At 49.4% G+C, this 121,896-nt stretch overlaps 1 protein-coding gene across 1 annotated transcript; it reads left to right on the top strand.

The window, feature by feature from the left end:
* The first annotated feature begins 12,536 nt into the window (after window positions 1–12,536).
* Gfod1 (Gfo/Idh/MocA-like oxidoreductase domain containing 1) lies at window positions 12,537–112,498 on the top strand. Its single transcript, XM_026384568.2, has 2 exons — window positions 12,537–13,590; window positions 105,989–112,498. The coding sequence occupies exons 1-2, from the start codon at window positions 13,338–13,340 to the stop codon at window positions 106,906–106,908; spliced, it is 1,173 nt and encodes a 390-aa protein (XP_026240353.2). The 5' UTR covers window positions 12,537–13,337; the 3' UTR covers window positions 106,909–112,498.
* The last annotated feature ends 9,398 nt before the right edge of the window (window positions 112,499–121,896 follow it).

Below are 121,896 nucleotides of genomic sequence, written 5' to 3'. Positions count from 1 at the left end.
TACAGCGTTGTTATAGGTTACAGCGTTGTTATAGGTTACTGTGAAATACTGTTGTCAAGTTACAGCTTCTGTCTATTCAAAGTTTATTGAGCGTATTTGTTTTTAAACAAATTAGTTAAATTTTATTCCCTACCTTTTTTCCTTATTTGTTGAGGTGATCACATTGTTCTCTCTTCAACATCTCCATATTTGGAAGTAACTTGATTCCTTTCTAAAGTTGAACCAAACACATTTTGACTGGATAAAGCGTAATGAGTTATGTCCAGTTTAATATATTGTTAATTCAGAATTGCTAGTTTCAAATTCAGAATTCTTGGATTTATTCTCATAAGTGACACTGGCCTATTGTTTTCTTTTGTTGCTTTAAGAAAATGCCGTATTTTTCTACTTAGATTGCTTTCCCCTTTTTTCCTACTACCTGGAACCATTTGGCTAAGGTGACAGTTACTATTCCTTGATGCTTTGGTTCAATTTGTGTGTAAAGTTGTCTGACCCTGTTCTCTTTTTGAAGAGAGCTATTTGACTAGTCACTCAATTATTTTACTGATTATTGCCATATCAGATTTTCAATTTCTTCTTGGATCACTTTTATAATGTCTGTATTTCTATATCGTTCATTTTATGAGATTTTCAAAATTATAGGAAAGAATTATAGTTCTTTTGATCCTTGATATTTTTTCTTTTATTTTTAACCAGTCTTCCCAGAGATTCTACTATTTTATTAGTCTTCTAATTAACAACACTTTGATTTTATTGATAATTTTTTGGTTTTCAAATCTAATATTTTTGCTTTTATGTTTGTTTCTCTTTTTTTCTAGATTTTCTTCTTTTCTAAATCCTTTACCATTTTCTCTATCTAGATTAAGTTGAATGCTTAGTTCATTAAGTTTCAAATCTCTTTTGTTATCTAAAGAGCATATTTAAGTTCTAAATTTCCCGTGTGCAATTTTAGCTGTACCTCACACATTTTTCTACGCATGATTTCATTGTGTTTCATTTCTAAATACTTTTCATTTTCGTCACAGTTTCTTTTTAAATCCAGAGATGGCTTGGGATGGTATTTTGAATTGTCGGATTCGAGAGGTGGGAGAGAATATGTTTCTACTCTTGGTTTCTATTTTCAGTGACTCGGGGTGGAAGAGCATGAGCTGGTGACATCATTCCTTTGGAATTTCTTGTGGTTTCCCTGGGGCCTGTTAAATGGTCCAGTGTGTGTGAGTTTCTGGAGAAACTGACGTGTTGTTAGGGGCTGGGGCTGTGGGTCAATGGTGGAGCACGTGCTTAGCATGAGCCAGGCCCTGGGTTCAGACCCCAGAACCACACACACACACACCAAGGAGGTATGTTTGTTTATTTGGTGAAGACTCTCTCTAAATAATCATTCATTCAATAATAAACAAATCCTTTTATTGTTTGGAAAAGAGTGAAACTTTTAGGAAACTAGCTACATCAGAAAGGGAGATGGGTTTGGAAGAAGAACTTGGGAAACTGGGGGAATTTGTGGTCTGTGATTCTTGGGGAGTGGAGGAGAACATGAGAAAGATGGCGGAAGGGAGGCAGAGAAGGAAAGAGGCTCCCACGGGTTGGTAGCTCACCTTTGATGGTGCTTCCCACACACCACTGTTAAACAAAATTGATAGGAGGCCGCTGGTTTGGACCGAGCTCTTGCACCAGCCCAACAGAGCAAACTAAGTTGTCATCTGACCTTCCAAGAAATGAACAGGGAGGAGCCAAGTCCCCAAATAGGCCCCGTGTCGGCCAGCATGAGGAGGAGGTCCCCTCCGCGTTAACCTTCCCAAGGAAGATGGCTGAAACATGGATCCACTTGTCATTGTCCATGCTGCCGTCCTCCACCCCGTCTGTCTGTGGAGCCAGGCTCCTCTGCTGAGCTTCCTGGAGCTCAGTGCCTGTTCTAGAATGAGAGTTGTTGGATTCTAGAATCGCAGAGAAAAGCCACCTGAGATCTTGAGGCTGGATGTTGTCTTTGATGCCGCCTCGTTCAGATCTGTTTGGGTGTCGCATGCCCAAGGCCATGAGCGGCTCAAGGGACGTGATGGAGGCTCTTGGCTCTGGATCTCTGTGAGCAGTTCAGGGACCTGGACAGAGCAGGTGACAAATGAGCAGAAATTGATCACGGCGCGGCTGGTCAACTGGCCGCTCAGGCCCCGTGAGACTGTGCTGTTTGTGGACAGTTCCTGCTGTTCATCTGAGCTTGGAGGGCCACTTTGTCACCTCACTGCCCCGCCCACTCCCCAGGCCTGCCAGACCCAACCAAGACCCAGCAGCACAAGTGCTGATGCCCGAGGGAGCAGAGGACCTCCAAGGATAGCTCTGCTCCAGGGAAACGGACATTTGTTCTGTTCGGTTGGTGCCCGTGCAAAATACGATATTAAGCTGGGCCAGAACCACACACACACACACACACACAACAGCAGCTCAGGAGGCTGAGGCAGGAGGATCGCCAGCCTCAGCAACTTAGCAAGGTCCTAAGCAACTTAGGGAGACCCTGTCTTAAGATAAAAAGGGCTGGGGATGTGGCTGTGGGTTCAATCCCTGGTACCAAAACCAAAACCCAAACCAAACCAGGATGGTAAGTGTTTTCTCTATCACCCCTGGTTGAAGGAGTGAATGAAGGGTCCCCCATTGTGCTGAGTCCCACGACAGGTTCTTGCTGCCATTATTCTCCTGGGCCACACTTTGGCCCATTCACCTCTAGCTTAGAGCAGCCCCTGAGTCTCGCAGCCCCCCGAGCAGCCTCCTTGGGCTGTATGATTGCAGCCTATGGACAGCCTTATCGCTCAGAAATGCACAGGGCAAGTGACTGGTCATGGATTCCGTGTGTTGCTTCAACGAATAAACAGGTCGGACCTGTTTAAAATGAAACATGTATTGTTTTATATGACTCAGCTTTCAACCAGAAACCAAGGGACTGGAATAGGGCTCTTAATCTATTTTTCGATATTTTATTAATTTTTTTTATTTTTAATTGCCACATAATAATCGTACATATTTATGGGGTACAGTGTAATAAAGTGCTCTTCATTTGAATTGCAAAGGCCATGTCACCCTTTCTCAGTGGCAAATTGAAATTTTAAATAGTACTTGCTTTCTGCCAGACTCTGACAAAGGTTTTTTTTTTTTTTTTTTTTTCCTTCTGCTGGGCTAAATCTGTGTGTACAGGCAGCCCACATGTTAACGATTTGGGATACTCGTTTTCCTAGGTACTTATTGATCTGCCCAGAAAGAGGACTGTACTCCCTTCCTGTTTATTTACAGAGCAGTTATATCATCTGCCTCCACACCCCTTATCAGTCTTGTCACGCTGACCAGCATTTGTGCAGAGACATTGTGGACAGGAAGTGGCCAAGCTCCCCGAGGACTCTCACGTATCCAAGAGAGAAGCTCTGGTTTGCCTACAAGCTTCTGGGGTGCTCAGGCCTCTGTGCTTTCACCAGGACCCCCTCCCTCCGCCCACAGGTTCACTTTTTGTGGTACCACACACCCATGTTCAATCCTAGTCTGAAAGTGGGAGATAAAAATTCTAGAAATAAACAATTTAGCTGGGCACAGTAGCGTGACTCTGGAGGCTGAAGCAGGAGGATTGCAAGTTTGAGGCCAGCAACTTAGTGAGACTCTGTCTCAAAGTAAAATCTAGAAAGGACTGGGGAGGCAGCTCAGTGGTAAAGTGCCCCTGGGTTCAATCCCCCAGTACCATAAAACAAAACAATTCACAATTTTTAAATAACTTTCATCATAGCATATTGTTATAATTATTAGCTATTATTGTTATTTTCTTACTGTGTTTAATTTTTACATTAATCTTTATCGTAAGTCTATATGTTCATGGGGACTGGGGATATAGCTCAGTGGTAGATGCTTGCTTGGCCCTGAACTTCATCCTTAGCACACACACACACACACACACACACACACACACACACACAGGATAGACAGTGTAGAAATAATATAGTACAGATGGGATTCAGTACAGTCCGAGGCTTGAGGCCTCCGCTAATGTCTTGGGAAGTGGCCCCAAGGATCAGGGGAGCTACTGCGGTTTAATCCCATCCCACCCTCCAGGACCCCTGACCTGGGAAGGGGCTTCAGGGGCGTGTTCTTCTTGGCCCAGGGGGGGCAAAGGCCAGCACCCCGCGACAGAGACCCTGGAGTCCACGGGGTATTTCAGAGCCGCGTGGCCGCGTGGACCTTTAGGCTCTTTCCTTTGATGAGTTTGCATTCAGAACCCAGATGAGGGGTTGCAGGTGAAAGGTGTTCCAGCCCCGGGACCAGAACAGTCAGTCCACTCAGGACTTTAAATGTGTTTTTCTTCATTATGAATGTAAAAAAAAAAAGGGACAGGAATATTAACAGAGGTGCGTCACTCTGCATTTTTAGGCTATTGCTTCTTAAAAATATACGTAGATAGTTATACGCACAACTCGGATGTACTTAATGACGTTGGAATGTTCGGCTAAAATGGTAACTTTGCTGTGTGTGTGTGTGTGTGTGAGAGTGTGTGTGTGATTTTTTTTTTTGACACCAGGGATTGAACCCAGGGGCACTTAACTACTGAGCCACATCCCCAGCCCTTTTAAAAATACTTTATTCAGACACAGGGTCTCACTGAGTTGCTTAGGGCCTCGCTAAATCACTGAGGCTGGCTTTGAACTCTCAATCCTCCTGCCTCAGCCTCCCAAGCCACTGGGATGACAGGCGTGCACCAGGGGCCAGGTGTCCTATGTATTTTACTATGATAATAAGGCAAAGAATAAGGGCGATGGTCCCCAACTGACAGCGGGGTCACATCCTGACACACCTGTTGTGAGTGGAGAATGCTGTGAAGTCCCCCCCACCACCCACCAGCACATGGTTGACCTTCACCGGGCTCAGGACCCCACATCAGCCTGCAGTTGGGGAGAACCACCCAACACAAGCCTGTTCCCCTGTCACTGATTGAATACGTGTATCCAAAACGCTGGAGCGCAGCGCCCTGTAGAGGGGGCTGCTCCTCGTGATCATGGCCGCTGCCATCTGTCATCGCTGCCCCCGCCCAGCGTCTCCAGAGAGGATCAGAAGCAGTAGATCTCGGGCCTAGAAAAAGGTCCGGATTCCACACTCCAAGTGTGGGTTCTACTGAGCACACGTTGCTTTTGTACATTGTAATGTCAAAAAGTCATCGAGCCGGACCCTCCTAAGTTGACGACTGTGCAGCTGTAGTGACATCCTGCCTACGGTACGGTTCTGGTCTTTTAAACCCCACACGATGCGTTTCCCCATGTTGTTGCACACGGTGGCAAATGTTTCAATGCCTGTGTGTTGTCAACCGACAAGTGCTATTTTAGGATCTGGGCTAAAGCCCTAAATGAACTAAGAAGACCCCTGGCCCCAGACTGCTTATATTTCACCATCGGAGAGCAACGACCACGGAAGCAGAGTCAGAGATCATGGTAAGTGCTGAGTGGAATTAAACAGGGTGTCGCTGGAGAGCACCCGTGGGGATGAGGGGAGGATGGCCACCTTCTACAGGGCAGGAAGGATGCAGCATCTGAGTGGAGCCCAAATGGCCACAAGTGAGCCAGCCTGGAGGTCAAAGGACATTCCCAGAGGAGGAAACTGGAGGTGCAAATGTCCTGAGGCAGAGAAGAACCAGGCTAGTCCCGGGAATCTGAAGAAAGCAAGTGTGACTGTAGCCAAAGCGACTTCAGGTCAAGGGTGAGTGGAGTCAGACCAAAGCCAGAGCATGGGGCAGAGCTCCTGGGGAGCTTTAAGGGTTTCTGCTGGAATGGCAGCTGCCACCAGGAAAGCCCTGGGGGCTTTAGGCAAGGCGGAGACAAAACCCGCTTTTAGAAGCTCCTGAGAACTTACAGATTGGAGGAGGCACAGGCTGAGGAGCCCGGGGCAAGGATGACGGTGGCCACTACTGTCCCATGCTCTGTCCCCAAGGGGCAGCAGCACAAGCCCAGCACTGCTTTTCTTGCCCTGGGTGACAGTTCTGGTGGCCCTGTCCTCAGGGGAAATAAGTGCTTCCCTTCCCTAGGGGACAGGAGCCTGTGTGTGTGCGCGAGGGGTGGGTGGCGGGCAGATGAGGAGCAGGACTTCACTGGCCCAGGAAGTTCCCGGGCAGCTTGCGCACTGACCTGGGTCCGCTGGTCTTTAAACATTCCTAATGGGCTGGTTGTCCCTCCCCGAGAGAGGGAGGAGGGGTCGGGACACAGAGGCTGGCTCAGCCTCCCCAGGCAGCTCCTACCCAAGCCCAGGAGTTGGAAGAGGAAGGAGACTGTCCTCATAGCTCTACTAACGCAAACCAGTTCAGGACGTCGCCTCAGGGCTGGGCCTGGGACTGTGTGCAGGGGCTGCTCTGGGACCTTTGGCCGCCCAACTCTTGTCCACCTTCCAACCTGGCAAAGACATGGTTTGCAAATGGCAAAAGCGTATCCTTCTGCAGATGCTCAGGTTTCTAAGGAATATTGGGTATTTATGGAAACTAGGCTAAAAATAACCAACGGCCATTTCTACTTTGTGTCAAAAGGAACAAAAAACAAATGTCGAGTCAAACTTTTTCTTTTATATTTTATTAAAATATCAACATATTCCCTGAAACTGTGGAAGCAAACCAGATTATTTACGGTAGCTGTCGGCATGGAGAGATCAAGGCTGATTTCATCTGAAACGTCAGTAATACACACAAATGACTTACACAGTGAAAACATTTTCATTTATCGCTAAACTACATTAATAGAAATTCCATTCTAGCATCAGCCTAGATACAGAAATTAAAAAAAAAAAAAACCACCTAATCCTATTTTTATTTCTGAAAGGCTTAGAAGGTCATAAACATTGGAACCACATGGTAATTATTTATTTATTTTGGTGGATACCCAGGGATTGCACTCAGGGGCACTTGGCCACTGAGCCCCATCCCCAGCCCTAGTTTGAATTTTATTTAGAGACAGGGTCTTACTGAGTTGCTTAGCACCTCGCTTTTGCTGAGGCTGGCTTTGAACTTGCGATCCTCCTGCCTCAGCCTCCTGAGCTGCTGGGATGACAGGCCTGCACCACTGCACCTGGCCAATTATTTTAAATGACATTCAAATGTGCCTAAAATCTTCACCCCAATGAAAACAGAGGTCGGCGGCTGAATCATGAAGTGAGGGGTGTGATCTTTTCCCATCACCATAATGAAATACCTAAGGCAGTTAACTTATAAAGACAAAAGGTTTATTATGGCTGACAGTTTGGGAGCTTCCAGTCCAAGATGGGGCAGAACCATTGCTTTGGGCCTCTGGTGGAGCAGCTGCCTGGTAATGGCAGGGCATAGCCCGTGACCAGGAAGCAAAAAGAGAGAGGGTGGGGTCCCACAGTCCTCTCCAAGCACCTGCCTCCAATGACCCCCTGAAGTTTCCACCACCTCCCAGTAACGTCACCCTGGGGACCAAGCCTTTGGCACATGGACCTTGGGGGGCCATTCCACCTTCAAACTCAAGCAGGGGAAGAAAATCTCAGGCTCACTTTTGGAACTGTTTTAAGATGTCGACTGTCAGTTCACATGGGGTGGGGTACAGGAGCCAGGGGTCCCAGGGCTGCACACGGATGCCCCCGGGTATCTGAGGTCCCACCTGGCCCGAGCACCTCACCTCAAAGCTCTGCTCCACCCAGGCTCCAGGCAGACGCCTGCTCCGAGGTACCCGGCAGGAGGAAGCCAGCCCTGCAGGACACAGACACCCCTGGCTTGTCCACTGCCCCCCAGAGAAGCCCCCGGCTCCTGGGCCCTGTCCTCCCGTGGCCTGGGAGAGTCCCCTGCCGCTCTCTCCTGAGCACCCTGCGGTCCCCTCAGCGGCCACCTCTGTGCAGCCCCCTTCCTTCTCTGGGGTGACTGGCTGCTGTCTCCCCAGGGCTGCGTCGGGAGCCCTCCTGAGCCCCTCCCTCCTGGAGGTCCCAGCGCCCATCTGGGATGGTCCTGGCTGCGCTCCCACCCGGCTTATCCTGTCTAGAACGTTCTCGGGTCTCTACACCAGCGAAGCTTTTGAACCCGTCACCTCCCCGCACACCCTCACAGGCCTCCGTGCCCAGTCCAAAGGCCGCCTCTGCTCCGGAATCTGCTGTGTGGCCCCGTCCCTTGGGGGCATCCTGTCCCCACCAAGGGGCATCCAGGCACATGCGACCCGAGACCCTTCCCTTTCCAGTGCCAAAATCGTTCCCGTGGCACTTGGCACGTTGTGAAGACTTTAAATAGTCACAGTATGACTCCGCTTTTGTTGCTCATCGCACGATACCACAGAGGGGGGAAATGGAAAGAAAGAGGCTCATTTGGGCTCCCAGCTCCTTCAAGGTGGCGGAGGGTGCACATCTGGGAGGCCATCTTGCTAGCAGAGTCCCAGGGCCATGCAGGGCATCACGTGGTGACATTTGTGTGCCTCTAAATGGTCTCTCTTCTTTTAATAAAGCCGCCAGGATTCAATCATGGGGCCACCTTATCCCACCCTAATCACCTCCTGAAGACCCGCCTCTCATCATCAGAGAGTCCATGTCCACTTTTTTATTTTTTATTTTTTTTGGACCCGGGATTGAACAGAGGGGTCTTTACCACCCAGTCACATCCCCAGAACTTTTCATTTGATTTATTTTTAAAAAATTTGAGACAGAGTCTTGCTAAGTTGCGCAGGGCCTCGCTACATTGCTGAGGCTAGCCTCAAATAGCGACCCTCCTGCCTCAGCCTCCCACGTGGCCGGGATTCCAGGCACGCACCACCGTACCTGGCAAATTTCCACGCTGGGGGCTGCGAGGCAAGCCCTCTGCCAACTGAGCTGTGTCCCCAGCCCTGGGGGCCGAATTTTAACACGTGAAACTCCGGGGGACACACTCAGACCGTCAGCTCTTCCCATCCCCATGACGACACAGACTGGTGGAAGAATGTGCAGACGTTCATTCCGCAGAGACAGAGCGAGTGTCTAGCAGGTGCCACATACAGCGTCAGGTGCCGGGCATTCAGAAGTGCTTCTGATGGCAGTGAGTTTATGACCCATGGGATCAAACAGATGATAAACAAAGTCTATAATATAATATGGAGCCGTGCTCGGAGCTCTAATGAAAAACAGGGCTGGGGCTGGAGCTCAGTGTGGCGCACTCACCTAGCACGTGTGAGACCCTGGGTTTGACCCCCAGCTCTGGAAAAATAAAGTACTGGATAAAGGGACAAAATGACAGGCAACCTGAGGAGGGGTATCTGAGCAGAGGCCTGAGTACAGTAAGCAGGGAGGCCTGTGGATGGGTGTGTGGAGCCGGAGGTGTCAGGAGAGGGCACAAAGGCTGTGCAAAGGCCCTGGGGCCACACCATGCACAGGGTAGAGGCCAGCATGCTGGAATGCAGGGCCTGTGGCACTAAGTGGTACTGACCTATGCAGACCAGGGGTTAGATCAGGTGGGGCGTCAGGTATCCTGAGGACTATGAGCTTAAGTGTGATGGGCATTCACTGGTAGGTCGGCCTGGATCCTGCTGGGTCTGCTTTTATCTTTCAAAGCTTCGCCCTGGCTGCTGAGCAGAGGGTAGGGACTGTGAGGAGCAATATCGGAAGGAGGTAGACCAGACAGCTCAGTGGTTCCCTCATGAAAGATGGTGGCTTGGATGTCTACCTCCCAGGGCAGGGAGAAGTGGTCAGGCCCTGCATGTGCTTCGCAAGCAGAGCAGGCAGGATCCGCTGCTGGTTGGCCGCAGAATGCATGAGAAACACGGGGGACCCAGACGGTCGAGGCTTTGGGCCAACTGGTGAGCTGGCGATGCCATTGTTGATAAGGGAGGATGGGTTGGGGGTAGGGCTGGGAGTGAAGCATTCTATTTTAGATCTGTCAGTTTGAGTTGCTGCCAGGATTTAGTTTTGTTTTCTATGAAATAGGGACAGTATTTATTTAATAAGAAACAAACGGGATCATTTTGTGTAGATGTGAACGTGCGCACACGTATGTGTGTGTGTGTGTGTGTGTGTGTGTTACTAGGGTTTGAACCTAGGGGAACTTTATCACTGAGCTACCTCTGCAGCCTTCTTTTTTTTTTATATTTTATTTTTTTAGTTGTGGTTGGACACAATACCTTTTATTTTTTTATTTTTATGTGGTGCTGAGAATTGAACCCAGGGCCCTGCACGTGCTAGGCAAGCGCTCTACCAATGAGCCACAACCCCAGCCCTCTGCAGCCTTCTTGATTTTAAAATTTTGAGACAGGGTCTCGCTAAGTTGCTGAGGCTGGTTTAAAACTTGCCATCCTCCTGCCTCAGCCTCCCCAGTCTCTGGGATTACAAGTGCGTGCCACCGACCAGGTGGGGTCATTTTGTTTTGATGCTATAAAGACAGAAGGTGGATTTTTCTGTCACGCTGAAGCTAGGATAGAGTTCCCCTAGGATAGAGTTCCCTTTAAGAGAACAGGAGAAAAACCCCCTCTCATTAGCGAGATGCTGCTGCTGCAGTGAAGAATGATGTTGGGCTGGGTGCGGTGGTGCACGCCTGTAATCCCAGTCACGCAGGAGGCTGAGCCAGGAGGATCGATCGCAAGTTCAAGACCAGCCTGAGCAATTTAGTGAGGTCTTTAGTAACTTAGTGAGTTCCTTTTAAAAATAAAATAAAATAATAATAAAAAAAAGGTTTGGGGATGTCCTCAGTGGTAAGGTTCAACCCCTAGGACAACAACAACAAAAAAGGATGATGTTGTTAATAGGCTCACTCTCCATATTTATTTTACATTTATAACAGAGCTTTTCTGTACGTTAGGTTTTATATACAGGATAACATTCATATATGGGGCATTTAAATAGGTCATGTGTAATAAATAATTAAAATACAGGTCACAGGCATTCATGTGGAGCATGTGCGCAGGTGCTGTCCTCAGGACTCCACGATGACCCACAGCGGCCTCTGTGGTAGGTACCGTCCCCCCATTTGCAGATGAAACCGTGGCCTGGAGAAGTGAAGTGGTTCCAGGTGTCACTGCTCATCAAGGGCCGAGCTGAGAGTCAACCCCTGCCACTCTGGCTCTGCTCATGCCCTCTGTGCCAAGCAGCACACACAACCCAGGCTCTGAGCAAGAGGCACAGGGGACAGGACCACGCAAGCCCGGCTCCCAGGGCCCCAGCAGCCCTGCCCCATGCACCGTCCTGTCTTGGTTTTACCAAACCTCTGCTTAAGAGCAGCCAGCCGATGGCAGCCCCTGCCCCCAGCCGTCCTCAGGCCACTGCCAGTCACCCAAAGCACTCCGTGTCCTTTCTTCTAATGTCCCGAGGTCAGACTCCTCCCAGCATTGCCACATACAAGCTTTTTTTTGGTGTCCTCCTTTCTCCCCGTGCCCTGCCTCGCTGCCAGTTGTTACAATTGCTTTAAATTCTTGCAAATGTCACCCTTTCACTCCTGTGTTGAAGCAGGGGTGCCACACGGAGCTGAATGCTGAAGGCAAGAGATAAATATGACATGACCCCTGACCTTTCCAGAGACATTGAGTCCGAGGGCAGGTCCCTGTGCCTTTCAGCCTTAGGCCCCGCTCCCAGCACCAAGGGGCGCAAAGCTAGCATCCAGCCTTTTATTGAGCGCCTACTACCTACCAGGCAAGCAGTGTGACTGCTGAAGATATGGTAGGAAATCAAAGGCGCAGGGGCCTATGGCTCCAGGGGCTGGGGCAGTCTCCACCTGCCCTCAGCATCCTCCTTGTCCCTGGTAGGTGGGGAACAAAGTGGGCACATAAAGGCCTCAAGAGGCAGAGGAGATAGGAGCTGAAGCAGATGTGGAGAGGCCGGCGTGGCATCTGGCCCGGGCTACGTATCAGTTTGGCAAATCAGACGTTAGACGGCTTTGGAGACCCGGCCCAGCTGTGGCTCTCCTCGCCACAGGGTCTAAGTGGGCCCCTGGCCTGGGATGCCGGGAAAAGCTGAGCTACTCAGGCCACACTGCTAGGAAAGCGGCTGGACCGCGTGTCGCGACGCGGGTGGGCGGTGGGTGTTTTGACTCGCGCGTGAAGTGGGATCCTTTAAAAGGAGACAGAATTCAGGGCGCAGCGCCTGGACTTGGAGTCTGGGTTCCAGTGCCAGGCCTGTTGCTTACTTGTGTCATCTCGATCAAAACCCTTAGCTTCCCTGGGGCTCATTTTCATCATCGGTAAAATGGGTTTCCAAAACCTTAGGGTTAGTGCGAGGATTAAAAGGGCGAATGCTGGGAAGCTCTCCTAGCGTGGTGCCCGGCACGTAGGAAACACTCCCGGGGCAGAGGTTGTAATCACCCGCTGCTCACACCTCGCCGGATCCCGGCCTTCCCGGCCCGGGCGCCCGCCGCTCTCCTCCAAGGCTATTAGGGCGCGCCCTGCTTTGAAGGATTTATTTGCTTGCTTGGGGCGGGGCTTGGAGCGCAGCTACCCCGAGAAAGAGGAGGTGAGGGCGAAGAAAGCGAGAAGCGGAGGGGCTGGAGGCGAGCGAGGCGGGGCCGGGGCGGAGCCAGGCTGCGCTCCCAGGCCCGGCGCAGTGCGCACCCTGAGCCGGGCGGGGGCGGGAGCGGGCGCCGCGGCCAATGGCGCGCGGCGCTGCGGCGAGGGCGGTGCAGGAACCCCGGCCGCTGACAGCCAAACTCGCCAACTCCGCCTTCGGCCCCGCGGGATCCCGGAGCCCGAGCCCGCCTGGGGCCGAGGCCGCCCGAGCCGCGCTTCCAGCGAACATGGCAGCAGAATGAGAAGGCTGGCGCCGGTGGGTGGCCGCCGTGGCCGCGCTGCAGCTCGAGATCCGTGTCCGGCGAGCTCCGGATCGCATCCGTAGGCGGCCTCCGGGTGGCCGCTGGATTGTTTCATTGGGAACCCGGGCGGGGGAGAAAGAAGCCCCCGCCGCCGAGCGAGTCCGTGCTTTGGGTGTCGAATCGTGTGTGCGACCCGCCGGCTGCTGAAGCGACGCTGGAGAGAACCGGCCCGGGCTGCGGCGGTGCGCACGCGGGGATGAGCCGGCCATGGAACGGCCTCGGCGGGGCGCACGGAGCCGGCCGGCGCCACAGCGGGAGCGCTCCCTGAGCCCGGGCTCCGCGGGGCTTCGGGGCCTCGGGCGCACTGGGGGAGTCCCAGACGCGGCCTCCGGGAAGGACGGGAGCCCTGCGTGGGGGACACTGCAGCAGTCGCCGTGCTGAGGAGCCCAGAGCCTGCTCTGCCCGCAGCTCGGCGCGCTGTCGGCACCCGGGCGCCTGGCCGGGTGCTGGGAGCCTGGCGCACCGCGGCGTGGTCGGTCTGCTGCAGGAGCCCGGTGCACAATTGGCTAAAGAGGTGTGTGTGCGCGAGTGTGGGCCTGGCGATCGCAGCAGAAACAGAACCGGGCGAACCTGAGCAGCCATGCTTCCCGGGGTGGGCGTGTTCGGCACCAGCCTCACGGCCCGTGTCATCATCCCGCTGCTCAAAGACGAGGGCTTCGCGGTGAAGGCGCTGTGGGGCCGCACGCAAGAAGAAGCGGAGGAGCTGGCCAAGGAGATGAGCGTCCCCTTCTACACCAGCCGCATCGACGAGGTGCTGCTGCATCAGGACGTGGACTTAGTGTGCATCAATCTGCCGCCGCCACTCACGAGGCAGATCGCTGTCAAAACCCTGGGTGAGCGCCCCCCCCCCCCCCCCGCGCCTTCTCGGTTCCATTCCGGATGCCTTTTTCTCTCTTCTTGCCCTTTCCACATCCCAGAGGCTTACCCAGCATCTGAACCGCCCCAGGGATCCGGGATCCCGGGTCCCACTCGGATCTCCCCCTCCCTACTGCCTGCTCTTCTCCACCTGCGCGCTTCTCCCCTTTCTCCCGGCATCACCTGAACGCGCTTCCCCAGGTGCGTGGCGTGGAGAATGGAGGTGCGTGGGTGCGGGGGATGCAAATCAGGTGGATGGCGAGAACAGGAGCTCGGTTGCTACTCCCGGAGAGGAAACTTTGCCCTCAGCTGTGTGTGTAGTGCCGAGTGTGTGTGTGTAGTGCCGAGTACGCACCTGGGAGAGGGGAGCGCGCAGCCCGCAATAAAAGGGCCTGAATAAAGGGCCGCACACGTGTCTGGGTTTTCGTGGGGGCGATAGAGTACCTGCTTTTCAGCAGCTGTGCAGCCCTATTAGGGCGATTTGTTTCTTTCCACTGTGAGTGAGTTTACTGTGAGATTAGAGATGTGAAAATCGGCTGGACTGATTTCCCTCCAGGCAGGAGGAAGGAGGGCCCGAGGTGGGGTGTGTGTGTGTATGGGGCTGACTATTAGAATATTTTAAGAGATGTCATAGGTTACTAAAGATAGGTAAAAACCAGAGTAATTTAACCTTTGAGTGCGGCCTCCTGGGAGTTGACTTCTGCACGGATTTGGAATAATCTTTTATTTTTAGGGGATGCGCACTCTCGTTTCAGCAGCTTGGATACTTTGTATTGGAAAAGGGCCCAAAGCTGCCAGTTTGTTTTGAAAGCCTGTGATGGTATCTCCCTCATTTCCTTCAGGAACAGTTCAGAGGTTTGGTGTTGACAAGCAGACTGTCACCCTCCCTCTTCATCTGGTCCCCCTCCAACTCCCTCCAGGGGGCTGAACAGCCTCCGAACTGCATTGTCAACCTCCCTGTTGTGCTGAGGACAGAAAAGTGCAAGTGTTTTGCCCCCCCCAGCAGCTCCATGCACCCCTCAAACAACCCCAGGGCCATGGCTCACTCTTTCCTACCCTAAACCATTTAAGAGCCCATCCTGGGGAGCTGGAGTTTTTATCAGTGAGGAAAGAAGCAAAGCTTCTAACAGGAGGAGATGGGATATCTGATGAGTTAGAGCCTGAGCATCTGCTCAAGGTTGGCAATTTTAACAAGCCTCTGGCCTTTGTGGCCTTGTCCCTTTGGGCTTGAATTGAATTCCACTGGGTTCTGGCCAGTATGTCTTTTCTCTTTGATGGGACATTTATGTCGGGTGGGAAAGTCCCTTATTTACATTGGATCCGTGCATAGCAGATAGGTTACCACCAAGCGATAGATGCATCTGTAGGGCAATTTGTAGAAAACTGGTCCCTGTTAAGCTGCATCTACTAGAAAGGCCCTGTTGGAACATTGCCCCCCACCACCACCATGCAGGGCAGACCCACAGAGCAGCCCCAGAGCAGGGGAGTGCCAATTTGGGGAACAAGGATGTTCTTGTGTTCTGACCATCTCCGGCACTGGGACTGTGAAAAGTACTTGGGGGAGTTGGCCCAGAGGAGTCATTTCTGGATACTTCTGTGCAAAATCCCCAGGAGGACTGGAGATAGAGCTCAGTGGTAGTGAGTAGCATGCATAAGGCCCTGAATTTCATCCCCAGAACCAGGAAAAAAGAACATCCCCATGACTTTTTCATTGATAAGACTCATGTGAGTTATCTCCTCAGAACCAAATAGAGAAGGCATAATTGACTTCGTTTAATAAGTTTAACTAAGGAATATGATTTGTTCATGTTTTTGAGGTAGACTGGGGGCTCTCTTTTTTAAGCCCTCCTTTCGTAGGCAATCCAAGGTAGTCCTTGCATATGGAAAACATGGAGAGGCCGGGTTTAGATGTGGCTGGACTTTTGTGCTAAGCCTCATCTTTCCTGGAAAATCCCCCGGCGGGGCTCCCTTTGGTTGTGCCTGCGAGTACATACGGGGTGGTCGTCTTGGTCGGCTTCACAGTCATGGTTAGAAGTTCAACCCAGTGCAGGAAGTGAAAAACCCCAAACAGTTATCAGGCTGGCTTGGCTGTTGGGGGTTTACAGGTGCTGGTGTTTGCTTGGAATTGAAACCAGCCAACCTTTCACCAGTCCTGGTGAATTCTTTTAGCAAAAGCCTGGGCGTTGAGTTGCTTGTGCAGGCATGGTGATAGACCTGTGGCCTTCTGTTATGGAGATGTTTCTACCACATAGAATCTCTGCACTGCCCAAGGATGCTTCTAAGTACCTGCTGTGTGCCAGGTAGTGTGGAAGGTGCTGGGCAGAGTGTCTTATTTTGTGATTAATGTAATCCTCCAAGATAGATACTAACCAGCCCCAACGAGACAACTGAGGTTCAGAGACGTGGGATGAGCTGCCCAAGGACACACAGCTAGAGACTTGAACCCGTGGTCATTTCTTCCTTTATTACCACCTCTACCTTGTTCACGGCTGTTCCAGATAATGGTTGGCGATGTCCTGGGTTCCCTTTGACCCCACCCATGGAATCAGTTCCCACACCGTCTCCTGAATCTCTCTGTATCTTCCCCCTCTGTGTCATTGCTTCCTCAGAGAATCCAGGGCCTCACCTAGTTTTGAATTAGGTTCCAGCTCGCCCCTGCCTGCCGCTGGCCCTGTTTCCCCTTTCTAACGCTCCCTGTCACGTCCTAGGAAGTAACTCGTCCTGCAGCCTGATGGGAGTCCCACGATTTCAGCAGAGACACACTGCTGTTGTCTCCTCGGAGGGACCCAGTTGGCTGTCATGTCCGTGCCTCTGTCAGGAAGACCCTTGTCCCCTGGGGTCATGATCTTGGTCCTTCAAGACTCAGTATGTCAGCGCTTGGTGGATCCTACCCCCGTGGACCCTTCTGAGTTCTCAGCACTCTGTGCCCCCCCGCGCCCCCCCCATTTTAGCACCTCTTTGCACACATTTGTTAAAAATCTAAATTTTGTTTAGTTATTTTGAATAGGCTATATGTTCACATGATGCAACATTCAAATGCTGTGAATGTACACAGTGAAGAGTAAATGTCCCCCAGTGCCTGTCTCCATCAGAGCCAATCCATGTTGTTTTACACACACACACACACACACACACACACACACGCACGCACGCACACACACACACACGTCTTCAAGACTTTTCTAGGGATATACTGAAAATACATGTGGGAGAATTTTTAAACCCTTTTTTACACAATGGGTAACATCCAGTTCACACGGTTATATATTTTGATATCGTTATGCGGTGTTATTGTGGAAATTTGTATATATTAAAAATATCATATCTTAACCAGCTGTGGTGGCTCATGCCTATAATCCCAGTAGCATGAGAGGCTGAGGCAGGAGGATTGCAAGTTCAAAGCCAGCCTTAAGCAACTTAGCAAGAGCTTGTCTCTACATAAAAATGTAAGAAGGGTTGGGGATGTGGCCTCGCGGTTTAGCACCCCTGGGTTCAATCCTTGGTATGAGAAAAAAAAAAGGTAATATCTTAATTTAATATTATGTAAAATTTAGATACATTATATGTTTTATAAATATATGTAAAGTACATAAGTATATGAGCACACACTTATATACATATAAATATTATATATAAATACATATTAATGTATTCATAAAATATACAAATATTTACACATATAATTGGTCCTTTATCTCCTTGGGTTCCACATGTGTGAATTAGGTACTAGGGAATGAGACTGATCAAATTATTTTATGTGCCTGTAAAATATGAAACAATACAGCATGACAACTACGTACATAGCACTATACTATATTAGGTATTCTAAATAATTTGGAGGTGATTTAAAGTATATGGAAGGACATGCCATTTTCTATGAAGGACTTGAGCATCCATGGATTTTGGTATCTGAGGGCGTCCTGGAACCAACTACCCAGAGATTCTGCAGAACAACTGTGTACACATGTATATATTTATATCATACACACATATAAAATGCAGAATGTGAACGTATCCTTGTTCCTGTTTTTAGCTGTATGTATTTCATTGTATGGAAAAATCAAAATTTATTTAACCTGTTCCCCATGACTCAACATTCAGGTTGTTTCCAATCTTTTGCTTATGCAAACATGACATAAGTAATCCTGAGCATGAGACTGATCTAATTATTGAGCTTGTGTTGTTTTGCACACATCGGTTTCTTTGTAGGATACCTGTGGGGACTGAGAGCTGGTCATTTAGCCACAGTGTTGCCAGATTAACTGGCGCCCGAAATGGCCCTGCACTTTCTCAATTTCCCGGGCACCTCTAGGGACAAGGCTCTTGACTACCAGGTCCCTAAGGCAGCAAGGATGCTTTCACTCACCTTTGTGACCAGAGCAAAGGGGCTCAGGGCCAGCACCAGGCCCCAGCCAGCCTGTGGAGTCAGCCTAGCCTGGCAATATTTTGCCCACTGCCAGTCTCCCTGGAGTAACACAGTAAGCTGTCCAACCTCCTTGGGGCCCAGCCTGTCTCCTATCCAGTCTGATTGCTAGACAGTGGAAAAAGTGGGTGTGTGTGGACGCACAGATCATGCATGTGCACGCACACCTACGATCGGACTTGCTCTTTGTTTTTTAAGGTTCCCTCGGCACCTGGAATAACACCAAGTGCCTCACGGTGATCTACCTGGCCGGAAATGGCCCTGCCTCGCCCAGCTCCCCTCTGGGACTCTCTGCCCTCTAGCCCCCTCCTCTGTTCCCCCAGGGCCACATCCCCTTCCGTGACTCCAGGCCCCCACCCGCCCGGCCTCTGTCCTTTGCCTAGAAGGCTGGTTCCTCCCTGCTTCCAAAGATGAGCTCGACGTCACTTCAGTTCCAGCTGAACTGTCCTTTAGGAGCCAGGCCTTTCCAGACTCTCACCTCCTGGTCATGCCTCTGTCATCCTCTGTCTCTTCTTGGTGACACTGTCAGTTTGTGATCATCCCTTTCGCTTGCAAGATTGTCTTCTTAGGGCTCTGTGTCTCTCCAGCTAGAAGGTGAGATCTTGGAGGGCGGGGCCTTTGTCCTGCTCTCCAGACAGTGCCAGGTGCCTTGTCACCTGGTGGACAGGCTGTAAGTGTTTGTTGAAGGATGCACCAAGGCACAACCGGTTTCCATTGCGTGGATGTCTCCCTGGGGGAAGGTGAGGGGTTGCAAACACCTGGCGCCCTCCAACACGCAGAATTTTGGTCCTGCCCGCCGTAGCTTCTGCCTTCCCAACTTTCACACACAGTCACCTTATCTGGGGATCTCTTCAAGGTGCAGATACCTGGATGGGTCACAGTTTCTGTCCAGGTCTCTGTTGATGCAGACACTGGAATAGCCAGGCACTGGAGATGAGCCGGCCCTCTGCCTTTGGGAAACCAGGATGTCTCCTGCCATCATTTCTCTGCCTTGCATGGAATGCGGTGACATCTGTTTTGTTGATCCCTATCCTGTCTTTTGGAGATGGCCGTGCAGATTCTCCCCGGGAAGCCTCTCTTGGGGCCGTGAGGAAGGCTAGAGGTTTTCACTGAGCTCGCTCCTGCCGCACATTGATCTTGCCCCAACTTGCTTGGCATCATTAGCCGAGGACCTGTGCGTCCTGCCTCTCCCTGCCCCACTTCACGCAGCAGCAGTTGCTTAATGCTAAGGAGGGCAGCCGGGATAGAGGTGACACAGGAGGAAACAGGGCTGAGGCTTGCAGGCCACTGTTGCCACGCCAGCCGAGACGTGGCTGCAGAGGATGACGAGGGTGGACTTGGACCTGCTGGTGACCATGCTGAAATCCTAGCCAAAGCTGCGTTTCCAGTTCATCCTCGAGGTTTCTTTTGGGTCTGCTCCTATCTTAACACTCTGGAAGAGGGTGACTCTAGTTTTTCTTGCTGCAGGAAATGATTTCAGTCAATCAATTTGGTGAAGAGTTGAGGGAGCCCTGGGGCATTATGGAAATGAAAGAAATTACCCGGCTCACTGTCAGGAAAAGTCAAGCCTCACCAGTCTCATTTCATCTCACCGAAATTAGGTGCAGCTGAACGACCCTTCCGTGGGCGATATCTGACTTTGAAAACAGATAATTCTGCAGAAGTTTAAATTGGAGTAAGAAGCTAAATGAAGACATTGAACGTTCTGGTACCTGAAACTGAGGGAGAATGACCACAACAAAAAAAGTAGAAGTAAATAGCATGTTTTGAGGGTTTCACCAAGAACAAAATACAGAAGGCAATTCATTATGGATTTCAATCCAGGGCAATCATGGCCCAGCAAAGAGCATCCTAATATTATTGGATGTGTGTTTTAGAAGGTAACCAATGATAGGAAAGACTTCCAGTTACTACCATGTGACTGTGGGAGAGGTACCTGTCCTTCCTAAGTCTCATTTTTCTTAATAAAATAGAGGAAATGATAATATCATATGGTGTGGTGGTTAAAATGAGGGGTATGTAAATACTTAGGTTTTTTTTTTTTTTTTTTTTTTTTTTTGTCCTCCGTCAGTTATCTGCATCAGCTCAAGTAAAATGTCTCCTGAGTATGATCAGTTCTGTAGCCTGACCCAAATGGTGCTTTGACAGATGTTCCTTTTTTTTTGGTACTGGGGATTGAACCCAGGGCACTTAAACCACTGAGCCACATTCCTAGCCATTTAAAAAAAAATTAATTTTGAGACAGGGCCTTGCTAAGTTACTGAGGCTGGCTTTGAACTTGCAATCCCACCTCAGCCTCCTGAGATGCTGGGATTACAGGCATTTGCTGCAAATCTAGTACAGCTGGCCATCTGTGTCTGAGAGTTTTACAAGCTTGAACCAATTACCAGTTGAAAATATTTAAAAAGAGAAATTGCATCTGTGTTGAACATGTACAGACCTTTTTTTTTCTTGTCATCATTCCCTAAACAATACAGTAGAACAACTGTTTATATTGTCTGAGGTATTATAAGTCATCTGGAGATGATTGAAAGTATACGAGAGGATGTGTGTAGATCGTATGCAAATACTGTGCTGTTTTACACAAGGGATTTGAGTATCTGTGGAGTTTGGTATCCTTGGGAGTCCTAAAACCAGCCCCTGGCAGATACCAAGGGACAGCAGCCCTCGATTCACAGATATGTGGTCAGCAGAGGTGCTGATGCTACTGTCAGGTCCTCACTATGCTCCTAGGAAGATTTGTGGTCACTTGTGTTGAGGATGCTGGCCATCTTGGTGTCGGGCACCTAGCCAAGACTCCCAGGGTCATTCGGTTCCCCTCTGACAGCTTCGTCACCCACCCCTTTTCACACCAGCCTCCTTTGCTTCGCGGGCCCACGTGGTGGACAAAATAATTGTCCACACGCTGCAGCTCCCAGATCTACAGATCACAGGCGTGGCACCTGGAAAGTACAGCCCCGTCTTCCTGGTCATCTTGGCTTGTGTCCACTGCACTCCTGGCTCCGTGTTGTCTGGGGTCACTCACAAACTAGGGACCCATCAAAAATGTTGCTGGACCCACTCAGCTGGATGGCAGTGGAGGAGGGGCCGAGCGGACACTTTTACAAACGTAGACGATTCTTAAGTCCTGACTGAATGAAGTGCACACCTGGTATCTCCTTGCCTTTTTAAGGACCGCAGTGAAGCAGTGGAAGGAAAGTGGGGGGTGAGGGTACCGAGGACCAAACCCAGCAAGTGGTTCTGAGCACATCCCCAGCCTTTTTTATTTTTTAATTTTGAGACAGGGTTTCGCTAAGTTGCTGAGGCTGGACTTGAACTTGCCATCCTCCTGCCTCTACAGTGTACCATGTTGTTAAGCTGTGAAGATTGGGACATCGGTGTAGTCCATGAATTTTGTTTTATTTTACTTTTTCTTTTTGCAACAGGGAATCGAACCCAGGGACACTTTACCACTGAGCTACGTCTCCAACTCTTTGTATTTTTAAATTTTTTGTGGGGTGGGGTACCAGGGATTAAATTCAGGAGTACTTGATCACGGAGTCACATCCCCAGCCCTATTTTGTATTTTATTTAGAGACAGGGTCCCACTGAGTTGCTTACTGCCTCACTTTTGCTGAGGCTGGTTTTGAACTCACGATCCTCCTGCCTCCACCTCCCGAGCCACTGGCATTACAGGTGTGCACCACCACACCTGGTTCCATTTTATTTTTAATTTAGAGACAGGGTCTCACTAAGTTGCTTAGGGCCTTACTAAGTTACTGAGGCTGGCCTTGAACTTTTAATCCTGCCTCAGCCTCCCGAACTGCTGGGATTATAGGTGTGCATCACTGTGCCTGGCCAATTTCCACTTCTTAATATCTCACAAAGGGGACTGAATTTCAACACATGAAGCTTTGGGGGACACACTCAAACCATGTGTATGTCACAGCCAGAGATGTGTTGGTCCATTTTCCATTGCTACAATGAAATGCCTGAGGCTGGGAAATTTGTAAAGAACAGAGGTTTACTTAGCTCAGGGTTTTGGAGGTCCAGGAGCAGGCCACTGGTTTCTGCTCAGCTCTGATGAGGCCCTTCTGGCTGCATCACAGCGTGGCAGATGGCATTATAGGCTTGCACCACCATGCGGGGCAGTCAGTGCATTTTCCACTGATGAGGTCTTCAACTCACGATTGGTCTATGGGGACAATACCCTTTGTGTATTTGCACACACATCCCATGGGGTTCTGTTTCTCAGGAGGACCCTGACTGACAGAGATTTTGCCACCTGGCCAGGTAAGCTGGTCATGGGGCACCTGAAAGTCAGGTCCCACAAGTCTGGGTCTAGAAAGACATGCTGGAGCAACTGCCCCGTCCAGTTCAGCCGTGAGCCTCTGAGCACTTTCCCTCCAGACAGGAGGCCCTGGAGGTGAAGTTCCTGTGAGTTCACACTCAGGCTTTGGAGCCTTGGGGGAAGCCCTGTCACTCACCTGGTCGCTTCACCCTGTCAGATTCTATACTGTCTGCAGGGCCTCTGGGGTCTGCTCAAGTCTGAGATGCTTTGGGGTTTAGACTTTTCTTGACAATTGTTGATGTCCTACTTTGTAGTTTTTAAAATCCCAGAGAAATTACTTCATATTGAAAAATAATACAATTTTCCAAAATTCCAGTTTCTAATTGTGACAGCCCTTGGAACATTCAGCCACTCTTCTGGTTAGCATAATAGCCATCAGCGAAAACCAGAAGATTCCGAAGCCCCCAATCAAGTCGGTTTGTGGCTTTCGCATTTTTTTTTTCCCCAGGAAAGCTTTAACTGGCTAGCTTTATACTATAGAATTCACCTAGGCACTTCAAAGATTTTTAGTAAACGTATGTAGTTATGCAACCCATCACTACACAAAAGAACATTTAGAGCATTTCCAACCCCCGGGTTCCTCCTGCCTGTTTGCAGAGGATCCTGTTCCCACCATGAGCCTCAGGCAGCCACTGATCTGCTTTCCGTCTCTACAGTTTGCTTTTCTCATAATGTGTAGTCTTATGCAGCCTCATCATGTGTAGTCTTTTGTATCTGGGTCCTTTCACGGGGCATCGTGATTTCCATGTTCATCTATGTTGTTGCGTGTGTCAGAGTATGTTTCTTGTTACTGCCATGGAATAATCCATGGTATGAATATAACCCATGTCCTGTCTCCATCCATCATCTAATGGGTCTTATTATTTCTGGGCTTGGTTATTAAGAATAACGTTGCAGTGAACATTTGCATACAAGTCTTTTGCAGATCCTCATGTTCATTTCTCTTGATCAGACACCTGGCACTAGAATTGTTGAGATAATAGGGAGTGTATATATTTGACTTTTGGAGAAGCTGCCAAACTGTTTTTCTAAAGCCACTGCACGCTTTTCCTTTGCCACCGGTGATGTGGGAGCGTTCTGATTTCTCCAAGTCATCCCCAGCACTTGCTATTGTCAGTCTTTCTGATAAGAGCCATTAGAGGTGGTGTGTGGCCGTATCTCATGAATTTGATTTGCATATTCCTAATGACTAATGATGTCGGTATTTTTTCTTGCCTCATCTCTGGTGAAATGTCTATTCAAATCTCTTGTCCATTTTTAAATAGGCTTTTGTCATCCTGTTATTGAGTGGTAAGTGCTGGTTTTGTGATTTTTCTTAGTTTGTTGTAGTAGCAGGCTTCATTTGGGAAAAGGGTTAGAGTCCCCCCCCTCATCCCCTGTCCTTTGTTTTTGATTTCTGGAACTAGTACAGTGGGACTATTTCTCCAATCCAAGTAAAGTGAGCTTTGCAAATATTTACTAAAATGGCTCATTATGTCGAAGGCGGAGAAGGCTCAGGAGGGGCTGATCCTGGGGCTGCAGCCTTGCACAGAGCCCTGATAAATGCACTCTGCTGGGCATGTTTGCAATTTTCAGATTATCTCCAGTGCCCACGTGGGGTCTCCTAATCCCCTAATTTTCTCAGCGCCTGGAGACTATTTCTCTTTTTTCCATTTATTTTTATTCAGTTAGTGCCTTTTGGATGCCTGCAGCTCTCGCTCTTGGCTGTGGTGAGAAACAGCCCAGAGAGTAAGACGCGGGTTTGTCCTTGGACATGAGGCAGCGGGGTGTGTGGTGCGGAGCAGGGTGAAGGGTCACAGTGTGGTGCCCGGAGGGAGGGGTTCACCTAAGGCAAGAGAACGGTCCCCCTCCCAGGTCAGCCCTGATGAAGAGTCGGCCATGGGGGGGTGCGGCTTCCCAGGGCAGTGTGCTGAGGGCGCTGGAACAAAGGAAGGTGACGGAACAGACGTTGTGACAGAAGCCTCCATAAAAGTGTGTGTGTATGTATGTGTGTGTGTGTGAGAATATGGGAGATCCTCAGCGGGCTGGGATCTGGAAGGGGTGCCTGCTGATTGCTGGTGAATGATTACTTCCTCTTCCCTGCCAAGCACCAGGGGGGAACTTGAGTTTGGGGTTAGAGATAAGATGTCCAGGACCTGTGGGGAAGGGCCCCACTGCCCTTCCTCTGGGGCAGCTGTGTGGTCCCTGAACTGCTGCAGGCTGGGGAGGAGCTGAGAGCTCGAAAGTCCTGGGAGATCTTTATGAGGAGCTGGGGCTTCCCCTGGAGCAAGAAGAGGGGCCAGGTTTAAAGAATTTTAAGGGAAGGCGTAGAATGTTCTGGAGTCCTCCACGGCTGCCCTGGGAGCTACCTGGTGTTGCGCACCGTTGGCCACCCAGGACGATGTTAGAGTGGTCTGAGGATGTCCAAGGTTCTCAGCAGTCCACTCTACATTTCAAAAGAGCCGAAGGAAGAGAGTCTGAAGGCCGCCAACACACGGGATGGAGAGTCTTTGAGGCAATGCTCATTACCCTGCTCTGATCATTGCACATCAGAGATGAGTATGGAGTTATCCATCCGTTCAGCATCGATAAGTACAGATATCATGTATCGATTTCAAAATTAGGAAAAAGAATGTCTGATATCCTAAAACTATTCTTCTTCAGCAGCGGCCAGTGCCCCTTGCGTGGTCCTCTCCCCTAGGATCCCACACAGTGACAGTCACAGATGACAGCGCTCTTGGGTGGGCAAGGGAGACAGCCTGCAGGGCGCTGGAGAGGACCTGGTGGAGAGGAGCCAGATGGTGGACCCTAGAGGGGGCGGAAAGAGCAGCTGGAGACGCTGTGAAGATAAAAGTCCTGTGCGTCATGGAGTCGGGCAGCTGGGGACAGGAGGGTGGGAAGGGTCCCGCCCCTGGTCTGTGCTGCTGATGGGTGGTGCTGGTGACACGTGACGTGGGGATGTGCCGGTCTGCGTTCCTCGAGAGCTCTTGGAGATAGTGACTGCTGGGCCATCTCGGAGTGGCTGCCGTTGTGGGAGGTGGCTTCGGGAGGAGGCCACAGAGGTAGAATGAGTAGTGAATTCTTGACTCGGGATCTGCCATTCAGTCCCCAGCACCCTGTGAGGCTACTGCTGCAGCTAGATTTTTAGAAGATCCCCGGATGAGACACGTCAGGTATCTTTGTTGCTGTATTTCAAAAGGAAAATTTCCCTGTGAAATTTGATCTCACTCTGTTGAAAGTGGTGCACCCCCATATTTTCCATCAGAGGAAAACTCAGCCAGTTTTAGCAGAGCCGGTTGGTTCCATCAGATCCCAGAACGCCTGGGGGACTGTGGCAAAGAGGGTGTGGGAGACCTGGGTTGGATCCTGGCCTTGCCATGAGCTACGCGGCTCATTGACCCTTCACTTAACCAGTCTCTGTTTCTTCATCTGTAAACAGAGATAATAAGAGTAACTAGATCTGAAGTTGTTGACCTAAACAGGGCTTTGTTCGACATGAATGCTCAATAAACATGAAGATCCTGCTTAATCAGGACACGTTGGGGTGACCTGGGGTCCATTCATTCTTTCCTTTCCTGGGAGCTGTCAGGATCCATGCTGAGCAATGGAATAGCTGTTAGCCTCGTGTGGTTCTTTAAATTGACATAAGCTAAAACTAAGAGGGGGAAAATTCAGTTCTTCGATGCCCTAGTCACATTTCAAGTGCTGGAAGGCCACTGTGGCTGCCATATTGGATGGCGTGACATGGAGCATTTCCATCCCTGAAGAAAATTCTGTTGGACGGCACTAATCCTGAAACTGGGGGTATAGCTATGAGCAGAGCAGTTGCTTGTGTTTAATCTAAACATGGATTTTTTTGAGAAATCCAAAGTTTTGGATGTGTTTCATTTTTCTCCAAGGAATGGGATAATAGGGCGTCGGCTCTTGGGATGTTTGTGTCTCAGAACTAATTAGTAGGTGTTTCTCGAGGTCCAGGCACATTCTTCTGGATTTATTAGGAAGGACTCTTATTAATAAGAAGGGCGTCAGGTGTGGAAAGTTTCCTAAATTTCCCATGAGAAGTTGGGAATGATCCATCAAGTAAATGACACGGCCCCCACCTTTCCTGCGTTTCACCCCAGGACTCCAGGTAGCAGATGGCACAGACCAGGGAGGAGTGGTGCCAGGGCAGGAATTCTGTCAGTGTAGAGACGGAAGCAGAGAGAAGCCAAGGGACTTACTAGACGATGTAGGGAAGTTTCTAGATGCCAGGATTCTTGATCTTACAAGAACCTGTGAGAACACTGAGCAGCTAGTTGCTGAGGACTTGGGCTGAGGGGAAGAAGAATTTTGATTTCCCAGTAAGATGGTTCTCTACTTCTGCGTGACAGTGGGGGACGCAGGGACCCTGACTTATTCCTCCTCTCTTCACTTACCCCTGTCCTTCCCATCATCTAGGGGGAGAGGCTAAATAAATACTTAGAGCATGAAGCCTCTACTAATAGGTCATTGCCATTTTGCTAATTATTATTGACACTGAGAAAGCCATATCCGTTTGTGCACACGCTCCTTGGGGAACTGGGAGTGTGAACTCGGGCTTGCTGGAGCTCTGTGCTGGAGGCGGGGATGGGTGTGTATTTGTGAAGATGTGAACACACACACACACACACACACACACGCACACTCACGCAGGAGCACGCTTCTGCCAGAATGACTCGACTGGAGTCAAGGGCAAAGCAATGATTTGAGACGACTTGATATTTAAATGTGTCCCTGGAAGCCCTGCTCATCTCCTACGGGAACATAAATAATCAAAAGTGGGTGGTGAAAGCGAGATTAGTTCCCCTGCTCCGTCTCCTTTCCCTTTCCAAAGGATCTGGGGCGTTGGAGGAGAGGAAGGCAGCAGGCAGGCAGACCTAGGTGGGAATGCACATGGCTGTCTGTGTGAGCTCCGTTCCCTGCAGCGCCACCCACGTGGGACATTTGTTTACACCTCACGCTGCTGCTCCCAGAGAGTCCTGGGGGACAGGTTCACAGCCCCAGGGGATGTAGCTGCCTGACTTAATATGCACAGCCGTTCACATGGGTGCAGAAGGCAGTCTGGCTCTCTCCGGGAGGCCTCTGGGTACCACAGTGCCACGTTTGTCTGCAGAAGTACGATTTAGCCAGTCATTCTTGCCTGAATGCAGCTGCCTCCATCTGCAGGCTGTGGGAGGGAGGCGGAAGGGGGGAGATTCTCGGTGCCTCCAGAGCTGACATTGGCTCTTCCCGCCCCCAGACCCAGGCAGGATTACACTGAAGATGTGCTGTCACATTCAGGCCCTGGGGAGCCAGTGGGACTCCCATGCTCTATCCTCGGACAGGAGTCCCCGGCTTACATACCTAGCAGTTTTCAAACTGGTCCGACATTTGTCTTCCCACCGGTTAATTGAGTACCTACACGGCGCAAGGAGACATCTTGGTCATAGAAGGGAACAGGTCAAAGCCAAGAAGATATGACATCTTCTCTGAAGGAGCTTGTGGTCTGTCCGGAACCTACCCATTACATTTGAAATGAGAAGAGAAATTAGTATTTTTTAAAATTAGTTCACTATGGAGACATACAATATGGGGGTTCATTTTGGAATATAATTGGCTCCAGTTCAGTCCCTATCTGTCCCCTTCCCTTTCCTCTACTCCATTTATACATAGGTGTTTATTTTTTTAAGATCAGTGCCTTATGGATATACATAAAGGTGAAATTCACTGGGGTATATTCATACACGTACCTGGGAAAGTTAGGCCAGATTCATTCTACCCTTCCTCCCTTTTCTCATCCCTCCTGCGTCCCCCTCGATACCCTTCCTCTGTTCCCCTGATCTCTCTTCTTTAGGGAAATTAACATTGTGAAGGGTACTTCTGAGGAGCAGGCCTGGAGTCGGGTGTGATGCAAGTGTAACCTCATACAGCTGACTCCCAGGTGGACATTCACACCCCTCTCCCTCTTGCTAGTAAGGAATTTAACTACGGGAAGTTAAATATTACATCGTGGAATCTAAGTCGTGGATTCTTTTCACATTCTAACATCTGAAATGTGGGTGCGTCTTTTTTTTTGTTTTGTTTTTACTTTGATACAGGGTCTTGCGGAGTGGCTGAGGCTGACTTTGAACTTGCGATCCTCCTGCCTCAGCCTCCCGCATTGCTGGGATACCGGCCTGTGCCACTGCTCCCAGCTGAATGATTGTGATTCATTTTTTAAAAAATTGAAGTGAAGCTAAATGGCCCACTAGTGGATGGCTAAGGTGGACCTGAGGAGTAGGCTGTGTCCCTGCATCGGTGTAGCCGTGTTCTGGGGCAAGGGCGAGATGTGACCAGTGGCTGCTTTTCTGTCCTCGGCGAGGGCCATCCTAGGAGGTACAGGTGACCACTGCCCATGCCTGACTGAGTCCTGAGAAGTCCCCACGTGCAGGCCTGTGTGTTTATTATTATCACAGTGCCCCGTGGCCAACACCGTGGACGAGAAGCAAGGTCTGTGAATGCCATGGCTGACCTGGATTCAGAGGGCCGTGGCAAGGGCTCTGGGAGGAGTGACCAGTGGTGGCCAGGTATACTCCATAGACTTGGTGGGCACGGCCCCCCAGTGCTTAAACCAACACTGTCCCTCTGTGGGTTCCAACCGAGTCATTTTTCTGAGCAGCTAACAAGAAAAACAAAAAGGGAGACCGGCTGGGGAACTTGGCACCTTGGCTGGGAGGCCACAGAGAGCAGTGGACACCTGTCAGCTTAGGAGGACCGTCTCCTGGTGCCCAGAGAAATCGAGTTGCGGAGGAGGGGAGTGGCTTGCCAGAGTTCCTACCCCGGTCGCTGACAGCCTCCTTGGGACCAAACCCAGGTCTCTGGAGAGCGTGTTCCTTCCCCTCTAGAATCATTGACTCCCTCGGGGCATTGCTTTCCCAACAATGAAGAGGATGACTTCTAGGAAGGTCCCCTAAGGAACTGGCATCAAATAGTGATGACGGAAACACCCACCGACTCAGTACTGTTCACCGATGCCTTATTTTTAATCAGTGAAATACTAGAAACAATAAATATTACTCCATATCAGAGCAGCTAGGTGCGTCCTACCGTCCTAGTACACACTCACCCTTGCCCAGAAAATTCAAGTCTGGTAGGTAAGAGGACCAAATCCTAATGGTGGTTATTTCCAAATTGTGGAATTATGGATTTTTTTTTCCTCTCGTCTATATTTTCAATCTTTTAAAAACATGGTCATAGTGGGCCCGGTGTGGTGATGCACGCCTATGATCCCAGTGATTCAGGAGGCTGAGGCAGGAGGATCGAAAGTTCAAGGTCAGCCTGAGCAACTTAGAGAGAGACTCTGTCTCCAAGTAAAAATGACTGAGGATGCGTTTGATTCCCAGTAACACACACACATACCCACAAGTCATGGTCAGAGTGGGGAAAAAAAGTTTATGTTTTCAAAAGAAAGAGAAAGGGCTGGGCCTGTAGCTCAGTGTTGAGCACGTGTGAGGCCCTGGGTGCGATCCCCAGCCCCACCAAACAGAGAGACAGTAGCATGGTCTGATTGGGCGACTCTCCAGTTCTTCCATCCCGTGATCCTTTGGGCCTGGGCGCTGTCCCCAGGTGTCTACACATGTGTTTGGTGGAAGAAAAAGGAGTCCCACATTGTCCCAAGGGAGAAGCCACCTCTTTTGGGAAGCGGAAGGGGGTGATTGTAGTCCAGGGGCGTTGCTGATGCTCGGGGAATCCGTGGGCATGTCTCTGGGTCTGGATGTGCCACAGGTGCCTGGCTGCAGGGTGGTTTGTTTATATCCCACCGTGTGTGGCCAAAGCCGAGCTGTGTTGGGCACACCCCAGGGGTTCCCTCTGCCTCCAGAGCTTGCCCCTGGTGGGAAGAGGCCTGCCCTGTTCCAGGTTCTATTCCCCCCTTTCTATGCAGGAAGCTGCTGCTCAGCAAACCCACGTTGGAGTGGAGTCTATGGTTTGCAGCTTCAGAACCCTGACCCGGAGAAAACCCATCACCTCCTGCGTGGGGTGCTGCGCAGCCAAAAGGGTGTTGGCCTGGGAACCTGGACGGGTGCTTCTTGTCCCAACACCACGGCCAATTGGCCGTGGGACCTTGGGCGAGTGACCTCCCCGGCCTAGGCTTTCTCTTCCTGTAAAATGCAGACGCTAGAGTCGGTTTTTAAGAGCTCCTTCTGGTCCCCACCCTGTGTGTCTAATAGCTCACTTTAAGAGCTTGGCACCGACAGGCCAAATTGGTGGTTGGTAAATATTTTAAGGTGGTGTTCTATTGCCATCGCTGTCACGGTTGATCAGCTTGGCATTCACTTTTCCTGATCAGTTGCACAAACCTACACGGATTCTGCTGCACACCAGGAGGCCATGTTCCCTTTATCTCCAGGGGAGGAGAAGACGCATTCCAGGGGCAAAGGGGCGTGGCTGGTGAGGCTCCCGGGGATGGCAGAGAGCGCGAGCTTACAGGCGCACATGCCCTTCTGTGTGTGGACATGTGAGTGTGTGGCGTGTGCACCTGCCCACGTGTGTTGTGCCCTCGATGGTGGGTTTCTTTTCCCCCTTAAGTTTTCCTTGATGACTGCGCCAGGAACACGTCTGTATGGGTAGGTGTTTTCACCAGCTGTCAGCTAGCAGTTCAGTGGGGCGCCTCTTAATCGCTGGGCACAAATTTACCAGCATGGTGGGCGTTTGTGGGAGCTGCTTCTGCAGGTGTTTCGTGAAACCACTTGTTCTCCACCCTGACGTGGTTGTGTGGCCCTGAGCAGATCCAGGAATATTCACGCCAACCGACTCCAGGTCAGAAATCGTGTCATGGACAGTTTATGGGAGGCCACAGGCAGGGAGGTGACGGAGAATGTCACCCTGTTGTGTTTGAGTCATCTGCAGGTGCAGGGCTGCTTATGTGGGTGCTGGTGGCAGATGGGCTCCCTTGGTGGGGAGTCACCCTTCCTAAAAGGGAGAGGAGGACGTGACGTTGATGATCTCTGTGGGTGGAGAGCCTGTTGTTACTGATCATGACCCGGGCAGAGGAATTAGTCAACCTCACCAAACCAGTAGAAAGATAAAAGCCAGGGAGCGAGCGCCTTGTAAGGAAGAGAAACCCGGTTCCCTCTCCTCTCTCCTTCCTGCTCCTCAGATTAAAAACCCACACCAGATGGCCACCAGAAGAAGGCACAGTCTCGTCTTCCTGTACCTTCCAGAGAAGTTACATAACCAGAGCGTCTCGGGATCAGCAGAGAACGAGGGAGCCAGTGAGCCTTCCCTGAATCCCCGGGGGACATTTTTGGGTCGTCCAGCCTGGGGGTGACACACATCTTTCCCAGCCCTAATTTGGCGCTTAGTTTCAGCGTTGGACGGTCATAAATAAATGAGAAGGTTTCCTAAGATTCAGCCTCAATGAGGAGGTCTGCCTTGAGAGAGTTCGGTGGGTTCTGGTTTGCGGAGATGACTTGGGGTGCTGACAGCGACCCCCTCGGCGGGGTGTCAGATGACCCGGGTTTCATTTTAAATTTGCTGACGGGGCATGCGCATCTGTTTGCTCTTTCCTGTAAACGTTTTTCAGGGAGATGTGAAATCTTGGTAGGAAGGTTCTTATTCCTTGCATGGACTCACCTGTGGTCCCCTACAAACCCTCAGCCTTGCCGTCCTCAACTCCTCTTAGAAAACCAGAGCTTCCTTCCCAGCAGCTTGGGAGGCTGAGGCAGGAGGATCGGGAATTCAAAGCTAGCCTTAGCAAAAGCGAGGCGCTGAGAAACTCAGTGAGACCCTGTCTCTAAATAAAATTCAAAATAGGGCTGGGGATGGGGCTCAGTGGCTGAGTGCCCTGAGTTCACTCCCTGGCCCCCCAACCCACCCCACAAAATGAGAGCTTCCTTACAATGGTCTATTGGGATCCCGAGGAGGTGCCTAAGGTCGGGGTGTGTAGGCTGTACCCCAGGCCAGTTACATCAGAGTCTCTGGGAGTAGAAAAGAACATGGGCATTTAAAACAAAAATAAATTTTAAAAAAGCTGCTCAGAGTTGAAAACCTCTTGCTCCAGCCGTGCTTCTCAGTCTTTAACATGCAGACCATCCCCTGGGCCTCTGGCTTAAACGTCGGTCCTGGTTCTGTGGGGCCTGGGATTTTGTGTTTCTAACAAGCTTCCAGGGCTGCTGCGGCTGCTGGACCCAGCTTTAAAGAATAAGGTTTGGAGTCAAAGCTGCGGCTGGCCAACAAGCGGCCGTCCGGGCCCAGTCATTATGTTTACCAAAAACGTGGCACAATCGGCATCCTACAGGGGTGAGCAACCAAATCAGGGTGGCTGCACGTGGGAGACGGTGTTCCAGGATGAGGAGGGTGGTTAGTCAAGGGTTATTAACCTCGTGTTTCTCCTGGGAAACAGAAGTCTCCTTGACTCATAGACACACCCGCATACATGGACCAAGTGTGTGCACCAGGTAGCAAGAGAGGATGCATGCACACAAGTGAGTGGTACACCAGCACAGAGGGCTAGAGACCAGGGCAGGATTGATAATGTAGTTCAAATGCATGGCAGGCGTGCTGGTACGGTGTCTCTTCTTTAAGGGAGATCAGTCTTTAAAAAAATAATAATAAAATAAGGTCTTCCACTGATTGGTTGAGGCCCACCCATGTGAAACAGGGTCATCTGCCTTACCCCGCCTACCAAATAATGCTAATCTCATCTAAAAATGCTTTCAGCAGAACATTTATTTTCACCTAGACATTTAGAAAAACATGTTGGCCTCACCCCTGGCTACCTGGCCTAGCCATGTTGACAAGCGGAATTCACCACCGTACTCAGGGCAAGGTGCTCCAGCCTCTCCTGGGCTCTGTAACCACCGAACAGTGGTTAAGAGGCAAGACTTGAGTTCCCAGGAAGCAAGGATGACTTATAGCCACTTCTCGGTTTCTGCTGTTGGGGCTCTGGCAAGCCTTTGCTCTGCTAAATACAGAAGAGTTGGACTTCGAAGACCCCAGAGCGGGTGTAGGCCCGGCTGTGGGTGGGTCTGTCCACCTCCCGTCTGTCCTTGTGGACACTGGGAGCCCAGCTGGGCATCTGGAGCTGTCCGTCTAGCTCCCTGGCTGTGTGCCCAGAGGAAATGGATTCACAAGGAAAAGCACGTGGAAAGTCACCTCTGGAGGGAACCCGTGTGTGGGCCCATGAATCAGAGCTGGGCCTCATTCTCCCGGGAACTGAGTCATCCGGAAAAGGGGAAAATGAGCGGGGAAGGGTCACCCAGCTGTCTCTGTGCCAATGTGAGAACCTCGCTTTTCCTGACCTTGATGCCCCGGAAGATACACATTTTACATTGTGACCCAGTCACTATGGAACTGCACAACTGTAAGAACAGACAACCGTGGGTACCCGGGTAAACGCACAGAGGCACATAAATAAAACTGAATATGGCTTTTAGGACACGACATTGACCCTTGTTTCTTTGGCACGTGATGCCCTGTGGTATTTTCTATTTTCTCCATTTCATTAAAAAAAAAGGGCGGGGGGAAGCTGGCCGTGACCTGTTGAACCAACTTCGTGATGCTTAGTGGATCCCCACCTTGGGCACCTAAGAGCCCCAAGTCTTGGTGGATGGAGTGAAAATATCTTGCAGGGTCTTGGGATCTGGGACAACACCACCCCACTTCTGGACATTTCTGTGACCATGGAAATGTTCTGATCTGCCCAGTTTGACCCGAAAGACTGAGTCCGCGTGGCCACTGAGCATGGGAATGCGGCTGGTGTGAATGAGGGCTGGGCTTTCAATTTTATTTCGCTTTAGTTAACTTGTGGCTCCTGGGTTGCGTGGCACAGATGCCCTCCCTCTGCCCCTGACCGGCTCACTGCAGTGAACTCTGGCCGGTCAGCAGGGGTCTCTGCAGAGGCTACCGGCTCCCCCTGCCTGCATTCTGAGGGTCAGGAAAGCCAGGCTGCATGCTTCTGTAGGGACACCCTGGATTAAGTGCCGGGGCGGGCGGTGTTACAGATAACACGCTTTGCATTTTTAAATGCTCCTTGAGAAACCTTTTCCTTCTTTCCTTTCAGTTGCTTAATTGCTCGCCTGTGTGACTTGAGTTTGAAAAGATAGCTGCTCTCTGCCTGATGAGATCTTAGCAGCTCATCTTCCCTGGCCACTGAGCTCAGGGTGGCGTGTGCAACCCGAATATGAGAGGCTTTGTTTTCATCAGTTGCTTTCGCCTCAAGGAGAGGAAACTGCTGGCCAGATGGGTAGAATGGCCCAAATGGCAATGACAGTGGGCATTTGGGGACATGGGTTAAATCATCAGGATGCCTTTTTTTAGGGGGGGGTACTGGGGTTTGATCCCAGGGGTGCTTAACCACTGAGCCATATCCCAGCCCTTTTACTTATTTATTTATTTATTTATTTATTTATTTATTTTTTTTTTTGAGACAGGGTCTTGCTAAGTTGCTTAGGACCTTGCTAAGTTACTGAGGCTGGCCTCCAACTTGCAACCCTCCTGCCTCAGCCTCCCGAGTTGATGGGGTTATAGGCGTGTGCCACTGCACCCGGCTCAGGCTGCCTTTGGTTCATGTGTTTTACATGTTGTTCATCATGCTTGCAACTCTGTTTGGGGTATGGTGGACATTATTTGTTTAGATTCCATCAGTTGGAGCCAGAAAAGACTCCTCCTTTCACTGACTTTCACTGGGAAGGTCAAGGGGCCCAGGGAAGGACAAGAAGGGCCATTTCTTCCTAACTTTCAACCATGTGGTAGGAACGACCGTCGGCCTTGGCGGAGGGCTGGGTCAGGCAGAGCGCTGAACTGAGTGTCCTAGAGGAGCTGAAGGTGGATGTGAAGCTCGCGGCCTGCTGACTTGCGCCAGGCCCAGAAGTGCCTGAGACGGCTGAGGGGTCCTCTTGGCTGACGGGAAACAAAAAGAGAGGGACAGAAATCCTAGGAAGAATCTTGATGCATTGATGTTGAGGTTGGGAGCTAAAGTAGCCTGCCCCCCAGCGGGATTAAGTGGCCCGGGGCTGCAGGAGCATCTCCCTGGTGGACGCCCTGTTTTCTCTGCACGTGGATCATAAGAAGAGTGTTTACAAAAACAGAGCAATTGTGGCATTAAAGAAGAGCCAGGTCAGACCCACCCCCCCAGGAATGCAAGTCGTTTTGTTAAAGGTGGAGTGTTTGCCGAGTGCCAGGCATCTCGCTGAGTTCTCCCTAGGACAGTCTGAGCAAGTGACAGTCTTCATTCACAGCTGGGGAAGCCGAGAGGTGAGTATTGCTCAGGGCTCAGAAAGCGACCCTCCGAAGCACGTTGCATTGACACACCTCGCTGGAGGAGAGCCTCCGAACTGCGTCTCCAGTCTTCCCTTCTCCTGCAGAATGGGAGGGGACTCTTCTAAAATAAATGCAATCAACCGAACCACCTCGCCGACGGGCATCGGTCTGGAAATACATTAAACCGACTGCGACCTTCAGAGGGGGAGGGGAATTTCCTTGCTCCTACAGTGGCTTGTCCAGTGTCACCCAGGGACTGGTGGAGTCTGGGCCCAGATCTACCTCTGGAGTCTTTACAGGGCTGAGCTGCCTCTCCACTGGAGGCTTGGCCCGCTGGGGGACTCACGGCTGACAGCAGACAGCTGCTGAAGGAGCCAGGCGGGACAGAGGGTCCCGCCCTGCTCCTGGGGTGGGAGGCGCCAACTGACAGTGGCTGTGAAAACCAGGGGCAGAACTGCAGCCTGCGTCAGGCTGCACGAGGAGCCCCAGGACAGCTCGCTCGGGTGGCATGCTAGCAAGGTGCCCATTCCCTGCGCCCTGGGAACCCTCCTGTCTCCCCAGCTGCTCCTCAGTGATGTGAAACAGAGGGAGCCGCCCTTGATCCTCACGATAGCGACACTTTTACTGAGGGCCCACCATGCCCAGGGCACCCTGCCGGGGCTGGGAGAGCAGCTCAGCGGTAGAGAGCTTGCCTGGCCTGCGCGCGAGGCCCTGTTCCATCCCAGCGCCAAGAATCAACACAACAAAAATGAGTCCCAAACCTCGCCCCTGTTAAGAAGGCTTGGAAACATGGCAAGATGGACTTCCTGCTTCCAAGGAGTCCAGATGGGAGATGAAGATGGACCTGACACACAACTCCAGGCCATGCCAGTGACTGTCTGCTCTGTGCTGCTATGACAGAACACTACAGACCGGGTAATTTATAAAGCACAGAAGTTCATTTCCCACGGCCCTGGAGACTGGAAGACTCCAGTCGAGGCACCGGTGTCTGGTGTGTGACGGGCCTTCTTGCTGCGTCCCCACATGATGGAAGGTGTCCTTGGGTGGCAGGACAGAGCCATTCCAGCCCTCCTGTGGTGGTAGCAGTCCACTTGTGAGGTAGAGGCTCCGTGACCCAAATGCCTCCCTGATGATCCCGCGTCCCAGGACTGCGGAGCTGGGGATTAGGTTTCCAACCCATGCATTTTAGGGCAACAAGGATGTTCAGACTGTAGCAAGACAGGACAAAGTTTCTGGGTCCTTCTGCTTGCCCCGTTCTCCCGTCCACTCTGCCTTTGAGAAGCAGAGCACTGGTCTCACCTGGTGACCAGCGTAGCAGTCCTGGGTATTTTTTTTCCCACCATTCCATCGTCACTTCTTAAAAAATTTGTGCAAAAAACGCTTCCATTTCCCTCTCACTTCTTTGCCTGAGGGGAAGTGGGGTCTTTTTCTGGCTGCCTGAACCACGATGATTACCAGAGCCTCACAAAGCACTTCTATGTCATCTCCTGTTTTATCCTGGCAACAATCCCATATAGGCAGGTGTTAATACCGTTCTGCAGCAGAAGAAATGGAGCTCAGAAAGGGCAGTGTGGAAGGTCACTGTGGAAGGTCACACAGCTAAGGAAGGCAGGCCCTGGACTGAAGTCAAGTTCAGCTGGACGCCTTCACCACAACTGGCAAACTCAGTGAACTGTTATTGATGGTGTCCTTATTTCAAAGGACTTCAGAGATGGTTTGTCAGCCCATGTATAAATAAGACAGAGGGTTGAAAAAGTATGGGTGACGAAATAGGGCCCAAGGGCTGGAGCCCAGTAAATGACATTTGGGTTTTAATTGTCCTGAGTTTAAATATCCTTTTGGATGGGCTGAAACCTCTAGGTTAGGGGATGGAGAGGCTGATGGGAAGGAATGACGTCATTCTTTGGAGCCAGTGACTCCAGGTGGAGCCCCCAGAATCCTATTAGAAAGCTCTTCTATGCTGGGCAGGATGGTGCACCCAGCAGCTCAGGAGGCTGAGGCTGGAGGATGGTGAGTTCAAAGTCAGCCTTAGCAACTTAGCAAGGCCCTAAGCAACGTAGTGAGACCCTGTCTCTAAATAAAAAATAAAAAGGAGCTAGGGTTGTTGCTCAGTGGTGAAGCACCACTGTGTTCAGTCCTTGGTACCAAAACAAAACAAAACAAAGCAAAACCAAAAAACAACAAAAAATGAAAACCAAGAGAGCTCTGCTCTGGCTGGATAGAAAATACTTCATTTCAACTGGCGGCTGGTGCTGGAGCAGCCCGAGCCCATGATTCGAAGCTCTGAGCACCCAGCCAGGGAAAGCCCTGGTGTTCATTTGTCTTGTGAGAACAGGTCCTCAGCTACTTCCAAAGAAGAGGAGTCGTGGAGTCCAGCTTAAAGCTACCCTGAGGATCGCCTGCTGCTCTGAATCCCATCCATCTACAGGGATTTGTTACTGATGATCACAGTGCCGAGAGGGAAATACCTGGCCTCCATCAATAATCGATTAGGTTTACGGCACAGGAGAGGAGGCGCCCGGTGGCATCACCCAGGCCTGGCTCCGGCCCAGCCCCTTCATTCCCCAGGTGTGCGACTCTTTCTCTGGATCAGTGCTTTCCAAAGTGTAGCTGAGGACCACTTCATGAGGACCCTGGAGGGATGCCCCAGCATATCAGGTGCCACCAGGGGTTGGGGACAAGTTCCTTGGTTGGCTCTTTGCTCGTAGTGGGCTGGTTTGTCCACATCACCCAACGTTGGCCGAACACCTGATGTCTGTAGGGCACAGTTTTGGCTGTGACAGAAATTTCCAAACACTTTTCTCCATTTTAGACTCTGGAAAATTCCAGAAAGTCCAGGTCACAGTTCACATCCCTGGCAGGTGCCCATTTGCTCCTGGCGAAGCCTGACTCAGGATCCGCAGCAGGGAGTGTGTCTGGGAGGTGACCTTCCCTTCGTAGTCTTTTCTGCTGTTCGTGCCAGGAGCAGGTGGCTTTGCTCTGCACAGCTGTGGGCCGGAGGCAGCTCCGTCCGTTCACTCCTTGGTTATGAGTGAAAGGCTCCATGATTCTCCCACGCAGGCCTCTAACAGGACCTGCTAATTATGGGAACAGGGAGAGCGGGCAGGTGTCTCCAGAAGGGGTGTTCCGGACAGTGCTCCCCAATTTCCATGCTCAGGTACCCCAAGTCAGGGCACAGATCACAGCTTCTTACAGGGACAGCAAAGTCTCCTTGAGGCCTCTCATTCTTTTTTGGGGGTGGGTGGGTACAGAAGGTTGAGCCCAGGGATGCTTTAGCACTGAGCCATATCCCCAGCCCTTTTTATTTTTTGAGACAGGGTCTCACTGAGTTGCTTAGGGTCTTGCTATCTTGCTGAGGCTGCCCTTGAACCTGCCATCCTCCTGCCTCAGCCTCCAGAGTTGCAGGGATGACAGGCAGGCACCACGGTGCCCGGCTCTCATCTTGGAAAATTCACGTGAACTTTTCTGCTCAGTAATGTCCCTGGGATTGTCTGAATTTGAGAAGCTTTTATTTCCAGGGGGTTACCGTACGTTGTGGGTCCCTAAGACACATCTGTGGAGTGTGGTGAGGGTGTCCTGGGTGGGAAGCCCAGCTCTGGCAGGCTTTGCGTCCGAACTGAACATCTGCTCAGCATTCATCTCCTGGAACAAAAGAGCAGTTGAGATCAGCAGATATATTTATTTCGATTCTTGCTTTAAACTAGAAATGATTGGAGGCAGCTGCCACGGACCTATATTTAAATAGATGAAAGAAAGTGGGATCAGCTGCACCTGTATTCATGACAGTATTAATGGGAAAAATTGGGGGGAGGGGCGGTTCCAGGGATTGAACTCAGGGACATGCAACCCCTGAGCCACCTTTCCAGCCCAATTTTTTTGTATTTTATTAGAGACAGAGTCTCATTGAGTTTCTTAGCACCCTGCCATTGCTGAGGCTGAACTTTGAACTTGCAATCCTCCTGCCTCCGCCTCCCGAGCCCCTGGGATTACAGGCGTGTGCCACCGTGCCCGGCTAATGGAAATTGTTTAGAAATCCAGGGCAATCTTAGGCTGACATGTGGGTGCATGCCTATAGTCCCGGTGACTCAGGAGGCTGAGGCAGGACAATGGCAAATTTGAGGGCATCCTCAGCAACTCAGTGAAGCGCTAAGCAACTAGCTAGATCCTGTCTCAAAATAAAAAAGGGCTGGGAACATAGCTCAGTGGTAAAGCCCCCCTGGGTTCAATCCCCAGTCCCGGGGGTGGGGGTGGGGGAGAGGAGGCACACTCTAAGAAACTTCACTTCCTTCTTTCAGCCTTTGGGATCTTGCGGTGAGCTGATCAGCACCGTGAGACCCTGGGAGGTAGCAGCCTTCCTGGCCGGAGCTGGCTGAGTGAGCAGAGCCCCAGCCTCAGGCCTGCTGTGTCAAAATCACGCTGACGATATGTTCAGAATAAGCAGAGCAGCTGGGCCACACGGAGGGATCCACTAAGCTCCCTTTCTATTTGAAATCGCTGTCCAAGCAGGGCTGTGGTGCTGTGAAGCCTGCATTTGATCTTCCTCTCCATTTCCTGGGGCGTGACTCCTAAAATCCTTGGAATTTCCGAAGTGATAAATATTTTTTCGTCAACTAGTGAGTTGGCTGAAGCCTGGATAAGGACAGTGGCAGGAAAGACGGAGACAGGACGGGGGGGTTGGGACTTTCAGCCCAGCCCCCAGACTCCAGGGAGGGAAATTTGGGGGTTCAGTAGATCACCGATGGCTGATGGTTGTATCATCATGTCTTTGTAACGAAAACCCCAAAGAGAACCAAGATGGAAGAGTGTTTGGATGGCTGAACCCATGGAGCTGGGGGAACACCATGCCCACTCCCCACGCCTCGCCCTCTGCACCTGGTATTGGGGCTCCTCTGCAGCACCCGTTAGAGTAAGCCAGTAAGTGAAAGTGACCCCGAGGTCTGGGAGGTACACAAGCTAATTGAACCAGAGGAAGAGGCTGCTGGAACCCTGGTTCATAGTAGGTCTCTGGAAGAACCAGTAGAACAACTTGGGGCTGTGGTTGGCATCTACGTGTGGGGGTGCCAGTCTTGGGGACTGAGTGCTAACCCTGGGGCTGACACCAACTCCACAATCCTCATGTCAAAATGAAATGAAGGCAGAGGGTGCAGCTGGCATTGGTGGCTGCTGTTGTGGCTCGGGTGGGGGAGTCACAGGAACCTGGGGCGGGAAGTTGTTGGGGGGCGCAGAGGAGAAACTGAGTCTGTTGGCTCTTTCTCTGGGTCCTTGGAAGGGATGACCAGGCGGCTGCTGAATCACCACCTGGGGCTTCAGGAGAGGTCGCTTTGGGCCACTGAACGGGCTTTCCTCCTCTCAGCTGGGTTCCCGTAGGAGGCACCCCACACCTACACGAGGCGGGTCGTGGCAATTTGACCTTTGGTGCCTTTCGCCATTGAATGTGGCTCTTTGTGTGGGTGTCTGTGCTCTGTTTGGCTGAGACGTTCGTTTCCGTCTGAGTTGGCTTCCCAGGTCCACAGGAGGTCGGGTGGCCCGTGCCGGGTGCTGCTGGTGGGCAGCAGCAGGACCTCAGGTTGCTGGGGTTCTGGCTTCAGGCCCCCCTTTGCCCTGCAAGCGGTCACCCTGGGGTGAGCCAGCCTAGGGTTTTCTCCCCGACACCTGTTCCTGTCCCCGGTGTCCTGAAGCCAGTGAGAGGTGGCCTTTCCACCCCAGGGGCCTCCCGGCCGGCGACCATTCTGTTGGTGTCTGTGAGCCGGGGTTGGCTTTCCTTTCAAGAAACCAAACCCAGGCCGGGCGGGCGTCTGGAATTACCACGGTGACGTCGTGATGGAGACTTGGGAAACGGCGAGCCCCGGGTGTAAAACTCGACTCGGAGCGGGTGAGAAACTCGACCCACCCACACCTCCAGGGGTACCTCTGCCCGCTGCCAAGCTTCCAGAGTGTTCCAGGAGGTGTGTGCTTCTGGCTAGACACCTGCCAGGACGGCATGGGAGCTGTGCCTGCGCGTGTGCACAGAGCCCCCGTGTGACAGCCTCACGGGCAGAGGGATTTAGATCAGAGGCTGCAGATGACGGAACCCTAGGTCCCAGTGAAAGCCACAGCATCAGAGGGCAGCAAGTCCCACCTAAATGCGTTTAGTATCTATTCGAGGATCTCATCCCAGGGAAACCAGGGCTTTGTGGTGATAGCCAGAGGGTGAAGCCAAGGTCCTGGGGTCTAAAGAGCACCCCCTGCCCCAGCTCCTGCTCTGGTATCCTCTGTGAGGCCATCCCTCTCTCCTTCCTGCAGCTGGGAAGCTTTGACCTTGTCCCTTGCTGCCAGTTCTCCTCTCTGCGTCCCAGGCAGTACGTGGGAGGGTGGAGAACACCATCGGTGGATTTGTACAGAGGAGAGTGGGAAGCGTCCCTTCTGTGGGTGACGCGAGTGTGGCCACGTGTGTGCTTGCCGGTGGCAGGGTGGCATCGCTCACTCTGAAGAGCCGATGGGTGGCCTGGAAAGGCATCTTCTCTTTGGTTTCTTTGAAAAAGAGTCGTCACGGAGAGGCCAGGAGGTAGGACTTGGGGGTTGCCAATGAGTATAAAGGCCCCTCAATACTCGGTGTCTTTTCAGTCCAACGAGGGCATGATTACTGCCTTCTGCACGTGCCTCCGTGCCGTGATTTATTGGTGGTGTTCACCCAGCCATTTGACGGGGGCGTCTCTGCTTCCAGGAGCTGATGTAACCAGCCGTAAGCTGAGCGGCTTCAACAACGGAAATGTGTTCTCTTGGTTTGGGAGGCCAGGAGCCCGACACAGCAAGGCGTTCCCAGGGCTGCCAGGGAGTCTGCTCAGGCCTCCCTGTAGATTCGGGGGTTTGCCGGGCGACTCCTGATGCTCCTTGGCTTGCAGATATACCACCTGGTCTCTGCTTTCAGATTTCATAATGATCTCACTGTGTGCACGTCCGTCTGTCTGCACCCAGGTTTCCCCTTTGGATCAGCACGCCAGTCAGGTTGGGTCAGGACCCACCTTAATGACCTCACCTGAATTGATCCCATCTGCCACAAGCCTGTTTCTAAATAAGGTGACATTCACAGGCATCAGGGCGGGCAACATCAGTGTCCTTTGGAGAGAGACAAGTCAACCCATAATGAGGGCAAAAGGGGGGTTTGTCTCTCCCTATGTGGGAGGCCATGGAAACGGGTTATGGGATGTGACGGTGTGGGATGGACAGCTGTCACCAATTACCTGTATCTACATAGGTATGTGTATTTACATAGATTTCTAAAAAATTAAAAGTTCAATGAATACTTTAGTGTACTTCTCACTCGACCTGAGTCGCTGCCACTACCTTTACTAGCTCACTTGTTTGCCTCCAGTTATGAAAACATCATCTTCTTAAGGACGTCTTAGAAGCCGTCAGTGGAGTGGGCCCCCACCCCTGGACTCCCAGACTAGGGAGGATCATGTGAGCTCAGGAGTTGGAGACCAGTCTGGGCCCCATAGTGAGAGCCCATAGGAATGAATGAACCAATTGAAAGGAGTCAGGACCTTCTTGCCTGAATTTCTAGATTTGTTGATCTTCAAATGACTAAACAATTCCCCTTCAGAGAATTCGTGAGGAATGCTGTGCAAAAAACCCCTTTATTCAAGGCTGGCTATACACAAAGCCCTTGGCGAGGTGCTCAGGTGGATACAGAACAGCTAGACGGAGGTCTCCGGGCTTGAGGGAGCCGGCAGCCTGGGGAGAGGCAGGAACGTATGGGGGAGGGGGCTTCTGCGAGCACCACAGCTGGACTGGCCCGTATGATGGTCACATCACCCCATGGGTTAGGTGCCGTTTCTCCACGATTCTGAATTTTAAACAAAAAGCCCTCTGACAGATGGAACCAGCTCTAGGGGTGGGCAGAAGGGACTCAGCCAGAGTGTCTTAACTCCCATCTCGATCCCCACGTCTGCTTCCCTCCCGTGCGGTGGGGGGGTCTAGTGACAACAGACAACCTGGGCCACACGTCAGCATCGTCAGAGCCCCCGCTCCAGGGTGGCTTCACCCAGGATGATCAGTCTGCTGGCCTTAGTCCCAGGCCCCACCTGTCTTTGGGGGTACATATGTCCCAATCTTGGCTCTTGCTTCTCAGTCTGATGCCTCTCTCTTTGTGGGTGACCTGTCCTCTTGCTCTCTGAAGTGACAATGTGGCACATTTGCTTGCGCCCAAGGCCAGCTGCGTGGCCTTTGGTTATTCCCATCCTCCAAGATACTGGCTTCAAGTTGAGGGCCCCCGGAGCTTCCTCAGCACCATCTGCCCCTCAGCCTCTCGGAGGGGCTTTGCGCAGCCTCTGGAAGCCGCCGGGTGGCTCCAGGTTTTTGGAGGTGGCCGGACCTCGAGCCTGTTCTCGCGGCCTGTTGTCGAGTGTGACTGAGCGTCAGGCTGCTCCTCCCTGACCACACCAGTTACACCGCCAGGCGCATCCCGAGAATCATGCCTCTGAGCTGCTCCCAGGCCTGGGGTCATGGTGGAGGGCTGTGGCTTAGGGCCTGGTCCATGTCAGAAGCCCTTCCAGGCCTGGGCCAGAGAGTCTGGGAAAGGAGAGAAGTTTTCTTTTCTTTTCTTTTGTGGTGCTGGGGATTGAACCCAGGGCCTGGTGCAGGTGAGGCAAACCCTCTACCAACTGAACTATGTCCCCAGCCTCAGAAAGGTTTAAATGTCAGACTGACATGTCACCTCCTGCAGGGTGCTCCCCTCTCCTATAACCTGAGGGGAAGGGACCCGAGGACCTTTCCAGCTCTGAGTTCTGTGACGTCCACGAAGAATCCTGGCAGGAGTTGTTAAGAGTGTACCAAGAGCAAGTACCACTGTGTCATGTCAGATGGGCCAGTCCATGGGTGAGAGAGACGGTCACGGTGTGGCAGGATGGTCCCCAGGCAGTGCCATGGTGTGGCAGGATGGTCCCCGGGCAGCTGTGCTCCGGTTCACATGCCTTGCCTGAGCCCTCTTTCCCTTGCAGAGGCCCAAGGCTGCTGTCCTTAGAAGGGCCTGCTTGCAAGCTGACCTTGAGGGGCTCTGCAGGGCAGCTGAGCGGTAAACAGTTCACCGCACTGATGCAGAACTTGCCCTAAAAGACACGAGGGTTGGCTGTGCGTGGACTGCTTGTGCCAACCGTGTGCTTTCTGCCGGACACTTGCTTTCCATCTGGGAGGCTGGAATCCGGGGACATGGCAGCTGGCTTACACAAACAGCCCCACAATAAAAACCCAGGACGGTAGGTTCCTGACCAGGGTCTCTGGTAGGCAGCACTTCATGCCTGTGGTCACCGGTATGTGCTGGGGGAACAGAGCGCGTTCTGTGTAAATCCCCCAGGAGAGGGAACTCAGGGTCACGCTGGTTGGTCACTTCTGACAAACCCGGGTGTGGTCCTCGAGATCCCTTTCAAAGTGACTTCAGAGCAAGAAAACGCCCCACCCCAGTGCTGATCCATGGGACAGAGAGCGGGTCCCCTCTGCCTTTTCAATAGGCACTTCAGTGGAATGAACATTAATGACCATCACCTCTTGGGTGCTGCTGTCCCCACTACCCCACACCGAGTCCAAATGTTGTGTGAGGAGCCAGATCCTTCCTGGGCCAGGTGTAGAAAATCTGTTAGGAGATTGTGGTTCAGTTTGACATTTCAGAATACGGAGGAAAACCCTTGGAAGAGAGCTGGTTGGGGTGCCTTCTCCCATGGACAACTCTGGCAACTCACTTTGGAAGAACGGGACCGGACTCTTCAATCAATCGCTGGTTACGCCTTTCTCCAGGGCCCAGTCAGGAAAAATTACCCCTGGAGGAAAGATCCTTTGCAAGGAAGTACCAGGTCTCTTCCTGGCAAACTCACAGTTTCTGTGAACTTTGACGAGAAGTCACGCACGGCCTCCTGGATGCCTTAGGTACCCACAGTTCTGTCCTGGGCAGGTAGAGCTTGGTCTCTGAGTGACGGGAACTGCAGGTGTATAAGGAAGCGGAGAGAGGTATGAGCTGTCATGTTGGTTGCTCTGCATTTGTGGATCGTGGGATCCCGAATCCAGTACAGATGTCCCTGACTTACCTCAGTCCAGGTTGATTTAGTGGCTTTATCACCTTGTAAAAGCAGGATGCACTCAGTAGAAGCCATCCTTGGAAGTTTGGATCTGGATCTTTTCCTGGGCTAGAGGTATCCTGTTCAACTCTCTCTCATGGTGCTGAGTGGCAGTGACCGCCGTGACCACAGCTCCTAGTCCGCCCTGCCATCCTGAGGGAAATGGCGGGCACTCAGCTGAGGTGCTGAGTCGGGATGGTGGTTAGGTGAGGGGTATGAGTGCATTTTCATCGTGCCACTTGTCAACACGTTGGTGAGGTAGAGGAGCATCTGTATTTGATTCTGACTCTGGCCCTGGTGGCCCTGGTGGCCCTGGTGGCCCTGGTGGTTGAGAACTTGGTTCTCTGAGGGCCGAATGGCCCCCCCACTCTTTGTATCCCAGCATTTAAAATTAGCCCCTGCTTCAGAGAGGCCTTGGCTCAGTCTCCGGTGCTGGACACCAGCAGTTTTCAGAGCAGAGCATCACCCTTGGAGGCTGTTTAAAGAGAGCTTGAAAAATCCATGGCAATTTAGTGGCTTGACACACCGACTTGACCTGTGAGCATCTGAAGCCCGTTTCTCGTTCCCCTTGGAGAGCGGAGACAACGTGTTGAGTGTCCCGGGGGCCTGCTGCGGGCAGCACGCACGAGTAGGCAGATCTCCCGGGCAGATCCCCTCTTGGCATTTGTGAGAAAGGCTGAGCGTTGCTATGGTAGTTGGAAATTTTCATTTTCTTTTCAAGATTGTTCACGGTCTCCTTATTTGGTGGAAGAGCCATCCAAGCACAAACAGCGAGGGGGTTGGGGATCACAGCACCCCCGTTCTTCCTGAGTGACTGGCAGGTGTGGGTGGTGTACGCAGCTTGGGTACACTGGACAAAGGGATGAGTCACATCCCGGGTGGGCTGGAGCGGGGTGGTGTGAGATTTCATCATGGCAAGCAATTTAAAAGTTAAAAATTGTTTATTTCTGGAATTTTCCATATAATATATTTTTGGACTGCAGTTGACCATGGGTAACTGAAACTGCAGAAACCAAAATTGGGAAATTCTGCAGATTGGAAAGAACACTGTAAATGCCTCAGTATCTCCCTGGCCCCCAGGGCCTCCTCAGCTGCCCCTCCCGTTCCCCTGGCCTCGGCCTCTGTCATTGAAATGACTTTGACTTCTGACGTTGCCTCCAATGGATGGGTCCAGTGCCTCTCTGCCCCTTGCCTTCTTGATGGTGATGTGTTTCCCAGTGTCTTTGCCTGGAAAACTCCTAGGCACTTTAAAAACTCATCAGCCATAAAAAAAGAATGAAGTCTGTCATTGGCGGCAACCTGGATGGAACTGGGGGACATTGTGTTAAGAGACATAAGCCAGATGCAGGCAAGGACTGCATGATCTCACTCATGTGGGGAAACTAAAAAAAGTTGGCTCTTATGAGAGCAGAGAGTAGAATAGTGGTTGCCAGAGACCGAAAGGCTGGAGGGAGGGAGGGAGGGAGGGATGGAGAGAGGGGGGTCACGGTGCAGGGGTGGAGTTGGCCAGGAGGAATGACTTCTAATGCTCTCGGCACCGTAGGTTGACTCTGGCTGATGACAATTAACTGAATACTTTAAAACCACTCGTGGTTTGTTGGGATTTTTTGAATATTACCATCATAAAGACATGATAAATGTTGAGATGATTGGGATGCCAGTTACCCTGGCTGATCGTCACACATTGAATACGTGTATTGAAATGCCACGCTGGACCCTGTAAATATGGATAATATGTGCAATTACTATGTGTCAATCAAAATAAAGCACCTCCCAGGGGCTGGGGATGTGGCTCAAGTGGTAGCGCGCTCGCCTGGCATGCATGCGGCCCGGGTTCGATCCTCAGCACCACATACCAACAAAGATGTTGTGTCCGCCGAGAACTAAAAAATAAATATTAAAAATTCTCTCTCTCTCTCTCTCTCTCTCTCTCTCTCTCTCTCTCTCTCTCTCCTCTCTCACTCTCTCTTAAAAAAAAAAAATAAATAAATAAAGCACCTCCCAGCCAGGATGTGAAGCTGTGAAGCATCTCTTCGTCCAGCCAATCTCCGCTGAGTACGCCACCCACACCTGCCATAGCTTAGAGGAACGGGGTGCCTGTGATCTCCAACCCCTCACTGTTTGTGCTCTTGTGGGTCTCCCACCAAGGAAGGACATTGTGAACAACTTTGAAAAGAAAGTTGAAGTTTCCAAATCCCCCAGCAACGTCGCCTTCCTCACAAAGGAACACACACACACACACACACACACACACACACACACACACAGCCAGGCCTCTCCTCGGGAAGTCCCCTTCACTCCCTGTTCCTCTGACTGGGTCCCCCTCTTAGTTCTCACCACAGTGCCCTGGCATCGACTCCAACCCCCCAAGAAAACTGTGGCTCCTCCACAGTGACCAGACTTCTTTCTGGATTCTCGAGGGGAGCTCTGTGCCTGGCATACAGTAGATGCTTCTAGAATGTATTTTAGTAGTGAATCCCTAGGATGGAGATTGAGATTTCCTCAGACGTGCTGGACCAGATGGTTCTCAACTTAAAGAGAATGTGTAAAAGCTGGTGCTCCTTCTGGGCGAGGTGGTGCATGCCTGTAATCCCAGCATCTTGGGAGGCTGAAGCAAGAGGATCGTGAGTTCAAAGCCAGCCTCGGTAAAAGCGAGGCGCTAAGCAACTCAGGGAGAGCCTGTCTCTAAATAAAATACAAAATTGGGCTGGGGATGTGGCTCAGTTGGTCGAGTGCCCCTGAGTTCAATCCTTGGTAACCCGCCCACAAAAAAAGCTGGTGCTCCCTAAAACACAATTTGGAAATCCCTGGATCTCTGAGATTCCATTCTGTTATGCATTGAAGTGTGCCCCTCAACTCCAGGACCTCGGAATCGCTTGTTGGGAAATAGAGTCATTGAGTTAAATTGAGTTCATTAGGGTGGGCTCTAATTCAATATGACGGGTGTTTTTATAAAATGGGAAAAGTCAGACAGTCACACACACACAGAGGAAATGCCTTACGAACACCCGGCAGACGTTGAGTGGTGCATCTACAAGCTGAGGAGTGTCAAACATGGACAACAAGCAGGAGCAGCTGGAGAGACAGCTGGAACAGATTCTCCCTCACGGCCCTTGGAAGGATCTAACCCTGCCTTCACCTGGATCTTGGGTCTCCGCACTCTAGAGCAGTGAGACAATAAATCTGTTGTTTCAGCCTCCAGTTTGCAGTGTTTTGTTACAGCAGCCTTCACGCACTAATACATCTTCTACCTTGAATCTTTTCTGACCAATATAATGATGGCAAAATCAGTGATTTGCTTATTTTAGCATTTAGGTTCAAAGTTTTAGAACATTGGTTTCTATTTCATATTAGCAAATGTTTGCCAGTCATCTGTGACACCTGGAGATGGATGGACCCAGAATTTGGGAAGCCACCTCTGCTTTGGGCACCTAGAAGATGGCAGAGGAGAGTGTGATGAGGCTGATGTCAATGCTGGCCCTGCCGAGAGGGTGTGCTGCCAGCCCCTGAAATCCCCTCCCACCCCCAGTAAGATGGATTCGTGGGATCATGTTGGCCTTCTCCCTCTTTCTCAAGACCTCCCTTTCTTTGCAAGGCTTCCTGTGCTCTATGTGGCTGCTGCCTGCACACAGGTGCTCAAGGGAGTAGATGTGGCCTACACAAGTGATTTGCTGCCGACGTCAGGGGTGTGTGTGCCGATGCTGTGGGGCAAGGTTGCTGTGGGAGTAGCCGTTGGCCACCTCAGGTGTGAACCTGGGCCTTCACCTGCCTCTCTCGGTTTCACCCTGTCCTGAGTCTCTTCTCCCAGGCTCTGTCCAGGCTGAGTGGCTTTTTCAGAAGGCAAAGCCTCCATCTCAGAGATCAGGATCCCCAGGGGATAGATCTCTTTAGATTCAGGACAAGTGCAGACGTTATGACACATGATCCAGGGGACATCGTAGCTAGGGGCAGCTTCAGGTCTCATTTCGAGGCTTATTATTTCCTCCGCGCCCGACTCTTCAGTGGACAGGAATCTCCCACTGGGAGGACAGGAGTCGCTGAGCATCGGGAAGCCTGGGAGGCTGTCCCAGAACGCTAAGTGCTTCCTGCTCACGGTCCCCCACCACGTCTCTGCAGCTGGCGGTCACATTCCTCATGACAAAAACACTCAGGGTCACTCCAGGGGAACTGGCTGCATGAAATAACCACACAAGAGACAGAGACACCTTTTCCTTTGGGGTCCTGTGACGGCTCCTCTGACCTTAAGGGTCCACATAAAGAGCAAGACCCAGCACGTGCTGACCCTTTTATTGAGGAGAAGCCATTCAAATGAGGCCAGGGGTCAGGTTTCAGGGGACTGAGTCTAGCTTCTTGATGTCCGCTGTCAGCAGGTTGACTGACATCTAGGAAGGCCACACCCAAAGGCAGAGCAAGAGAAGGGGACACCCAAAGGGTGTTTCCAGGGAACATTCTATCCCAAACAGGGCAAAGGGGTGAATCACAAAGGAACAAGTTGAGTGTAGCTTGATCCATGGGGGCTCAGGGAAGCCTGCGCATGAAGACACATTCTGCTACTTCAAGGATCTGGGCAGTGTCTAGGGCCACTACGAAGGTGACCAGATAACTAAGAAAGTGACCAACAGAGCCTCTACCAATCACGGGAAGGAAAATGCTCGTCATTCACAGTGACCGCCTCCCATAGCCGGCTACCGTGTGTGGCATCTGCTGGGGCGTGCAGAAGCTGGGTGTCACGCGGCACTGATCATCGGTGTGCTGTTACAGCAAGACTGCTTTGCATATTATTAAGTTTCTTTCTGGGGAAGATTTGTTTAATAATTAGAGGGGCTTGATATTTATAGTAGAACTGAGAAGATGAAGAAATATTGTTTTGTAGGGCTGGAGAGCAAACCCAGGCCCTCGCACAGGCTAGGCAAGCACTCTTCCACAGAGCTACGTCCCTGAGCCAGCCCTTTACTTGATTTTTAAAAATACACAAATGAAAATTGGATATCATTATGCAAAATTGTAAACATTGACTTTTGATTGATAAATAACATTGTGTGTACTTACGGGATACAATGTATTTTGCTAAGTATACATTATAGGAAAAGGTTGTCAACCTAGTTAACATACCCATCACCTTTTCTTTTCTTTTTTTAAGTATTTATTTTTTAGTTGTAGTTGACGCAATATCTTTATTTTATTTATTTATTGTTACATGGTGCTGAGGATCGAACCCAGGGCCTTGCATGTGCTAGGAGAGCACTCTACTGCTGAGCCACAACCCCAGCCCCATACCCATTGCCTTTCCAACTTATCCTTTTATTGGGATGAGAATGTTGGCAATCTCCTGTAGCAATTTTGAGATACACAGTAATTATTACTGACTGTGGTCTCCATGCAGTGTGATGGAGCTCCTGACCTTATTCCTCCAGTCTAAATGAAACTTTGTGCTTTGACCAACATCTCTTTTCCCCAGCCCCGCTTCTGTCCCCTAGCCTCTGAGGACCTCCTTTCTGCTCTGTTTCTATGAGGGAGACTTGTGTGGATTCCATGTGTAAGTAAGATTGCACGGTATTTGTCTTCCTGTGCCTAGCTCATTGCACTTAGCATGATGTCCTCCAATCTGTCCAGATCTTATTCCGTGTGTTCTCTCCGTCCATCCTTTGATGGACATTTGCGCTGCTTCCTATCATGGCAATTGTGAACAATGCTGAAATGATCTTGAGGGTGCAGATGGCTCTTTGGCTTACTGATTTCAGTTTCTTTGCAGACAACCCAAACCTGGATCGCTGGTCACAGTGTTTGCTGTTTTGAGAATCGTACACATTGAGGAGTGGCTAAATCAAGCTAATACGCATACACGTTTCATTACCTCACATGCTTATCCTTTGGTATGTGAAGGATGACAACTCTTAAAATCTACACTTTTAATCAGATATGGTCCTTTGATCTTGGACCAGGACTGTGAGCTAAAATAAACCTCTTTTCTTTATAACTTAGTCTGTGGCATTATGCTATAGGCAAGCAAAAGCAGACTAAGATGCAATAAATCAGGAATAACATTTTCTTTCTCAAATAAAATTAAAAAGATAAAATACTTTGTAAAAACATCTATCCTTTTAGCAATTTTCACAAAAGAAAACTTTTTAACATGAAATATGAGATTGGAGAGAACTGTGAATTCAGAGATTTTTCTCCTATTCTGTTGGATAAGGGTTTATCTGTGGGCGGGATCAGTCATGGACATTGAATTTCATTTGAATTGGATCTGTCACTTGCAGCGATCTTGGGTTTGTTGTTTTCAAGGGAACCTTTCATCCCCAATCCAGCCATTTCAGAAACAAGGAAAGTCAAAATCTGTAGATCTAGGATGATAACACGGGTGTGAGAGGACAAAGAAGAGCAGATGTCCATGGTAGACCTCATAGACCTTTGGCTCTAAGGTGTGTGTGTGTGTGTGTGTGTGTGTGTGTGTGTGTGTGTGTGTGTGTGTAAGTGTAAGAGAATCCATTTAAAAAATAAAACCTGGGCCTACTGTGGGCACAGCCACTCTGCCAGCCTCTGTAGGGAGGGCTGAAGAAGGAGAGGTTAACATCAAATGCTTATGATCCAGTGAAGTCCTATCAACCTGGCAGATGCGGCCTGGGGAATGGCTTTCTCCGTGATCTGAGCCTTTAGATGAGCAGACGAGGGACAGTGGACCAGACCCAGCCTGTTCTTTTCGCTCCTGTCCATCTGAGGAGGCAGACCACTGCAGCGGTTCCTGTCGGCTGTGGGGAGGAGGAGTGGGGGACGGACAGCCTTGGAGTGGGGCGGTCTGGCAGAAGGTAACCGCATGAGCACTTACTTTAAGTACACACAGGGCTCTGCGTTTCTGGAATGAACTCGGGCTGTTTGGGTAATCATCCGAGTGCTGTTTACATTGAAAGCTGTTCTCTGATCTAATAGGAAACATGTCTGGGTTTGATTTCTGAAAAGATTTGTTAGCAAAAATTGCTGCCAGGAGACCAAGCCAGTCCTGGAACGAGAGGGAGTCTGCACTCTTGGTCTGCTAGGGATGAAGAGTGCTGTCCAGGCTGCAGGGCTCCGACGTTGTCACCGGAAGACTGGCAGAGGGCCTTCCAGGCAGTGGGCACGGTTCACACACAGAGAGCTCCCGTCAACCCCTTTGTGGAAAGACCTAGAACTGTGAGGGAGGCTGGGCCACCCGGAATGGTGGAATTAGTCTGGCTTAGATTTCCTAGAACAACTGTACTGATCACTGTCACCTGTCACCCCATGCTCTTTATGTCAGCAGGGAGCGCAGAGTGGGGTGAGCAGTTAAGGCCTCAGGTCCTGGGATTGGGGGAGTCTGGTCCTCCTTCTGCCTCCTCCAGTGAATTGCTTTTGTACAGTGGTTCTTGATCTACCCCCACACCCAGTCCTGAGGATGGAACCCAGGGCCTCGCGCATGCTCGGCAAGTGCTCTACCACCGAGCAGCACCCCAAACTGGTTTTCAATCTTATCACCCAGGGAGCTCTTAAAACTCTGGGTACTCAGGCTGCCTCCTAGGGCAAGGGGTTTAAGAACCTCTCGGGGTGGAACACAGGTACCGATGTATTTTAAAAGTGTTCCTCTCTTCTTAAGCAGTTGAGAACCACTGCTTAAGTAGCACTATGGAAATGTTCCAAACCTCATCTGGAAAGTGGGGATAATGTTATCTAGCATATTCGGTTGCTGTAAAGATGAAGACTAGACATGCCTGGTGTTTGGTCGACCGCCCAGCACATAGTAAATGCTCAGTAAATTCCAACCTACATCACCAGCTCAACTTCTCTATATGCAAACAGAACCCTGAAATGCAAATGTCATGTTTTCCACGTCTCTTAGAAGGCAAAGGAGCACCATTCTGGCTTTATTTTGAGAGATTCAGTTAGGCTCTAAGCCTGCATTGGTGTTGGCAAAGAAGGGTTGAAGGGAAGCCTGAGTGTCAGAGTCCCTTTCCGGGCTGGGTCCTCCTAGCGCAGCCACACCATCAGTGTCTGACTTTCTCAGACCTGCAGGCACATCCATATCTGTTTGGAATTACAGATGATATTCTTTCATTTCAATCGTTTACTCTCTGATTCTCCCTCTCCTCTGCCAAGGCACTGTGATAAGTGTTTAAAAAAATGACTCTTGGGGTGTAAGTTGTAGAGCGCACACTTAGCATGTACCAGGCCTCGAGCACAACACCACCACCAACAAAGTCCTGTTAGAGTGTTTGACAAAAGGCAGTCTCAAGAAAATCAAATGAGGGAAATTGGGGTAAATGCACCTCTGATTTTCTACCTGGCATATCTGGGACAGTTAATTCCCAAGTACCCTCATTGCAGAGATGGATGTTTCTAGAAGTCAAAAATGCAAATGGGCTTTCATTTCTGTGTTCTGTCCTCATTCAATGATATAAAATCATGTCTACTCGGGGATTGTTAATTTCCATCTCGATGGCTTCCATAAACAATTATAAAATCCATTGTGTCTGGGGAGACAATTCTGCTGTCTGAACATTTCCAGCCAAACCTCATCCATAGTACCAGCTCCCACCCAAACTCACTCAGAGGGTTTCATGGGCATCGTGCACAGCCCCAGGGTGTTTGTCACTGGGTTAGAGTGTGGACTTCAAACCCCAGAAGGTCTGGGTTAGAATCCTGGGTCAGTAATTGGCCACCGAGCCTCAATTTATCCATCTCTGGAAGAGGGAGAGCCATGCTAATACTGCAGGATAACGATGAAGATTAGGAATAATTTAAATATGTCAGGTCTGCTATAAGTGCTCAATAGTGTAGGTAAAATATGTATTAATATAAAAATGTAGGTCAAGCATTACTAACCCCAAAATCCAAAATCTGAAATGCTCTAAAATCCAGAACTTGTTGAATGCTATGGATTTTTGGAGCTCTCTAGATTTTTGAATCAGGATGCTCAGCCAGGAAAGTCTGTGTAAATATTCCAAAAAATACTGGATAAATATTTTTATAAATAATCAAATAAATAATAAAAAAAATAAATAATGATTTATTTTAAAAAGTAAATAATCAAAACAATCTGATGAATTTATGGTCCCAAGCATTTTGGATAAAGTATTATTAGTTTAAAGATCAGTCATTTGTTTTTTTTTTTTTTTTTTTTTTAAATTTTTAATATTTATTTCTTAGTTCTCGGCGGACACAACATCTTTGTTGGTATGTGGTGCTGAGGATCGAACCCGGGCCGCACGCATGCCAGGCGAGCGCGCTACCGCTTGAGCCACATCCCCAGCCCCAAGTCATTTGTGTTTTAAAACTTAAACTTTCCATCCATTTGTGAGAAGGTGTAATCTTATATTGATGGTACTGAATTTTCTCTGGGGCGTGGGAACTGGTGTTGAGGGATGATAAGCGATGGCAAAAGTCTGTGTGTGGTCACAAGCGGATTTCCTTGTTGATAAGGGGATTGCCTCCTCAGTACCTCATTGACTCCTTGCCTTCCAGAACTTTCTTTTCTTCTTGGTCTTGTATAAGAGGGATCTATACAGTTTCTTCATTTAAGGTTTTAACAGAGTGGTCACAGCAGTGGGCCGGGGGATGTCCAGTTCTGGGCTCCTCAGGTTTACATCTGCAAATGTGCAGATGGGAGTGGAGGCTCAACCCAGTGCAGGCCCCTTGCAGTTCCCCGAGTCCTCTGACGGTGGCCCAGTCACTTCACACCACGTTGCCGTTGACACTGATGTGTCTTATTGACTCAGCTCAAGGAATGGAACCACCTGTTGCAGTGCCCATGAATGCTCAGCACACCGTTTGTGACTTTTCTTGCTCTCTTCTCCGTGTGTGTGTGTGTGTGTGTGTGTGTGTGTGTTTTCCTCCCTGCACCCGCTGCCCACTTGTTCCCTCTGTCTCTTATTTCTCTGTGGCACCAGTGCCGCGTGGCACACCTGTCCCAGATGTTGGTTGAATGAAGGATGAGTTGAGGGCATCTTTTCCTCCACAGGCTTAAGTGGACCGTGGTGTGTCCTGGTCTGGAGTACAGCAGCGAGTGGCCAGAGTGAAGCGGGGACTGCCACAGGTCACAGTTGAGACGCTGGCCCATGGTATGCTCATGGCTGTACATCCCTGTACGTCCATTTATTATGCGATAGCTGGAGAGAGGTGGCTTGTCTTTTTAGATAGGCGGGTTGAGAGATTTGGACTCAAAAGGCACCTGCACTTTAGGAACCATTTCGGTTGCTGTGTTGGCTTTCTGGTTCTGTGACAAAAGACCTGAGAAAAATCAACTTAAAGGAGGAAAGATTTATTTTGGCTCATGGTTTCAGTCTGTGGTTGGCTGACTCCATTGCTATGGGCCGGTGTTGAGGCGGACTGTCATGGCAGAGAGGACACGGTGGGGCACAGCTGCTCACCTCATGTCAGGTAGAAAGGAGTGGGGGAGGGTCCAGAGATAAGATATAGTCCCCAAGGGCCCAGCCTCAAGGACCACCCCTCCTACAGTCTCCACCACTTCCCCGTAGGCCTTTCAGCTGTGAATCCATGAATGGATTAATCCACTGATGTGGTCAGAGCCCTCACGAGCCAGTCTCTCAAAAGCTCCACCTCTGAGCATCGCTGCATGAGCAACCCAGCCTTAGAGGGGCACTTTAGATCCAAAGTCTAGTCGCTTCTCGGCCCCACGTGAGCCACCAGCCATCTGTAACTATTTACATTAAATTCATGAAAAGAAAACAAGGTGAACATTTTCATTTCTCAGCCATATTCCAGGATCACCAAGGTCGCATGTGGCTGGTGGCTCCCACGCTGGACAGAGCAGACAGAGAGCAATTCCAGCATCGCAGAAGGTTCTGTTGGACAATGCTGCATTTGGAGGTGGCCGTGAAGGATTTCAGAGTGACTTTTAGAGTAAGAGAGTCCTTCTCAAGCCCGCCTTCTGCATTTGCCGTGGTTAGAGGAAGAACATTTTCAAAGATAAAAATCTTCGGTGACACTTGGTGCCTCATCGTGGAAATAGGTTGGAGCCGGGAATGCAGCAGAAATCCAGAACCAACTCGGGTCTTGAGGCTGCGGTGTTTGACCTCTGTCTCTGCCATAACCTTGAAGTGGGCCTGATCCCTTTCTCTTTATCCTCTGCTCACAACAACATGCTTTTTCTCTAGAAGTGACCTGAGGAGGTAAACATACAGTCCTCCTGGACACAGCAGCCCTGTTCCTTGGCCCGAGGACCCACACACCCTGCTCTCCTGAGGCTTTTGGACCAGCCGCTTGGCCGGGAGCCATCAGTATAAGCTGGCCCCAGCCAAAGCTCTGACTTGGAGTTCTGTACAAACCCAGTGTCTTTGACTGAATGTCACATAAAATGATCTGGCCTTGCGTTTCTCAAGCTAGCCAAGACTTTTACAGGAGTAACCTGATAGCCCATCGATATTTTCCTGCTTTACAAATGGAGAAAATAAAGCCATAGAATGATTTAGTGTGTGCCTGGCCATTCAGCAAGAGCCGTGAAAGCGGAAAATCGCACCCACTCACCCCTGATCGACTTCTGAGAGTTTATTTATCCACATTAGCACAACTGTTTATTGCAGCGTTAGTTATAGTATTGAATGACAGGAAACGGGTATGCCCTGCGTGTCCCTGTATGGGGGAGAGGGTTCAGTGAAGCATGTCGTATTAAACAACTTTATGCAGCCTGTAAAACCATAGCTTAGGTTTGCGTGTCTTGCTACAGAAAGATTTCTAAGTCATACTAAGTGAAAAATTTAAAAAATGAATCAAATGTATAGCATAATCCATTTAGGTTAATTATTTTTCAAAGATCTCTATTCCAGGAGAATATGCCCAAAACTGTTCGCAACCATTTTACTTGGAGAATATACAGGGTTGTGAAGGGAAAAACTTAGTTTTATTTCCTACCCTCGTGTTATATTTCTTTAAAAGAACGTATCCGGGTTTTACTTTTGTTTTAAAATTGTTTTATTTATATATCTTTCAAAGTGTAATTTTTGAACTTGTCTTAGTTTTGTATCCTTAGCATAGGTAAGACCCACACGTGATTCAAAATTCAAATATTCAAAAGAGACAACAGTGAAACATGAATCTCCTTCTTTCTCTTCCTCTAGTTAGTCAGTTTCTCTTGTTGGAGCCAACAGTTATCTTGTGTGTGCTTCTAGATGTATTTTGCATATATACAAAAACAAAAGTTCCTTAAACTAGCTTCTAATTAAACATGTAAACATGCATGCATACTGAAATCCCCTTTGACTCTCCCTGCTTCTCCCCCACTCCTATATTTATAATATTGTTTTTTTTAAATGCTCAAACCCAGATCCTTGCTCTTTGCTGAGCATGTACTTTTCCATCGAGCTAACAGTTCTCAGACCCAATATTAAGTTTTTTTAAAAAATAATTTTTTAGTTGTAGAGGGACCCACAATATCTTTTGTTTATTAATTTGTTATATATTTTTTTATGTGGTGCTGAGGCTTGAACCCAGTGCTTCACATGTGCGAGGCAAGCATTCTACCATCGAGCTACAGCCCCAGCCCCCAATATTAGGTTTTGAAGAATAAAGCTCGTCAAGGAAGAAACCCAACTTTCCCAAGGCTATTAGTGCTAGACAGAAGGCAAGATCAAAGTGCTGCGCTAGCCCATTACTTGGAGCCAGTACTTTGTTTCCAGGGAATACAATGAAACCCTATCATGAAAAGGCATTTCATTGCTAGCTCAGTGGGGGAGCTCTTGCCTAGTGTGAGCAAGGCCCTCAGTTCAGTCTCCAGTACTGTTAAAAAAAGAAAGCATTGCACAGTTTGGACGAGTTTGGGTCCTGTGGGGAAGGCAGTATCTGTTGACCAACCCATTTAGAAGTATCTTAACCACTTAACAAACTGCTTTGTGTTCTGGGGATCATCCTGGGGCAGAGTCCCTGGAGAGGTGGTGCCCAACACATGTGGGCCATGTTCCTTTGGAGCTTATGGTCTGGTGGAGACAAACAATTATTTAATTACAGTTGGAATGAGAGAGAGAAAGGAAAACTAAGAGCCCGGATCAGGGTCTGAAGTAGCTCATGAGCAAAGGAAGTCTTGTTTGAGAGGAAGGTCTGAGCAGGAAATTACCCGGGTGCAGCCAGGGTGGGGAGACACGCTTTCCAAGGGCTCCCTGTTTCTCTGTGTTTGAGTCCAGTTGCTTGCTTTTTTGCTTCCTTAGCACCGTCTCCCAGCTAGGTGGACAGATTGTAGCTGTAACCCAAGACGGCAAACCGGAGCCCTTCCGTGGGGACATACGAGTACGGTGGTCTTGAGTCCAGCACAGCGTGAACTCAGAGATGCCCAGAAAGAGAAAGCTCTAGAAAGAGGTAGTTCTGAGGTCGCCTGGGGATTGTGAGTTTCTGCAATGGCTTTGGGGCCACAGGTGACCTGCTGGAGGGACTCAGATGTTGGTTCAGCATGCGGTGAATCTCCCAGGACTCTGGCTTTCCAACCTTTGACCTTGTAGTTCCTGTTGGTTCAGTTGCCCTCTAGCCTGTGGCCTGCTGTTGTTCTGGAACTCAATTTGTCTCCTTTACCCTGTCTTCAAGGAGGACCCTCCCTACTCCATCTGCCCGGCTGATGGCTACTGATCTTTTAAGATTTGGCCCGAACAATTGCTTCTCTGGACGTCTTCTCCTTCCCCCTTTCCTTCCAGTCTAAGAGTTGGGAGTTTGACTTCTGAATTCCCATAATGCCTTGCATTTGAATTCTTTTCCCAGAGTACCTTGCACTTGACTTGAGTTCCCATAATGCCCTGCACTTGACTTCTATGTTCCCACAATGCTTTGCACTCGATTTCTGAGTTCCCATAATGCCCTGCTCTCCCCCTGCACCAGGCTATGACACTATTTGTCATTCTAATGCTCACACCAGTCTTGGTGCTTCTGGGGACTGTGTTGACCTCCTCTTGGTGTCCATGAAGACAGGAAATGTTTGCAGTGGTCTGCAGATCAATGCCTGTAGGCACTGGCCCAGGTGATCTGTGAGGCTGGGAGAGCTCACGAAGGCTGAGTGGAGGAGTCTGTCCTCTGGCTGATCCTCGTCATCCCCGTTGGATGGAGAGAATAAAGAGGAAGTGATAAGTATTCTAGGCCAGGGTGGTAGAATGCCCAGAAAGGAAGGAAGAAAAAATGTCTCATAAGGTGGTTGAGATCAAAAGGGTGTGCAGCTCGTGAAAAGCCCCCCATGATGCCTTCCCCCGTGGAAGCCCTCCTTCAGGTTAAGCTAGTGATTTTCACCTGGCAGAGATCTTGGCCCCAGGAAATATTTAGCAAGGACTGGAGACATTGTTCCAGTTAGGGAGCTCATTCATCTATAGTCAATAGAGGTCAGCAATGCTGCTAAATATCCTAAAATTCACAGGAAAGTCTATTCCCTACATCAAAAAAATGACCCAGCACAAAATCTCACTCATGTGGCTATTGAAAAACCCTAAGTTAAGTGGACCACTTAACTTGGATGTGCTAGTCACCTTTCCATTACTGTAACAAGTACCCCAGATAAGTGAATTTATGAAGAGAAAATGTTTATTTGGGCTCATAGTATTAGAGGTTTCAGCCCATGTTGGGTGGACCCCTTGCTTTTAAGCTTCTTGTGGTGGAGTTATTTGTTATTTTAGTTATACATGACAGTAGGGTGTTTTATTTTGATATATTATACATGGAGTATAACTTACTCTAATTAGGATCCCATTCTTACAGTTATACAGGATGTGGAGTTTCTCTGGAACATTCACATATGAACCTAGGAAAGTTCTGTCCAGTTCATTCTACTGTCTTTCCTAGTCCCGTCGCCCCTCCCTTCCTTTCACTCCCCTTTTCTAATCCAATGAACTTGTATTCCTGTTGCCCTCCCAGCATGCTGTGAGTCAGCACTTGCCTATCAGAGAGCACATTCGGCCTTTGGTTTTGGGGGATTGGCTTATTTCACTTAGCTTGATAGATAGTCTCCAGTTCCATCTGTTTACCAGTAAATGCCATGATTGCATTCTTCTTTAAGGCTGAATAATATTCCACTGTGTATCTATACCACATTTTCTTTATCCATTTATCAGTTGAAGGCCACCTAGGTTGGTTCCATAGTTGAGCTGCTGTAAACATTGAGGTGGTTGTGTCACTGGATTGTGCTGATTTTAAGTTCTTGGGGAATGGGCAGGACATGATAGTGGGAGCCCATGGTGTGGCAAACTGTTTCCCTCGTGGCTGAAACAGGAGGGGAAGGAAGAAACCTGGGTCCTGCAGTCCCTTGGGCACAGCTCCAGTGACCAGAAGACCCTCCCCAGGTGTCCCCTCTGAAAGTCTCCCCTGCTCCCCAGCAGCGCCACCCCGTGGGTCAGCCTGCCACAATGCGGGCCTGTGGGACGTTCCAGAACCAGCCCGGGAGACGGCCTGGCCACCTGCCGACTGTTGGACTGGCCGGGGTGTGTGGCGTGTTTCTTTTTTTTTTTTTTTTTTTTTTATTGTTGGTCGTTCAAAACATTACATAGTTCTTCATACATCATATTTCACAGTTTGATTCAAATGAGTTATGAACTCCCAATTTTACCCCGTATACAGATTGCTGTATCACATCAGTTTCCCTTCCATTGATTGACATATTGCCTTTCTAATGTCTGATGTATTCTGCTGTCTGTCCTATTGTCTACTATTCCCCCCTCCCCTCCCCTCCCCTCCCCTCCCCTTTTCTCTCTCTACCCCTTCGATTCGCACATGCAGATGACTCATGTCACCCTAGGGGAACATTTTATGACCAGAGATGCAGGAGAGGAAGTGGGTTTGGGCGAAGTTGCGCCTTTGTTTATTGACACCTCTGCTTCTGTCACCTCTGGCCCCAGGTGTGGTGGGAGGTGTGGTGGGAGTGGGAGGGAGATGCTCAGGGGTAGAGCAAGGTGTGGAGGCGGCGGCCGAGGTCTCCTCTGTGAGGCCCACTCTCGGGACGACCATGGTGGCCTGGGGTCCTGCTAGGGCCTTTGACAGCTGGGGGAGGGGACTGGACGGGGTGGTGTTTTATTCTTTCTGACTCTGCCTTCCCTGCAGTCTCATGGTCACCACTGGTTGACATGGAGGTGGCAGTGGTTGCTTTGGGTTGTTTTCTTCCTAAGATTCTCACCTCCTCAGAACATCCTGTCACCAGGTTGCTTTCCGGTGACCTGTCTGTGACAAGGCTGTCTGACGACTCTGAAACTGTCCAGGAAATCGCCCCCAGAGCTTGTTTTGATGTTTGGCTGTTAGGGGGGTCAGAGGTCGTCCAGCAAGCAGAGTGGACCTGGCTGGGATGGAGTCATTGAGAGAAGACTGGGGCTACCTTACACCAGAGCCAGGTGCCTGGGGACGGGGTGGCCTTTGTCTTAGTGAATTTGAATTTGAACAAAATACACCATTGGAGGCGCAGGCTCTCAACAGTCCCCTGTTCCTACCCAGCTTTGGGTTTTGGAGACGGGGAAGGGGAAGGAGGAAGAAAGGGAAGGAGAAGGAGTTTCATTAGACGTTCTTAGCCAGTGACGTTTCACACTTGATGGTGGCCTGGGAGTTAAGTAAGTGGTCATTAAGATTTGTACTGAGGTTTTTCTCATCATTGGATTTTTCTCATCATTAATTAAAAGCATTTTTTTTCCCTTAAAATGCAATTTGCCCGCTAAAAGAACCCTGTGCCTTATTGGTTAGTGAGGGGATCACCCCCCCAGGATAGGCCTGGGGTTCAGGGAGTCTGGAGTCAGGGTGCACCACAGGGGCATCCCCTGTGTGATTCGGAGATGTGTCAGCCTGCAGGAAGGCAGGAGAGGGACTGAGACATGTGTCTTTAAGGCAAGGGCACAGAAAAGATGACAGTCTGAATTAGTCCTGTGAGCCTAGCTGGTCAGGGCAGGGCCACCGTGCTCTTCTGGATGAGGAGAGACCATGAGCACTGGTTACCTGGGAAGAACAGGAGGTCTGGGGTTCCGTCTTGGCCCTTGACCCTGAAATAGTTGCTTGTCATTTCTGTGCTTTAATTTCCTCATGCGCAAAACAGGGACTAATCATGTGACTTGTCTCGACTGGTGACCATGAGAAGCCATGGCACAATGGGGGCTACCTTCATCGCTACCACCCATTTTAGTTTTCCTTCTCCAACTCAGTTTTCCTCAGAGTACAGCAAAGTGATCATCAGGACCCTGCAGAACCAAACAGCCCGTGTTCCGTCCCAGTTAGGTGTCAGACCCGAAGCAAATGTCTTAACCTCTTTCCCTGTGCCTCAGTTTCCCTAAGAACAAATAAGACGGTGACTGATAAACCAGATGAAGCTCATGATAAGATTTTAACACATCCTCAGGGTGGGGATCCTGCGGGGAGAGAGGTCCTCTTTGGAGACGCAGGAGAAGATAGGGTGATGGATTTGGGGAATGTGGGTGACAAAGTGGCAAGTCCCTTCCCTGTGCTTATTCTCGATGGTGAATACCTCACCAGTGGTTGCTCATGCCTTTTGCAAGAAAATTACTTGGGTCCGAGAACCAAATCCCAGGTAGTGGCAGCACCGTGTGGTGAGGGCAGAGAGCACCCAGCGTGGGGCCTGGGATATTTGAATCTGGGTTCCAGCTCGGCTGCCTAGTAGCTTTGCACACATGGAAGTCGGTTCTGTTCTCTGGGTCTGCTTCCTCTTGGGTAAGTAGAGCTGCGTCTGGGTTAGACCTGTTGACGGTCCTGTCTGAGTGTGAAGTCATGTGACTGGTGGTTTTGGTTTAAGTTCTAGGAGTTCTTGAGGCTGGTCTGATGCAGAAGCTGCTCCAGGGGGCTGCCCGTCTCTGTGGCCACTCTCCTGAAGGCCTGCTCGTCTTCGCCCTCTCTCTTGCTTTGCTGTTGTCCTGAGCAGGGCTCAGAATTGACCTGTCACCCAGGGCCGCAGGATTTACCTTGTTCTCTCCTCTGTAAAATAGGAATGACAACGTGGTCGGCCCTTTCACAGATGCTGGGGAGACTGAGTGAATGTCGTGTGCTCTGGCCAGCATGCTACCAGGCTTTGTAAATATTTACAGAATAAATAAGTGAGTGAATTAATAGAAAATGAATGATGGGTTTCTTGCTTGTACAGATGGGCTGTTCAGTGTTCCCCGGATGTTTTTGGCCTGATCCTCCGAGATACATTTTATGTTGTATCTGCATAACTGTTTCCGCATAATGAACTAGTCTACAACTTTGTTGCTTAAAACACTCACACTCATGTATTTGGGTCTGAGATCTGTAATTTGGGTTGGGCCAGCTCATGCTGTTCCATGCTGTACCATCCTGGTGGCTCTGAAGATGGTGGGAGACTGGGATCCTGCTGAGGCTCGCTGTCTATCTTGGGTTCCGACTCTTCCCTGGGACCTCATGGAGGCCGTGAACAGGGACCCTGCCTGTGGGCCGGGCTTTCTCACGGCCTGGCGGCTGGATTTGAAAAGTGAGCATCCTCAGAGAGATGCAAGCTGCTGCGAAGCTGTAGGCACCTTTGATAGCTGCCCCCGGAAGTCACATAGTGCCATCTCCACTGTTTGTTTTTCATTAAGCAGGTCACACATTCCCACCCAAATTCAAGGGGAAGGACATAGATGCCACCTCATCAGGAGGTGCCAGGGTTCTGGAACCACTCGTGAGATGAGGAGTACCAGGGCCACTTTTGAAGAAAACAATCTGTCACATCAATACAGATATGACAGCATGTCTCTGTATATTGGTATAATCGCACATATTTGCATAATATTCACATATATATGGATATATAAAAATAAAACGTTTACAAACTAGTCCTCCCTTATCACATGTCATGCATTCTGTGTCCTGTTAGAACGAGGCTCTTCGCCAGCCCCCTCCATTGATCCCCTGATACTCCGTGGTCTTGGGCCTGGTCTGCTGCTTCTAGACGGCTCTGTGAAGGGCTGTTTCTAAGCACCCTAGTGACCACGCTGCGCCTGGAGGCCCAGGACACCACCTGAGTGAGTTTCCGGCCAAGCCTTTTATGTGGAGCACAGGTCCTGATCAACTCCTTATTCCTGGTGACCAGGAACTGCAAGCCTAGTGCCCTGAGAGGACCAGGGACCTCACCTCACAGTCTCCGTGTCCCCCTGTGGTCTGTGTAGCCAGGTGGCTCTTGAGAGCAACAAGCAGGCTGACAGTCTGCAGGAGGAGCAACTCATGGGTGCAGTTGCCAGTTGGCGTGAGGACCACACAACCCATTTACAGAGCCAGCGCCTGCCACCCAGAGGACCAGCTTGTCCCTCATGGGGACTGGCTTCCTGTGGCCCCTTGTGTTCTTTAACTTCATGTGCAGCAGAAACAGGTGACCAGAAGGTGGGCTCTGGCACCAGGGCCCCTGGGCCTACAGAGAACAGGAACCAGAAGAAACTCGTTGGTTTTCCTTTGTGAATCAGGCAGATCCCTGCCCCCGACTTCCGCTGGGTCTTTCCTCCAGGTCCATCTGGAGCCCCTCGGAGCCCCTCTTTATAGGTATGTGACCTGGCCATGTTCTTAGGGCACTGAATGAGTTTCTGGCAGGATAACTTACATGTTCAGGGTCTTTGGCACCAATGAAGATGGTTAGTGCCCTGTCCATGCGGTGAAGAGGATGTGTGTTCAGCGTGGCACTGTTTAACCAGCCCAGAGAAGAAGCAGGCCAGAAGCCATATGGCTCACGATCCTTAGGGAGCTTCTTACTGGAGTTGCTGAATGATCAGAACGTTCTCTGCTTCTGAGCGAGGACCCAGGAGAACCCTGCAGCTGACACCTAGGCTGTGGTGTTGAGGGAGGGAAACAGGAAAGGGTGCTGTAGAGGTGGCACACGCCTGTCATCCCAGTAGCTTGGGAGGCTGAGGCAGGAGGATTGCAAGTTCAAAGCCAGCCTCAGCACTAAGCAACTCAGTGAGACTCTGTCTCTAAATAAAATACAAAATAGGTCTGGGGATGTGGCTCAGGGGCAAGTGCCCCTGAGTTCAATCCCTAGTACCCCCCAAAAAAGAAATGGAGGTCATAAATAATACAAAGATAACAGATGAGAGAATAATAAATATGAACATATGATAAAATATAAGATCAATAAAAAAGAATAAATGAGATGATTAGAAATTAATAAAAATAAATTTAGGAAAAATTGGGATAAATGAGATAATAAAGTAAGTAGCAAATAAAAATAATACAAGTAAAAATATCTCTTTTCTGGGGATCCGGACCCCTGGGGAAGGCTTTGGGTGCCTGGGTAGAGGAAGTGGAATGGAGAAGTGCGCTGGATTCCCCCAGGGGTCAAGGTTTTAACCTTGAGCTTCCCAGCTTCCTCCTCTTGTTCTTGAAACTTTCTCTAAGGTTCTGGGTGTGAAAGGGAAATGAGGAGCAGGGTGCAGCCAACAGGTACCTGAGATTAGAAGGTGTCTATGGGAAAGTGAAAATGTGGGGTTGCTTTTCCACTGGGCTGTGGCTGTGCCTCCTCCCTCCCGGAGCCCACCCTCCCACTTCCTCCCCAGCCCCAGTCCCTGCCCCACAGCTGACTAGTGCCCTCCAGGCTTCTCAGAAGAGGCCTGGGAAAGAGCAGGGGGTTAGTTCAGCCCAGGCCCCGGAGGCTCAGAAAGGACCTGGCCTCTAAAGAGGCTGCAGGGACCCAGAGGGCAGCGACTGTGCCTTTCCTTTCTGACACGAGGAAGAAAGGCACCTGGTGGGTGGGAGGCCACTTGTTCCAGCCGCACCTGCCACCTCAGTGGTGCCTGCAATCCTCAGTCCGGAGACTCTTGGAAGGTGTCCCTGTGAGTGTCATCAGGGGTGGGCCCGGCGTCAGCCCTCTGGACAGAGCTTCCCGGGGACTTGCCAGCTTTCTCTTTTGGTGTTGTTGACCTCACACTGTGGTGGTCCCCTCCCGTGCCCCGGGCCTCCTGCATCAAGGCTCTCAGCTGGTGCACTGGGCCTGTGAGCTCCTCGGAGAGTAGCAAGGTGCCCGTCGGGTGCCCTGGGCGTCCTGCAGGAGCAGGCGCCACCCTGCCCTGGCTGTCAGGTGGAGGATGCGCTCCCACTCCTGCTCCTGGAATTCAGAACCACCCCAGGAGCTTGGTGCTCTCTCACTGTTTCTGATTCTTCCCGGTCACTCCCTCTGTTCTCTCTCGTGAGCCTCCCGCTGGTCATTCTGAGTTTTTGCTCGGTTCCTCGATTTTCCCAAAGCTGAGCCCTTCTGGATGCACATTCTCTCTTCGGAGGCTGGAGGTGGATGAAATACTGACGGCTGGGGCCCTGGGAAAACTCGGGACAACCTTGAAAATGTCCTTTCAAGATGATTGTGTGCAACTGAGAAAACTCGGCACATTGTGAGCCTGTCACCTCTGTGTGTCCCGTGGGTTCCCACAACACACAACAGCAGGGCCATCGCCAGCTTCCTTATGGTGTACTACCGCGAGATAAACACTGTCACACCCTCTTTCAGAGGAGAAGCCAAGTAACACGGAGCAAGTAAGTCCTGTGCTCCGAGACGCAGGGGAGGCAGGAGGGGGCTGTGGGTCCAGTCTGGCCCTCCTGCACGGAGCCCTGTCCTTTTCCCAGTGGACACACACAGCCATTGCCAGAGCCAAAGAAAGCTGGGAGAATGTGAAACATTTGGCCCATGGCGCTCTGTCCTCCGGCCTGGCTTAGTTCCTATCCCCATTCTGCTCCTGAGGCACAGGGTTGTCCCTTGCTCCCAGGATGCCTTGTCGTCCACTTAGCCTCTGCTTCTGGGTTCTCAGGAGTTGTCCCTCCTGCCTGCTGCAGGCTCCTCGTGTGACCTGACCCCCCCTGGGTGCCTACAGAACACCAGTGGGGGCCTCATTCACCTTCCTGGGGGAGCAGAGGTGACATCCCAGGCTTCTAGACACTCGGCCTGGGAGCCAGGGACCTTGGCAGGCTGCCAGAGGTGAAGGAGAGGGTGCAGTCATCGCATTGGGATCAGGGCAGGTCTGTGTCACTCAGCCAAGAGACCACTCCCCTGCTCTCCAGTCACCTTGTCACCCAGAGGACAGTGAAGTCTGCAGGGGGGTAAATCTGGGCTTGCGTGTGGGACACCAAGCCCCGTTGATGGCTGTTTCTGTGGCTTCTTGGCCCACTGCATTGTAGGACCGGCAGGCTGGCCCTTGGCCTCTCTCTGAGTGTTTGTGGCCTTCCTGGCCCAGAACGTGCTCCCTAGGAGGCTGGTGGGAGGGAAGAGAGCCCGAGTGACCGAGTCTCAGCCTGACTCACCTGCTTCCCACGTTGGCATCCATGTCCTGCAGACTTTGAGATGCAGCCACTTGGGGGGAGAGACTGGCGCAGGGTCCCCAGCCTGAGCCTGCCTTCGTGTGAGCAAGCTGGCCAGGCCTCTCCTGCCTTCTGGAAGATGGAGGAACGTGGCTGTCATCTGAATTTTTTTTGTTTGTTTTTGTGCGAGGGATTGAAACCAGGGGTGCCTAACCATTAAGCCACATTGCCCAGCCATCTTTTAATATTTTATTTAGAGACAGAGTCTCGCTGAGTTGCTTAGGGACTCGCTAAGTTGCTGAGGCTGTGATGAGGGGGCATGGGGGCAGGAAAGATGATGGAATGAGATGGACATCATTACCCTAGGTCCATGTGTGACTGACTGCACATACAGTGCGACTCTACATCACGTACAAACAGAGAAATGAAAAGTCATGCTGCAATTGTGTATGATGAATCAAAAGGCATTCAGCTGTCATATACACCTAATTAAAAATAAATAATTAATAAAAAATAAGCTGCTGAGGCTGGCTTTGAGCTGGTGATCCTCTGCCTCAGCCTCCTGAGTCTCTGGGGCTATAGGCGTGCATGACCTCGTCTGGCTCTCAGTTGAGTTTTAATTTCTATCAGAGCCACATGGAGACCACACCTTTGGTGAAACGGGACAAGGACCAGGACGGGAGCAGTCAGGCCACGTACCCTCCTCAGGAAAAACACAGAGGGCAGATCTTGAAGCTTTCAGAGCTGAGGGCGGACTGCTGACCAGAGCCATACCAGAGTGACACCAGAGGGACTTCAACAAGCTCTCTGTCCCCAGGTGGCTTTGGAAACATTTCCTGCTCTTTTGAGTCCCATCTGTTGTAGCTCTGACCTGGGGAACATAAGCCCTCAGCTAGTTCTGGGGGGCCAGTCTGTCACGTTTAAGTCTTGCCCCTACTTCCTACTAGTTCTGGGGTCTTGGATAGTTGATTTAATGTTTCTGGCCTCAGTTTTCTCGGCTGTGAAACATTGACAATGACAGCTCCTAGCCCTAGGGGCTGAGGTAAGAATTAAGTGTGTTCCTATGAAACAGCCTGAAGAAGATGCTTGGCATATGGTAGCTGCCATGTATGGTTTGGAGGTGCTACGTTTATTTATACACTTTTGTTGTTGTTGTTATTATATAGAAGGTGCTCTCGTGGGCTGTGCTCTAGATTGCACGGATAAGTCAAAAAATGTTTAAAAACTTTGAAAATTTTCAAAATGATAGCAGAATCTAAAAGGACATTTTTAAAAGTCTTTTTTCTATCCATCAGAGATAATCACTTAGTCTGATTTATGTTGCTATTACAAAATACCTGCCACTGTGTAATATATAAAGAAAAGAGGTTTCTTAGGCTTACCATTCTGACAGTTGGAGAGGCCAAACGGCATGGTGCTGCCACCTGGCTGCCTTGACAGCCTGGCAGAGGACAAGAAGGTGAAACAGCCATGTGCAAAAGGACACCTGTATGAACAAGGAAGCGAGAGAGACGCAGGGTTCACTTATAACAGCCCACTCTCGGGGAATTTCCTGTGAAAGCAAGAACTCACCCCCATAGGAAATGCACCAATCCCTCTTAAAGCCCTACCTCAGCCTCTTAAAGGCCCCCTCTCAGCATCACTATATTGGAGACTAAGCTTCTAGCCCCTGAATGCCGCAGTCTGGCTGGGCACAAATCACGAGCCACTGAAGTAGGAACAAACTTTATTTCTGAACTCCACCCGCACACTCCACACACGCTCCCCGGGAACCTTCCCGAACGCCACCCACGCTGCTCCTCCAGGAACCAGGAACCGGAAATCCCTCCCCTGGGCTACGCAGGCACTCACTCTCAGAACCGCAAGAACTCAACCGGAACTCCAAAGTAGGGGGTGCCCGTTGCAGCAAGAGCCATCCTATTACCGGAAAGTAAAGGTCTAATATACAATTGAATCCACAGCTTAACATAACCATTATCATCTCAATGGCTTGCTGGCATCACCTCTCAACCACTCTGTTCTGGCAAAAATGCCATGCATCATTCCTACTCGGCTGGCAGTGGCCCTCAACACCTGAACCTTTGGGGAACACACTTATATAGCTTTTGAGTTTCCTTCTATACATTTTTATATGTATAGAGTGTGGTTTTTTTGTTTTTTGGGTTTTTTTTTGGACACAAGAGTGATTGTAGTCATCCTTCTGTATCCACAGGGGACTGTACCATGACTTCCAACCACTATCTCCTATGCCCAAATCCAAAGGTGCTCCGCTCAAGTTCCTAATCTAAAATGGTGTAGTATTTGCATATAACCTACATACATCCTCCAGATTAAGTCATCTCTAGATTCCTTTTATATAATATAAATGTTACATAAATTGTTGTCATTATTCTCTTAAATTACAATGTAATAAGAAAAGAGTCTGTACCTGGTTGGCACAGTTGCGGTTTGTTTTTCTTCTGCGTGTTTTCAATCCACAGCTGGTTGAATCCACACTCTCTCTAGATCCAGAGGCAGCAGTATGTGTTTCTCGTGACACAGGATATCTTTGGGACCTTATTTTAATAGCTTCAGGGTATTCCACCCTGATGGCATGGACGTGTATTTAAGTATTCTCTTTTGTTCCAAGATGTACTTGATGGGGCGCAAGGATTCAAGGGAACCCTTGAGTATGACTTGTCCAGGAGGAAAATTTGAAATCGGCATGACGTCATCACCATCATCTTCACATTCTCAGAGCCTCCCACAGAAGCCAACGCATTGAAAATCCAGTTGATCAGAGTTAGGTGAAGGTCACCTGTTGAAGTGGTGACTCCCGGAGCCCAGTGTCACCATAATTATTTCAGGAAAGGGTGAATGGCCATGTGTTGGAGATGCTCCTACTTTGAGAGGAGGTAGGTCCAGCCCTAGCTGGGCTCCTTCCTTGCTGTGTGGCCTTGGCTGACCCCTGGACATCCTGCTCTGCATCCTGCAGGGGCTCTGGGCACATCCCCAGGAGGCATGTGACACTGAAGGAGAGCAGCTAGCACTGTGCTTTGCTCTTGGCAGGTGCCCAGTGGAGAAACGCACCCTTCTCTTTCTCAGCAGTGTCTGTCCGTGTCATGGTGTGAGTTCCTGCTGTCATCTGGTCCCAAGGCTGGAGCAAAGGCTTCTGGGTCTGTTGTTGTTGGTTGGTTGTTTTTTTGCAGTACTGGTCCTTGAACCCAGGGCCTGTGCATGCTGGGCATGTTCTGTACCTCTGAGCTACACCCCACCCTGGTTCTGTTCTTCATAAACTGTTATCCCTGTGCCAGGTCCTACTCTACACACCTGATAGTTAATCTCAAACATGACGTTTTCTGGGTTTTCTCTCCATTATTTTAACTTGGAAGTGAAATGGGCTTTCAAAGGTATGTCCTTGGTTGGTTTTTAAGAAAGTGCCTAGTTTACCAGCCACAGGAGGCATCTCCAGCCCCTTGGGACAGGTGGTGCTTTGTGAATGCCACCTTTATTCCCTGACACGCTCTTCCATCTTGCGGGTGTATTCAACATGGCATTGGATATAAAAGAAACAGCCAATCAGAGCAAGTTGTATTTAAAACAATTCCCCTGGTGACACTTGCAGTGTCTACACTCACACAAAGCCCACCCTGCTACCCTGAATTCCCAGAATTGTTAAACCAGGCCAGGACCTTCCCACCAGGGCACCTCCCTGCTCACCAGGGGAAGGTCCTGGCTGAGAAAGCCTGCCCTCCTCCTGCAGCTTGCAGGAAAGCCTTTTGCTTAAACAAAGGAACCAGCCCTGGTATCGGGGTGCGTGCAGGCTTCCTACGGAGATGGAATGATCTGAACCAGAAGGAACTGGGCTTCCTTTTTTTTCTCTTTTTTCTTCCATCATCCACCTGAAATGGTAGAGGCTCACGGCAAAGGGTCAGTGTCGACACGAGGCCTCCTTACTTTTGAGGAAGTGTCTGCTCCTGACCTGATGAGGCCTTGTTTAAAACAGATCATGAGTAAGTGCAGAAGTGGGATGAAGCCGGAGGGATGGGTCTTGCGGAGCCAGGGAGGGCATGGAAGCTCTTGTATGGCAGCCTGGGGACACCAGGGGTCACTTGGTCAACCCCAGTTTCCTCCTCGCAGGGAGTGTGGGCTCTCAAGCCCCCTCCAGCCATATTGTTCTCTGCATCTGGGGGGTCAGTGTTTTCTCCTGAGAATCCAGGTGCTGGGCAGCTTGAGATCCACGGCCTCTGGCTCCACTTGGTATTTTCACAACATCACAAACCACACGAGTGAGCTTCTTGTTCATTTTGTAGTCACCAGAGCCTGAGAACTGGATGACAAACTTAACCGGAGAAGGGCATGACCAGAGGAAACTGTGTGTGTGTGTGTGTGTGTGTGTGTGTGTGTGTGTGTGTGTGTGTATGTGTGTAGGTGTAAAGGGGAAGGACCCCATGGGGGAGGGGTCCCACCCCATCCCCAGTTTCCTGAGGGTCTGTGATTTCTCTTCCTCCTTCCCTGGTTATATTTCCTCAAAGAAATTATAGCTCAGGACTTCAGATTGGGGCCCACTGGTACTCCCTGGAGAAAGGAGCCAGCCCTTGCTCTGTCCACCCCAAGTTGCTGCGTTAGGGGACAAACAGATGTTGAGTGGTGGGAACACGAGGTCAAGGGGATGATCCCATAAAACGGGCCCATGTGCTGACCCACATGCTTTCTCCTCCAAGAAGCAACCGACCTGGAGCTTCGCCTGGCCTAGGTGGACAGGATACGGCACATTCCTCCGCAAACTTCCTGTTAACTGCAGGAGAAATGCAGGCCCGAGGTGATTCCACCAGAGGATCCCAGTAACCCTGAAGGGGGAGACTTTGGTGACCAGATCCTGAAACTCAGGGAGATAAGGGTAATTCCTCCTGACCCTACAATCTATACGAATCTTCTGGTTAAGATTCCAATTAGAACTGGTCAGCAGGGGCCAAGGTGACCTCGAGTTGTCATGTCAGTGGGGTCTTTGAAATCTGATGTCATCTTGCTGTCGGTCAAAAGTCAAGAGGTGGACCTGGGCGGGACTCTCTAGAAATTTCCCTGGGGTCCCCAATAAAACTGGAGTGCAGGAGAGGCATGCCATCCCCTCTCCTCTCTGGGAGGACCCACTCTCTCCCTTGAGAGTGTCCCCTTCCCTTTCCCTATTCCTTCCATAAACTTGTTCCTGCTGCTCTGAGTGACATGTCTGAAATCTTTCTGACTTGATCACAAGGGTTTGAAGCGGGTCTTTGTACTGCCTCAGTTTCCCCGAAGGCCCTGGCCCTGTAACAGTTGCATGTGTTTGACTGACAGCCCTGGGGAAAGGTCATGCTTGCCCAGCAGAACCTTCTGGACCCTCACTAGAGACCCATCTTAAGTTGGCTTCAGCAGTCTGAGCCACAGTCCAAGTATCACCCCTTTGATGTCCCTCCTAGCCTGGGCTCAGAAAATCATAGGCATTAAAAATGCCAACTAAATTGCAGGAGGCTACCCCCACAGCCCCCCTCCACCACCACCACCACCCCTGAGAGGGGGTGCTAATAAGGACAGGGCTGGAGTGGAGAGAATAGATGTGGTGGGTGGCACATTCCTTTTGTGCAGTAGTCAAATATGGAGGGTGGAGCAGTGGAAAAGATTGATGGGGTTTCTGACGGCACATGTGGATACAATCTTATAGATGTACTCTACTTAATTTAATTACTCAAAATGAAAATGTTCTACCTACCCCTTATGGAATGCTCTCTGTGTGCCAGATACTGGGATAAGAATTTTATCCTTCTTATTTTTAGACGTTTAGGTTGTTTTCAACTTTTCCCTCATTATAAATAGTGCCTGGGTGAATATCTTTGCGTGTAACTTTTTATCTGATTGAGGACATCCTATTTCAAGTAGATTCTCTTAGGCAGAGTTTCTGGGCATGGAGTTTCTAAAGGTACCCTTGAAACACTCTGCAGCTTTGGTGTCACGACAGGCTACCACGGGAAGGAGCATGCCCACACCTCTTGTCCTCAAAGACTCGGGGGAGATCAGTGCTTTGTTGAAACAGAGGCATGGACCTGAGGCACAGCTAGGTGTCCTGAAAATTTCAGGTAAACACTGGCAAAATTTATTCTAGAGCCTTTGGGTTTCCATCAGATGCAAATCCAGTGCACTGGGCGGAAAGGGAAAGCGCATCTGTCTAGCTCCCTCTGTATCTCTGCTCACCCCTCCACCCCGGCTCCCACAGCACCCCACCCTCAAGCTGTCTGTGTCTGGGTGACAGAGGCCATGGGCTGCTTAGAATCTGGGCCACTCTTGGGCCCTCTGCCTCTAGAAGTTGTCCACTCTGTCCTGGCTCTCAGTTCCCTGCCAGGCCCTGTGCAGTGTGTTCTGAGGCTCCGTTGTCACCCTTCAGAAACAGGGCTGTTTGGACAGACAGGAGGACATGCATCCATTCAGACACAAATCTGCGTATGCAAAGACACCAGGCGCCCACTGGCCTTAGGCATTCTGCGGGAAGTCATGTTCTGTCCCTGAATCTAGTTTAAAGGGGTGGAGTTGGCTCCCCGGGAGCCAGCAAGTCTGTACTGAGCACTGACCCAGAAGCAAACAGACCAGGTGCTGCCTCACTGAGCTCGGGTACCTTCTGGGTGGGGAGAGTAACATACAGAGACCACTGCGTGCCCTTGGCAGGCGAGAGGCTCATGACCCAAAAATGAGCAGGAACATCAAGAGAGTGAGGGGGAGAGGGGGTGGGACAGCACTGGCTTCCACAGGTGGCAGAGGGAGGTCTCCAGAGACATGACATTTAAGTAGAGATCTGAAGAAACAAGGAAGGGAGACCCTCGGATATGGACCCACGGGTGGAGGCACCAGCCATCCCCACAGGGCTGCGAGTGTGCTGCAGGTCTGCCACGAGTGGGGTGGTGGACTGAGGGGGAGCAAGGGGGAGGCAGAAGAGCAGTGGGGGGAGCTCTGGAAGAAGGTGGCCCTGCAGAGCCCCAGCAGGCCTTGGGCTTCTCTCCTGTGTGGATCGCAGGGCCCTGAGGGCTGGTGGCAGGAGAGGGCGGCCTGGTGTGCTGTTCCTGAAGGCTGGCCCTGGCTCTGACTTGGCAATTGGCAGGGCTGGAAGGACTCCTGCTTCAGTGCAGATGAGAGGGAGGGTGGCTGCCATGTCAAGGGAAGTGGCCCATTGGGGGACACACACTGTGGGAGATCAGGTGTCATCTGCTTCCACTCTGTTGCGGGAGGAGAGCCTCGGCCTGCAGAGGGCTTGGAAGGGAAGAGTAGGAACTTTCCAGTCGCCCCCGTTGGAGTCTTGACTTCCAGGTCTCGGTCACGGCTGTGGTGATCCCTGTATCCCTGTCCGTTTGGAAGGATGGTCACCTCTCATGGGCACGCTTCTCCCTTGCCCAGTTCTTTCTTCAACGGGAAGTGCATGGGAGTCCAACACGGCAAACTGGACTTGTGCAAGAACCGTCTGCTGCTCTTCCTCCATGCCAAGCTTCTGCTGGATGGGAACTTAGAACACAAAGCCAGGAACCACCTGCCGAGGCCCCCCGGGCTGCACGTCTGACCAGGAAACACGAGGCGGACAATGGGCAGGATGTGTTTTGAATGCCCACCCGTCTCAGCCCTGCTCGACTTCCTTCTGGCCTTTGGGTTATTGACAGTGCTAGTGAAAAGGGCCCAGAAACATTTCCCAGGGTGATGGGTGGCCCTTGCTCCACCGACCACTGCTCAGGAGACCAGAGTTTTCATGCCAGCTCGGCTACTGTTCAGATGTGTGGGCCAAGTCTTAGTTTGACTTCTAAGATGTTGAAACTGACATCTTAGAAATCCTGAGCTGAAAGACTGAGCAGGAAATAAGGAGCGGAGGAAACCAGCACCTGGGGCTTTGGGAGAGTCCTGATGGTAGTGTCCCAGGTTCGAATTCAGGGCCGTCTATGTGCCACTCTTAGGTCCTCCACATTTGTTTGTATTTAGGACATCAAGGCTGCTGGATGGATTCATTCTGTTGAAGGAGATGCGAGCACACCGAAGCTAGGATAAGAAAATAAAACTCGAAGTCAAGGAGAATCATCGCTGATGTCCACATGTTCTGCAAAAAGGTCTGATTGGATCAGTCATGTGTCGACCTGGCTCTGCCTGGGTTGGAGTTTTGCATCTCAGGAGCGGAATTACTGCGAGTAGGACAGTTACCCACCCAGACGACTGCTGTGCTCCTGCAGGTCCAGCCTCCATTTGACCTATTTTGATCTGTCCCTCGTCCTGTTGTGACTTCTAGTTCTGCCTGCCGCATGCAGAGGTGTGAGGTTTGAGTGAGCAGGTAAATGGCAACCTCAGTCCAGGTCGGGGGCTGAAGCCAGCTGGGGTTGGCCCAGTCCCTTTCCCTCGTCTTCCTGCAAGTTAAAACCTGCTTCCCAGTGCAGCGGGGTGGTCACCTTTAGAAAGTTTCTCCTCTCACTTTGTTTCCTTACTTGCCACCTGTTGTGAAATTCTACTGTGCACCAGTGGGCGTGGTCAGTGCTTTCCACTTCGCGTTGTTACTTTTTTATTGGTTCTTTTTAGTTACACATGACAGCAGAATCCATTTTGATATAATTATAAAAGCAGGGGACATATCTTGTTGCATTGTTATTCAAACGAGCGTGCTGGGTGCTACCCGAGGGGTGGGTTAGACTCTTTCAACTAACTCTTCCGAGCAGGTTCCGAATCCAGATGTGCATTATTGTTTTGATGAATGATGAGGTGGCAGCTGATATTGTTACCGAGGCGTGGTTTAAAGAACCCGTATTCCCATTGCATTTATGAGAAGTGCCCCTGGGCTCAGGGTTTCCATGCTGTTTTGAACTTGATGTCATCCGGGGTCTTTGCCTACAGGGTGCGTGAAGGACACGCAGCCCTCCATTCTCAGTGCGCCGTCTGTACTAGCAGCTCTGCTCTAGTTGGTCAACAGCAACAGGCATAGGATTGCTAGACTCCACCATTGGAAGTAGGTAAAAAAGAAGCAGCCAAGAGAAGGGTCTTAGATCTCTCTAGAGTAAGTGAACTCCCTTGTCTAGTTCTACTTCCTGCACTTTCAGTTACTTGTGGCCAACTATGGTCCAAAACTATTAAATGGAATATTCCAGAATTAAAATATTTCATAAGTTTTAAATTGCACGCCATTCTGAGTAGCATGACGAAATCTCGCACCACCCTGGTTCGTCCCGCCCAGGATGTGAATCATCCCTTTGTCTGGGATAGTCACACGGGGCAATACCTCATTGGCGAATTGAACTTTATTGAAGATGTGTATGTGCAGCAAAGATACGTAGCACGTTTAGGCTTCTGGACCATCCACAGTTCCAGGAGCCCACTGGGGGTCTTGGAACGTTTCCCCCTTGGATGAGGGGCTACTTCTGTACACAGCAGCCTAGCATGTGCTTCTTCTTGAACACACTGTGCAGTGTCACAGTAGGGGCTTTATAAGGAAGTTGAGTGACTGATTTACTCTTGTTCATGGGTCAATGATAATTCTGCCTGAGAGACGAGGATGATCTTGGGGAGCTGGAGAAGCCAGTGGCAGTGTCTGGCTCTTCCCCGGTCCTGTTGGCTCTCTTGGCAAAGCTGGACAGCCCTCTCTCATGCTTTTCACATCTCCTCCTCCTCTCTGTCCCCGTCTCCTCCTCCCTGGGGCTCATCCCTGCCAAGTCATGCTTGAATAATTCATGGAAAATTTTTCGTCGAGCACCTGGAGCAAATAAGTGCTGGATAAGAGGTGGATACCAAGTTTTTATTGTGAATAACCAAAGCAACCCAAGTACGTCTGGCTGAGTTGCCCTCTCCTGACCAGAACCTTCCGAGACTCCTCACTTGCTGAAGGAGGAACTTTGAGCTTTCCTCCAGGCCTACGGATGTGGCCCCTGCCCAGGGCTCCCACCTCCCCGGGTGGCACCTCCCCCTGCTATGACTTCAGCTTTCCCTGGACCTGCCAACCCTCTCCTCTCCATGGGGGACTGTTCCCATCCTTTTCATCTAAGCTTAAGTGCCACCTCAGAGAGGCCTCCCCTGACAGCCTCTTGTCACTGCCACACTCCGTCTGTGTCCCCCAGAGCACTTCTACCACCCGAGGTGGTCTCTCTCTTTGTTGGTTATTATCTGGGACATGGAATTCCATGACAATGGGACCCTGTCTGTCCTTTGTCACAGTGTGTCGTGAGGCTAGAAAAACGTGGCCAGTGGTTGTTGAGTGAACAGAAATCAAAATACTTGAGATAATCAACCTAAAAGGAGGAAGGGTTTATTCTGACTCACAGTTTTGGAGGTATCTGTGCTGGTCGCTTGGCCCTGCTGCTTCGGGCCTGCGGTGGCGTGCTACATCATGGCGGTGCGTGTGGCCCAAGAGACCTGCTTATCTCATGGCAGCCAGGAAGCAAAGAGACGAGAAGGGCCAGAGCCCCAAAGTCCCCTTTCCAGAGCACGCCCCCAGTGACCTAACTTGCCTCCAGTAGGTCCCACTTGGTAAAGCTTCTGCCACCTCCCAAGAGCACCACACGCTGAGGACCAAACCTTGGATACGTAAGTCTTTCGGGGGACATTTCGGGTCCAAACTCCAGGAACCGCCCAGGGAAATCTAGTTAGAAATCCAAATCACTTTGTCTTATGTGTCTTTTGACTGAGCTGATGTAATTGATTCCTCCTGTGATTATAAACTAAGGGGTCCCTTTTGAAGTGTTCATTGAGCATTTCCTGAGTGACAGGCACCACACTCATGTGCTTCCCCCAGCAACCCCGGGATGTGAGCTCCATGTTCTGGTCTTCATTTTCCAGATGAGGCTCTTGTGGCCCAAAGAAATCATATGAGGTGGCCCAGGTGGCCGTGCCTGTAACTGAACCCAAGCAAAGCAGCTCTTGGACCCGCCTGGCTGCGTGTCCTGCCGGAGACAGCAGGTTAATTCTGGCTGACCCAAAGGACCACGCTCTCCACCAAGACAAGCCTCTCACTCCAGCCTCCGGAGCCCCTGCTGGCTGGTTGGGTTTGCAGTGGGGCAGGCTGCCTCTGCCAAATGCTTCACAGCCCTCACAGACCTGCGTCACAAACCTGGCACGCCCTCCAGTGTGGCCGCTGCCATCGTGAGTCATTCCCAAATATGCACATCTTTCCTCCCCGTGCAGGTCGCGAGACGCTACGGAACAGGGCCCAAGCTTTGCTTTTTCCTCCAGTTTACCCAGGACACCCAGAATGGCACTGAGAAGTGGCACTTCTCAGTGTCACTCAGCCTGACTGGGGAACAGAGCGGTCTCCGCAGGGTGGTGCCCTTCTGGTGGTGGGTAGAGACCTGCCTTGTAATAGTTGGCACGAACAAGTCCTTATCTCTTTTTAGAACAATGTGGTTTGCTTTGGCAACTGCTCAGGAGATGGAAATGTCTCGTGTAGAATCCAGACTTGTCTGGGAGAGGTTCAGGCCTTAGCCACTGTGTGCCTGTTGAATTGGCCTCTTTGTCTCGGGGATCTCTGCCCCTTATCACCCCTCAGGGGCTGCCATTCCCATTACTCTGTACAAAGCAGAGGCCCAGGTGGAGCTCTGGGACGCCCTGGTCTGCTTGGCCGGGCCAAGGCCGTCTGTTTGGCTTTGCCGTGGGCTGCTTTGCACTGGGCATTCTGAGAGGGAGCCCAGGCTGTCAGACAGTCCAGGGGTGACAGATACCGGAGCCTTGGAGCGAAGGCTTAGAGGGTGGTTCCACCCCCTTTGGCCTAGGAAAGGCTTGCTCTTTTCAGCCTGCTCATCCTGGGCCTCCTGAGGTGAGAGAGTGAAGGGCCACACTGTACCCAGCTGAGTGCCACCAGGGTGCCGCCCATCAGCTAGGCTTCATTGGTGGTTCTTGGATCAGACCTGTTCTTTTGATTACCCTGTGGACAAGGAATGCATGCTTATTAGCTGTCATTGTGGAGGCGGACTCTGGCTGTGCTCAAGTGCCCTGGTGGCAGGAGAGTGAGCCGTGGGCCAGCAACAGGCTGAAGAACCTTGGCAAGCAGGCAGCCTAGTCCCTGTGGTGTCTATCCCCTGGAAGACTTTTTTCTTTTTGGTCCTGGGGGTTGAACCCAGGGTACTTCATCACTGAGCTGCATCCCCAGCCCTTTTTATTTATTTATTTTTAAATTTTGAGACAGGGCCTCACTAAATTGCTGAGGGCCACACTAAGTTGCTGAGGCTGGCCTCTAACTTGATCCTCCTGCCTCAGCCTCTTGGTCACTGGGATTACAGGTATGCACCATCATGCCCGGCCCCAGGCAGACTTTTATGATGGACAGGTCTCCTCTGTTCTTTCCTCCGGCTACCAAAAGAACATGAAGGTTCGGGGCACAGTGGATAAATGCTCCACCAAATCATGTGGCTGGTATTTTGAAAAATGAGGGAGAATATCAGGTGCAAGTGGCACATAGGTCCTAGGTACGGATGTTCTAGGAAAACGTGGATAAAGGCTGGCGCAGGGGCAGGCCAAGGGGGTCGGCCATCTTCCTAGGCTTCTTTGATGCTCTGGGAAACTTCATTCCCAGTTCAAGTGTATTTGGCCTTCTCGTGTATACAGTGGGTGCCACTGAGACTGCTTGAGAGACTGTGAACAGTGCTGAGCAAACACGATCATCCTCATTGTCATAGCAACCGTGTCACAGTCCTCAGAAGCATGCACTCGCCGAAGCAGGCAGGATCCCCAAGGGCTTCTCAGATGAGGGTTTGATAATGGCTTTGCTCAGAGGAGTATCCCTTCCCTGTCCTTGGTCATCACAGCTTCCCAAGAGTGGGGGAGGGCGCAGCACTTGTGTAAGCCCAGGAGGGAAGGCACGGAAAGGGGAGCTGAAAGCAGGTGCGTCCTCACGGATTTCTCCAGCCCAAGGCCAGTTCTCTGGCTGGAGAGCCCACACCACAGGAATAAGACTAATGCATGGGAGCAGGGGCAGACCTTAAAAATATTGGAAATACAACTGCTGACACCTATCAGAAGTGATGCTGGCTTGGCTTCCATACTGGTTCCTGTTACCTGAATATCAGCCCCACTAAAATTACAGTCAACCTTGGTTTGTATCAGTTTGCTTTGGCTGCCATAACAAAGAGTACCACACACTGATTTAAACACCAGAACTCCATTTTTTTTTTCACACTTTTGGAGGCTGGAAGACTGAGATCAAGGTAGCAGCAGGATTGGTTTCTGTCAAGGCCTCTCCTTGGCTTGCTGATGGCATCTTCTCCTTGTGTCCTGATGTGGTCTTCCCTCTGTGTGTGTCCGTGTCCTAATCTCCTAAGGAACATCTGAGGACATCAGTCAGATTGGATTAGGGACACCCCGGCAACCTCATCTTAGGCACCTCTTTAAAGAATCTGTCACCAAATACAGTCACATTCTCTGGGCCTGGGGGTTGAGACTTCAACATATGAATTCCCAGGCACTAGAGGGACTCCTCTTCCTGACATGGTCCAATCACCATCCAGACACAGCTGGGCCAGGGGCACTGATAGATGCAGGGCCCTGGACTCCTAGAATACAGATTCCAGGGTAGCTTGCTGCCCTTATCTGAAGTCAAGGTATCTTTCCAGAAGTCCAAGAGAAAACACTTTCAAATCACTTGGGGCTTGGGACTGTATTTCCCCATCTTACCTGCCTTTCTGATGTCATTGACCGGGTTGGCCCTGGACGTTCACCCTGCCTGCAGAATCCCTCCAACTCTATAAAAGCTCAAGGTCTGTATCGCTTTATAAATTCAGCAGATTCCACTTCATTTCAGTTCCTGACTTATCCAAGTTCAAACAACAGACCCTTTTATTCAAGAAAAGAATGTGGCATCCCCCCTTGGAAATCATTTCCACCTGTAAATCTCTCCATCCCCCAGCTCTGTCTGTGTGTAACGAGGTAACTGAAATTAGTCCCCTCACCTAATGATAGGAACTTGATGGGTGTTGGGATTTGGGGACTGGTTTCATTTTCTTCTTCAGATTTGCCTGTCTTATTTTTTTTAAAAACTTGAGCATGTGTCATTTTTTTTTCTAAAATCCATCAAGTCATTCCAAGAGAAAATAATAGGGAAGTAATCAAACACAGTATCCCAGCTCTTCCCTTAACAGAGTTGTGTGAACCAGGTGAGCGCCGAGCACCGTCAGTCATAAAATCATCGAGGTAGAGGGCCCCAGGTCTACCCCCGGCCTCAGATTATCTCCCTTCTATCAAATCTGTTGTTTGCTTGTGGCTGGGTTTTTTTTCGACCCAGTGACCTACTTTCTTGCAGGTCCTGACTGGCTCACCTGAGCTCTTTACCAGGTGGCTGGATCTTTTCTCCCTTCAGGGTCACTTGAGGAGGTCCTCACCGCCCAGTACAAACGTTTACCAGAACAGCAGCCATTAGTAGAGAAACTACACCCCCTCACAGTCCATGTTGTCTGTGAACAAAACGTGCCCCTGGGTCAAACCTTCCCTCTCTGGGAAGATTTTGCCTCCTGTCCAAGATAAGACACTCGCGATATTGTGTGGCAAATTTAATTAGGCAAAACAGGACAACTGGGTCTGGGCCCTCCCTTACAAGGAAAAGAAATTACCCTCTGCCGGCCACAGCCTGGTCTAAGGTCACATTCAGTTGTGTTCCGATCAGGTGGCTGTTTCCCAAGCCAGCCTCCATGTGGAGGGCAAATGCTACTCAGACAGGACTCCTGCCACTCTCCTGCGTCGTTCCGCAGGGAAGGGTGCATTTCTCACATACCTTCGCCAGATCGCAGCTTTTCTGGGAGCTAAGCCAAGTGCTCCCATCCTTTGGGAGCTGACCCCAGAAGAGAGATTGTGTGAACTTCTGCTCTCGGGTTGGGCAATCTCCCAAAGTCAGTTGGGTGAGCCGGAGTCACCCTATTTATTTCATCACTGTCTACGTTAAACAAAGGGTTTGTGTTTGCAATTCCCTGACGATGAAATCCAGTGACAGGAAAAGCCATGCCACCGGGTCCTGTTGTAACGGCGGATCCTCTGGGCCCCTTTGATCTCAGTCTCCCTTGTCCCCAGGTTTGCTCCACACAGCCTAGAGCTGGGCAGAAGGTGATGTTTCCTCAGAAACCCAATCGCTGCTTTGAGGAGGTTTTCAATTCTAGGAGAAGGCCTTTGAACTTGGCTGTCTTGGACAGTTTTCTTGGCCATTGTAACAGGGAGTCTGGAAGGCATTCCAAAGAGACATTGACATTAGTTTTTAATATGGTTCTTTATTCAGGGAGCCTGAGCCAGTCTGGTCAAGGAGTGGTGCTCTTAAAGAGGACAGCAGAGGAGGTGAAGAAAAAGAAGGAAACAGGGAATATACGGTCTCTGTAGTCTGGGAGCTGGTAAGGGTGAGATTCTTTATCCGTGAGAAAGGTAGAGAAGCTAGAGGTTGACTTTCCCAGAGGAAAGCCAAAGGTGTCATCATCAATGTTAAGGGGGATGGATAGTCTCCTTTCTTCTTTTTCACAGATAAATCCCAAGCATACAATTTCAGCCACTGTATCCCAAATCCAAAAATCACAATTTCTTTCTCATACAGTAAGCCCTCTGTAACAACCTGGTGGCTTCACACTGCCTCTATCTTGTTGCCCCACTCTTCTTGACTATGTGGTTCAATATGGCCTCACCTCTGTGCCTGTGCTTATGGACACAGGAAGGTAAGGGAATGGAGAGTTGCACCATGGGAAGTTTACATGTCCCTTCTACTCCTATCCCATTGGCCAGAACTTAGTCACATGGCCAACCTTGATTGCAAAGCAAACTGGGAAATGTAGTTTCCATTCTTGGAATCCACAGGTCCAGGTAAAAATGTATGGTTCTATTACTAGAGAAGGGGAAAGTGATTGGAAGGAGAAGAAGGATAGCCCTTGCCCTCTGTACTCATCACCACCCTGTGTAATAAGAACTGACCCAGTGTACAATGAATCGAAATGCATTCTGCTGTCATATATACCTAATTAAAATAAATTAATTAATTAATAAAAACAAAAAACAAAAGAACCAACCCTGGGATGAATATAGGCAGCAACTACAACAGGACTCCCAAACAAAGCTTCCCAGTGACCATCTGTAAAGCATTTAAAAAACCACTCTAGTAGGCCCTATGGGTTCAGAGTCCATTTTCTAAAATCTCCATACCAGCTGGACCCACATTTCCCCTTCTTGCTCAGTGAAGTTGAATGTCAAGGAGCTACTCTCTAGGCCTTGGTACTTAACATCAAGTACACATGTACAGAATACTCTAGAAAGCATGAATTTAAAACAGGCAGGACTCCTTTCATTTTATCTCCCCATTTTCCATCTGCCTCCCCTCCCCTCCCCTCCCCTCCATCTAGGCTAGGATGCGGGATCCACGGCCCTAGCAGGAATGAGGTGTCTCTCTGGGGCCTTATTACCCGTCCAAGTGGAGCCCTCTCGGGCTTCACACAAGATGCCTTTCAAAGGGTTTCAGGGCAGGGGCTGCAGGGAGCAGAGGTAGCACAGAGAGCTCTTATGTAATGTGGTAAATAGCAAACGGGCGTTTCATTTTCCATTAGCCAGAGAAGCATTTCATTGCCACTAGAAATGGGAGCAGACGTGAAAGCAATTAGTGTTCGTGGGTTTACAGTGATGTCCTCGAGCCAGCCAAATCCTACGGCCAGATGTCTGTCCTTCACAGGTTCCCGATTCAGAGAAAATTTGTGAGTTCTTTCTACCACTGCCCATCTCTGCCTCCTGCCAGAAAGACCCAAAATATCCCAGTTGGGAGAACAGAATATTCTCTGAATAGCAGAGGTAGCAGGCTTGTTCTTTGGAGATAGAGAATGTTGCCTCCAAATTTGGGGAGGGGAGGCCAGGAGGGACAGGAAAAATCCTCCTGCCCCCGGAACCTTCAGACCTCTGGGACAGAGATACACTTCTGTATTTGTTTGTCTTTAACCCTGCCCTACCCCACCCCTTATGCACATAAAATAGGAAAGAGAAGACTCCACACAAGATAGAAGCCCTGAATGCCTGCCCCCTACACACACACACACACACACACACACACACACACACACGACTAATGCGATCTCAGTTTTGCTCCATTTCCAGCTCTATCATATCCATTAATACCAAAGCCCCAGAATCCACCACTTAAAATTCATACCAGATCTCCAGGGCTGAGTCTGGAAGATGTATGGAAAATGTCTCATGTTTACACTGATGACATGTTAATAAAAGTTTGGAGAGACCGGGTGAAGAGCACTGTACCATTAAAATTAATTCCACCTGCTCCTCTTTGCCTTTTTAAATGAGGTTCGGGAAAATTAATCCTCCTGCTTGGCCACAGCAAGAGAGTAGAACTGTTGTTGGAGCCCCATATTTTAGATGCCACAGTCACAGTGCCCAGGAGAGGTACTTTTTTTTCCCCCCCCCAGGGGCATGCTACCACTGAGCTAAATCTCCAGCTGTTTTTTTTTTTTTATTTTGAGATAGGGTCTCACTAAGTTGGCCGGAAACTTGTCATCCTCCTGCCTCGGCCTCCCCAGTAGCTGGCGTGCACTACTCCGCCTGGCTGAATTCCAAGGAATTTTAAAGCTTTATCTTGTACCTCGTCTCATTTACTCCTTACAAAACTCTTGTGAAAGGCAGGGAGCTTGGGCAAGTCCTCAGCACTGCTGGCTGGTTGCAGTTTCTCTCAGTTCTAAGAAGGTTCTGGACAAGGTGACCATTCCATGAGTCCTTGTCTCTGAGACTTCCTAGTCACAAGAAAGGGCTGAGCCTGGTCCAGACTTTTCCCCTTGGGACTCCTTCACTGGCTCTCTAGCTTACAACATTTTGCAAAGTCATTTCCAGACATCTCCTCTGTGCATTAAATGATAAGTCAATATTTCTACGTCGTAGGAATTTATTTCGGGTTTCATTTAAAATTAGACTTTGATTTCAAACTGTCATCATTCAGCATTTTTTTAACTTTTAAAAGTATGGAAGCATTCAATCTCTCCACATTTTTCCCTGCCCCCCCCCCAAAAAAAAATCATGTATTCACAGTTGTACCACCATCACCACAACCGACTTTAGAACATTTCGTCAGCCCAACCAGAAACCATTAGTAATTACTCTCCCTCTACTGCAACCCCAGGCAACGGTAATGTTGGTTTCTATAGATTGGCCCATTCTGAAAATTTCATATGAGAGAGATCACGTGTGCTTTTCTGTAAGGCTCTAGATGTCATATATTTTCAAAATCCATCCACATTGTAGCATATATCATAACTTTGATCTTTTTTGTGGCTGAATATGTCCCCTTGTATGGATGTTCTGCATTTTGTTTACCCATTCACTAGTGGAGAGACATCTGGGTTGTTTCTGTCTGTGGCTATGGTTAACAGTGCTGCCGGGAACATTGACATGCATGTATTTGTTAGAATACCTGTTTTCAGTTCCTTTGGATGGATGCCTGGGAGTAGAATTTCTGGGTTATGTAGTCACTTTATGATCAACTTTTTCAGGAATTGCCAGAATGTTTTCGACTATGCCGTGGTCCACTCCTACCAGCGGTATTCTAATTACATCTACACCAACTCTTGATATTTTCTTCTTGATTATAGTCACTTTTAGTCCAAGTGAATTGATATCTCCTTGTAGTTTTGATTTGCCTTTCCTTAACAACTAATGATGTTGAGTATCTTCACAAGTTCATTGCTACTTGTATGTCTTCCTTGGGGAAATGTCTATTCAGATCTTTGCCTGTTTTGATTTCATTTACCTTTTTATTACTGAATTGTAAAATCATTCATATATTACGGATATAGTTTCCTTCTGAGATACAGGATTTGCAAACATTCTTTGTGGGTTGTTTCATACTTTCTTGATGGTGTCCTTTAAAGTACAAGTACTTTCATTTGAGGAAGTCCAATTTATCTCTTTTGCTTTCTCTCTTTATATTTTTAGTGTCTGGCCTTGAGTGTCATTTCTGAAAAGGCTTTGCCTGACCCCAGGTCTCATCTTTTTATTCTGTTTTCTTCTAGGAACTTTATAGCTTTTAGCTTTTACAGTTTCTGCTTCTCAGTTTTTACAGAAGGCAACTAGGATCTCGACAGGAACTGCATGGGATCTGTATACCAATTTGGGAACCACATGAAGTCGTCTTCTGATCCACATTTCCATTATTGGCATCTTTAATTGCTTTCAACAATGTCTTTTAATTTTCACTTCTTAAATTTATTTCTCAGTATTTTATTCTTCCTGATACTGTTGTAACTGGACTAGCTTTCCTCATTTAATTTTAACATTTCCATTTTTCTGCAAAAATTTCTAAGTGAACAGCATCATACCATTCGTAAATACTTAAGTGACATTCTGTCTGTCAATACCAAAGCTAGCATCTCTAACTGATAAGGAGTCTTTCCTTCCTATCTGTCCTACAGCCACCACACCACGACTACTGCTCCCACAACAATGAGCACAAATTCCCTGCTCTCCTCTCCTAGGTGGTTCAGCTTTGCATTTCTTGGATCATCTCTGCAATGTCTTCTGACGGTGGCCTTCCCTAGCCAGGGTCCAGACAGGCCCACACCTTACCCTTAGCAATGACATTTCTCAGTTTCCCTCCATTTTCCAACAGTCTGTCTTTTCTTCTTTCTTCTTTTCTTTGTTCTCTCTCTCCTCCCTCCCACCCTTCCTTCCTTATTTCTTTTTCATGCTTGGAGGGTTTGAATTTATATTTTCCAGGCAGAGCTATAACCTCCCGTAGGGTGATTCTGCAGTCAGATGATCCTCACTAAATGGAGCTCTGTCTCTCCCCACTTCATTTCCTAGAAAGACATTTGAGACAGACAGTGGTGTTCTGGAGCAGTAAGGCCACGGGTCCCTGCCAGAGCGAGATGCTGCTGTTGGCTCTCCAGGCACCTGCTGAGGAGAATCAACCTCGGCAAAGACCCTGGACAGAACACCAGGTACCCCACCCCCGCCCAATATCCGAGCATCAGTGACAGGTGTTACCCAGGGCGATGGAGAGGCCGCCGCTCACTTCACAGGCTTTGATAGGGTGGAATCAGGACCAGACTCCTCGCTCCTTGAGAAGCTGATTGTTCAGAGCCTCTTGCCCACATACAGTCCCAGATATGGTCTTCTCTTGGGTCCTCCAAGACTCTTCCTTCTTCCCTTCATTCAAAATGTCGATCTGAAAGACAGACATATGTCTGCAATAAGGGTGGATGCAAAGCTTAGAAGTAGAGAAATCTTACAAAGAGTTTTCACATGGTGTGTGTCTCCCACTTTTATGTCTCCCCCACCCCCCACCATTGGCAGCACTTCATTGAGACAAAATGGGTGCTCTTTCCATCACGATCTGCTGTGGATTACTCCTAAATCATGTTCCAGGGGCAAGGGGACATCCAAAGTATTTCCTTATTTAGTATGGCCATTAGCACAGCAGCAGCCTGGGAGCGGGACTAGGATCTGGGTGTCTCCTGCTGTGGCAGCTTCCAGGGTTCAAGGTGCTGGACTAGGGTGGGGTCCTCGGTGTGGGGAATATTCCAGAATCCCAGGGCAAATGATAAGGATATATTGAGGGCCCAACTCCACATCTCTGCAGTTAGGTGAAAGTGGCAGTAAAGCAAGTCACAGAGAAGCTTGGTTTCCCAGTACCTAAATCTATTTGCCAAATGATAAGTATATATTTTGTTTTCCAGCTTCCAATGTGATTGTCATTGTATGCAGCAGGTTGAGGCTCCGCCCATTTATTATGTTTGTTTTGAATGATCTTGGACTGTGTCCATTCCAGAGCGTCCACTCTCCTAAAATGTCTTTACGTTACCCCAATACCTATAAAATCTGCCTGTTTCCCCAGGTGCTGGTGCACCCCATCTCTTCTGAATGCCCAGTCTCCTGGGACTCGCTCAGGGTGTGTGCTGGGAGGAATAAGGAAAAGGAGATCTGACAGTAGCTGTGGTTTCCTCATCAGTGCAGAGGTTTCAGAAGGAGCCCTGAGCCCCTGCACGTCCCTGCTGGTTCCTGTTCTGGGGTACTGCCCCTGGCTGCTGTGAGCCCTGCCCTGCAGGAAAGGGACGTGTCCATTACTGGGATGCCTGGATGGCTGAGTGGGGTGGGAGGCGAGGAGGGCTCAGCAGAGCTGAGTTCTGCCTCCAGGCGCTGGGACCGTGAGTCCAGGGGTGCCCATTCATCATAACTAGACGCCCCAGTGAGTACCGTGGATAGGCATTGTGCACTCACATGCACATTCTCAGTTAAATAGGCAAGAATTTATATGCAGCAAAATGTGGTGCAGGAATTAAGTGTACGATGAACGTCGATAAGTGTATCTACCCAAATGGCCACCCAATCCAGGGTTGGACTGTTTCAAAGGGATGAACTGTTTGAAAAGAAGGTCCCACCTGGATTTGCCTGGACATGTCAAAGACCAAGCGGTGCCCTGATCCCCACCCAGCCCAGGCCTTGGTGAGAAGTGAGTCCTGTAATAGATTCAGGTCAGGTGTCTGTCAGGCCATGAGCATGGCGATGACTATCCGAGACAGGCGGACCTCAGAGATGTTGAGGGTTCAACTCCAGATCTCTGCAGTTAGGTGAAAGCGGCAGTAAAGCACGTCACACAGAAGCTTGGTTTCCCAGTACATATAAAAGTTATGTTTGTGCTACACTATAGTCTACCATGTGATAGCATTCTGTTTAAAAAATACACATACTTTAATTTCAAATTACTTTATTGCTAAAAAAAAAATGTTAGTGATCATCTGATCTATTGGGAAAATGGTCCCAGTAGATCTGCTCAATGCAGGGGACACAGGGTCACCACAAACCTTGAACATGCAAACGGTGCAATGGCTTTGAAGTGGTAAAAAAGCAAATCAGAGTGAAACCAGGTATCCTTCCATGCCTGCAGAGCATGCCTGTACCTGACCTGGTTTCATCCTCAGAACAGCGCCAGAAGGCAGCAGTCGGCGTCTCAGACTTCCTCCTGTCTGTCAAGGACAGAGAAAGGGAATGCATCCCTTGGGAGGCAGAGAGAGTCTGTATCTGGGGACCTGACTTGTACTCAGAAATTTCTTCTTTTAAAAATGAATACAAGGGCTGGGGCTGTGGTTTTAAAAATGAATACAAGTAGAGCACTTGCCCAGCACGCGTGAGGCACTGGGTTTGATTTTCAGCATCGCCTATAAATAAATGAATCAAATAAAAGTCCATCAACATCTAAAAAAATATTTTAAAAAATGAATGCAGACTTTGTTTTTGGTTCTAAGGGAACCTGTTTATTTTCATATAAGATGTTTAATGTATGAATATTTGCTCTCAATCCCTCCCCAAATCATCAAGTAAAAGGACGACACTCCAGAGAGGCCACCTGGGCCATGTGTCATTTCCAGCTCACCCACAGTGGGTCACCACCATCTTCTTGTGATTCCTAAGGCTGAACTGGTCTTTGGCCAATCGTGGGTCCCCTGCCCACCCTGCCCTCCTGTGTTGTATTGGCTTCTCACCATGGAAGCAGATGAGGCCAGATGGTTCCCTACCGGGTTCCAGCAGAGCCCAGCCTCCTGTGGCCCAGCTCTGGGCTTTCTGACACAGCAGAGTCCCCCCAGACCATCCCGGGCTGGAGAGCCACACGATGCAGGTTCTGGTCAATGTCCCACCAGTGCTCTGACGGAGCAGCCAGGGGCCTGGAGGCTCATGTCCCTTTTCCTTTGAGAACCGGCTTCTGCAGGGTCCCTCCATGCATCTGCTCTTGCCCATCTGTCCCCAGGTCCCAGCTTGTGGCTCTGAGCTCCCTGAGGGCTGCTGTGTGCTCTCTCCTCCCTCCCCAGCACTTTCTCCAGCACGCAGCCTCCCTGTGGCTCTGCAGCCTGGGTCTTCAAGGGAGTCACTGTGTGCCCATGGTCACCGCCACTCAGGATCCCACCCTTCCTCCTGGGTGAGACCTGTCCCTCCCTCTGACATGCAACATCCCCAGGTATCCAAGTGTCCTCTTGGCTGCTGTCACAGGTTTAGTGGCTTAAAATGGTGCAGATTTACTCTTGAAGCGCTGCTAGAGGCAAGAAGTCTAAACTGCCCGTCCTGGCAGGACTGCGTTCCTCCCCTTACCTTTCCCGGCTTCTAGAAGCTGCCTGCGCGTCTTGGCTCTTGCCCACCTGGGCTCCCTTCTGCCTCTTGTGTCCATGCTGACCTCTGGCCTCCTCCTTATCGGGAGCTTGTGAGATACCGGGCCGACCTGGGTAATCTGGGATAATCCCCTGCGTGATCCTTAACTTCAACACATCTGCGAAGTCTCCTTGCCATCACATAAGGGGACAGTCACAGACTTGAGAGATTAGAAAGGTGACAGTCTGCCTGCCAGGAGAAGGGGCCAAGGGGACATTTCGTTCTGCCCTCTGCAGGCTTATTGGAATAAAGTGACAAAGATGAACAGGAGAAATCACTCAAATGTATTATCTGCAAGGGGCGATCACAGAGCCACTGCCACCAGCTCAAGAAGATCTTACAGTTGGGCTGGGGATGTGGCTCAAGCGGTAGCGCGCTCGCCTGGCATGCGTGCGGCCCGGATTCGATACTCAGCACCACATACAAACAAAGATGTTGTGTTCGCTGACAACTAAAAAATAAATATTAAAATTCTCTCTCTCTCTCTCTCTCTCTATATATATATATATATATATATATATATATATATATATATATATATATATATATATATCTCCCTCTTTCTCTCTTTCTCTCTTTAAAAAAAAAAACAAGAAGAAGATGCTACAGGCTTTCCCAGGAGGAGGGTAGAGTCGGGAGCCTAGACCAACTTTAGGGGAATGGTAAATGGATTTTAGGGGAATTCAAGGGCTTGGAGGACATAGGGTGGCCGGGGACAGTCCACCGGTCCACAAACAGACAGTGGTTTGTAAGTGATCCTCTGTGGGACCAAACGAGGCCAGTGTGAGGCGAAAGTCTGTCCAGGTCCTCGTGGTTCATGAAATTTCGGTAAGAAGACCAAAGTCGATGATGTTCTCTTGGTGGAACCAGCCCTCAGGCAGATCAAGGGACATCACAGACAGCTGGTCCCTGTCAGGGACAGGGAGACCCCCGGGGAGGTCCTGGGGCTGGGATCCCGAGGTGGGTTCCAAGGTCTCTGCAGGGATCAAAGCAGCAGTCTTTGGGGGATCATTTTCTGAGCCCCTGCAGGACTCAGCTTTGCCACCAGCTTCTGGGAAAGGCCACCTGTCCTGCCGGCGATGGTGCTGTGGGTCCAGCTCTGTCTCCCAGCCAGCATAGAGCTCACTGGGAGAGGTGAGCGCGTTTGCAAGTCCACGGCACCTGACGGGAACCCAGCTCCTGACTCACTGTTGGGCTGTGTGACCTGGGGCAGGTTAAGCCCCCAGCTCCCGTCTATAAAATGACACTGAGCTGACTCTGAGAAATGAGAAAGGCCTTTAGCACTGTGGCTGGCAAACAGTAGGTGCTCAATAAGGGGTGTCTCACGGTTCTTGGGAGGAGTTTCGTTCCTCGGCTTTGTTTGTGCGTTGGATGGGCCTCCATGGGTGTTTCTGTGGTTATTAAAAATAAGTGAAAGGCTGTTCCCCAGACATCCAAATTCTTAGAACCCACTGCTGCCATTTGAGCCTTGGAGGACCTTCCTGCAGTCCCTCTGCCCGCCTGAGTGGACACCCCCAGCTCACCCTGGATTCGCCCTGTGCCTCTGGACCGGGCCGTGCAGCCCGGGGAGGTTCTGGGCTTCCCTTGCCCACGGCTGGGAACGAACTCTGGGAGGGGGCGGAAGAGACTTGGCATTTCAGCCCCGGGAGTTTCTCCAGTGGGAACAAAGCCCAGGGACATCATGAAGCCCCCACCCTGGGCTCTTTATCTCAAGGGGCGGGGCTGACATTTACTTGTGAGTCCTGGCTGTCACTTTCCAGAGGTCATCTGATCATCAGCTGTCCCTGTCCTATTTTACTGATGAGGAAGCTGGAACCCTGAGAGACTAACTCCCACCTCAGAGTTCCCACAGCTGGGAAGGGGCAAGCCTGGCCTCTGTCCAGCTTCTAAATGACCCACCCGTGACCCTGCAGTACCTCAATTTGTGGCTATTGCATGAATCCCTATGGTGTTTCAAGAAAGGAGGAACAAGAGTCCCCTATCAGAGGCAAGGCCGCAATGCATGAGCTTATCAGGTGGTGGTTTATAGGCTCTTGATTGCACATCCAGTTCCTCTTGGGAGAGGGCTGTGCCAAAGGCCATGGCTGTCATGTGTGTGGAGGGGTGCCAGTCCCTGCTTAATCCATCCCTTCCAAAACTTGGGCCCTGTCTTAGTCTCTTTCTGTCCAAAATACCTGGGTGTGGGAAATGTATAAAGAAAACAGGTTTATTTGGTTAACAAGCTGGGCTTCATATCCTGGACAGGAAGGCATGAGGTTTCATCATAGACCTCAGAATGGCACACAATTTAAAACTTATGACATATTTTCTGGAACCTTCTATTAAGTATTTTCAGACTGTGGTAGACTATGGGTAATTGAAGACAAGGTAAGTGAAGCTGTGTACTTCAGTAAGTTCTGGAGTTGCCAAACGCAAGAAATGGGAGTGGGAGGAGACTGTGTTGGGGCAGCTCGTTGCTCCATCCCTGTTGGAGAGCCCTGTTGGAGCTGCAGTGGTCAGCAGAGGCTGTTGATCATTTTATTTTGCATCAAAGAGCTCAGAAAATTGTATGTATTCTGGAGGTCGAGAAGGTCTCTCAGCTCACTTCTCCTTTAGATTTTTTTTCCCCTACCCTCTTTCCTTCAAAACATGTTGGCCCCCAAGCTGAGGGCCTGTGTGTCTATGGTTGGGGATAGGGGCTGCCCAGAATGTTCTAGAACACAGCTTCACAACCATTCTCTGTTCACTCTTATCTCAATTTAGTAAGCAGTTAGGTCCATGCAACTTAATAAGTGTTTGTGTCCTAACAACTTTGCAGTTGCTTAGGGAGGAAAAAAATCACACAAATTGAGAGTAAAAAGATTTTATTTCACTGTTGAATAATAACTATGACTTAAAATGGTACACATGTTCCTGTTAGCCACTGAACAATTTCTCAAACTTGACACCAGGTAGAACCCTCCCCCCTCATCTCTTTCCCACCTTGATTTTTGCCTGGTGTGTCTGTTTCTAATCACAGCAGCTGCCCCAAACTCAATATTGAGTATCAGAAAGTTAAAATACAGTCATGGGTTGCTTAACCACAGGGATGTGTTCTAAGAACTGCATCCTCAGGTGTTCTGTGTGAACGACACCGAGTGTGCATACATAGCTGGTCTAGGTCAACTGCTCAGTTGATGCGATTGAGACACAGCCCCCCAGCCACGACGGTGCATCCCTGTAATCCCAGCGATTAGGGAGCACAAGGCTGAGGATTGCAACTTCGAGGCCAGCCTCAGCAATGTAGCCAGACCCTCTCTCAAAATAAGAAATAAAAAGGGCTGGGGATGTGACTCTGGTAGAGTGACCCTGGGTTCCATGCCCAGTACAGAAAAAAGAAAAAAAAAAAATCCACATTTTCAACTCTATTCCTTTGCAGTCCCATTTTACCATTTCTCGAGTTGCATTTGAAGTTGCGATGCCGCATAATCGAGATGAGCACAGATGCACAGAGCTGGTATGAGGCGCCTGCACCCTGCTTCCACCACTTTCTGGGCCTCTACGGCGAGGCCCTGGCTTCATGGTGTGGGAGTGAGGCTGGGAGGACAGAAGCTCTGCAGGTTGTTGGGAGGATTCAGGGAGATGCATGACAAGGCCTTATCTGCTGCTGTCAATGAGAAGAGGGTGGGAGAGGGACGCGCCCTGCTCTCTGTCTTGGGCACACCTGTAAGGGGATCTCTGGTGCCCAAGACCTCAGACGTCTCTGCACAGGCTTATCAAGGTCCTGCGCAAGCCTGAGGACTGAGCTTTCAGGACCCCCAGCCAGACCTGTTCCAGCCCAGTCCCCTGCAGTGCCCTCAGATGTACAGGGAACCGTGACAGTCCTGTCGGGGCTCAGTTTTTCCAGGGGCTAAGGACTTTCTTGTCCTGTAGCTCAGCCTCTTCTCGGGCCTCACAGTATTTTGCAGAAGAGAAAGAGCTCAACCTGAATCCCCAGCCCACTTCCTCATCTGTAAGAAGGAGCTGCAGCTACCTGCCCTCACCAGGCCAGCCTTGGCTTTCCAGCTCGCAGCTTGCGGGGGAGTGTTGGCCAATACAGACTCTTCTGCGTCCAGTTTTCTGGGAGTTCTGCCAACTAGGTTTCTGCCTTTAAAAACAGTCGGTAGCCAGGCGTGGTGGCACACGCCTGCAATCCCAGCACCTCCAGAGGCTGAGGCAGTAGGATTGCAAGTTCAAAGCCAGCCTCAGCAACTTCGGGAAATCCTGTCTCGACATAAAAAATAGAAAAGCTGGGGATGTGGCTCAGTGGCAGTGTGTCCCTGGGTTCCATCCCAGTTACACACACACACACACACACACACACACACACACACACACACACACACACACCAGTCTGTATTGTTTGCAAATTGTTGCAAAAGAAAAGTACTAGGACTCACGTGGCCAGTGCCTAGGGCCATGTGACTGGTCTCCATCCCCAGTGAGCAGTGTTTCAGCCTGGAGTGGCTGGGCTTGCCAAAACCCTGTCCACTTAATGCAGGCTGTTGTCACCTGGCCCTGAGGTGGAAAATTAAACACCATCCCTTTAAGAGAAGAGGACACAGGAAGTAAAAAATCTGCTGGCTTCGGAGCTGGAGCTGCAGAGGGAAGCTTGGATCAGGGGACAGGCTTTGTAAACACCTCCTCTGGTCATTCACTCCTTGTCCCCAGTTTTCGAGTTTTAAGGTTCCCAGCACTGTTGGCAGGACATGAGTATTTCCCAAGGAACCCAGGCCCGGGGAGGTTAGTAACACAAAGCTGTCCAAACAACAGCTGTGACCCAGGGCAAAGTTTGTCCCTTGGCAGGAGAGGCTTAACCGGTAGCCTTCCATGTCCAGCTGAGCTTTATTTATGAGGAGCGGCTAATGAGGTGCTCAGTGAAACTCTCAGGTGGCCTTTGCCCTACATTTGCCCTACATTTGCCCAGCCTTGCTTCCCTGGGTTCACCCCAGACAGCCAGTAATGCCAGCCCAAGCCTCTGCCAGGCCGTGAGGGGCACGGAGCGAACTTGACATTGGCTGAAGTTCCCCTGCCAGCCTCCATCTCAACGCTCACCCAGGCACAACCTGGGCTGTGGCTCTGCCTGTGGTTCTCATTCACAGGGGCGTCCAGGGTCCAGCCCACGGGGCCCTGGCCAGTTGCGCTGATTTGATTTGCAGCAGTGTTCGGCAGTGACTTGGTCCTGGTGAGAGGCTTATTTTCCTATAGGCTGCGCTGCGCCTTCCAGACTGTCCGCATCTTGGGAAGCTGGAGGGCCAGATACCGGCTCTGTGTCCAGATGGCTTCTGCACCAGGGCAGGCCTGGAACTGCTTAGAGTCTGTACCTCCCTCGCCCCGACGCTGTCACACGCCCCTCCCTGCCTCTGGCTTGTTTTGAATTCCTGCAGCTCTCAGAGCTGACCTGTGCCTTGATTTTCGGATCTACGATCGACTCCAGTAGACGTCTGTGGCTACTTTTCATGGGTCCGGACAGTGCCTATGTGGTCCCATCCTCAAAGCAGCCATTTGAAGCAGGCATTATTATTCTGATTTTTACAGATATGGAAACTGAGTTTCCTTAATGTGAAATGGCTCAGGTCACAGATGTTGCAAATGCAGGAATCAGAACATCATCAGTCCACAGCCCCAGTCCCCATTTCCCCTCCCTGTCTAATAAATCATCTGGATCCCGGGCTCCTTTATTAATAGGCACTCAGTGATTCCTCTGCACTCAAATCAATCTTTTCAGACAAGGTCCAGAAAGCTTGGAAACCTGTGCTACTCGAGAAACATTCCAATTGCCAACAGGCAATCTACGGGGTTGATGTGAGCAGAATGGAATTTTCGGAAAGGACATGGGAGCCTCACAGACACATCTGGGGGGCTGAGGAAGTAGGCTTGGAAAACCAGAGGAACAAACAAAGGCTCGGCAGCTGGACCAGGGACCCCATCCAGCATGGTCAGAGTTGGTTCCATGGTTGGAATTGGTGATACTGGCCCTGGGTGACAGAAGCCATCATGGGCAGGGCTGCCACCCCAGCCTAGAATTTAGAAGTCGCTCCCCACTGCTACCCCGACCTCCACCTTCCTCCTTGTGTACCAGGCCCAGGTGGTGTCCCTGGTTGGGCAAACCCGGGCGGACACCTTTGCTGCAAAGGCTGCTGGGTAAACAAGCTGCTGGCTTGGCTGCGGCAGGGGAGAGAAGCTGTTCCTCCCACCAACACCCTCAGGAGGGGAATTTCCCCAACCCAGCATAGCAGGGAGATTCAGAGACAGGGCAGCTTTCCCAAGTGGCAGATGTCCACTCCGCAGCCCCCCAACATCCCAGACACCCGTGGCTCAGTAGGATAGGGTCCCTTTCCAAGCCTCAGTGCCTTTCCCCGACTCCCCAAGCCTCGTCTGACTTGTGGACACTGTGACGGTGACTGGGTGGAGATGCTCTGGGAACCCCATGTTGGTAGTAACCACCACTTGTCCTGGGGCAGCCTGGATGCTCTCCTCGGGCTGTGGGAGGGGTCACACTGCTCTAGTTGAAGACTATAAAGAAACATGGTTCTCCTGCTGACACCCTTCCTTCCCCTCTGGCTGAAGGACGAGGCTCCCTGTGTCTTTGGGAGGAAGTGTGGAGCACTGGCTGGGTTTGGCCACCCTGAGGTATTCATCCCCTGCCATGATCTGCAGTTCTGAGGCCATGTGAGTCCGGCCCACGGTGACTTTCCTCCTGCTACCCCACTTTCGTGGAGGTGAAGCATGGGGCACGGCCACTGCTGCCAGTTCCTCTGGCCAAGATGGCAGGCGCCCACTGGCAGCAGGCTGGAGCCCCTGGGGGCTTCCTTTCCTCAGCTGTGTCAACCCCCGTCACCACAATGGCCAGTTTCCCCAGCTACTGTCCTTCCTGATAACCATCTTTCAGTTGCTCTCTGGCTGGTTTTCTGCCCCGGATGTGGAGCAACTTGATGGCAACCCTTGTGTTCCCCCGTCCAGCCCCTGGCTCTTCTTGCTCTCCACCCTTCCCGCTTCTAGAAGACTCTGCCCTCCCTCCATGGCCATCCACAGTCACTTTGCAACAAATCCAGGGCTTAGGGTTTCTTAATTCTTCTGATAGCTTCGGGCTATCCTTTGCAGGGAGCCACTCTCTAGGTGGGGCACGCCGGGTGGGGATGGTAGCACAGCTGTGCAGCCTGGACCTGCCTCACAGAGCAGAGCTTGGGCAACCCCAGTCCCTGAGCCTCAGTTTCCCCATTCTGTATAAATGGTGCCCTTGTGGTGCTTAGATGAGCCTGTGGGAACCCATGACACCTAGTGGGCATGTAACACTGTTATTCCCTCTTTATGGCCTACCCTGCACCTGTTCCTACTGCCCAGGGAGCCTGGCGTCAGGGCCACAACCTCCTGGTTAACAAGAAGGTGTGAAAAGATTTTGAAAACTCCAGAGTACCTCACTGAGACTTTCTTTTCGATGGAGGAAAACCGACTGAAAGATCCAGAAACAAAGGGAGGTTTGAACGCAATGCAGACACAGGTCAGAGGTACTCTGTGTTGGCCCAGTCCTGGAGCCTTCCTCGGGGGAAGCCTTTCTAAAGTTTCTAGAGCTCAGAACAAATGTGCAGGTTGGGCCAGAGTCACCGGTGGGCACGTGACTTTCGCCTTCTGGTGAGATCCCTGTGAGTGGTTCTGTGGCCTCCAACAGGAGGCCGTCTGGGTGGGCATGATCTAATCACAAGAGGGCGCTGAGGTGGAAAGGCCTCTGTAGCTGGTGGCTCCAGGGGAGTCAGACGCCAAGTGAGAGAAGGATATGGTGTCCACATTCTCTCGATGGCTGGAGGATGCAGGGCACAGGGCAGAGACGTGGTCGCCAGCTGGACTGGACTGTTGGTATGGAAACAGACCTCAGTCCCACAACCCCAGGGCCAGCATCCTGAATGTGCGTGGAAGCAGCTTCTTCTCCGGAATGGCTGTCTGGAACCCTAATCAGAGACCCAGCTGAGCCCCCTGGACTTCTGACCTAGTGACCTGTCTGATAGCGAGCGGGTGTTGTGTGAAGCTGCTGCGTGAATTGTGGTAGTTGAATGTGGTGGCACGAGAGAACTGCCACGCCACACGCTGGTGCACCTGCCACCTGACCACAGAGGCCCCACACAGCTCGGCCGATGGCTGCCTGGCTAGTTTCCTTCTCTGGAGAAGAAACCCAACCTTTCTCTTTCTTGTTATGATAGTCCCTTCCTGTGATCTCATCCAGCTGTATCATATCTATTTTGAGAAGCTCGTTTCCTTGGTGGCTCTGGTTCTGCATTTCACCCCTGGTACCCTCCTCTCCTGCCCGGGGTGGCTACTTTCTGCAGAGAAAGGGAGACTTCCTTAGGAGGCTCTAGCTATGTCCCTTGGATCCAGTTGGTGCCCTTTGGCCTGACCAGGTGTGGAATGGCAGTATGGGCTCAAGAGTGTCCACACCAGGCTGCCCCCCAGCGTAGTGACCACTGAAGTACAGTGGGGATTATTTGGCTTTTTGAGACCAAAGCAGCAGGACTCAACTTTTGGAGTTCACAGTCCTCCGACCTCCTACCATCTCAATGCCCCCTCCACTCCAGTCAGTGTGTTCCACCAACAGGCAGGGAAGGGTGGCCCAGGCCCACCCACCTGGGGAGCTGGCCCCTAGCCTGCAGGGCTCTGCCTCCTGCGTATTATCTATCTGCTGATGCTGAATTGCTTCCCTCTGTCTCTCTTGGGAGGTAAAAAGTAGTTTTCCTTCTCTCTCCTGCAGTGATGGAGATGTGCGGGATCCCCTGGCCCTGTCCCTCTTAGGGATGTGAGAGACTTGGTGGCTAGGTGACACTAATGCAGAGGAGGCAGCTTGAGAAAATCCCAGAACGATGTGGGCTCTTGTGCAGAAAGAGGGCTTGGCCAACAAACAGGCTTGCATGGAGGCGGGGGGGCGGGAGAGGAGCTGCTCCAAGGTGGGTTCCAGGTGGGAAGCCCTTGGCCATCATTCAGTTCAGCCTCAAGCCCTCACTGCCGGCTGGGCTGCTTCCTTTCAGAGTCCATTGATGACACGGGGCCTGGACAAAGGAGTCGAATGTGGGTCACCCTGACCCATTTCCATCTCAAGTTCAAAATTAGGATGGAAACTTAAGATGTTCTGGGCCTTCAGCTGTCCCCCAGCTGAGCAGCCCCACCCGTCTGCCCTGGTTTCTGCTGCTGGCAGCAGCCACTCACTGGGCTGTCCCCAGCCCTCCTGTGCCGTGAGCTGAGACGCTGCACCTGTGAGAACTGGCAGGGGTGGCGGCATGTCTCGGGGTGACATGGGTGCTAGATACACCTAAGACAGGGTGGGCAGATGGCGGAGGCCAGGCTGGCTCCCAAGCCTGACAATCCAGGTTCAATCTCAGCTGCACTGAGGAGGAGCTGGGCCAGATGCTCACCTTCTCAGAGGCTCAGTTCCCATCTCTGGAAGGTGGGGACAGTCATCGTGCCATCACATGGGGATATGTCGACTGAAAAATGCAAATGCATGGGAGACACTCACCCCTCCCCCTTGCATAAAGTGCTCAATAAGCGGCGGCAGTTGCTACTGTGTGTCATCATTACTCTGCGCAGATCAGACTAATGGTTTGAGCTGGGGAGTTGTATTTGTCAGGAACTCTCGTGGGGATTAAAGATTGGGGATTTCATCTCTGCGTGGGGCTCTTCTCCAGCTTACACAGAGGAGGGGCCGGGGCAGCGTGGGAGTAGATGAGTCATCTCTGCTTACGGTGAGGCCAGTCTCTTGCACTTTGTAAGTGGAAAAAAGGAAGTGGTGTGTGTGCACCTGTGTTGGAGCAAGGACAGGAGATAGAGTTGGACTACACAGAGTGTTGTCGTGAGCCAGTGAAGCCGATGGAAGGTCCCAGGTCTCTGGGTGCTGGGTGGAGAGATCACAAGTAACCCCGGCTGTTCACATACAGTGCCTAGTTCTGCTAAAACCAGATGTTGGTCTTTGATGTGCCTTCTTACTCTTCTGAGCTCCAGATCTGCTTAATCTTTGTTTGAATGCTAGATTCTCAAGAATCCAATGGCTCTTTTCCTCAGAAAATTACACATCAGGACAGACACGATCTCTGTGAACAGTCCAGTTGCAGAGATTTCTCAGATCCCACTTTCTAAACGGAGCAACATCTGAAGGATGACTTGAACATCTGATAACTAGGCGAACTCCTGCACATGCTTCAGAACCCTGCTGACATGTCATCTATCCAGTAGAGCTGCTTTCCTGGTCCAAATCAGCTGAGCAGCCCACCTTCTCATTGCTCCTGTGTCTCTTAGATTTGCAGCCTGTATTTTCCCACTTCCTGGTTCTTCTTCTCTACTAGGTTATGGCTCCCAATCAGTTTTCCTCTTCATTCGCTGGTCCCAGTGCCAGGAACACTGAAGGAACAGGTATCAGATATCGTGAAGATAATGAGTTTCCTGCTTGAAATGCAGAGCAAGATGTCTCTCTGCAAATTGTAGGGGAACTTGGGAAGCCCTGTCTGATGGGATTTCTTTGGAGGGCTCTGCCTGTATGCTGGGACAGTTGCAAGCTGGTCTGGAGGACCAGTCTCTGCGTTGGCTTCCACAAGATAAGGGGCTGTCAACACAAGTGGAATAATCAGGAGGAACTGGTGGGAAAGTAGCATTGGCCTCAGAGATTTCCAGCGTGATTAGATAAGGGAGTATGTAATTGGAAATGTGCTGGCAGGGAGACCTGCTTTGAAGTTCCAGGCTGATTATGTTAGGGAATAGGTCCAGTATCTGGGTTGCAAGAGCCTCCCTGATCAGCAAAGAGCACCTGCTCTGTGGGAGAGCAGAGAGCCTGTCCTTGTCTAGAGGTGTCCATGAGAAACCCCTTGCCCAAGCTCCCAGGGGGCAACATTTGCATCAAGAGATGCACAGATGGGAGCCAGGACCGACCTCTGACTTGCAGAGCCTGAGCTCAGAGAGTGAAGGGGCAGCCGATTGCAGGTGGCATTTGGTGTCTTCTCTCTAGCACGCACGCTCAAGAAGGCCATGGGTACTTCAGCTCAGTTACAGAAAGCATGCTCTGTAGCTTGGAGGAAGCCAAGTGCCCCTGTCCCCCAGGAGGGCAATGCAGTTACTTTGGAAATTACTGAATTTAAGCGCTTCTGACAGAGAGCAGGCACCCTGCTTTGCTGGGAGAACTTGCACCTTCTGAGGGCTCCCTGTCAGCCTCCCACTGTTCCAACCTCAGCTCCGTGAATAGATGGGAAGTTATCTGTCTCTATTTGATGGCACATAGCTCTTACTTTATTTGTTGAAGAAGGAGTCTTGTCTTGAAAAATCAGGTTGGTTCAAGTCCAAAGCTCCCCCAAAGACCTGGCTTCAGCCCTCTTTCCTCCCACAAAGGGGTCATGGTCTACACAGAGGAGGGCTAGCAGGGCTCCTCAGAAGATCCAGGGCAGTCCCTGTGTGTTTTGCCACCACTCATGGCCACCTCCAAGACATCCATTTTTGGACACAGGGACAGACCCCCAAGGGAGCAAGCTGAGCCTGGAGTGTGCGATCTGGGTGGAAGCAGCCAGGGATGGCCACTTGTCACCAGCAGGCCCGACAGCTCGCCTGTTCCTCTGCTATCACTGACTGCAGAGGGCTTAGCTGAACTGCCCTGCTCGGAAGCCATCAGGCCTTGGCAAAACACAAAACACGTTTTCCAGGCACTTCTTGTTTTCCCAGTACTGACTGTATTCGGAGTGAAATGGAATCCATCTGTTTGAAGTGCTTTTGCTGAATTCTATGCAGCATGATTTTCTGTAAGAGTGTCTGAAGGCTGAAGGTTTTAATCTTTTGTCTTGGAAGGAGGGCACCCCATTTGGCTACAAGACAGTGTAAATTGAAACCTAAAGCACGCGTGTCTGGTGAGGTTCCCTGTGAGGCAGGGATGGCCTTCCTGACCCTTTGCTAAAGTTCACTGGGAGTGAGGAAGTGGACTGTCCCCTGGGCTATGCAAGGTGAGACCAGGGCAGTCTTTTCCCCCTCATAAAGAGGTTCTGAGCAATTGGAGCCAGAGAGTAGGTAACAGAGCCTGAGCCACTGAAGCAAACGAAGTTCAGGTCCGTAAGAACTGGAGCTGCCCGTCCATCAGAGACTCTCGAGGGTCTTTTTGCTGTCACTGCGAGTGCTGTCTTTCAAAGGCCCCATCTCACCAGTTAAGATAAAAAAAAAAGATAATTAGTCTTTTTTTTTTTAACATTAGAAACTATGGGATAATGTTGGTGCTGGGGATGTCGCTCAGTGGTAAAGCACCTGCTAGCTTGCACAAGGCCCCGGGGTTCCTTCCCCAGCTCCAAAAATAAAAGAGAAAGAAAAATCACTCATCGTCCTACTGATCAGCATTCACCACTCCAAGCACTGAGGTATTCCTTTACGTGGTTTCTCCTTCTGTCTCTTTAAAGCAAATTGAGATAGTAGTAGTTTATGAATAGAGCCTTTTCCAGGACCGTGACATCACAGTCATCTTGCTGGCCCCTGGACAGTCTTCCTAGGCATCAGATTCTGTGACTGCACGGTATTCTATTATATGGCTGGTCTCCAGTTTTCCTACCCATTCTTGGGCAGTTGCAGTGTTCCTAGATTGTCACTTAAGTAACACAGTGAACAGCATCTTTGGGCACAAAGCTGAGATGGATTCCTAGATATTACTTCCAATTGTTGAGACTTCTGTATGTGAAGGTGTTACCAAGACCCATCTATAAAGCATGGTTGTCATAAAAGATGGCGGGCAGAGAGGTGGGGTCAGGTGACAACATTTGCTGTGTCTCTGCCCCATTCAAGACATGCTGTTAGGATTGTGAGCATAGGAAAGACTTCATGAATGACAGACCTGGTCTTTATCCTTGAGGACCCTACTGGATAGTTTGAAACCACAATATAACAATAGTCCAAGGAGAGGGGGTTCCTGTATTCACGGGAATCCAGGCACAAATTTCAGGATGAAGCAGAATTTCTGTGATCCTTTTGCATTTTCTGGAACTTTCAGCAGAATCATTTCATCTATAGAGTGGCCAATAATTACCCATTCAATGATTGTTAGAGGTGAGTATTTAGAGGAAGGTGAATGTTTTCTTCTACTTATCCTTTTCTCCTTTTGTTATTTTATAGTTTTTTTGTAATAGAAAAAGTAAACTTCTTTGAGTGTCATTCATATGACCAATAAACTAAGGAGATGGCAGTCAGGCACTGGTCAGGGTGTAGCAGAGGCCGGAGTCTACACCCAACTGGTGTGAGGCAGGGATCAGCAGAATTTTTACCTGCCTCTTCAGTGACCTACCAACCTGTTTACATATAACTCTGACCTGGCAACATGAGCTTAATGCCTACAAGATCATATTTGCTGGAACATTCTGTCGTGCAGGTACATGGCACTTCCAGTGGTTCAGTCACTGCCAGTGCTTCAGTGTGCACCTGGCTGCTAGGAGTTAAAAGGGTATTTGATCACTCTGCAGGCTCCAGACTTCCACTTGGGGCCAGAACTGGGTGTGCATGTGGAAGTTGGTGACTATCGTTTGTACGTCTTTTCTCCCCTTTGCCCCATCACTTCTGCTGTTCAGCTGATTCTTCCTTGGAGAAAATGAGAGTGCCAAGTGCCAGTCTGCGGCCTTGTCGTGGCGCCCCCTACTGGTCAGACATCTGTAATTGCAGGACTTGGGCAAAACCCCATCTCAGCTCAACTTGTTCCAAGAGCTTATCAATTTTTGTCAATCAAATGTTCAGTTAGGACAGGTAGGACTGGGGGATGTGTCTCATTACCCCAATTTCTTTGGGGCCCTTCCCTCATCTGTGGCTGGAGTGCCTGGGTCTCCATCTGAAGGTCTAATGACAGCACCACAAAGAACTGCTCCAGGCAGGCAACACACCTTGACCGTCCAGCCCCCACGTCCTCTCACCTGGCATCCGTCTTATCTGGCTTGCTAGCACCTGTACAGCTTTCTGTTGTGTTCCAGTTGGCTGTTTCCCCAGGCTAGCAGGGTTGTTTTTCTTCTTCCCTGACTCTGCTTCTGCAGAATAAATCCCTTTCTCATTCCCTGTGACTCTACTTTCCTTTGATCCTTTGTTTTCTCCAGAACCAGAACCACTTAGTCTCCTAAAGGGCTCAGAGAGGCATCTTGCAGCTCCCTGTAATTTATAAACCCATGATAGACATCACACAAGACTAATTCTTATTTGGCCAGCACTCTGCTGGCCAAAAGCAACAAACTCCACCCTGAGGCAGATGGGGGTGGGGGAGGAACCAGGCACTGCCCACCCCAGATGTAATGAATATGTGTTCTTTATGGGACTAGAGAAACACCAAACAAACATCTGTGACCAGGGCCAGTCTTAATCCAGAATGCAAAATAAACAAGATAGCATTCCAGATACCATCCTGGGGGACTTGGGGGGGGGGGGAGACAGTATCCAAAGCTTACACCTTCACAGGGTGTCAATCACATTCCCTGGGCTAGGATTTGCTTATATCCTGTTTCTATCCAGATTATATTCTATGTAGGATTTTTAAATTAATACATTTTTAGTAAAAATTATTGTAAAGCATTTCATAGTTTAGCAAAATATTTTGTATATGTATTAATACAACCATAATTTATATGTAAATATTAAAATATAAATTAATATATTTTATACATGTAAAAGGCATATATATTTATATAAATATTAGAGCATTTTATGCCAGACATTTAAAATATTTCTAAAAATACAGGCTAAATAAATACATTAAAGTAAAACTTACTATTTAAGTCAATACCATGGCTTTATATTAAAATTAAATACTTTAATATTGAAACCCTGTCAATATTAAAGAGCTGGGGATGTGGCTCAGTGGTAAAGTGTCCCAGGGTTCAATCCCTAATACTCCCCAAATTAATATTGAAATATGTAGGATGTATTTTTTATATAAATGAAAGGCGTTAGAAAATAGTTTTTAAAAATAACCTGGCAGGGGGCGCTCTGCTCAGGTGTGGTTCCCGCCCCGGCGGCCACAGCGCCCCCTACCGCTTACTCTACCGTGAACACTGACCGGCTGTTCTTGCTCCCGCCTGCAGGCATCGGCAAGAACGTCATCTGCGACCGCACAGCCACGCCGCTGGATGCCTTCCGCATGATGTCAGCCGCACATTACTACCCCAAGCTCATGAGCATCATGGGCAACGTGCTGCGCTTCCTGCCGGCCTTCGTGCGCATGAAGCAGCTGATCGAGGAGGGCTACGTGGGCGAGCTGCTGGTGTGCGAGGTGCAGGTGCACAGCGGCAGCCTGCTGGGCAAGAAGTACAACTGGAGCTGCGACGACCTGATGGGCGGCGGCGGCCTGCACTCGGTGGGCACCTACATCATTGACCTGCTCACCTTCCTCACCGGCCAGAAAGCCGTCAAGGTCCACGGGCTGCTCAAGACCTTTGTCAAGCAGACAGACCACATCAAGGGTATCCGCCAGATCACCAGTGACGACTTCTGCACCTTCCAGATGGTGCTGGAGGGCGGGGTGTGCTGCACCGTCACCCTCAACTTTAACGTGCCTGGCGAGTTCAAGCAGGATGTGACTGTGGTGGGCTCGGCCGGGCGCCTGCTGGCTGTGGGCACCGACCTGTACGGGCAGCGCAACAGTGCCCCCGAGCAGGAGCTGCTGCTGCAGGATGCCACGCCCGTGAGCAACTCCCTGCTGCCCGAGAAGGCCTTCAGCGATATCCCCTCGCCCTACCTTCGTGGCACCATGAAGATGATGCAGGCGGTGCGCCAGGCCTTCCAGGACCAGGACGACCGGCGCACGTGGGACGGGCGGCCTCTCACCATGGCCGCCACCTTCGACGACTGCCTGTACGCGCTGTGTGTGGTGGACACCATCAAGAGGTCCAGCCAGACCGGCGAGTGGCAGAACATTGCCATCATGACCGAGGAGCCGGAGCTGAGTCCCGCCTACCTGATCAGCGAGGCCATGCGCCGCAGCCGGATGTCCCTTTACTGTTAGCACAGACTGAGGACCTGCGGGACTTAGACCTTCTGTGCCGGGCCCAGAGAAGGGGAAACACGTAGGGGTGAGAGGGTGGTGGTCTTGGGGATCGTGGGAGTTGGGGACAGAACACGGGTAGATGGTATCTGAGAAGGTGAACCCCAGCCCAGGTAAGGGCCCCCAATAAAGAGTGTCGGTGGGCTGAGCTCAGGGCCAGGGCATAGGCAGAAGGGCCTGCCATCCTCCACACGTCCTTTGCCAGGTTTTGCATGAGAGGGAGGAGGCTCGCTGCCTCTGCTGCCCTTTACTGAGAAGCTAGGAGGGGTTGCTGCCCTCCCTACCTCATCCACCCCCACACCTTGGCCTCCTTTGCAAGCCAAATGGCCCTGCATCAGGGGGCAAGGCCATGGGAGCCAGGCTCCCCCGACACCTGCCACTGGCAGGAGATGGCACATCATCTCATGTCCTCAGAAGCCTAACAGTCTAGGGAGAGATGGAAGTGGGTTGGGTTAGTGAGGCACTTTTTAGTCTACTTGAAGTGTCTGAAGGGAAACTCCTTAGAAGCAAAGGGTTTAGCTTCTTTGATCTTCCTCATGGGGAGTCCTAGGGCATGACTGGTTCCTTATCCTTCTCCCTGTGGGGTAAGGAAGCATTGTCCCTTGGCTGACGTTGGAAAGATCAGGAATGGCAGCAGAGAGCAGGGTTCCCTTAAGCTGAAAGGGGTGAGCAAGAACACACACTGCATGGGAACAGGTGAGGCAGAGAGTGAACCCTCCCTCCGAGCTTGTCAACAATGCAAAACCTGCTTTATAACCTTTCCAGGAAGGGCGGATTGAGTGAGAGCCATTCAGACAGCGCGCACCAAGTGGGCGTCTGACTGCAGGTTCCCACGCTGCCCTCTGGAGCTGGGTCAGCCACTGTGCCCCAGTGTTGCAATGTGAGTCCCCAAAAAGGGAAAATGAGCATAGCCCTGGAGTTGCTTTGAATTCCAACACCAAGCTGGGCTTCCCAGCTTGGTAGATTGAAAAGGGAAGCCTTCAGTTCCACTCAGAATTCTCTTAAGATGAGAAGCCAAGGCTCTTTCCCTTAGCTTTGGCTTCTAGAATTCTGACACCTGAAAACTACTGAATAGTTATCAAAAAAGATAGCAAGGAACATGATTTTCAGTGTTTCTAAAATGGGGGTTTGGAGGCCTCAGAGGGCTGTATGTCAGGGCGGATCAGGCTGAAGGTGGAAAATCTTCTACTTGCCCCCTGGCTCTCTTGTATTTTCACCCACTTTTCCAGCTTCCATTAGTGACAACCAACTGTAAGCTCAAGAGTGGGCAGTGCCAAAAGGGAACGGCTCGTCACATGGGCCCATACACTCATTTGTAAATACTTACCATCATCAAATGTCCCCCAAATCAGTTTTTTAAAATTCAGGTCTGATCTTGAAAGAAAGACCAAGTCAATTACATTTTGAAATGTGGAATTATTGTTGTCTTTGCTAACTTTTCACACACACCCCCATCCCATAATACATTTGTGAGGCTGGGTGTGGGGACTAGTCCTCGTAAGTCTACGTAGCTTTTGTTCACAGGTTTCTGAAGTCAAACAGGTGTCTTTGGCATACAGCCGGGGTGAAGACTTCCTTTCAGATTACCAGCAATAGAACTAGAAGGGAATTAAAGGCCCTGGAGGCCACTCCCAGCCTCTAAATGGGCAACATTTGAAAAGGAACAGTCCCAACAGAGGGTCCTCCATCCTCCTCCCTGGAGTCGATACACTGCAAAGCCCCCAGGCTGCTCCTACTCACAGGAATAGTCCTGGATGTATCTAAGCACCAGGGAAATGTTCATCTTCTAGGACAAAAGAGTAAATCTTGCTTTTCTTGGAAGAATCACCCTGTTCCCTGGGCCCCTATACAACATGGTGGGGTTAGTTAGCAGAAATTCCATGACATGGTTATGTTCCCTGATAGGTTGACTCACTTCAAAATTGGGAGATGTGGTGGATGGAAAGTGTCCCAGTGCTAGTTGGAGCAAAGGGCCCCATTTCTGGACTATTTGGGTTTCTGTTCTAAATTGCCCTCTGGAGAAGTAGTTTTTGTGAAAACTGTAGAAAGAAGTTTTTTTTTTGTTGTTTTTTTTTTCCTAGCTTGCCTGAAAGGCTGTGATTAAGGATGAAGGGAAATAAAACTAGGTGACTCTACAGGTTTCATTTTTCTACATCATTTGTAGTCTAGGTAGATATTCTTGGAGTTTCCATTTTGTCTTTCTGTACTTAACCATAACACTGTAGAGATTCCCCCTACCCCCACACAAAGGCCTCTGAGCTCTGTGATAAACAAAAATTCTTGTTTGAGGCCAGGGGATATAAAAGGCATATACTTTAAAAGAAGCATGAAAAATATTTTTAGTAAGTGTACTCAAATTTTATCTACTGAAATGCATGTAGTAGGTTGAAACAGAAACAAGAGGAAGAAAAGACCTAGGTAGCTCATATTTTAGTATAAAAATGACAGCAAATGAGTTTAAGATACTTTAGTGTTCCTTCTGCACTTGTCCTACCACATGCAAAGACTGGTGGGAAGCAGCAAGGTGAGACTGAAATTCCTGAGGACTTTGTTTCAGCTTGGTACCCTCAGGGGTCTGGGTACCATCTGCTAGATTAGTCCTAGACTTTGATCTAGGACTAATTCCCAGTAATAACCCAGCGCATTTCTTTAATGTGCTTCAAGGGCCTGCTGTAACGGAGGCAGCCCTGTAAGGTCTACACGTTCAGTTTCCCCTTGACTGTCTGGTACCCTTCGTTGTGTAGATGCCTCTACAAAAGTCCTAAATTCCAAATTCTCAGAGAAGATGCAGGTCAGGGTTCTTTTCAGGCAGGCACAGTGTTAAGGGAATGCCCTGGGCTTATTTGGAAACCTTGGAGGCTGTGATCACTGTTTCTCCAAGACTTCTCTCCTTGCTGGGAAGATTGCATCGCGGGGCACCTCAGATCTAGTGTGGCCTACCTGGCAGCAGATACAGTGTGCAGAGCATCTCATTCAGTCCATAAGAACAGCTCTACTGGGTGTTTTCATCCCTTTTGCACACTAGAAAGCAACTGTCCAAAAATCAGCAAGAAAGCAGAAGTGAACTCACCGGAATTTACCACCTTTTTCTCCAAGCCCAGTTCTGTTTCTGCCCTTCAAACCCTGGAGAGGGGCTGCCCTCCCCCTGTGCTGAGTGGACTCCAGTGAGACCTGGAGTCCACTTCTCTGCTGAGGCTCCCTCTTGTCGAGCAGGATTCAACATTTGGTGTTTTGCCAGAAAGTTCGTTATTAGAGCTGCAAATAGAAATGATCAATTTTTCTTTTCCTCCCCAAATGGAAATAGCACTCAACTTCTTTTAAAACGAACTTCCTAATTTTATCTTTGGTTGTAGTACAAAAAATGTACAAAAAACTTAGACAAACCAGAGTTGGAGATTTTCAAAACATTGTTGGCTGACTATCAGAGATGGCCTTGGATTTTGCTTTGGGGGGCCTGAGTATAATATAGGAAAATATCTTTTCTCAGGGAGTGGGGCTTTCAGGGTTGACTTCTTGTGACTGGGATTAGAGCCGTGCATTTGTACATTTGTATTCTTTTACTCTCTACATCTTGTCTTATAGTTGCTGCTCTTGGATTTGACCTGTGATTATAGATGGGGCTTCTGATCTGATCTCTTTTCTTTTGATGGGCATAGGAGGAAATCAGCTTTGCTGATGATATCTTGGGGACAAAGTAAAGCCAGTTCATGGGAAGGGACTTCAACATCTAATACATTTAGTCCCTCATCTTGTATCCCAGAGAGGGTAAATGGTGGTTAACGTCACCCCAGCCCAGTTTTCTGACTGCCTCACACAGCACCCTCAGAGATTTGGACCGGGAATGGTGGCTAAGGGAGGGGTAGTGACTGGTCTGAGGTTCCCTATTTGGTAGAGAGGTTGGGACTGACTGCATTGCACTGCATTCCCTGAGCTCTTACAGGTAAATTCATTTTTCATGAACTCAGTTATATCTCAAATATACTCAGAAAATTAGCTTTTAAAAATTTTCCATTGTAATTGCAATGTGAATAATCTCTAATTGGCGTTTTCTTTGGCAAGGATAGGGGACATTCACCTTTGGGGTTTCCTGAGGCTTGCTTGGACTAGCTCAGGATTCTTTCTCCACTCAGTGCCTGTAAAGCCCTGGAGTTGACAGGGCAGAAGTCATGACATTGAGTAGCTTGTGGAGTGAGGGGGGATCAACTTTCAGAACTCCACATTTCAATCCCTTTTTGGGGAGAGGAAGGAGAGTGATGAAAGATAAGTCATATGTATTTGCATTGTGAGCCCAGAGTCTCCACCAGTGGGGACAGTCCAGATGGACTGGGGTTTCTGGGACTTCTCTACAGAGGAATTGAGACCTCCCGTGCTTCTCCAGTAAATGATGGGTTTGCTGTTCCCATTGGAATCTGGCTGTGCCATAGCTGAGTGAGCACGATCACATCAGTTAGGAGTGGAAAGTAGTAGCCTGCTGACATCCCCCCCACCCGTGTCCCCAAGCTTATCTGCTAGAGCCCTTGAGGCAGGCCGAAGAAGCTGGCTCTCCTTCAGGCTCCTAAGGTGTTGCATTATTGAAAACTCTGGAATCTGCTACAGTCCTCTCTGTTTCCACCAGCAGTGAATAGAATAACAAAAAGAACCTGCTGAATGCAATGGCCTGATGCTTTGTGCAGCAATCCGAGCAGGGCAGGTGTTGGCAGGAAGTACACAGAGCCATGGAGTCTTGATGTCTCTGTCTCTCCCCTTCTCTGTCCAGTTCTTGCTGTCCTCTGCAGCCACCTCAAGGGCTAAATCATTGAATGAGCCCCTTGGTTCCTCCTTATAAATGCAGTAATTTATTTGTGATGCTGAGTCTAATCCCAGGTTAAGAAACAAAAGCTTGTGATCTGACCTGCTCCTTATTCTGCCCTGTGCCTTGTCCAGGGGTGGGAGAAGTTTCTAGCAATTTTGACTCTGTTTGCTGCCTGGTGCTTTTCATTTGTTTTGTGTGTATGTGTTTTTTTTTTTTTTTAACCAAAATTGCATTGGTTGGGTCGTCATTGTCAAGTATGTATTTATTGTGTTTTACAAACATGAGTATATATGTATGTATATGTATAAAAGCAAACTTATATATAAAAAGTCAAGGCATGTATACTAGATATTTTAAAGAGTTATTTATCAAGGGGAAAAGATGTGTGTTATAAACAGAGTCTATATTTTATATATAATGTAGATAGCAAAAATAGCTTATAAATTATAGAAGGTTTTGGTTTTTCTTTTTTATTATTAAAGCAAAAAAAGAAAAGGACAATGAATGCAACGGTTCCTAGTGTTTTAAAAGACAAACTACTGTGGGAGTTGGGAGGCAGTCTTCCCTGCTGGGCCTTCCAGCAGGTTCGGTGGCCATTACCCTGGCCCACCCAGCAGATCCCCGTTACTGCTTACAAGACGCTGGGGCCAGGGGGTCACATCCCTGTGCCTGCTCGCCTGTGTGGCTCCAAACACGGCCCCTCGCTCTTCTCCACAATTTGCATTGGTGGGAAAAGAATACAAGTGGCAAATAAAGATTTAAAAGCAGCAGCAGTTCCAGTTCTTTCTCATTTTCTAAGCTCAGGTGCTCATAATTTAGGTACCTGCAGAATCTGTGGGATGTGAAGCATGAATGGGTGTGTCAGAGGGGTGTGTGTGCTGGAAGCGGCTCCCGTGTATCAGCACCCAGGAAGCTGAGCCAGGGGTCAACTCACCTTTCACTTCCTTCCAGGAATCATTGGATGTGAGAGTGGGAGGCACTTCACAGCCAGCTGCTTCAAACCCTCACTTTGGAAAAGTGGAAATGGAGAGGAGAGAAGCTCCCTAGAGCCTCTTGGTGTGTGTGTGTGTGTGTGTGTGTGTGTGTGTGTGTACATGCGTGTATGTGTTCATGCGTGGGTCAAAAGCTAGACCAGGGAGGAGGGTGGCGACACAGTTTTAGATTGGGAGAATAAATTTGAAATTTGCTTGTCATTTTAATATTACACCCTAAGTTCCCACAACCAAGCTCTGAAGACATGACAGGTTCACTCGATTATGTAAGAGAGTATCTTTGCTTACTTTTGTTTTTTTTTTTTTTTTTTTTTTTTTTTTTAGAGAGAGTGAGAGAGGAGAGAGAGAGAATTTTTAATATTTATTTTTAGTTCTTGGCAGACACAACATCTTTGCTGGTATGTGGTGCTGAGGATCGAACCCGGGCCGCACGCATGCCAGGCGGGCGCGCTACCGCTGAGCCACATCCCCAGCCCCTCTTTGCTTACTTTTGAATCAGTGTTCAAGGACAGCCATTGTGGACCTAATTTGAAGCTTGCATATGTGGGTTTCCCACAGATGGGCGGCCCCTTCCTTTCCACACTCTGCTGAGTCTTACAGAATATGCACAGTGCTGCTTCTGGTCCATGTTTTCCTTTTATGTAAACAGTTAATTAACCACCACAAGGCCTGAAATCTCATTATTCTCTCCTTCATAAGCAGGCTGAACCTAACATTTAGAACTCAGTCTATATGTTAAGATAATAAGATTGCTGCAAACCCCTGCAACCACAGAGATCATAAAGTTTGAGAATGTTCCATGCTGTGTGCAATCAGCAGGGACTCTCATAATGGTTCTGCTTAGGGCAGTGAGGACAAACGCTGTGTCACAGCTGAAGGCACCATCTGCCCTGATGTGAAAAGCCTCTGAGACGGGGTCTAAGGTCCAGTCTCTCTGTATCTTCCATCAGAGTGAAGAACCAACCAACCTTCAATAGGCCTCATATCTTCTGAGCATTTATGTAAGTGTTCTCCATGATGTTGATTCCTCCCAGTCAAGGTCTATTTCCTTCTTTATAAACCAGAGAACATATAGTTGACGCTCTAATGTGAATATCAGAAACCCCAAATACTCTGAAATCTGAAATTTTTTGAGAAGCAACATCATGCTCACAACACCTCAGATTTTGTATATTTTGGGATTTGCAGATGAGGGATGCTCAACCATTTGCAAATATTCCAAAATCTAAAAAAGTGTGAAATCTGAAAAACAGTGGGTCCCAGGCATCTTGTATAAGGACTACTCAACTGGCCTTGCCTCCTACTACATTGCAAAATATGATGAGCACAGCTTTCACTATCTCCAAACTTTTGCTTGAAATGAACAGTCAGATGCCCAACAGATCATTCAGGGTGTTCTTTGCTGGTCAAAGGAGAACTCTGCGTGTCCTCTCCTGTCTGTCCACCCACCACCTAGAAACACAACCATTCTCCTGTTTCGCTGCCTGCTGCTTTTATCTCATGTATTTTTTAGCACTGTTGTGATAAGGCTGGGTGATTCAGTTTGAAAAATAAACTAACTCCCATGCTTGCTATGAGAATGAATTACATATGTGCAAAGTCTGCAGAAATCTGTATAGAAATGAAAACACAAAGCTCACCTCACCTTAAGGAGGGGGTCCCATTTTATGGGCCCACAGTCACCTTTTTCTTTGCTAGCAGAAAAGATCCCTCTGCCCGGATCTCCCCCTAGGCTTTGCCCCAACTCTTGCTGGAAGGTTGTCCAAGTCTAGACAACAGAGATGAAAAACAGGCGTCACTGCAAACGGTTGGTGCCAAGTTACAGAAAGACAGTGTTGCAGCTTACTTGATCCCAAACTACAAAACAAAAATACTGCTGCAAGTTCAAACCTTTCAAAATACTTTGCCTCATTCATTCAGTCAGGCTTCCTTTTGAATCTTATCTCTGGGTCTCCATCTGCTGGGTAAAGACTCACTATGCCAACTTCTGTAGCACTGCTGAGGTCTGACCAGAGCTCTGCCAGACAAACCCCACCATAGCTAACTTAGTTGTTGGGCTTCCTCTAAAATGTCATACTAAGCATAGAAATACCTTTCCTAATTTTATGCAAGTTTTGATCCCCTTGGGTCAAACCAAACTCTTTTCCTTCAGCCATGTGTGAAAATGAAAAATAACTTTTTTGGAGCCTTTCTTGGGCAGTTATATTGTCCCTTAATATCAGTGAGGGGACTGATTCCAGGTCTCCCCAGGGATATCAAAATCCATGGATTCTGAAGTCCCTTCTATAAGTGGCTTAGCATATATATGCATAGCTTGTATACTTTAAATAATCTCATAATTACTTATAATACCCCAAACAATGTAAATGCCATGTAAATAGTTGTTATTTTATATTGGTTAGGAAATAATGAAAGGAAACAAGTTTTGATGTTTAATAGCTATGTGATTTGGAGGGTGGGTATTTTCGATCCATGGTTGGTTGAATCTGCAGCCAACCAACGTACAGTGGTGGAGGGCCAACTGTATAGCTTAACTCATTCCTTGGTCATAGAAGGGGTTCAGTCCTAGCATCACAATCTGAAATGCACTGTATGTGCACCCTGTGGTCTCCAACCCATTTGTCAAGTGCCCTGGGAGGGAGGAGCTGTGAGAAGGCCTCACGTGGCTACAGCAACTGTGCAGACCACATGCACCGAGCTCATAGGTCAGGCTCAGTTCAGGACCCTTCTCCCCAAGTCACTAACTCTCTCTTAGGGAAACGTAAGGGGTCTCAATCAGGACTAAATCAGTCGGAGGCTCTTTGAGTCTCCTTTGGAAACTGGTGAAGCACTCCAGACTTCTCACAAGCAAAAACTAAGCAGACACAATGGCTACTGAAACCCAGGGAAGGCAGAATTAGGGCCCACTGTGTCTTCTGAGGCAGCTCCTCAGGGTGCAGCTGTGGGAATCTGAGCGTGAAGTTCAGGTTTCTGCCACGAAGCAGAAAACAGAGCTAACCCCGTGAGAGCAGCTGTGGATGAATCCAGCTGTGGAGTGCTAGAATCATATAGATCATGGAGAAGTAGGAGTAGGAGGGAGATGAGAAGATGCTAGAGAGAAAAAAAAAAAAAGAGGAAGGAGCTGGTGGTACTGGGCAGCCAGGGGAGGAGAGCGCGGCAGGCAGAGGCTGGCTCAAGCCACTGGTAAAAATAGATAAACGGGAATGAACAGAGGAAGACCACAGAGCTGTGCATCTGAGATACGGAGGTTGTGGAGATCAGTACACTTGGCACAAGATTCTGAAATCTGCTTCCTCTGTGGCTGGCAGGCCTGCAACCGTGCTCTGGGAACAGCTTGTCTGAGGAGGAGATGGCAGATAAGAAGGAACGAGGGAGGAATTCTGACAGGAGCTACCGCACTGTTGGCTGGGACGTTTCCAGGGTGTCACACTGTGTTAAGACCCCCAGTGACCCTGCGTCCCCACCCCCTTTCTTGTTCCTTTTCCCACTTGCAAATCCCCCAAAACTGACATCTTCATGGATTCAACATCTGCCATTTCTTCCAGGCTGCTCGTCCCCCTGGACACCCTCTCCACTCAGTAGTCTTCCACTTGGTGGGCACCCCCAACGCCTCTGGGGCCTTCACACAACCTCCCCTGTGTGCTGTCCCTGGGATCTGCTTTCTCCTCAGCAACACAGCAGGCCTGGCCGGCAGAAGTGGGAGCTCATCAGCCCCATCCAGGCCCCAGTCTCTGCTGCCTTGGACTCGCTGACTCAATCCCCGGATCCACCCTAGGTCCTCTGCCTCCCTGGCTTTTCTGTGATGTGCAGGTTTCTCCCCTCCCTGAAAACCACCACCTCTTCTCTCATCCATCCATGCGTCCAGGCTGAAGCCATTCAAGAAGAGCCTTTTCCCTGTTCCCATCACCTGAGGTATGTGAATCCCCCCTCTTCCCTGTTCCCATCACCTGAGGTATGTGAATCCACCCTCTTCCCCATCCTCCACGAGGGAAACCAGGCAGAGGCATCCCTTCTCCTGATGCTGGATCTTGCTCCTCCCCAGCCTGCTCTCCTGTCCCACCTTGCTCTCGCTCTGTTACCTGCCCCTTCCCCTCCATCCTTCAGTGAGACCGATGATTCCTGGCCTGGCGTATGAATTCAGGAGTCTCTGAAGTTAGATGGGGAAAACACATTTTGATTTTCACTAACAATAATGAAATTTAGTGTTTCCTTTCAGTATTACGAAAAAAAAAAAAAAAGAATCACAAGAAGACACTATCTGTGATTTTTATCACCAACAGAACTCATATATATTTTCAGATTTCATTATTGGTTTTGAGATTTCTTAAAATATCAGTTACTTTCATCACTTCTCTGAAATTATGGAAATTGCTAGAGTAGAACCAGATTTTATCATTTAATATTTCAATACACAACTCATTTTGCTCTACCAACAATTTCCTTTTAAATTTGTGTAACTGTGTGACAATATAACTCGATACTTTGTAACATATTATTTTACACATTTAAAAACTTTCCGGGAGAGAGGGAAGCCATTATTCCTAGTCACTAATCTCACCAGATTATAGGTAAATATGGCAACAAAAAATAGTTCAGACCCCAAATTTGGCAGAAATGGCCTTTGCCTAATCCTTATTCCAGACTACACAGTTTCCAATGTTTACTAAATATGATTTGAATAATGACATAATTAGTTTAAAATAAATATTCTGACATACAAAGAACTCTCTGATCATTTAAGCCCACAAACATCTTCTATAGGTAGATCTTGTTCTGAAGCCATATCATAATCAAAAAGCTGCATATCATAATCAAAAAGGACCATCTTAATACAGGCAGGTCTGGGCACTAAACCACACAATCTGAACCAATATTCAAGTAGAAACTGGATCCCAACACTATCCCAACTCTAATTACCACCACCCAGTAAGCACACCAAATAAAATGATTAAATGAATGGAAAAATTTAAAGTTCAAATAACACAGGAATCTGTTAACCCAAACAGTGCAAAAAAAGTATACAATAAAAGTTAAAATCCCTTCCATCCCAAACCCTCAATTCCATTATCTAGAGGAGTTGAACCCCTGTCTTACTGAAGACCTCTGAGCCCAAACTCTGACAGTATATAAACTACACACTATTCTGGAGCTTGCCTAATATGGCTTTTAAAGACATTTCTTCACATCAACATATAAGATTGACCTAATTATTTTAATGACTGTATTAAAGGAAATCTGCATTAAAATTCTAGTTAATTAATAGAGAATCACTTTATCAGCACAGGAAAACCATCAAACAACAAGAGAGGGGGTAAAAGAACAAAGGAAATACAAAAGAGCCAGAAAAAAAAAATTAAATGACAGGGGTATATCTTTACTTGTCAATAATACCCTCAAATGTAAATGGATGAAATTTTCCAATTAAAAATATATATACTTGCAGAATGGACTCTTAAAGAAAAGATGCAGTGATATGCTGCCTGCAAGAAACTCACTTGGCCAGTAAAGACACACATGGGCTGAAGGTGAATGGATAGATAGACACATGTTGCCAATGGAAACCAGGAGCCAGCTGCTGAACCTATATCAGATAAACAGACCTGACGTCAAGTTGTGAAGGTCACCTGTATAATAATAAAGGTACCCCAAACAAGAGAAAACCACAATTTTAAATATATATGCACCCCATGATGCAGTACCCAGTTTTATAGAGTGAACATTATTAGATCTAAACGGAGAGACTCAAGACAATGGTAGTTGGGGACTTTAACATCCTGTTTTCATCAATGGACAGATCATCTAGACCAAAAAGTAAATAAGGAAGCAAACTCTGGGGTTAAACTTTACTACAGGCCAATTGGACTGAACAGACATTTTCAGAACATTTCATTCACAGCTGTAGAACCCACACTGTCCTCATCAGCACCTAGAGCAAGTTCCAGGATAGACTATATTTATGGTTTCAAAGAGTTTCAACAAATGCAAAAATTTAAAACTGTAGCATGTGCCTTTTCTGATCACAATGGGATATTAATAGAAATCAACAAGAGGAACTTTAGAAATTGTAAAAACATCTAAACAACTCTCTTGAATAACCAATGGGTCAAAAATTTATTGAAACAAAAGAAAATGAAAATATAACATATTAAAGTCTGCTGGATACAATCAAGACAGTATTAAGAAGGAAGTAATAAGTACCTACATAAAAAATAAAAAACATTTCAAATAGACAAGGTAGCACTGCAACTCAAGGAAGTAGAAAAACAAGAACAAGCCAAACCAAAAATTGGTAGAAGGAAAGAAATAACAAAGATCAGAACATGAATAGATAAAATAGACTAAAAAATTACAAAAGATCAATGAAGAGTTGTTTTGTTGGAAAAGATTAACTGACAAAGCTTGAGCTAGACTAAACAAGAAAAAAAGGGAGAAGACCCAAACAAACAAAACACAAACAGAAGCAGACAGAAGCAGACAAACACAAATAAAACACAAACAGAAGCAGACTCCACAGGAAGACAAATAGTCATTAGGGATCACAGTGAACAACTAGGAGCCAAGGAATTGGGAAATCTAGAAGAAATGGATACACTTCTAGATACATGTAACCCACAGAAATTGAAACTTGATAATCAGGAAAACTTGAAGAGACTGATGAAAAGTAAAGAGATTGAATCAGTAATAAGTCTCCCACAAATCAAAGTCCAGGACTGGCTGGCTTCACTGCTGAATTTTACCAAACCTTGAAAACAACTGTCAACCAAGATTTCAATATGCAGAAAAACTAGCCTTCAGAATCAAAGAAGAAGTAAAAACCTTGCAAGATAAGCATAAACTAAAGGAATTCATTACTACTAAGCCAGCACTGCAGTAAGTACTTAAAGAAATATTTCACACAGAAGGGAATGGAAGATGGCAGAAGTGAGCCTGCAGCTATGCAGAAGAAAGGGGCTGATACCAGGCTTAACAGGTGCACAGCCTGAACCGTGATCACAACAGACAAGTGACAGGGCATTGTTCAGATAGTTGTGGGACCTTGCCTCAGACTTAGTAAGCAAAGGAAATTGATGCATACCATTCACAACCTGTGACAGTGGACACTAAAGTCCAGGTGAACCATTGGAGACCCTTGACTATAGTACCTCAGAGAGCTGTGTGAGCTGTGGGGGATGCTTCTGCACCACAGGACACCATGGAAAATCCACAACCAGAGTTCAGGCACTCACTGACAGCCACCAGGATCCTCACTACTATGAAAGGATCCAGTAGAGAGAAAGAGGTTCACAATGACCCATAGCAATCACAGGGACACTCCAGAACCTGCGTCCTGAGCTATTGCACACATCAGAAACAGCCAACCCTCTACACTCCATCCTCTGAGCAGTCAGCTGCAGGCCTCTGAGCTGCTAATAGCAGGTTCACATCAACTAAGATGTTGACTTCTGTGTCATTGCAACTCAGGAGAGATCCATAGCCCACAACTAAAGGGCATCTGCTAAATGTCCAAATCCCAATAAAATCCAAATCAAGATTCAACAAGAATTTTCTTCACCTAGATATAACTTTGATCATATAAATAATTCCTTGAATGATAATTGTTAACCAAATAGCCAACCTTGTACCTTCAACTCATTTGAATGTGTTTTTATTTAATGGTTTAAAGCATTAACTGGAACCAATCTTTGTATCTCTGTTTTCCTAGTTCTAGTTTACACCAGCTTCTCTTACCTGGTACTCATCCTCTTGCACTCTGCTACAACCTCAAATAATACCCATTCATCAATCACTCTTTTTTTTTTTTGTTCTTGTGCTGGGGATTAGAACCCAGGGCCTTGTGCATGCAAGGCAAGCACTCTACCAACTGAGCTATATCCCCAGCCCATCAATCACCCTTTTGTATCTTAGTGTAAGTTACCATTTTATAGCTTTTCTATCTCATACATATATATATATATATATATAATCTCCCTTTTTCTGTCTCCTATTTGCCCCATTTTTCTTCTTCCCCCCTTTTGGCCCTTATTTAAGGGTACAGTTAAATTCACTAAATTTAACAACTAAATTTTTGACATATTCTACAACTTTATTATAGATACTTACCTGAATTCGAGGAACTGCAGAGAACAATTGCAACAAGTGTTTGTTCTTATAAAGGTTGAATAGAATGAAGTTTGGCTCAGAAGTGATTATGGTAAATAAGGCTCAGTGGCATCTCTTAAAGTGGTACTGATATTGGGATCAACAGAGGTCATGCATTGAATTAAAATATCTTTTTATCTTGATATTCATCTGACCCAGGGCTCTTAAGAAAAATAACTTTACAAAGTAGTCCTTCACTTAAAATAAGTCAGAACCATACCAATAAATGGGTAGGCATACAAATAATATGAAAAAGAAGGGACCAAACCATCCCAAACACCCCAAGTGTGTCAACAACAGACTTCATGAACACCACAGTGGAGGAAATGTCAGAGAAGGAATGTAGAGAGTTCATAATTTAACTGTTATATGAGCTAAAAAGACCATGTAAAAAGTGAAATCAGAGAAAAAAATAGAAAGTGAAAGATCACTTTGATAAAGAGATAGAGCTTCTGAGAAAGAACCAATCAGAAATTCAAAATTTGAAAAAATTTGGATTCTGAAAAAGAACCAAACAGAAATCAAAAATCAATTTAAAAGTATCAAAATAGACTAAAAAACTTTGAAAATAAATTTCAGGCCTCAAAGACAAAGTATGTGATCTTGAAAATAAAGTTTTCCATAGAGAAAAGATATTAAGAGACCATGTAAATATTTTTAAAATCTGGGATAACATTAAAATGTCAAATTTAAGATCATCAGGATAGATGAAGGTTAACTAAAGGAATGCACATCTTTTCAATGAAATAATATCAGAAAAAAAATCCAAACCTTAAGAATGAAATGGAAACTCAAACTCAGAAGATATACAGGACTCCAGATATACAAAATCACAACAGATTCACTCCAAGGCACCTGTCATGAGCCATTCATGGGTTGCATGTGGGTCACCGTGCATGGAAGCCTTGTAGATATACACATCTGGTATCTGGGAATAACCAGTGGACATTTCTTCTGGTCAATTTCCCAGGGACAATGTGAATCTCTTTCCTACTCTGCCTGTGGTCCACACAGCACCTGAGATAG

Source organism: Urocitellus parryii, chromosome 8 (assembly GCF_045843805.1).
Source record: "Urocitellus parryii isolate mUroPar1 chromosome 8, mUroPar1.hap1, whole genome shotgun sequence".
NCBI lineage: Eukaryota > Metazoa > Chordata > Mammalia > Rodentia > Sciuridae > Urocitellus > Urocitellus parryii.
Note: the sequence above shows the minus strand (reverse complement) of the source record. Positions and strands in the feature narration are given on the sequence as shown.

Excerpts from the sequence above, each read along its gene's own strand:
- Gfod1 (XM_026384568.2), top strand. The coding sequence starts at position 13,338 with ATGCTTCCCGGGGTGGGCGTGTTCGGCACCAGCCTCACGGCCCGTGTC. Across the intron at positions 13,591-105,988 it reads GATCGCTGTCAAAACCCTGG|GCATCGGCAAGAACGTCATC; the intron begins GTGAGCGCCCCC and ends TCCCGCCTGCAG.